The sequence below is a fragment of the Engystomops pustulosus genome, chromosome 4, assembly GCF_040894005.1.
Source record: "Engystomops pustulosus chromosome 4, aEngPut4.maternal, whole genome shotgun sequence".
NCBI classification, from domain to species: domain Eukaryota; kingdom Metazoa; phylum Chordata; class Amphibia; order Anura; family Leptodactylidae; genus Engystomops; species Engystomops pustulosus.
In genome coordinates this window covers 71,220,286-71,364,464 of record NC_092414.1, presented here as the reverse complement: position 1 = coordinate 71,364,464, position 144,179 = coordinate 71,220,286, and the positions used below count along the sequence as shown (strand labels likewise).

Sequence of the window (144,179 nt, the reverse complement as noted above, 5' to 3'; positions counted from 1 at the left end):
AGGCTATAGGGAAAGTACACATTGTCAAATTTTTAAAAATATATTTATTGTATATCATCGAAACAGTAAGTTACAAGAGGTGTAATATGGCTGCTCATTTAAAGGAAAGCTACAAAGAGGAATCTACTATCAGAAGTTGATCTGATTGTAGATTGCTCCTACCTGCCTCTGCCCTAATCTGCCCTAACCTGTAAGGTTCTGGATAGATACACAATTCATCCAACAATAAAAGACAAAAATAAAATACAACAACACTGGAGCTCTCATATTCCTTACGATCTCCTCCAACTTGTTCCAATGTTCAAAAATGTTGCTGTTATAACTGGTTCATTATTGCAAAGTCACGACTTTTGTGAGAATAAGGCACCATTCAGACACAAAACTGCTAATGATAGAGGAAATATAGAAACATAGCATCAGTCTTCTAACATATAAAATGATACAAATGCACATATAAAATCACTGATTGACCCCGAGATCCGCCTCACAGCTACTTCCAGGGCATGACCGACATCAGTCCTCTTTCACAATTTATATGACAATTATACACATCCCACATTACTTCCTTATTCTAGTCTAACAAAGAAATACTATTCTATTAAGTTATTCACATCGTTATTCCGTTAATGCATTTTTACTATATAGATATGTTCAAATCTTCATTTTATATTTTCTAGCATTTCAAATTTACCACTCTAGTATCAAATACCCAGAATCCTGGGTATCCTCCCCCAGAATTCCCTACCAATAACTTCTTGTGGCAAGATGCAATTCTAAGCGAATCAGCAATGCTATACTCCAACACACCCCACAGACAACTAATCAATATACCCTTTGGTACATGGACGTCTTCCCTGTTATGCCATTAAAACAATCACATGGTTCCTCTGAACCAATCCTATCCATTAGCGATGTCCTCCAATAAAGAATAGTGGCGAGGTATTTGCCTGAACCAGTCATACTACTCCGTATCTTGCAACACTCGTAACTAGCATTAATACCACTGAACGGAAGGTGAAATATTATTCTATAATATATTCATGTACTTGCATAACTCAAAACTGGATAAATAACTCAACAAATCCTGAGTCTACTTAGATTCTGGATGATAGAAAAAATAGAAGCACATTGGAGGGGTGAACAAACTAATACTAGGTTAAGTAGGAGAGAGGGACAGTGGATATATAAATCGGGCACTCTTGTACCAGGGGTTTATATATAGATTTTGAACTGAAGTGCTTTTCAAAGGATGGCTCTACGAGACTATTTATATACATTAGTCACTATTATAGGTATGTGTCATATATGGTTTATATATTAGTAGCACTAGCGAGGGATGGGGTACACACAGGTGCGCCAAAAATCTATTTGAGGCACCTATTATTTGGGGAAGAATATTTACAATAGATAATTCTTATTCGTATATATTTGGAAACTAAGCTATATCAAAAGAATTTCAGGGAGAAATTGCGATCTGTTTGGAGGTTAGATATCACATGATTCTCAGGATTTGTTGAATTATTTATACCGTTTTGAGTAGTATTATAGGTCAGAGAAAATAGTATGATTGGTTATCTGGAGAGGTGTGGTAGACAGGAATGATGTTGATTGGTTTAGGCGAATACCCTGCCACTAGTTTTTATTGGAGGACATGCCTAATGGATAGGATTGGTTCAGTGAAACCACATGACCGTTTTAGTGGCCTAACGGGTTAGACGTCGATACACCAAAAGGTATATTGATTGGTTGCCCGTGGGGTGTGTTGGAGTATAGCATTGCTGATCGGCTTAGAATAGCATCTCACCACAAGAAGTTATTGGTTGTGAATTCTGGGGGAGGATTGTTTAGAGACACCACGTGGGGATTCGATACTAGAATAGGAAACTTAAATTGCTAGCTAATATAAGATGAAGATGTGAACATATCTATATACTAAAAATATATTAATGGAATAACAATGTGAATAGCTTAATCGAATTGTATTTCTCTGACTAAAATAAGGAAAAATGTGGGATGTGTATAATTGGTGTATAAATTGTGAAAGAGGACTGATGTCGGTCATGTCCCAGAAGAAGCTGAGAGGCGAAACCCTGGGTCAGGCAGTGATAACTGGTGTCCTTGTGGATTTTTTATGAGCATTTTTATTATTTTATATGTGAGTAGACTACAATAATTTTTTTATATCTGGTGAAACTGTCTATGTTTGTATATTTCCTCTATATAACGAACATGAAAAAAGCTAGATGCCTGAAGAGGGAAGTGCTGAATAGCTGTGTCTGCAGTATGCTGGAATGTCCACTACAGATGAAGCTGTATGCTCACAGCTCTTGATAGAGTCAAAATGGTAAAAATTCCCACTTAATATGATGTGACTGTACATTGTTGTGGCTTAGCCCCCGGCTAATCGCATTGATTCTACTACATGTGTGCCTGGCCTTAGTCTTAGTAAATGCAGGCTAAAAAAATTTTTTATCTGATTGAGTAGATATTCCTTCAAATTAACTATTTAACTCCATAAATTTTCTTGTGATTAGAAGGAACTTTGCTGATGCCTTTCTAATGAAGCTACTGACTAGGTATTTATTTCTTCCTTCTACTAAAGCATACTTTGACCCATTAGCATTCTGTAAACCATTTATAATGTCGGAGGCTGACTATACTTTTTTCATTATAATTATTCTATTAAAAAATAATTAAGAGTAAATTAATTTTTCCCTTCATAGCAGAGGAGCGATAATAATTAGCTGTAGATGAATATACTCAGAAACCTAATTATCTATACATAGTAATGCAGGCCTAAATGAATTATAGACAGAGCCTTTCTCAATATCCAATGTTTTGCTGGTGTTCAGCATAATCTCCTTACTGTGGAGGCGTCTAGCACAGCCCAGGTAATAGTAGATGACTATTCCCTCTATTGCTGTTGTTGAGCTATTATTTAAATAGCTTTTTTAACAAAAAAAGTGGTGGGATTTCTTTTTAAAATAAAATTTAATTGGAGCAGCAATCTCTGTACAAAGAAATGAGAGGGTTCTCATGAAATCAATTTCACTGAGCCCTACGGCCTCAGCCAGGCACTCAACAAATACATAGGCAATTCCTCTGCTGTGGCCGGAAGCTGCAGTATTGATTAAATCCTTTGTGTGCTATATATGGAAGCCTAATGCAACTTAGCCAGATTACTGTATTAGCGTGCACAAGTCTCTTGTTCTTTACTTGATCCTCCAATGAAGAAACACGGCTCTGTATAAAAGTTCTCCATGTATTGACAAAATACATTAACAAACATTATAGCATGGCAGAAACTAACCCCAGTGCATAGTCTAAGGTTTGATTTAAAGTTATAAAAGAATAGAAAGGCACACATGAAGAGACATATAACTTTAGGATCACATAACTTAAAGGGGTATTCTCATTTCAGCAAATAAATGTTAATGTTTGTATAATGGAAAGTTATGCAATTTTGCAATATACTTTATGCATCAATTCCTCATGGTTTTCTAGATATCTGCTTGCTGTCCTTCTATAGAAAGCTTCATTGTTTACTTCCTGTGGACAGAAATCTGACCATGGTCACACAGGTGCATGGCTCGTTATATCACACAGCTCTGATTACTCTCCGATACTAACGATCTGTGCACCTGTGTGACCATGGTCAGATTTCTGTCCACAGGAAGTAAACAATGAAGCTTTTTATAGAAGGACCGCAAGCAGAGATCTAGAGAACTGTGTGGAATTGATACAGAAAGTATATTGAAAAATTTAATAACTTTCCATTATACAAATATTAACATTTATTTGGCGAAATGGGAATACCCCTTTAAGTTTAGTTTGTACTTTGGTCACATATAGGTCTGCATAGCAGTTGTATGCACAAGACGGTAGGATACTTGTACATACATCAGTCATATACTTATGGCTCACTCAGATAATTCTCCATAAGTTTTGAGATGTCAGAGTACAACATGACTGATGATATTGGCCTGTCTATTGGTCAGCATTTTACGCTGCAGGAATAGGGGTTCCCCGAACATCTTTGAAGTGCTTGTGTACTCAAGAACATACCGTATGTGTTTAGTGTTTCTGGGATTTAGTATGCAAGACAGAACCATTAGCACTTGAGCCACAGGATAAATAGATGCAATACTACTGTATTTTTCTGGCAGATCGTAGGATTGGGAGATATAGATGGAGGATAAAAGGGAGTTTTTTAACAGAAGGTATCATCAACTGATGGGGCCCCAGAAACAGAACCTAATAACACAGGTTCTTTTGGAGCCATAGCTCAACAGAGCCAACTGCTACATTAGCTGTTATATGCCATGAACGGAATAGTGCTCCAGGGAGAGCCAAAGAACTACTTGTCCTCTCACAAAGAAGACACATCCTAAACCCCTGTTGGTGATCCCTCTTTAGTGCTGCTGCATTAGCCCTTGACAGATATCACCTGGTGCAGCAATATGGCAGCACTTACCAGGACAGGGGCTCTGGCTCTGTGGACTGGCCTACAACAAGCAGCTCCCAGGGAGGTGCAGCACCCTTTAGTACAAGTACAGCCCTGGCCTTGCAATGTGTGGGAGCAAAGGAGCAACTACTCCTAGTCTGACCTCTCACCGGATCCAAACAGTGTCCAAACAGTGGACACTGTTACTGAGTGTGGGGGAAATCAACTGCTACAAATGAAACCGGTACATGGGTCAGGAGAAGCTGTTTAACATCTTAATTTAACCATTAAAACGTTACTAAACTTTCGCTTTTTTTATTTGAAAGTATCGTTACTAATAGTGAAAAATGTAATTTACTTTATTGATTCTTTATTGTTTGTGGTGTATTTTTATGCAGAAGTGCAGTTTCTACCCTTACTAACTGATTTAGCAGGTTTCTGCTGTTGCCAGCACAGATCTCTACTCCATCTGCTTGAATGGAGTACAGGCAGTTAGCTTCAAGTCATGTAACAGGCAGAGGCCAGTGCATTCTCTCCCCTGCACTCTGCCATGGCTTCTCCTAACAGGGTAACAGGGCAGTGGCAAAGCCTATACCACTCTGCCCCCTAACAGCACTATCAGGTATATGTACCAGAATATGTAGTACAAGGTGGCAGCTCTTCTAATACCCTGCTCTCAGCTCCCAGCAGAGCCACAGCCAGGAGTAACTCCTATAGAGTACAGGGAGTCCCTGTACCTAGGTTGCAGAGGTCGGCCACAAGGAGGCGGAGTCATGGACAAGGATGTTCTCTTCCTGCTGCATGACTCATAGCAGGGGGTGTGGCTAACTGCCTGCACAGCCTGTACTCCATTCAAGCAGATGGAGTAGGGATCTGTGCTAGCAACAGGACAAACCTGCTCAGTTAGAAAGTGCAGAAACTGTACTTTCACATAAAAATACACCACAAACAATAAAGAATTAATTAATACAGTAAATTACATTTTTCTCTATTAGGACCCATAACTTAAAGGGGTATTCCCATGAAGACAAGTTTCTTATTTGTACTGAGTATAACAAAATAACACATTCCCTACGCATTCTCCAGCCTGTCTCTATCTAACACAATTTCAGTTGCCCCTAGACACGACCTTGTAACTTCTGACTTTAGGGTTGGGCCGCCATCTTGGATTTCTGTGTGAGATCATGCAACTCACATTTCTGTGTCTTTCTGCTCTGAGCATTTAGCCATGCCCCCTGCACAGAGCTCAGAGACACTCACTGACATCCTGCCAGCAAACATATTGAGAGCAGAGAGGAGCTGCAAACTACAAAGAGATAAGTGATCTGGGGGAAGGTAGAGGCAGTCACATATCTGTGAGAACACAGATGTAGCAGAGCTAAAAGTGTAACAGTGTAAAAGTCTGTCAGTCTCTGTGTAATAGGCATCTCATCTCTCATTTGTCTCATCTTTCTATGTGTCAGTGTGTTAGTAAATTGCCAGAAGCCAGATGAAAGTATATATACACCTGTACCCTGATAATGTATCCACATTGTCACCCCACAGAACTAGATGGATTATAATGTATCTGCTTATAGAGTCCCAGCCCACACCCTGGGATTCTGCACTGAGCAGCCTAGGGAGTGATAGGAGCTAAAACAGCAATAAAACATTGTAAAGTAAGGGGTTAAATGATCTTTATTGTGTTAACATCACTAGGGGATTGAGATGTGCAAATTTTCTTTAGTGGGAAAACCCCTTTAAAATAAAAAGTTTTTAGAAAGTTTAGTTATACTTTAAGTAATTTTCTATGATGTAAAATATAGATAAAATATGTCATAACATATCACCTTAAATCTCACAAATGGCCCTAGGATTTCTGAATACAATGATGTCCTTTATTAAACAACAGGGCATAGTAAGAACATTTATTCCTGCATATCATGGCTTTGGCATTTTCCTACTTGTGACAATAAAATCTGCTGATTACATTTGGAAGTAGCTGCAGAAAACAGAGCTGTGACGCAGCAGTGATTCCCTTCTGTCTCTCTCCTTCAGACTATATTTGTAATCAGGGGATTATACTGATTAAAGTGGTACTAGAATAAAAACCACACAGGGATTGGGGATGCTGGTCTGGGCCTGCGCAGATTACCTTGGAAGGTCACTCTACGGCTACATAGAGATTACGGGTATTTGTGAGTTGTGCCAGGCACAACCAGCAACACCCAGTATACAGCCCTATTATCTATCAATGGTATCTACAATAAACACCGGTCTGCAAATTTAATCACAACAATCATATTTCCCAAATACCATTAGTGAGTAATTGCCCTTTAATACTAATGTGCCTGCTTTATCTAACACTTTATTATATTTCAAAACATGTTATTACTATATGATCCGTCAAAATGTTCTATCATGCTATACACTGGATCCCATTATCTTTCTAGCCAGGTCTTGTTGCATCTTTAGTCAGACAAACCATAACGATTATATTTTCAAAAACTAACATTTGGTAAGTGCTCTTTAACCCCTTAACCCCTTAACGACTTGGCCTTTTTTAGTTTTTTCACTTCCATTTTTCAATCACCAACTTCAAAAATCTATAACTTTTTTATTTTTCCACATAAAGAGCTGTGTTATGGCTTATTTTCTGCGTAAGAAATTGCACTTCATAGTGACGGTATTTAATATTCTATGGCGTGTACTGGGAAGCGGGAAAAAAATTCCAAATGCAATGAAAATGGTGAAAAAACACATTTGTGACGTTTTCTTGTGGGCTTGGATTTTACAGCTTTCACTCTGCGTCCCAAATGACATGTCTAATTTATTCTTTGGGTCGGTACGATCACGTGGATACCGAATTTGTATAGGTTTTATAATGTTTTCATACATTTAAAAAAATTAAAACCTCCTGTACAAAATATTTTTTTTTATTTTGCCATCTTCTGGGGCCAATAACTTTTTCATACTTTGGTGTACGGAGCTGTGGATAGTGTCATTTTTTGCGAATTTTGATGCCGTTTTCATTACTATAATTTTTGGGACTGTGCGACCTTTTGATCACTTTTTATTAATTTTTTTATATTTTTCAAAATGGCAAAAAAATGCCATTTTCGACTTTGGACGCTATTTTCCGTTACGGGGTTAAACATAGTGAAAAAACATTATCATATTTTGATAGATCGGGCATTTTCGGACGCGGCGATACCTAATGTGTTTATGATTTTTACTGTTTATTTATTTTTATATCAGTTCTAGGGAAAGGGGGGTGATTTAAATTTGGAGTTTTTTTTATTATAATTTTTTTTTTTTACACTTTTTTTTATTTTTACTTTTACTATTTTTCAGACTCCCTAGGGTACTCTAACCCTAGGTAGTCTGATCGATCCTATCATATACTGCCATACTACAGTATGGCAGTATATGTGGATTTTACTCCCCATGCATTACAATGTGCAATTAGCAAATTGTAATGCATGGGTTAAAACGAAGTAGCCTCGGGTGTTCGGAACACCCGAGGTTACCATGGCGACGGATAGCCGCTCCCCGTGACGTCATCAGGGAGCAGCGATCCACAACAAGATGGCGGCGCCCATGCGGCGCCATCTCTTTGAAGCCGCCGGCAGCAGTGCCGGCGGCGATCGCGGAGAAAACACCCGCGATCGGTGCTAGCACCGATCGCGGGTGTTACCGGTAAGCCTTTGCTGCAATATGCAGCAAAGACTTACCGGCTATGGAGAGGGCTCGGCCCGCGAGCCCTCTCCGTGCACCGGGACCCGGCGCGCGCCGTACTAGTACGGCGCGCGTCGGGAAGGGGTTAAGGACGCAGCCATTTTGTAGCTTAAGGTTCAGACCCATTTTTTTATTCTGACTTGTGTCGCTTGATATGGTTAACACTGTTACTTATCTAAACGATTCTGAGATTTTTTCCTCATATGTTGTAATCCATTTTAGTAGAAAATTTTTGCTGATAAGTTTTGGTTACAAAACAAAGAAAAAATTATGAATTATTTGAAAAATTTGTCATTTTTGAAATAGTAGCTGAATAACATTTCCCATATGTCTACTTACATAATTTTTTAGCTGAATAACATTTCCCATATGTCTACTTACATAATTTTTTAAATGTCTGGATAATATATTTTGATGTCACGCGGCTTACAAATAGATTATCAATTTTCTGTATTTTCAGAATTGACTATTTTGGGGACAATTACCGTTTTGAATAGAATTTTAAATATTTAACATTTAATAACCCCCTATATAATCAACCCATTTTCAAGTCTGCACCCCTCAAACTATCAGAAACAGCTTTTAGGAAGATTGATAACCCCTTCAGATCTTCATAGTAATTAAATCAAAATGGAGGTGAAATTTAGAATGGTTAAATTTAGTCGGTTATACATTCATTAAGCCCTAAAATTTGCACATTTCCAAAAGATAAAAATAGAAAACCCATTGCACAATTTTTTATGCAGTTTGTCTCGAGTACAGAGACCCCCCCACATGTGGCGGTTACTTGTTTAATGGGTGGTGCACAGAGAGATGCAGAAGGGAAGGAGGGACCTGCAGCTGCCAGGATTTTAGTATGCTCATTGGCCCCTTTTGTAGGCCTTCAAATTTTAGCTTTTTTGTTATTGAGGCCACGTGACAGTATTTGTTTTTTGCAGGATCAGATGCTTTTTCCAGTGTTACCATTTTGGCATTGGTATCCCCTATTGTTGAAAATTTAGGAACTTTTTTTTGAGGGCAGGTGTAGAAAAGCATCAATTCTGTAGTGGATTTTTAATTTTTTTTTTTTTGGAGTTCACCGTATAGCCTAATAATTATGTTATCTTTATTCTATGGGTCTATACGATTACGGGGAACTACTTTACTTTACACTACTTTTGATAAATCATCAGTCTTTCACCTTCCCACAACATACCTGATAGACTCCAGCCATAAATGTAACAGTGGCGCCAACTGTGATGGCGTAGCAGCTTCTATCACAAGTCATCCCTGAGGTTGTATTAGCATCAATTGTTGTATTGGTCATTATATTGGTCACTGTTGAATGGTGGCTTCCTTGGTCACCCAATCTGTCGTAACCCGCAACTTGCAGTTCTCGATCGACAACTTCACCAACCATCAAGCACAGAACTCCAAATATTCCAACATGGATATGCTTGGAGGTTCCCATTAGAAAATATATAATGCATGCAAAAAAAGAGGTGTAAAGCCCATAAATAGGTTCCTGCCCAGCCAAAAGTGAATAAGCAATGGACTGTGGAACCAAGAGAACACCCACTATAAGACCAGACATAGCATCACCCAGCAGGTATTCTCTCAGTTTGTATTTAGGTAGCCATTGCAGCACAGGCAGGAAGCTGAGTAGTGCGTCTTTGGCTTTATTTGTGGAGCAGCTACAGGTTTTCCTTATCTTTTCTGTTAAACGGCTCTTTAAAGGGATTGTTCTCTTTTCTTTTTCTTCCAAATGTATGGTTCCTGGTGGTTGAGCGCTTCGGGGCCTAGTTTTTGAGCTGCCATTATCCTCATTTTTCATCTTGATTTTCCTCTCATTTACCTAAAAAAAAAAACAATGATAATGATATCAAGGACGGAATATAAACAGATCAGTTTTGCTTTGTTTCTTGTCTCAGTAATATGATCATATCTGTAGCACAGCGTAATCAAACAGCTGCTCCATATTACAACAGAACAGTAACTGAATAGTAATACAATCATTTCATGTTAGAATGCAGTAATGTTAGGTATGCCCTCCGTAAACTCAGTGCTTCAACATTAATACATATCTTTCTTGATATCATTGCTACTATTATGGGAATAACACTGTTTTTGGTCAATGGGTCACATGTATCATAGTTTTTCGGCGGCCACTTTTTCAAGTTGGCCTACTTAATCATTGCAATGTATCTTAAGTTTTTTCCCTTTGTGATACATGGGATGAGTTGCCTGTTTAGTCTCAATTTTACAACTTTTTGTTTCGGTGTGTGACTTTTTTGTCCCAAAAAGTAGGTTTGAAAGTAAGTCTAGCATGATCTGTTTTGCGACTTATTAGACACAAGAATGAGACAATTTCAGAGCCCAAAAGTTGCACAAGTTGAACAAACATCTGGGCTACGAAGATAAATACAGCTCACTGCATTAAATTGTTCAGGCGGCTAACTTTGGTACGCTGCTTAATTCTGTGCCAAAAAAGTGAAACAGTAAAAAGTCGCATAGAGAAAAGGGATATAATAGGAGTGATACATCTGCCCCAATATGTGACTTCATTTTCTAGTAGCCTTCCCCTCTGCAATCTCTTTAAATTTGCCGCCCTCTCTTAGGTGCTGTGAATCACTGCTCCCCTTTTTTCCCCTACACAGCACTTCTATGTAATCTGAGAGCTCAGTGGGCTCCCATACTTCCCAACCCATACTTTGGTGGAGCAGTGATGGGGAGTAGGAAGTATATTCTATAACATTGAGAATAATGGGGAAGCTTCAGACATGATGTAAGGATCCAGAGCAACTGTATTAGGAGCTATTATAGATCGGGGGGGGGGGGGGTCACATGAAGATGGATATTATAAGTGGTAGACTACAGAAAAAATATCATTATTAGTGGTGGCTGCAGAAAGAATTATGAGTCTGGACTACAAAAAATAGGGCAGTTTAAGTGTGGTCTATAGAATAAGGGCATTATAGATGGGGCTAAAAGAAGGCAGGGATTAATACACAGCAGGCACATCACAGTGACATTATAAATAGGGGACACAGAGAGGCATTATACAGTAAGGGGGAGGCAATACAGAGGGGACATTTCACAGAGTAAGACCATATGATGGAGGATTTGTACAGTTTAGGAGCCACTAATACATTATACAGTGTGGAAGCCACAAAGGGAGCAATATGTCATGTGAGCGTCATGGGGGGCGGGTTTAGTAGTAGAGTAAGGGGTGTGGTTTAGGAGGTGAAAAACTTCAGCTGATCCAAATGATCGCAATTATCAGGTTCAACTAAAATAAACCTGATAAAGTTAGTCATACTTCAGGGTCTGTTTCAAAGAATTCCTTAGGTCTCATGCACACAAACATATATGTTTTTCTGTTCAGTATATACAGCTGTATTTTGCCCATGTATGAGCATGTATTCCGGTATCTATGGGGTGTATGGAACTGAAATACAGGAGAAAATAGGACATTTGTATGGATGATCGTTTTGCCCATTGCAATGAATGTGCTTGTGTGCTACCCATAAGAAAACGGTAGGGTACAAGTATCACAAAGCCGTTTTTAATATGTTTATGTGAAAGGAGCTTTATTCTGAATATTTTAGCAAGTTTACAAGGGTATCTCACCTAGGCATTGACATTTAATTGCATTAATCTGCCATATACATACATTTCTTCAAATGGCTGTTATTAAATGTCCCAGTTTGAAGAAAATTTCCCATAAATTTAGTCATGTTGTCACTTAGAAAATAGACTGTTGTCCTTGGATACAACCACTGCTGCTAACATGATTGCACAAAGAAACAACTTGTTTATGCACACAAAATGGCTGGGAGTTACTGCATGTCCCACAGACGTCCTGTGGTAATGAACACTGACTCCAGGTGGTCATACAGGGCTCAATATCGCATGTCTGGCTACCACTATGTGAGTGCAGGGGTGATTGCATCCAACTGACAACAATCTCATTTCTAAGGGACAACATTGCTACATTCATGGGAAATTAGCTTTATACTGGTTCTTGTAATAACATCCAATTGAAGAAATGTAGATACAGGTGGTCCCCAACTTAAAGGGAACCTGTCATCAGGACCATCACTTACAGTGAATGGAGGATTCTGAAGCAGGTAAAGCCGACTTTAGTGTTAAAGGGAACCTGTCAGCAGAAATTTCCCTAATTAACCACTACCAGTATGTTGTCAAGCAACTGTACACCTTCCGGATCATGTTTCTTTCATGAGCCAGTATGGTGGAATCATTGAGAAAACCTACTTTGAAGTGAGATCTAAATTTGTTATTTAAAGTTAAGGAGGCAGAGATTTTAGCACTAAAGTCACTCTCTCTTCATCAGAAAGCCCCCATCACTGTAATTGATGGCCCTGTCTCCAAAGACATAAATAACCAGATCTCCTGAAGGTAGATGATTTCAATCACAGAGAAGGAGGCGTTCTAGGCACACTAGGCCATAAAAGAAATAATAACTTGAAAGTGTTCAGTAGTGGTTTATTAGGTTAACCCGTTCACGACCCGTGACGTAATAGCACGTCACGGGTCGGCTGCAGGTGCATGGAGAGGGCTCACGCGCTGAGCCCTCTCCATAGCCGGTAAGTCTTTGCTGCATCTTGCAGCAAAGGCTTACCGGTAACACCCGCGATCGGTGACAGCACCGATCGCGGGTGTTTTCCCGTTAATCGCCGCCGGCGTGTCTCACGAAGACCCAAGGCTACTTCGGGTTAACCCATGCATTACAATGTGCTATCAGCACATTGTAATGTATGAGTAGTAAAATACACATATACTGCCATACTGTAGTATACTGTAGGATCGTGCAGACACCCTAGGGTTAAAATACCCTAGGGAGTCTGAAAAATACTAAAAATAAAAATAAAAAAAAGTTTTTAAAAAAAGATTATAATAAAAAACCCTAAAAACTCATATCACCCCCCTTTCCCTAGAACTGATATAAATATAAATAAACAGCAAAAATAATAAACACATTACCGTATATACTCGAGTATAAGCCGACCCGAGTATAAGCCGAGACCCCTAATTTTACCAACAAAAACTGGGAAAACATATTTACTCGAGTATAAGCCGAGGGTGGGAAATGCATTGGTTCACAGACCCCCCCCCAGTATATAGCCAACCAGCCCCCTATAGTATACAGCCAGTCCAGCCTGCCCCCAGTAGTATACAGCCAGTCCAGCCTGCCCCCAGTAGTATACAGCCAGTCCAGCCTGCCCCCAGTAGTATACAGCCAGCCCAGCCTGCCCCCAGTAGTATACAGCACTGCCCCCAGTAGTATACAGCACTGCCCCCAGTAGTATGCAGCACTGCCCCAGTAGTATGCAGCACTGCCCCCAGTAGTATACAGCCTGCCCCCAGTAGTGTACAGCCTGCCCCAGTAGTATACAGCACTGCCCCCAGTAGTATACAGCCTGCCCCAGTAGTATACAGCATTGCCCCCAGTAGTATACAGCACTGCCCCCAGTAGTATACAGCACTGTCCCCAGTAGTATACAGCACTGCCCCCAGTAGTATACAGCTTGCCCCCAGTAGTATACAGCACCCTAGCCTGCCCTGTGTGGTATACAGCCTGCCCCCAGTAGTATACAGCCCAGCCCAGCCTTCCCCCGGTAGCATACGCCTGCCCCCGGTAGTATACGCCTGCCCCCAGTAGTATACAGCTTGCCCCAGCATTAAAAAAAATAAAAAACTTATATACTCACCCTCCGGTGGCCCCGATGTGCAGCGCTGCTCCCCCGATGTCCACGCGGCTCGTCTTTAGGATTCAGCGCCCGTCTTCTTTCTTCTGCCGGGCGCCGCCATTGCTCTCTCTTTCGGCCGGCGCCTAGTATGACGCGCCGCTGCTGACGTCATACCAGGCGCCGCCCGGGAGAAGAACAATGGCGGCACCCTGCAGAAGAAAGAAGACGGGCGCGGAAGCCTGAAGACGACCCGCGAGGACATCGGGGGAGCAGTGCTGCACATCGGGGCCACCAGAGGGTGAGTATATACGTTTATTATTTTTTAAGTATTTTTAACTCGTATATGACTCGTATATAAGCTGAGGGGACGTTTTTTCAGCACATTTTTATACACAAGTATATACGGTAGGTATCGCCGCGTCTGAAAATGCCCGATCTATCAAAATATGATAACGGTTTTTCACTGCGTTTAATCCCGTAATGGAAAATCGCGCCCAAAGTCGAAAATGGCACTTTTTTTGTCATTTAAAAAAAAAATAAATTCTACAAAAAGTGATCACAAGGTCGAACAGTCCTAAAATTGATAACATTGTAAATGTCATCAAAATACGCAAAAAACTACACCACCCACAGCTCTGTACACCAAAGTATAAAAAAGTTATTAGCGCCAGAAGATGGCAAAATCCCAATAAAAATTTTGTACAGGAGGTTTTAATTTTTTTAAATGTATGAAAACATTATAAAACCTATATAAATTTGGTATCCCCGTAATCGCACCGACCCAAAGAATAAAGTAGACATGTAGTTTTTTTACCAATTTTACTTCATTTGGAATTTTTTCCCCGCTTCCTAGTACATAGCATGGAATATTCAATACCATCTCTATGAAGTGCAATTTGTTACGCAGAAAATAAGCCGTCACACAGCTCTGTACATGGAAAAATAAAAAAGTTAAGGATTTTTGATCATGGGGAGTGAAAAATGAAAATGAAAAAACAAAAAAGGGCCAGGTCCTGAAAGGGTTAAACTGCTGATGACAGGTTCCCTTTAAACTCTCTGCCTTCTTGACTTCACTAAAGCACTTAACATCTCACTTCAAAGTAGATTTTCTGAATGATGTCACCATACTACACCATGAGAAAAATATCATCTAGAATCTGCTCAGCTGCTTGTCAACATACTGGTATTGGTTTATTAGACCAATTTATAATGACAGGTTCCCTTTAAGGACACCTGACTTACAGACAACTCTTAGTTACAGACAGACTTCGCTGCCCACTGTGACCTCTGTTGAAGCTCTCTGGATGCTTTACTTTAGTCCCCGGCTGCAATGATCAGATTTAAGGTGTCAGTACTGAAGCTTTATTGCTGATCTTTGTCCCGATGACTGCACAAAATTTTGAAAATCCAATTGTCACTGGGACAACATTTTTCTCTTTTCTGGAGTTACAATTATAAAATATACTGTTCCAAGTTACATACAAATTAAACTTAAGTACAAACCTACAGAACCTATCTTGTACGTAACCCGAGGACCGCCTGTATATGGCAGATGAATTAATTTAAATGTGAATGCCCAGATGGGAATGTCCCTTTAAGTATTTGATGTAAACTCATTACCATAACATCATTAGTATGAAAAAATACCGTATATACTCGAGTACAAGCCGAGTTTTTCAGCACAAAAAATGTGCTGAAAAACTTCACATCGGCTTATACTCGAAACAACAAACACTTTACTCACCTTCCGATGTCCACCCAGCAGGTCCTCTCCAGCATCGGCTCCGTGTCCCCGCGCTGTCCGTCGCAGGAAACGTGACGTCAGCCGCTCGGTACACACAATGATGTCAGCGAGCAGCTTACGTCACGATCCCTGCGACGGACCGCACGGGGACACAGAGCCGATGCCGGAGCATCGCGGTATAGAGGAGGACCTGCTGGGTGGACTTCGGAAGGTGAGTAAAGTGTTTGTTTTGTTTCCTAAATGAATTGTACTGCGGGCAGGGGGGCTGGCAGGCTGTATACACTAAGGGGCTGGCAGGCTGTATACACTAAGGGGCTGGCAGGCTGTATAAACTAGGGGGCTGGCAGGCTATATACACTAGGGGGCTGGCAGGCTGTATACACTAAGGGGCTGGCAGGCTGTATACACTAGGGGGCTGGCAGGATGTATACACCAGGGGGCTGGCAGGCTGTATACACTAGGGGGCTGGCAGGCTGTATACACTAGGGGGCTGGCAGGCTGTATACACTAGGGGCTGGCAAGCTGTATACACTAGGGGGCTGGCAGGCTGTATACACTAGGGGGCTGGCAGGCTGTATACACCAAGGGGCTGGCAGGCTGTATACACCAGGGGGCTGGCAGGCTGTATACACCAGGGGGCTGGCAGGCTGTATACACCAGGGGGGCTGGGCAGGCTGTATACACCAGGGGGCTGGCAGGCTGTATACACTAGGGGGCTGGGCAGTCTGTATACAATGGGCAGGGGCTGGGCAGGCTGTATACTACAGGGGGCTGGGCAGGCTGTATACTACAGGGGGCTGGTACGCTGTATACAATGGGCAGGGGCTGGGCAGGCTGTATACAATGAGCAGGGGCTGGACAGCCTGTATTCAATGGGCAGGGGCTGGGCAGGCTGTATACTATGGGCAGGGGCTGGGCAGCCTGTATACTATGGGCAGGGCTGGGCAGGCTGTATACACCAGGGGGCGGCAGGCTGTATACACCAGGGGGATGGCAGGCTGTATACACCAGGGGGCTGGTAGGCTGTATACACCAGGGAGCTGGCAGGCTGTATACACTAGGGGGCTGGGCAGGCTGTATACAATGGGCAGGGGCTGGGCAGGCTGTATACTACAGGGGGCTGGGCAGGCTGTATACTACAGGGGGCTGGTAGGCAGTATACAATGGGCAGGGGCTGGGAAGGCTGTATACAATGGGCAGAGGCTGGGCAGCCTGTACACAATGGGCAGGGGCTGGGTAGGCTGTATACTATGGGCAGGGGCTGGGCAGCCTGTATACTATGGGCAGGGCTGGGCAGGCTGTATAAACCAGGAGGCTGGCAGGCTGTATACACCAGGGGGCTGGCGGGCTGTATACACCAGGGGGCTGGGCAGGCTGTATACACCAGGGGGCTGGCAGCCTGTATACACCAGGGGGCTGGGCAGGCTGTATACAATGGGCAGGGGCTGGGCAGGCTGTATACTACAGGGGGCTGGTAGGCTGTATACAATGGGCAGGGGCTGGGCAGGCTGTATACAATGGGCAGGGGCTGGGCAGGCTGTATACTACTGGGGCTGGCTATATACTGAGAGGCTGTGACCAATGCATTTCCCACCCTCGGCTTATACTCAAGTCAATAGGTTTTTCCAGTTTTTTGTGTTAAAATTAGGGGTGTCGGCTTATACTCGAGTATATACGGTAGGTATTTTTTACAGTATCATTTTTTAGATTGTGGGTAACTTTAAATATATATTGTATATTAATAAATGTATTATATTGTAATTTCCTGACATCTAATCCAATGTGTACACTGATAACTTATTTCAAATTTGGAAAACCTCAGTGAATCTAAGTCTTTATGCTTTGGTTTGACCCGCAATATGCACATATGCCAACTGCATGTATAATTTCCCAAGAAATGAATCTCTATTTGCTGGCATATAAACAGTAAGGTCTTTCACTAACTGGGTAATATTTAGTCCTAAAAATATTTCTGGTCAACTCGCAAAAAAGTTTTCAGAATATTCATGTACATACACTGGTTAAGGGAACAAAAGGAAAACAAATGTAAAAGCACCTCAAATCAAGAGTGCAAAATATTTACTAATAGAATTTTCCATAAGTGTCTCTACATATTTTCGGGATTATATTGCTAAATGAAAGAAATTGTAGGTAATCTGTATTTATAAAGACAACCATATAGAGCCATACAGATCTCTATAATTACTACACCACAATATGTGGAGCTATAAATTATTTTCAGCCTTGAAGGTCAGTCATAGGACACATTAGTAAGGGGATAGCAACTCATCATTCCATAAGTCATTCAGGTTAAAAACCTTTTTATATAACATGTGCACTAGCCCTGGAGTTCAATCCCATAAACTGGAACCTCCAATTATTATAAAATGAAAGTTTTATATGGATACCTAAAAACATTAACCCCTTAACGCCGAAGCCACTTTTCACCTTCCTGACACGGCCCATTTTTTTCAAATCTGTCCTGTGTCACTTTAAATGGTTATAACTTTGAAACACTTTAACATATCCAAGTGATTTTAAAATTGTTTTCTCGTGACACATTGCACGTCATGTTAGTTGAAAAATTTTGGTGGTATGTTTTACATTTATTTATGAGAAAATCAGATATTTGGTGAAAATTTGGAAAAATTCTTGATTTTCAAACTTCAAAATGTTCTACTTTTTCCATACATAGTCATAACCGCAAAAAATACTTAATAACTAACATTCACTAAATGTCTTCTTTATGTGGACATGGTTTTTTATGCATACTCTTATTCTTGTAGGATGTTATGGGGCTTTGAACATTAGGTGCGATTTTTCACATTTTCATAAAAACGGCAAAATCCTGCTATTGAGGGAGCTGCTCAGGTTTCAAATCACTTTGAGAGGCCTAAATAAAAGTAAAACCCCATAAATTACCCCATTATAGAAACTACACCCCTGAACGTCCGTTAAACAACTTTTATGAAGTTTGTTAACCCTTTAATTGTTTTACAGGGGTTAAAACAAAATCGGATGCAATTTTGAAAGTAAATTTTTTTTGGCTAAATTAATGTGTTTTTCAAAAAATGTACAAATTCTCAGTGGATAAAATACCAAAACACTCCACAAAATTTGATACCCAATCCCTCCCGCGTATAACAATAACCCATATGTGGTGGTAACCTCCTGTATGGGCACACACCAGGGCATTGAGGGGGAGCTGCGCCATTCAGAGCAGATTATGCATTGTCAATTTTTATTGGCTATATAATCTTTATTTTTTTGGCAATTTGGACATATAAGAGCTTATTTTTTGCGACATGCTGTAATTGGTTGCCATGGGCAACTAGAAATATTCTGACTTTCAGACAGTTTGATAAATCTGCCCCAGAGAGTGCAACATATTTCTGTTGGACTTTGCATGATAAATGTGGCGCACGGTCCGACTAAGCACCGGAACGCCCACTTCGGTGCAGAAATTTGCCAACTTCAGACAGATAAGGCTGCGCCATATATCCCTATGGAGAGGGGCGTGGGTGAGCAGCGCTCACCTCCTTCTCCTCTCTCCAGCGTCGATGTGTGCCCACCATGCTACAGTACGGCGGGCACACGTGTGCCTGAATGTAGCTTTAATAAGGTAGTTAATCTGAGATGCAATTACTGATGCATAATATATAAAAAAATGATCATATCTGTAATTGCAGCTATCAGGTACTGATGGACTATTTTTATAGCACCTTTATTCATTAAAAACTAATTAGTCTCATACTTATCTACAATTAATTTTCATTAATTTCCTCCCTGAATCCAGTCATCTGTGCAGTCACACTACACACATTATCTCCCTGTTACAGAAGCTTAATCATCTATATTAAGTTAGATGCAATTTCTTGGTTTTTAGCTTCTTTGTGAAAGGTCTGTTCCATTTCACACCCCTGCATATTGATCTGCCCTTCCAAATCTCAGTTAGTATTCTGTGTAAAACATATTTCTTTTCCTCTCCCTTCTACCAATGTTTGTATATGTTACACCTCACTACTGCACTGATAATACAATATAATGTACAAAAAACTTTGACTTTTTTTGACTACAAATGCCTCGCACATTGCCTGTCAAATAAAATAATGTTAATGTAGCAACTGCATTTTTTACAATTTTTATTTACGTTTTGCATTAATTTACAAACATTTAGTTCTTAATGTTTCATACATTGTGTATATAGCTACATACAGTTCATATACAATACATCTATATACAAAGATACATGCATGTATACTAAATCCAGGCATAAATACGTCCAGTCCTCTGTATACCTAATAGGAGTAGGGCTACTGAACACACACAAAAAAACATAATTATAAAGGGGCAAATAATTTCTACAATAAGAGATTATTCCGATTCGCGTACTGCAGCCACTGTTCCCATTTTTTCCCAAAATTTTGCGTCATAAGGGTACTATTTTCGTTTACGATTTTTTCACATTGGTATGTTATTTCATTAACCCACTTATTTCCGGCCTTATCAGGGTCTTCCAATAGGGTACTAATGCTTTTCTAGCACAGGCAATGATTCTTAGTAGTGTCCATCTAGATGCAGACGGTATATATTCTATATTCAAATTAAGAAAGGCTGATTCCAGCCTCAGCTCCTGCTCAATATTTGATATTGCCTTAATCAGATTCAACACTTCTTGCCAAAAAAGTATAATTATGGGGCAATACCACCAAATATGAATTAAATTTTGCATCTTTCTGCTTGCAATGCTTGCAATTAATTAACATAGAATTTTGCTAATCGTGCTTGTGGTAGATAGTTTCTTAGTTGTAGTTTAAGGATCGTTTCAATATGGTATGTAGAGAAGTATATCTTGTAGGATGAGTGCATTGCCCGTGTCCAACTAGTTCATGGAAAGGAATTACCCAACTCCTTCTCCCAGTTAACCATATACTGTTGTTGTAGTTCATTGCATATTATAGATATTCATGTGCAAAATCTAGAACACTCTTGTGAATAGTCTATTATCTTTTGAATGGTGTTCTCTTTAATTATCTAATGTTTGATCCCCATATATTGTAAAAAAAAAATGTTGTTTGAGTGTTCCTGACATAGTGCTTGAAGTGGAATTAGACTATCATTTTCAATTAACTGATGTAGCAACAGCATTAATCATCTGTTCTTAAAAGGGACGGTGAGCTGTGAGAATTATTTTTTTCAGAAATGCTGAGAGAAAGCCATATACACTTCATTGATCCCCTGTCTCTCCAGCAACAAATATAACCAGTCCCTATTGGTCTCTACTTCCTGTTTCTGCCTTGGACATACAGGAAATGCCCAGTCAACCAATCACTAATGATGGACATTTCCTGTCAGTAGAGACTACTAGACAAGCAATAAGTGTTGGAACATGAATAGCAGAGTAGGTGACTACTTCATTTTTTGTTTGATGAAAAAATTCAAAGGATTGTATAGCTATAGAAACAATGTAGGGACAGTGCCACACAGGTTGTATAAACTGTGTGAAAAAAAAAAACTTTAATGCCATTTAAAATGAGCACTATACAAATAACTACTTCCTGCAGAAGTGAATTACAGCTATATCATATACTTTACACTGTTATGTATAGTATACACTGGGATGTTCATATTTAATTCTTTTTTATTCTGTGGTAAACTTTGACAAATAAAGAAAAAAAAACAAAGATGTCAATATCAATTAGTGCTAATGACTACAGATACAAAGTTATAAGAGACAGATAGTGTGCCAGCCAAGGCTGCCAATGAAATAAGCCATCCATAACTCATTTTTAATAATTAATAGTGTCATTAATATAAAGTAACATTAATAGATCCTTATTAAACAATGAAATTCTATTTATGTTGTCATTTAGAAAAAATGTAGAATCAATCATATGATTGACAAAAAATATGCAATGTGAACTCCACTCACCTTGTTTCACGTTAACCACAGCCGCTGCTCGGCAAGAAACTGAGGCAAGGTTAGTGTGAAGATGCAATAAATGGTAGCGAGTCCACCATCTAGGCAAAATATTAGCCAGCCAAAATATTAGCTTTAAGATAGATTAAAACATTGCTTTTATTAATAACATAAGATTAAAAGCACAATGGCACCATAGAAAGTGTGCCACGTTTCGACAATGGTTCTTAGTCGTGGCTACAACTACGTAAAGTCCATGCCGTCTCACCTACCTAAACCAGTTCTCTATAGTACAATGAGTTTGAAACAGCTCTGTCTACAATTGGGGGTTCCTTCTGGAAGAGACTGGTTTGGCTCTTAAACCAAGTTCATGCCATAATACTTTGACAACATTGATCTACAGGAGCTGAAAACATTGCTTTTATTAATAGCATATGATTAAAGGCACAATGGTGCCATATAAAGTGTGCCATGCTTCTCACAATGGTTCTTAGTGGTAGCTACTAGTCAGACTTTTAATGGCACCATTGTGGTTTTAATCTTATGTTTTTAATAAAAGCTATGTTTTAATCTACAGGCAAATATTTTGCCTGGATGCTGGATTCCCTACCTGTTTTTGCAATTACATAATTATTAATACAAATATCAACACCGATAAAAATACACCTGTTCACCTATCTGATAACTGTCTCACAGAAGGGTTACCGTAGTTTAGAAACTGGTGGTACCTATATGGCTCTCACCATTTGATGGGGTTATCCAGGGAAAAATATAAGGTTCTTTCCCAACCAGACCAGCTCTATTCAAAAAAACTTGTAGGACACTTTTGACAATGGGTTTCATCTTTGTCATCCTGTCTCTCTATGCCACTTCCTTACAGGGGGCTGGTTGCCTCTGCTGAATAGCCAAGGTAGATGAACAGATGAGCATGAATAAAAAGAACCCACATAAATGTGAAATCAGTTTAATTTCCCCTCCTGACCCAAGTCCATGACGTCACACCTACCTAAACCTACCTAAACTTCTACACTACAATGGCCCACATATTGTATATTAAAGCACACTGAAAAGAACATCCAAACTGCTTATACATGTATTTATAAAGTGTCAGTTTTGTGTCATGGCTGCTCTGTGTCTGACAAGAAAGTAAAAAAGTTAGTGCTAATTCAGAGTTTGTGCCACATTTATTACTGATGTGTGTCACAATTATGTCTATGCCACAATTCTGCAAAATGAACCAAGTCCACAAAAACAAATGGTGCACACTTCAAGAGCAGTGCAGGGGGGCCAGATTCATGAATACCTTCCACCAGTTAACCAGTCCACTATTAATCTGGCGCCCTCTGCACACTCCACAGCAGTGGCGTAACTACCACCGTAGCAGCTATAGCAGCTGCTACGGGGCCCGGTGGCTCCATGGGCCCGATCAGGCTGAGGCACCCAAGGTTCCACAAAATCAAAAGAGTGAAAGATGTGCTGCGCTGCATAGTATGTGATACCCCTCAGCACAACCTCCATTCTTTTAATATTATATGAGAAGTCAGAGCCTGCCCGGGTCCTTTACAAACTTTCTGAGCAGTGGAACTGAGCTCCGCTAAGTGCAGGGATGCGAGGGAGGGGGCGGGGCAGAGGACGGCAGCTCAGCAGGACCAGAAAGCTTTCTCTGCCTGCCTCATAGGAGAGCCTAGCTGCTACTCTGCTGTATTCTTATTTATGTGGCATTTTTACCTCATGGGAGAGAAGATGCACAATTAAGAAGAGCTACAATAAGAAGAATGCTGGACAGAGCTTACAAGGAAAGTCAGTGTATGCAAATATGCAGGGTGTAGAAATGTGTCTGTGTGTGTATATAGCAGTGTGTGTGTATAGCAGTGTGTGTGTATAGCAGTGTGTGTATATAGCAGTGTGTGTATAGCAGTGTGTACCTGTGTGTGTGTGTATAGCAGTGTGTACCTGTGTGTGTGTGTGTGTATAGCAGTGTGTACCCGTGTGTGTGTGTGTATAGCAGTGTGTACCTGTGTGTGTGTGTGTATAGCAGTGTGTACCTGTGTGTGTATGTATAGCAGTGTGTACCTGTGTGTGTGTATAGCAGTGTGTACCCATGTGTGTGTGTGTGTGTGTGTGTGTGTGTATAGCAGTGTGTACCTGTGTGTGTGTGTGTGTGTATAGCAGTGTGTACCTGTGTGTGTGTATAGCAGTGTTTACCTGTGTGTGTGTGTATAGCAGTGTGTGTGTGTGTGTGTACCTGTGTGTGTGTGTGTGTGTATAGCAGTGTGTACCTGTGTGTGTGTGTATAGCAGTGTTTACCTGTGTGTGTGTGTGTGTGTGTATAGCAGTGTGTACCTGTGTGTGTGTGTGTATAGCAGTGTGTACCTGTGTGTGTGTGTGTATAGCAGTGTGTACCTATGTGTGTGTATGTATAGCAGTGTTTACCTGTGTGTGTGTGTATAGCAGTGTGTACCTGTGTGTGTGTGTATAGCAGTGTGTACCTGTGTGTGTGTATAGCAGTGTTTACCTGTGTGTGTGTGTATAGCAGTGTGTACCTGTGTGTGTGTGTGTATAGCAGTGTGTACCTGTGTGTGTGTATGTATAGCAGTGTTTACCTGTGTGTGTGTATAGCAGTGTGTACCTGTGTGTGTGTGTATAGCAGTGTGTACCTGTGTGTGTGTATGTATAGCAGTGTTTACCTGTGTGTGTGTATAGCAGTGTGTACCTGTGTGTGTGTGTGTATAGCAGTGTGTACCTGTGTGTGTGTATAGCAGTGTGTACCTGTGTGTGTGTATATATAGCAATGTGTGTGTGTGTATAGCAGTGTGTACCTGTGTGTGTGTATAGCAGTGTGTACCTGTGCGTGTATGTATAGCAGTGTGTGTGTATATGGCAGTGTGTACCTGTGTGTATATGTATAGTTGTGTGTACCTGTGTGTGTATGTATAGCAGTGTTTACCTGTGTGAGTGTGTATATAGCAGTGTGTACCTGTGTGTGTGTATGTATAGCAGTGTTTACCTGTGTGTGTGTATAGCAGTGTGTACCTGTGTGTGTGTATGTATAGCAGTGTTTACCTGTGTGTGTGTGTGTGTATAGCAGTGTGTACCTGTGTGTGTGTGTGTATAGCAGTGTGTACCTGTGTGTGTGTGTGTGTATAGCAGTGTGTACCTGTGTGTGTGTATAGCAGTGTGTACCTGTGTGTGTGTGTGTGTATAGCAGTGTGTACCTGTGTGTGTGTGTGTGTGTGTGTGTGTGTGTATAGCAGTGTGTACCTGTGTGTGTATGTATAGCAGTGTGTATATAAAAGTGCATACAGATGTGTATATGAGTGTATAAATTAAAGGGAAACAACCCAGAAATATAAACATAACACAACATATACATATCTTACATGTTTCTTTAAAAACTTAAAATGCTTTTTGGAGCCTTGTTTAAATGTTTCTTTTTCCAGTTACATAGCATTGGCAACCTTTCTGTAGTATAGGCAATCATATTCATTGTATAGTGGTGGTTCAGGGCAGCAACAGACTCAGTGCTGCCAATTGCGTAGTGGTGGTGCAGGGATACTACAGTAGCTATCTGCTTCTGTCTCTGTCTTTTGTGTAGTAAAGCTGCTGCTCCCCTCTGATCAGTAGTTCCAGGTGTTACTACAAAGACATGCAAAAACCTTATATTTGTACATTGGGGGTGAGGGAGAGACTAAGAACTCAGTAGGTACGGTTTTAATAAATTTAGTTACAGTGGTGAATGTCATGGTTAAGGTGAAGGGGGCCCCATTCAGAATTTTGCTATGGGGCCCAGCCTTTGCTAGTTACGCCTCTGCTCCACAGGCAAACTGCACAAAGTACAGACTGCAATAGTTTTGATAAATGTGGGTCAATGAACATTCTTTATAGAAAAAACTACTTGCACAGGTATATAAGAAGTGTCTGCGCCACATTTGTGTCACACACGACTGTTTTATGGTGCAGCTGACCGGGCATCACGCAACACAAATTAGGGCGTGTTCCAGGCGGTGCTCAGTCAGACCATCCGCCAGATTTATCATGCAAATTCGTCCAACAGAATTGTGTCACACTCTGATTCATAATGCATCTGCGCCAGAAATCCTGAATGTGGTGCCCTCTGCACACTATACAGGCAAACTGCATTTAGCGTAATGTTGTAAATGTGCCCCAATGTTTTTTAAAACAATGTCATGTGACAATACTTTGAAAGAAGTCATTGATGTACAGGAGCTGCCTTCTTTATAATTTTCCTTTTCCAATCTCTGAAAACGTATTTGCATATTCTCTACTTAGATGTAACACTGTAGCAGGCTACAGGTATGGGCAGCAAACACAGTAAAAAAACAGGCGGACCAGCAGGCACGGCCCCGTCCCTGGTACATCAAGAAGTTGATTTGTATAGTTTAAAATTGAATTTGTAGTATCTATACATTTAATACAAGGTAAATTGTGGGTGAAAGCCTCAGGTTATGTGTATGATTATCCTTAGCATATTATCCATGTGATAACTTTGTATTGTTCAGAAGCAAGTGTAAGATTGCCATAGCATGTGTATCATAGTATCACTGCAAGAAAGATACTGGTGACTACTATCTGTGTCAGAAATCACTGAACCTCCACTGAATAAGAAATACTAAAGATCTTGTTCATAGCCACAGTGATGTACAGAGAGAGAGAATCATGCTTCTAGGGAGAGTATCCTATGTCATGCACAAAAAGTCCTAGGGGATTGTAATATGGTCCAAAGAAACTCATGGAGTGTGGGTCACAATGGGGCACATTTACTAAGGGCTTTGCAACATTTTTCTGCCGGACTTTTAAGAAATGTTCGCGTCACTATTGTGTCGCACTCGACCCTTTTGTGGCGCAGCTGCTCTAATCTCCATGTGACACAAATTAGGGGGAGTTCCAGAGCTCAGTCGCCACAAAATAGTTGGTGAACTCTGTCGGGCCAGTGCAAGGAAGCAACAGATTCTTGATTTCCGACCCACATTCTTAATGAATCTGTCGCACCAAGCATTATACACAGGCAGAACACTTTTAGTGAAGTTTCCAACTTTCTTAGTAAATGTACCCCAATGTTTTCACTATATGAGTGCTATATGAGTGATCTCCTGCTTGACATCTCAACGGGATTTTATTTCCCAAGCATTGCAATTCATCAAAATAAACATTTTCAATGATTAAAAAAATTGTAACCAAATGATAAAAGTTGGTAAAAGCAGCAGAATTAGAAACTATCCACCTGGAAAACTATCCACCAGTTCCCCTGGAAAGCCATGCATGAGGGATGAACAAAGAATATACAGAAGTTCTAAACAAAGTAAATACAATAAGCAACAAAATGTTGCTCATTATCTGGTGTAATAGGGGGTGTAGCAACAGACTAAATAAAGGATTATCTGCACAAGCAGCAGAATGGAAGAAGAGTGAGGAAATCCCGTGATACCTTTGCAGCAGAATGAGTGCTAAATTTACATATTGATGTTTCCGCAGCAATTTCTCAATCATCAGCCAAAATTGTCATCCAGCAGCAGATACTGATAAACTTTAAGACTGTCTGCTCTAGGTTAACTCAGTATTAGTAGATCATATTCACTGCGTCATGGAATGCAACCCTCAACAATAACATTAGGGTCTACTTTAAGGTTGAAAAGCAAGGTGTATGATAAAATACGTTCTCTATTGACAAAAAAAGCTCAATGTTATCTAATATATTAACTGCTCAAGAGCAACCCATTGTCCCAGAACGTCTGGAATGCAGCCTAACACCATTATTTAGTGTACTTGTACAGAGAGGAATTATCACTTGTGTTTATTGCTTTTAAACACGACCTTTCCTCCAGTTTTTTTTTACATTGGCAGTGGACATGACATTATATTTTCTAGAATATAGGTTCAAACTGGCAAAATCTCCATTATAACTTATAGTTAAGTTTGGTCCTAGAGCCACATTCAATGAACTCCTTAAAGAGCGGTAGAAACTGAGCTGAGTGATAGATGATTTTGTGGATAAATATTTTTCCTTTTAAATAATTATGATGTCACCTATCACAGATTTGCAGTTAGTTTCTTATACATATTGATAAAAGAATAAGCAAAGACTATGTATGCAACTATTAGGAATTGAAAGTTTGTTCTTGTCCCAAAAATGCCTTTCTGTGTAGCTGTGTAAGTGAGGTGCCCATACCATGTGTGTACTACCTCTGCATACCTAGGGTAAGTAGAAGCCCCCATAGTGTCACCTACGCTATACTAACCCTGTTAAAGTTTACTTTTTAATGTGTGCAGATAATAATGACTGCCTGATCCCCTTCATCCGCTGGATGAAAACAGAGTAAGCATAACAGGGTCTTTTGCTTAACTTTTTAAAGTATTATACCAGTGGTCAACCCCTTTAAGTCCTGGAAATTCCCCATATCCAAACAGAAACACTTACTTGACAGGTAGCTTCACAGGTTGTTACAGTGTGCAAGGAGCACTTCCCTCTCCTACAGTGTGCTGAAACTTCCTCTACTGCCACAAGATTATATCAGGCAGAGGGAGGAAGTGCTGAGGAAGCAGGACAGAGGTGTGGGGGAGAGTAAAAGCTTGTTAAGCTACAACACTGAGAGGCTCACAGGTTGTTACAGTGTGCAAGGAGCACTTCCCTCTCCTACAGTGCGCTGAAACTTCCTCTACTACCACAAGATTATATCAGGCAGAGGGAGGAAGTGCTGAGGGAGCAGGACAGAGGTGTGGGGGAGAGTAACAGCTTGTTAAGCTACAACACTGAGAGGCTCACAGGTTGTTACAGTGTGCAAGGAGCACTTACCTCTCCTACAGTGCGCTGAAACTTCCTCTACTGCCACAAGATTATATCAGGCAGAGGGAGGAAGTGCTGAGGGAACAGGACAGAGGTGTGGGGGAGAGTAACAGCTTGTTAAGCTACAACACTGAGAGGCTCTGGCAACAACCCCCAGAGCCCTTCTGGTTAGTGGTATAGTGGTAATAAATCCATCTTGCTATTGTGTAATACACAGGTTTACACCTCATCTGTAATAAATTGTAGTTTCTCTTACCACTTACCTCTTACCAATCTACCACTGCTCATAAATATTCATCATATACATTGGTGTATTCTGCACCTTCCATAATGGCCACCAGTGCACCCTAGAATTAGCATTTTTTGCTAGTTTTAATGCAGTTATTTCATGGCTGTAACTTTGAAAGTAATATCCCCCATTCCCTCTAATACTAGTCCCAAATATGATGCACACCATCAGTGCCCACTAGGGGGAACAGGAGTTCACTAAACTGCACATGGATACATTTACTGATAATAATCCCGGATAGCTGTAGTCAACCACATACTTCAAAATTGGTTATATATTGTTTTACCCTTTACTTTGGCAAACTGACTATTTCCAGCTCTCCAGACAAAACCAAGAAAAATTATTTCAGGCAGTCCCCGGGTGTACAAGATAGGTTCTGTAGGTTTGTTCTTAAGTTGAATTTGTATGTAAATGGGAACTGTATATTTTATTATTGTAACCCCAACCAAATTTTTTTTTGGTCTCTGTGACAATTGGATTTTAAAAATGTTGGGTTGTCATAAGAACCAGGAATAACCATAAATCTTAATTGCAGACACATTTAATTAGGTTATAGTTGTTTATTGTAGCCTGGGGCTAAAGTACAGTAAATTAACAATTACCAGAGGTCTGTTTGTAACTAGGGGTCGTCTGTAAGTCAGGTGTTCTTAAGTAGGGGACCACCTGTATTTTATTTTTAGAATAAAGCGCATTAAAAACGCTATGCACAAGACAAATTTTCCAGTGAGAACATTTACTTGCTCAGAAACAAGCGTTGTGTCCTGATACTGAAGTTTCAGTATAAGAATCCTGACTATACTGGCTTGTGTAAATGCAGAAGAGCTAGAGAGACATACATGGTAAAGGTGATGAGGTCTACTCATCCTGTACATGGTGACAATACAGTAGCATTGCTTTGGAAATGCTTAGTCACAATGACATCTGCAAAAAGACTGACATTCACACAAAGAATAAGCAGGACCCCATATATGTTCTTCTCAGCAAAGACAGGTGGTATAAACACAGAGATATCATTACCACTGTCATTCTAGGGTTTTATGGCATTCTAATAACAAAGACATATCAATTGCACCAGTTCAATTAAAGGGGTTGTACAGTTTCAGTAAGTAAATGTTAGAATAGAAGAGATACATAAAAACAAATAATAACATTTATTTGCTGAAACTGGAACAACCCTTTAACTGCTATGCTTCAAAGAATAAAACGAGAAGGAGAGTCAGGTTGCCTTAAAGGGGTATTCTCATCTGGGCATTCACATTCAGTTTCATTAATCTGCCATATGTAAACATTTCTTCCATTAGATGTTATTAAAAAAAATTTACCTGTGTGAAGATAATTTCTCATATATGTAGTCATATGGTCCCTTAGAAACAAGACTGTGTGCTTGGATACAAACACCTCTGCTGTAGGGATTGCACAAAGAAACAAAGGGTGTTTGTATATGAAATGTCCGGGAGTAACTACATGTTGCATAGCCGCCCTGACGCTGATGCCAGGTGGTCAGGCAGCACTAAATAGTGCATGTCAGGCCACTTCTCCCAAAATGTCAGGTGGTCGTATCCGAGGAAGCTATCTTGTTTCTAAGGGACAACATGACTACATTTATGAGAAATTATCTTCACACAGGAACTTTTTATTTTAATAACATCCAATTGAAGAAATGTTTACATATGGCAAATAAATTAAATTAAAAGTGAATGCCCATCTATAGGAAGAAATGTGTGGCTGGTCCAGCTTTATACACAATCTACCGTACTTAATAAAAACATCTTCCTTATTTCAACATGTTAAAACGGTACAAAGGGCAGCATGGAAAAACCGCAAGTAGCATACACACAGCCTACGGTCTCTTATTCAAGACTAGCGGGTCCCTAGTGTTCAAGGAAAAAAATCGATTTAATGATCTCCTCCCCGAAACTTGAACAGTCAGCCTCATGTGCATCCTGGAACTATCATTGATATGTTCATTGCTAGGGGTGGGTCTAGTATTAAAGACTGTCCGCAATCTTATCACACTAGGCCGTAACACGTAAGTTATGTGTATACTCCTCGTTTTTTCCATGCTGGCCTACTACTTTGTCCCGTGAAATGAATGTTGAAATAAAGAAGATTTTTTTTTTATAAAGTACTGTAGATCATGTATGAAGCTGGACTAGCCACACATTTCTTCCTACTATGCATCAAAAGTACAGAAGTTGTTTTTGGTCTGATGACCAATATGATTTGTACTGAAGTGTATACCTCAGTTCTCAATAGCAGTCCTGTCCCCTCTCACTTTCAATTCTTTTGATAATGTCATCCTGACGATGAAATGCAACCACTGCACCCGAACGCTGTTGGTTGAAACTACACTACAGGATCATTGTACATCAATATACATGTTTCAAATACTACATGAAAACAATATGCAGCTAATCTCATAAAAACTAAGACCTCATTAATTACCTCAAAGGGGACCTGTCATCAGACCTTTTTCTGCCTCGCTGATGTCCTCATAGAGAATTGTGTACACATTGCCAAAGAGGTTTTGTGGTAAAACTGGCACTTTTTAAAATAAATATATGTTAGATCAAAGTTTACCTTTTTGTATGCAAATCTGTGTACCTTGTCTCATGGGAGTGGCCAGTGAGGAGTGGGGCAAACATGTATGATGTCCTGAGGGGGAAGCAACGGGGACATGGGAGGTTTTTCCCAAGAGTGGGGGAGAAACCAGTCACTGGCCAGCTCTTCATACAGAAAGATAAACTTATCTCATCTAACTTATCTTTTTTTCTGAAAAAGCCACTGTTACTATAAAAACTCTTTGGCAATGTGTAAACTATTCTCTTTGGGGACATGGGGAGGTTCCATTTAAAAGCATTAAAAGCTATGAAGCCCCACTCTTTTGCATAATTTTTAAAGCCTTTTTTGGAAAAAAGAAGGGCAAAAAAAATAAATCTGAGGGGTCACCTGAGGCTTTCAATACTTACAAAAAACTTACCAAAATCTTCAAAAAGGAAATCACCCAAAATACAAAATGAAAGACAGGTGGCTAAAGATAGCAAAACAAATCCCAAGTATATTAATGCAAAAAAAAAATGGGTCACACCAGGTTGAACCCCTTTATTCTGAAAATGGGGCATCGGTGACTGGAGAACAAGAGAAGGCGGAGATACTTAAAGGGTTTTTTTAGCTCGGTTATACGATACATGAAAGAACTTCTGACGTGGGTGGTGCCAGTACGGGTCATGCATCCTGCAATATGCTAGCCTGGCTGAATTTAGACATGATTCAATCTAAGCTCAATAAAATTAATGTGTACAAGGCTCCTGGACCGGTTCCGTTATTGCAGTACCGCTGTCTAAAATCTTCAGGGATTACGTAATGTCTGGTGTGGTGCCAAGTGACTGGCGGCAAGGCAAAAGTGGTGCCATTATATAAAAAGGACTCTAGAACTTCACCAGGCAATTACAGGCCTGTAAGCTTAACTTCCATTGTGGGGAAAATATTGGAAGGATTAGTAAAAGACTATATACTGCAGTATCTGACATCAAATAGTATAATACGTGACAGCCAGCATGGGTTTACTAAGAATAGAAGTTGTGAGACTAACCTGATCTGCTTTTATGAAGAGGTGAGCTGGTGCCTGGATGGAGGAGCAGCTGTGGATATTGTGTTCTTGGACTTTGCAAAGGTATTTGCCACTGTCCCTCATGGACGCCTGATGGGTAAAATAAGGTCTAGTGGTTTGGCAGGAATCATTTGCAATTGGATTAAAACTGGCTTTAAGGATCGTATTCAGAGAGTTGTGGTCAATGATTCCTACTCGGAATGGTCACCAGTTATGAGTGGTGTACCCCAGGGTTCTGTGCTTGGCCCACTACTATTCAATATATTTATTAATGATATAGAGGTTGGAATTAATAGCACTGTGTCTATTTTTGGGGGAGTAAATATGTCCTTGGGGGAGTAAATCTGTGAGAGTCCTTTGTTAAGAAGGACCTGGGGTTACTAGTAGATCATAAATTGAATAACATAATGCAATGTCAATCAGCTGCCTCTAAAGCCTTGTCATGTATCAAAAGTGGTATGGACTCTCGTGATAGGGATGTGATATTACCACTGTACAAGGCATTGGTTCGGCCTCACCTGGAATATGCTGTCCAGTTCTGGGCACTGGTCCATAAAAAGGATGCCCTGGAACTGGAGAGGGTTCAACGTACGCCCACAAAAATGATAAGGGGAATGGAGGGTCTTAGTTATGAGGAAAGAATAAAACAACTATATTTATTTAGTCTGGAAAAGAGACGACTACGAGGGGACATGATTAATTTATATAAATATATGAATGGTCCATACAAAAAATATGGTGGTAAGTTGTTTCAGATTAAATCAAATCAAAAGACGAGGGGGCCTGAAGAAAACAAGGTCTAATCACCGGAGGGCTTTTTGACTATGAGAACTATGGAATAGCCTGCCTCAGGCAATGGTCACAGCAGGGACAGCTGAGAGCTTCAAGAAGGGTCTAGATGCCTTTTTACACCTAAATAACATTGATGGTCATATTATATAGAATTGTTTCCCCTAAATCTCTTCCTCATCCAGTCCCTTCCCTGCCTTGGTTGAACTTGATGGACATGTGTCTTTTTTCAATCATATAAACTATGATAAAAAAGAAGCTGAAAGATGAGCTGGTCCTGCAAGAGAGGGCACATGCCAGCATGTAAGTGTGCTTGGTTTACATTCCTTGATCCTTGTAGTAGATTTTCTTTAATGAAAAATACTTAAAAACAGGTATAACAGGTATAGAAAAAAGCTGCCATAGACATGTACCGGACACATTATGGATGCTGACCACAACAAAAATTATAACCACTAAAAACATGAAATGAAAACTTAAATGTCAAATTTATGCAAAGTAATCTCTACAATCCTTTATTGCTTAGGTGGAAGTAGTGAAGGTAGAGAATGTGAGGCCTTGCAGTCTGTTGAAAATAAAAACCATCAGATTAACCCTTTCACAACCCGTGGCGTAATCGCATGTCACGGGTCGGCTGCGGGTGCATGGAGAGGGCTCACTCCATAGCCGGTAAGTCTTTGCTGCACATTGCGGTGTTAACACATACATTGCTGCGCATGGGCGGCGCCATCTTGCCACGGATCGTCGCTCCACGGGACATCATCGGGGAACGGTGATCCATCGACATGACAGCCTCAGATCTTCCGAAGACCCGAGGCTGTTTCGTTTTAACCCTTTCATTACAATGTGCTATCAGCACATTGTAATGAATGAGGGGGAAAATCCCCATATACTGCCATACAGTTACGTAACGGAAAATAGCGACCAAAGTCGAAAATGGCACTTTTTTGCCATTTTGAAAAACATAAAAAAATCAATAGAAAGTGATCAGAAGGTCATACAGTCCTAAATTTGACCTAAAAAATGACACTACCCACAGCTCCGTACACCAAAGTATAAAAAAGTTATTAGCACCAGAAGGATGACAAGAGAAAAAAATTTCTACACTAGTTTTTAATTTTTGTAAATGTATGAAAACATTATAAAACCTATTCAAATTTGGTATCCCCGTGATCACACCGACCCAAAGAATAAAGCAGACATCTCATTTGTGGTGCACAGCGAAAGCCGTAAATTCCAAGCCCACAAGAAAACGCTGCAAATGCATTTTTTCACCAATTTCACTGCTTTTAAAATATTTTTCCCTATTCCCAGTACATGGCATGGAAGAATAAATACCATCACTATGACGCGCAATTTATTACGCATAAAACAAGCCATCACAGAGGTCTTTACGTGTAAAAAAAATTGATTATAGATTTCTGCTTGTAGGGAGTGAAAAATAAAAATGAAAAAACAAAAAAGGTCGAGGTCCTTAAAGGGTTAACCATATAATGAACATCTATCTAAGACCCCAGAGAAGACCGCTTTTTAAATATCTGGCTCCATAGAACACATTTATAAACATCTCTTGAAAGCATTCTGAAAGCATCACTTCAGTAGGAGGGCAAGGGGAGTAGCTGCAGCAGCATGTGTGCCTGGGTCTCAGTTTCCCTTACTCCTTCCTACTTCCTGTTATGTTAATTAATCAGGCAGGGGAGGGGGATCGTGTGGAATAGAGGAAGAATGCATAAAGCCTTAATGAATGCCCTAATCCAGGACTCACCACATGCTTCTGGCAAGGAGCCAGGTAATGTAAAATGAACTGTAATAAAGTACTGAAAATCGGTATAGCATGGGCTATTAAAACTTGACATTCCTTTTGACAAATTTGCTATAAAGAAAACCTACCCTTTGATTTGATGCATAATGAAGCAAACATACCTTGAGAATGCTGTAGCTACACTGATGCAGGATCATATCTTGGTTTATCCCTGTGCTGAGAAGTTTTGGTGATAAAACAATTATAAAAGTATGATAATGAAGCTGTGACTGGCTCCTAGCACATTAGTTATGCACTGCTTCACAGGATGGTGTAATCCCAGCTGCGGTGTATGAGTGATCCAGCTCAGGTTGATTAGTCCTGTCTGTATCTTGTGTGTAATACAAGCTGTAATACAAGCTCCGTGTAACTTGTAAAAATAGCGACGTTCAGCTCACCACTCTTGAATAGCCGTCTTGCTGTTTCAGCCAATCTGCGGACTTGCTATGCAGGGACCATAAGTAACATACATGAAAAAGGAAAGTTTGTCCATCATCCAGCTCAAAGAAGACTTCGATAATTTTCTTTGCAAAAATTCCACTTTATTCAAAAAACTTTAAAAACAGTAGAGATGTCCTATAACAGTGATGGCAAACCTTTTAGAGCCTGAGTGCCCAAACTTCAACCAAAAGCCACTTATTTATTGCAAAGTGCCAGCACCGCAATTTAAGCAGTAATTTATTTCTCCTTGTTCTTTGACTACTTTCAATTGTTCAGCCTCCTAAGGACACCAACGCAGTTGAAAGGAGGAGGGCAAATTTGCCTATCACTGTAGGAAGATTCTATAGGAAGATTCTTTGAGTCCTTTCTGGTGAACTTCATGCTGGGGTGATGGCCTGGGTGCCCACAGACAGGGCTCCGAGTGCCGCCTCTGGCACCAGTGCCATAGGTTCGCCACCACTGTCCTATAACATGAGAAATCTGATGCGTTTCGGACCCCATTGCGTCCTTAGTCGTAGCCTATTGATATGCTCTGGCACTGAGTATTTAAGCATATTGCACACGGGGCGGAAATGCACTGGTACATGATCACATGACCACACAACAGAGAAAAGGTAGAAGATATCAAAATACAATAAGAATAATTTATATATATATATATATATATATATATATATATACAGTAAATCATTTCTTAAATCATTTCTTTGTTTTACTGTATATCAGTCCTGTTGGAAAACGTGTTTTTCAAACCAATATCCAAAAAGCTTCACGTGACTTCAATGTTTTTGTCCAATCTCCTCCTCTTTTGGGGCGGAACATTTTCTCAATCGGAATAACTTGTAAATGTGAGATGTCCCCTCCATGTACTTTATGTAAATGTTTGGAAAGTCCCGATTCATTTGTTTGTATTGTATTCAATTGATATGTGCTCATAAATTCTCATTTTTAATTTTCTTGTTGTGCAACTTTATTGGATATTTTTAGCTGTGGTTGAAGACATGAAAGATGTTGTTTTCTGTAAATTATGACATAAATTACATTGTGTGCCTCCACACTTGAAACAACCTTTATATTTCAACCAAGTTTTCTGTGTTTCTTTCTGCTTAACAAATAAATTGGACACAAACCTCACTCCTTTGTCCAATATATGACACTGTTTGTCATCTTGATATAAAATAGGTACCGTGTATACACGAGTATAAGCCGACCCGAATATAAGCCGAGACCACTAATTTTACCACCAAAAACTGGGAAAACCTTGAGAATGCTGGTTTGCATGTTTGGTTCATAATGCATCAAATCAAATGGAAGGTTTCCTTTAAAGGCGGTTTCATACAGAAAAAAACCCTGCCTCACTTTCTGTAGGAATAGGGAGGTTTGAGAAAAGGTGTTCTTACCTCCCTCTCGCTCTGTTGATTCCTCTAGCTAAGCTAGCAGCATCAGCATTCACATTGTGGCTAGTTTTTCCTTTTGGCCAGGGTTGTTGTAGTTATTATGGAAACCCCTTTAATTCAGACCAAAGAACAGATAGAAAACATATGATGTCAGGCCTCAATATAGTAGTGCCTGGTGTTAAAAATAACTTGGAAGTGAAGATGGTCTATGCCATTATTTATTAGATTTTTCCATAAATAGAAATAGAATAGAATAGAAATAGAAAATAGTCCCAGTTAGTCCTGTCACTTTAAAATAGCTCTGTGCACAACAAGTCCTGGGCTGTCTGGGACTGCAGGAATATACCTGGAGTCATGTCTGGTGATGGTCTGGGTGCCCACAGAAAGGGCTCTGAGTGCCACCTCTGGCACCAGTGCCATAGGTTAGCCATCACTGCTATATACTATACTATAGTTCATTAACTCTCTGGCTAAATAAAAAGTAGTTACCGTAGTTAAGTTGATTATGGTATGTTTCCAATTTCAAAAAACACAGCCTCACAAAGTTTGAAATATTTTTAAGGTGTCTCAGAGATATTTCTCTATCATTTGGAGCTGTACCAGAGGATTTCAGGCATTTTTAACATACTTTTAGAATGTGAAAGATATAAAATTAAAGGGGTATTCCCACTTTAGAAAATTAATGTTATTGTTTGTATGATGAAAAATAATAACATTTTCTAAAATATGTTCTGTATAAATTCCTCCTGGTTTTCTAGATCTCTGCATACACAGTTCATTAGTATCATATGGAGAAATCAGAGCTGTGGTCAGTTTTATGTCCACTGGAAATAAACAATGAAGCTTCTATGGCAGGACAACAAGCAGAGATCCAGAAAACCGTGAGGAATTGAAACAGAAAATATACAGGCGGTCCCCTACTTAAGGACACTCGACTTACAGACAACCCATAGTTACAGACAGACCCCTCTGACCTATGGTGAAGCTTTCTGAATGCTTTACTATAGTCCCAAACTGCAATGATCAGCTTTAAGGTGTCTGTAATGAAGCTTCATGGATAATCCTTGGTCCCATTACAGCAAAAAATGTTTAAACTCCAATTGTCACTGGGGTAAATTTTTTTTTTGTCTGGAACTACAATTATAAAATATACAGTTTCGACTTACATACAAATTCAACTTAAGAACAAACCTCCGGACCCTATCTTGTACGTAACCCGGGGACTGCCTGTATTGGAAAATTTTATAACTTTTCATTATTTAACCCTTTCAGTACCGATGGTCATTGGTGCCAGAAAAACCTGGTCAATTTTTGACGTTCTGAAAAGCACTTCTTTAAATGACGATATCTCTGGAAAAGCTTTACGTATCAAAAACAAATGTTTTTTTCAAGACATGTGAGACTTGATACCATAGTTTTTATAATTACATATTTGAAATTTGCCATTGATTGACTACAAATGTGAAAAAAATAAGATTTGTTGTCATTTTTCCAATTAAAGTGGTTTTTTTTTTAAAGTAGTAACTTCTACCAAACCTTGTTCTAAATATGTCCAGCATTATTCCATCCCCCTTTCCCAGATTCAGCTACAGATACAGAGGGTGCATGTACTTCTGCAATAAAGAAAAGTGAAAGTCTTTCATGCAGCTTCTTCTATGCTTCTTCTATCCTGTCTGTGCCCCCACACTTCAAACGCCTATATCTCCTGAACCCTTGCACCTAGAAACTCGTGTATGGACTGTGTATGGATGCTCAACAGAACCGGACATATCCACTCTAAAAGTTACACTAAAATAAAAGCAATACAGCAATAAAAAGCTGTACATAAAAATCAACTTTTTTAGTGCAAATTTAAGGGTGGATATCTTTGGCTCTGTGGAGCATCCATACACAATCCCACAATCTTCGATGCTCCTACCAGAAATCTTCGGCGTGCAGTTTCCTCCTCGTCTGCGAAACCTTCCTGCGCATACGCAAAACTGCAGGCCTGCGGCTGCTCGGTCACTGCTCCGAAGCCAGAGCTGCGCAGCCGCAGGCCAGGTATTCTGCGCCGATGGCAGGTTTTGCAGACAAGGGCGCACAGCTACTAGGAGCTGCAGGCTGAAGATTTCTGGTAGGAGGATAGAAGAGGCCACTGGGGCTTAGAGTAGCTGCGCCGTGTAGCCTCAACTCCGGCTATTCCACGCCCCAATAGCCTCTTTACAAAATGTGCATGTTAGGCAAATAAAAGTTATTTAAAAATTGCAGGGACGTGAGAAGTAGCCCTTAAAAGGGCTATCCTCACGTCCTATAGATCCACCTACCACCCGATCTACCTTTATATGTAGATCAGTGGTGGTAGGTTCCCTTTAATATGATACATGCCAGTGTTCAGGAGATATAGCCGTTTGAAGTTGGCTACTGTAATGACTTAAATTTACATACTTTCTGCAATTTGTCACAGTAAAAGCTGCCATACATTTACATGGTATGTTACTGAAGGGGTTAAACAATATCAATTACCAGGAATGTGATTTTTAGCTAGTGACAGGTCCCAATTGTCTATTGCATGCAGATTTTAAAAATGCCTTTGTTGGAATTCTGAGAGTAGTTTATGTAAGTTTAATTCACATTACCAGGCTCCCTGTCAGCAGCATGTGGTGAGTCCCAAGCGGATGGAGTGGATAGAGCAGCTGGAGCCGGTGTGTGCCTATGTCAGTATCCTCTCCTCCACACTCAACTAGTGATGTGTTGTTCGCAACAAGCCGCCTCATGTTCGTGAACCGGCTCTTGTTCGTGAACGACGTGAGATAGCTCACCTCAGTGAACCGATGGCTCAATTAAGCCCGCACCCAACCATCTCACCACATGCTCCTCCTGTCAATCCATTTGATAGTATAAGAGTGTCGGAAATTGCAGAGCATAGCACTCCCATAGTAATAAATTAAGTGGCAGGACGCATGCTTGACCTCCCACTCTACCCAATAGTGAGAAGAAGACCCCCATTCTTTGTATTGCTATGGGTCCTGTTCCTGTGATTGGAGGGGGGGTCTGCAGTCGCATCCTCATCAATCAGACTATCACCCATTGCGTCGAAAATTTGCAAACTTGGTAGAAAGCATTTAAAATTTATTAAGATGGGCACACAGTCCCTTTAAACTGCACTACAGCAACAATATTTCAATGTGACAGTGAGTCTAATGACCAGAACCAGTAGCATCATATTGATCACTATGATTTTGTTTATCATAGAATAGTAGTTGGGGTACAATCACTGGTTATAACAGAGCCCTGAAGGGGGCAATGTCCGCATCTGTGAAATGAAAGATTGCAGACCTCATACATTTGATCCTGAGCGCACCGCTGCTAGACATTAATAAGGAGAGAGCCTGCTCCTGACTGCAAAAGGGGAGCTGCAGCTGGACATTAATAAGGGAGGGGACTGCTGCTGGACCACATATTACTTACAACGCAACAAGTAATTAGTTGGGCAGAAAATGTTATCATTTGTTTCTATGTATGAGGAACCTTCATAAGCATTTCCTGGATCTCCGTCAGGCGTGTGGGCAAGGATTGGCCAGTTTAACACTACATACAATCTAGGGCAGTGATGGCGAACCTTTTAGCGGCCGAGTGCCCAAACTGCAACCCAAAACCCCCCTTATTTATTGTGAGGTGCCAACCAAAAATTAAAGCAGTATCTTATTGCTCCCTGTTCTTCAACAACGTTCGATCATATTGGCCTCCTGAGGACAAGATGGAAAATTTGCATCATTTTAGCTTCTTGCCTGTGTCCCTCTGTACACAGAGAATTATGGAGCCAGCAGGAGGTCCTCCAAAGATAATTTGGCCCTGTCTACTTATTCTCCTTCTTCCTACAGTCCCAAGTAGTGAAGTATCACTTAAATATATGACTGAAAGCCGCATCTTTTAAGTTGCTTGGAACTGCAGGAAGATTCTTTGAGTCCTGTCTGGTGTGCTGGGGGAATGGCCCGGGTGCCCACAGAAAGGGCTCTGAGTGCCGCCTCTGGCACCCGTGCCATAGGTTCGCCACCACTGATCTAGGGGGTTAGATATGACAACAAAGGGATTAACCTATCTAATAGAGCAGCTACTCTTGACCATGAATTACTGGAGATCAGTTTGGCAGCCACATTTGTTGTACAGTTTGTATGGCAAGTAGTTACCTGCTAATTCATCTCACTGAGAGATGATCAGTTTGCAGATCTCAAAGCAATGCAAACTGTAAATCAATAGCGGATAAAAGATTTTTATTTCAAATAAGCAGATTTCAAATAAGCAGCTGATTTTTCAGCTTACTTTTCCAACCCAAAGGATACTTGAAACTGTTAGTACAGTATTGAACAATAATTTACTTATGGTATTTGCCAGGGGTTGGTAGGTGGATGGGTAGCCATAAATAGCTATTCTGGATATTATACACTATCAGCAACGATGCTGTATCATCCTAACATATAGCAAAGTGAACAATGTATCCAGACTTCATTGACATAAATACATCCACATGTCACCAAAAACAGCAAATAAAGAGAATCCATCAAAAAAACAATGTGTACAAATGCAAGAGGAAGTAGTGTATAACCTCAGATGGATACTTTCTCTGACCTACGTGTCACATGGCTGGATATACAACTTGGTAGAGAGAAAAAGATGACAGGTTAATTATATTCCTGACATACTGCACACAGTAAACATGCTATTAATTATGCTCATTACAGGAAACAGAATAATGTCCGGATGGATTAAGTAGAAATAGAAGATAATTTCACAATCCACTGACTAATGAAATCTGAACACAGGGACATTATAGACATCTATCTAATAAGAGCCACACAAGACTTGTGATGTTCTAGGGCAGTGGTGGCGAACCTATGGCACGGGTACCCAGGCCATCACCAGAGATGACCACAGGCATCTTCCTGCAGTCCCAGACAGCCCAGGACTTGCTGTGCACAGAGCTATTTTAAAGTGACACCTCTACCTGGGACTACTGGAGGAGTGGGAATGTGTGGACAGATCTGGATTATCATTGTAGCTCCTGCTCCGGCCCTGACAATTCTTCCTGTTTATGGGACCTTGGAGGGAAACTACAATGATCATCCAAATTTCTTCTATTTTCTGCTATATTGGTGTCCTCGGGGTGCTGATATGAATGAAAGCTGTGACAGAGCAGGGAGTATAAATCACAAATTAAATTTCTGTGTTGGCACTTTGCGATGAATAAGTGGGTCTTGATTGTAGTTTGGGCACTCGTTCTCTAAAAGGTTTGCCATCACTGTTCTAGGGTAATATGTGCGGCACTAGTGGTTTATTACAGTGAAGAAGTTAATAGGAACATCCCTAAGGTCAAGACTGGAAACACCCTGGCCCTTGTGTACATGAGTAAGCTGAAAAATGCTGTATGTTCGACCACAGATATGTCATTATTTTTTTTTACCAAAAACGTGGGCACAATGGAAACAAGTACACCCCATGAAAACCTATGTGTAAATGACTAAGTACACCCCATGAAAACCTATATATAAGGCTGCTTTCACACAAACGTATGCCATGGCTGGGTCAGGACTCTGGTGTAGCATACGTTCACCTGGAGAGGTGAGCACATAGGAAGGGTACTAAGCATGAGTACATCCCATGAAAACCTATGTGTAAATGACGTAGTATATCCCATGAAACACTTTTACAGCAATAACATACAGCAATAGCAATGAAGTCCTTGCTTCCTGTAGACTTCATCAGTCTCTCACATCATTCTGGAGGAAATTTTGGCCCACTCTTCTTTAGAATATTGATAAAATAATCATAATATGGGGGAATCTGTTGTGTGTCTTAGGCCCATTAAAGGGGTTGAACCAAGTCTACATGTTATCCCCTATCCACAGATATCTCCAGAATTCCCAGTATTTATGAGTGCAGGAGATATGTGAGCGCTGTGCTCTGCAGTTTCCAACACTCCAATACAATTTAATGGCGGGGTGCATGCTCGTTACTGAGCACCACCAGATTTCTCAGGGACAGTTTGCTGTCCCTCTCAGCTATTTAATCCTCACCAGTCTGATTGTTATCCTCATACTATGGATAACATGAAAACATGGTACAACCCCTCTAATGTTATTCCACCCCTTTTATGGGTCCTAGCAAAATCAGGACTGTTGGTAAGTATGCTGTACAAATGTAATGTTATACACTTGAGGCATTATTGGGCAGAGCACAATACAGGCAGTCCCCAGGTTATGTAGGTAATTCAGAGCAGGTATATTGTGTAAGTGTAACTCCAGACAAATGATTTTTTGATTCCTGTGTCAATTTGATTTACAATAAAGCTTCATTACAAACACCTTACAGTTGATCATTGCAGCCTGGGACTGAATATAGTAAATCACCAGCATCCAGAGACCTTCACCAGAGGTCACAGTGGGCAGAGACGTTTATAACTAGGGGTTGTCTGTAAATCAGGTGTCATAAGTCGGGGCTGCTGGTACATTGTTTTCTGGAATAGAGCCACTATACAGAGATGTAAGCCTGGGTTCACATTGTGTTATGTGCCATACGTTGTAAGAATATGTCAGAAGGATGCCGATGTGTTCTCACAACGTATGGCACAGATGTTTCCCTCTATATCCCTATACAGTAGGATACATTGCCTGGGGATCCCCACTCCCCCTGAATGTGGGGGGAAGAGTGTACTGCTGCCGATGAACGGGGCGTTCCCCCAGTAATGTCACTGTCCTAATAAGTCCTGCTGTTTTAGGCGTTAGGTATAGTGGCCAGACAGAGGCAAAAACTATGCCTCCATCTGCCATTATTTGTCAAAGTATATGCTAAGCGTATACATCGGGTGCTTTCCCCACATATACACTTAAGATAAGATAATCCTTTATTAGTCCACAGCAGCAGAGAGGGTACAGAGAGTGAAGTACAAACTATGACAACAATAATATTAGGGATAAATGAACAAAAAGAAAAGGGGGATAAAAAGACAAAAAAGAGACAAGCAATGATCGGCAGTCTGATGTTCAGTCTGTGGATGGGACTTGCAGGGACTGGTTAGGTGGGGGGCGCAGGTTACTTCTGTTTGGGCCTTGTTAGTTGAACAGCCTGATACAGCGGGGAGGAATGACTCACGATAACGCTCCCTCTCACACTTGGAGTGAAGAAGTCGGTCACTGAATGTGCTCCCCAATGCCACCATAGTCTTATTCATGGGATGGGAGCTATTCTCCAGAATAGACTTCAACTTACACAGTGTCCTCCTCTCAGCTACCACCTGCACTGTGTCAGGGGGACCCCCCAGGACAGAACTGGCTTTCCTAATCAGTTTGTCCAGTCTGCTCCTCTCCCTCGCTGAGATGCTGCTTCCCCAACAGACTATGCCAAAGAAGATGGCTGGTGCCACTACAGAGTTGAAGAGCCCCCCGCACTCCAAATGCCCTCAGCCTCCTCAGCAGGTATAGCCTGCTCTGACCCCTCCTGTGAAGTGCATTTATGTTCTCTGCCCACTCCAGTTTATTGTTGAGGAGGACACCCAAATACTTATAGCACTTCACTGCCTCAATGTCTGTCCCATGGATAACCACGGTAGCGTATACATAAAACATGGTGTGAACCCAGCCTAAGAGTGTAATATATCCTGCCACTTTATACTGTGAACAGTCCAACCTGAGGGATTGCTGCCTTGTATCTGCCTACTTGCCCATGAACTTTCACTTTATTTGGCAAGTCTCAAATATGTATGGGGTGCTCGTCTTGTAGACATAACCTGAAATTCTGCACAGTTATCTGTAACAAGTGGCAGGGTCTCAGCAACCTATGGGAATCCTGGACTGCTGTCAAAATTCAAGGTCTGTTTGGTCTGAATCATTTTTCAACTTGTGTGTGTAGCTGGATGTCAAGCTTTCCTTTATCAAAGCTTATGTGAGTAACCATACAATCAAGTGCTCAGTAAGGAACAAAGATTATATATACTGTAACTATAAACCATAAGACTGATCATTAATGGTCTATCCCAGTGATGGCAAACCTTTTAGAGACCGAGTGCCCAAGCTATAACAAAGACCCACTTATTTATCGCAAAGTGCCAACACAGAAATGTAATTTGTGATCTATACTCCCTGCTCTGTCACAGTTTTCATTGATACCAGCCACCTGAGGACACCAATAAAGCAGAAAATAGTCCCAGGTAGAGCTGTCACTTTAAAATAGCTCTGTGCACAGCAAGTCCTGGGCTGTCTGGGACTGCAGGAAGATCCCTGGAGTCATCTCTGGTGATGGCCTGAGTGCCCACAGAAAGGGCTCGGAGTGCCACCTCTGGCACCAGTGCCATAGGTTAGCCATCACTGGTCTATCCTGTATATAGGTCAATTAGGGTTTGGATGTTTTCAGCACTGTGTAGTTAACCAGTTGCAATAGCCATGCAGAGCCACTGAAGAGTGTATGGAGCTGTTTGCTTCTAGCCCTACAAACTCTGCACAAATAAGCTGAACATTGCCGGGACATTATACACTTGAGGCATTATTAGATCCCCAACAATATCAAATTTGTGATATTATAAATGTTTTATCCAGGTTTGTGATACAGAGGACCCATCAATAGGATCAATCAGTTATCACCACCAAATCAGTGGGACTGTGGCACTTGGTACCACAACCCACCAACTGATTCTGGCAGTCTCCAGCACTGGAATCAACATAGTGTATAGTGGTTAACTACAATATGGCAACTCCTAGCACCCCCAACATCTCAGGCACCCCCTAAAGACCTAACTGGAAAGTTCCTCCATCTACAATCTAAGAGTTGTGAGCAGAAAATTATTATTAGAAAAGTTTTTGTAGATTTTGTATTTTATTTAGCCAAGCATATACTAGGTTCAGGAGTGTACTTTGTGATTGACCCTTCACAAGGAATAAATAAGTCAATAAATAAGACCACCCACATGACTACTAAGCCCACAAAGAGTAATTAGTTGTATTGGATTACTTCCTGCCGAACTATACAATATCAATAGGCTCAGCGTCTTCTACATACTGAGAACTGATGGCTCCATATGTTCAACTTTTATCTCCTAAACGATTATAGAATATTGTATTAGATGGTCCTTTAAAGTATTCTACATATGAGGACTCAATTACAAAATCTATTGAACTTATAGAAGGAAAAGTCATGGGACGACCCATTAATTCTCTTAATTTTCTTTTATAACTGGGTGTGTATGGGGTTTATTTAGGGTTCCGTTTTTTATGGAAAGAGTATTGTAGTATATTTTTGCTGTCAGAAGGGATGCAACACTAGTAAAGGGTGATTTCTGTAGCCTCAGGCATCACTATATGTGCACCTGCCCCCACACATATATATCTGTGATAGGTGTTAACGTTACAGTATACAGTAACAAGTGGTTTGTCCTCACAATCAGTATAGAGAGTTGGATACAGTATCACATGGTTCCTGAGCCTGGTAGAAGTGAGCAGAAGGCTACAGATGGTAGCTGTGCCTGCCTTAGAGGCACATTGACACATGCTTCATGAGACTGGCAGCAGTGTACAGTAGCCTTTCTGCTGGGGGGAGCTGTGCCCACTTTAGAAGTACATTGCCCCATGCTTCCTGAGTCTGGTAGCAGGGTACAGTAGCCTTGCTGCAGGGGGGGGGGGCTGTGCCCACATTAGGAGTACAGTGCCACATGCTTCCTGAGCCTGGCAACAATGTACAGTAGGCTGGCTGCAGGGGGGAGCTGTGCCCACATTAGGAGTACAGTGCCCCATGCTTCCTGAGCCTGGCAGCAGTGTACAGTAGGCTGGCTGCAGGGGGGAGCTGTGCCCACATTAGGAGTACAGTGCCCCATGCTTCTTGAGCCTGGCAGCAGTGTACAGCAGGCTGGCTGCAGGGGGGAAGCTGTGCACACATCAGGAGTACAGTGCCCCATGCTTCCTGAGCCTGGCAGCAGTGTATAGTAGCCTGGCTGCAGGGGTAAGCTGTGCCAACATTAGGAGTACAGTGCCCAATGATTCCTGAGTCTGGCTGCAGGGGGTAAGTTGTGCCCATAGTAGGAGTACAGTGCCCCATTATTCCGGAGTCTGGCTGCAGGGGGTAAGTTGTGCCCATAGTAGGAGTACAGTGCCCCATTATTCCGGAGTCTGGCTGCAGGGGGTAGCTGTGCCCACATTGGGTGTACAGTGCCCATGGTTTCTGAGCCTGGCAGCAGTGTACAGTAGCCTGGCTGCAGGGGGTATCTGTGCCCACAATAGGAGTACAGTGCCCCATGATTCATGAGCCTGGCAGCAATTTACAGTGGTCTGGCTGCAGGGGGTAGCTGTGCCCACAATAGGAGTACAGTGCCCCATGATTCCTGAGTCTGGCTGCAGGGGGTAAGTTGTGCCCATAGTAGGAGTACAGTGCCCCATTATTCCGGAGTCTCGCTGCAGGCGTAAGCTGTGCCCACAATAGGAGTACAGTGCCCCATGATTCCTGAGCCTGGCTGCAGGGGGTAAGTTGTGCCCACAGTAGGAGTACAGTGCCCCATTATTCCCATTATTCCTGAGTCTGGCTGCAGGGGGTAGTTGTGCCCACAGTAGGAGTACAGTGCCCTCATTTTGGCAGCTGTCATTCAGTAGCTGACTCCGCCCCGGTCTCTAAGCTCCTGTGTGCAGTGTAATAGATAAGATAGCAGCATACGTACAGCGGGTCATAAACACTTCAGCATCACAGTTACTACAGTTACTGCAGTTACTACAGCACGTAGACTAAACACAAGCTGCAGAAGTGCAGGGCAGTGTAATGTCACCACTTACAGAACTCTACACAGTCCACAACCTGGAGCAAAGCAACTTCTACAAGTTCTTGCACAATCCACAGCACATATACCCGGCATAGAGCTGGCCAGCCTGGCACTGCCCTGTGCCTGTCACACTGCCCCCCGTTACTCTATGCTAATGTGCTGGTACTCACCGGGCTCCCTGCTCTGTGCACAGTGACATGAGAGGGCTCCTATGGCCCTAGTAAGGAGGCAGCAGCTGTCATGGGGCTGTCCTGCACACAGGGGGCGGGAAACTTCCTCAACAAGTCAAGTGTAACTACACCCATGTGGGGAGGAGATGGCACACAGTGTGGGGCTGAGGCAGGACGTGTGCTAGAGCCCTGCCAGGCGCAGGACAGGGGCTCTCTGTGCTCTGCTAAACACAATGGAGCTAATTCATCCACTAGTGGTGGCACCGAGACCTGCTGTGAGGCATGGCACCTTCACTGCAGAACTTCAGAGATACACAAAGACAGGATTCCAAAAACTCTTTCATGTATATGGTATATTCACTCATATTACACACCTAGAAGTCTCTCACAGTTTCCCAAACGCACTGCCCCACATTTATTACGTGTCTGCGCCAGCTTTCTGTCTGACTTTACACTGAAAATAATGTGCAAACTGCTTGCACATGGATTTATAAAGTGTCTGCTCCAGTATTGTGTCACGGCTGCATTATGTATGCCGCGCTATAAAATTCTGCACCTAAATTGGGCGTTCTGGTGCAGACCACATTTATTAATGCGGCTCGACAGCATTGTCAAAAATCCACTCCAAAAATGAACCAATGGCAAAAAGCAGCTATGCGGGTAAGTCATATACCATTGGTGGCACTCAGACACCTCTCTCCGGGCACCCAGGCCTTTGCCCCAGCACAGAGTTTGCCAGACAGGACTTGTGACAACATCCTGCAGTAATGGGCAGACCAGGATGTGCCAGACTCGATTTTAAAGTGACACATATTTGGCTGCTCTGGGACAGCAGTAGGAGTGAATTTATGTAATTGGGGCTGGATTATGATTGGAGCTCCTGATCCGGGCCCCACAACTTTATCTCTTCAGGTTGACCCTGGAAAGATGTCTCAATGATAATCCAAACTGGTCCTCCTTTCAACAGTATTGAACAGTTTAATGAAGACTCCAATACAATTGTCAGCTGTGGCGAGACGTTAGTTACGAAGTTAAGTTAAGAAGTTACTGCTTAAACTGCTGAGGTGACACATTGTTAAAAGTAAGTGGATTTTGATTTTAATATGGGCAATCAGTCTCTAAGTGGTTTGCCAACCCAAACTTCACTTTCCAACCGGGGTGAGATTGGTTATGCCATATAACTGTAATTATATCTGCTACACAGAAAGCAGTATTGTGGCTTGGATAGTTTGTATTGCTAAAAAAGTAATCTATTGCAAGTTTTTCAACAATTTTTTCAACACCTGAACATTCATAGACTGTAAGCTCTTGTGAGCAGAGTCTTCATGCCTATTGTTTCACCTGCCCATGGATTACTCTGTAATGTCTTATTTTCTTTGTATATCACCTCCTGATCGGTAAAATGCTACAGAGTATGATAGCGCCATATAAATAGATATTTATTATTATAAAGAGCTACAACTTGTAGATGACTAGGGAAGGGACATTGCTCTTACTGTAACAAATTTCATCCTTGGTGCTGTAAAGCAATAACTGACTTGTTGTGGTTTCTAAATCTGTAAAAATGCCATCTACTATGCTACAAATCTAATTTACCAAATAGCTACTGGGGATTCTTCTGTGGTTACCTGCAGAGATTTCCTGCATGTGCTATCCATGATATCCCAGCACAAGACTATGGTCACACAAGGCAAATATGCTTCTGACTTTTCATCATGGAAAATTCAGTAGCGTGAACTCCGTTTTTGGGTATAATGAACTGAAATGAACTCCCACTTGTTTGCAGAAGTCTTTGTGAAGGTCATGCAAAGGTATCAATGTGAATAAACTACCTTGACACTTGTATTTAACCTTGTTAAATGTGCAAAGGGGAAATATAGGGGGCACACATTCTGCAAGGGAAAGGTAGTCATGGATAACATAAGCCACTTATGTCTTTATAGATTATTCTTTCTGTAATTCATACTAATGACCCATTGTATAATCAGCATCAGTCATCAGTATATCATCAGTGGGAGTCTGACACCCGTTTCTGCATCAATCAGCAGTTTTAACTGGAACCAACACATGGGATGGATAGAGGCATGGATAAAAGGGATTTTCCCACCAAATAAGTTAGGTCCTATTTACAAGATAGAGCCTAACTTGCTAATCGGTGGAGGACTCCGTTTTGAGACCCCCAAAGATTACGAGAACGGGGGTCCCATGGGGTCGGAGGTACCTGCGTCGGACCTCTCGTCTCTCCCCGAGATTAATGGAGCAGGCGGCCATGCATGTCCGTTCTGCTCCATTCATCTCTATGGAGCTGACAGAGGTTGCCGAGGCCCCCATCGATCACTGAGACCCCTGTGGATAGGACCTAACCTGTTTGTGGGAAAACCCCTTTAAGACAATTGGCCCTGGGCTGTATAAATATTATAGCCCCTTAAGGTCTGGAATTCACTTCCTATATATAGTCAAGCTTATTGAGGAATGGAGGATGCATCATTTCTGCAGGCTTTCTGGACTTTTTCATGATCTGTGGTTTCAGAACCTTTGTAGGACTTCAAAGGTCCTAAAATGGCTCTTGTGTACATGTGTATTGAAAGCAGGAACAGATGCACAAGGATTTATGGGTGAAGGTCCTTCTGAGTATAAAAGTTTTGGGTGGATTGGGTTGCCATCAGCCCCCTAGAAAGTTTGGGCCCTGGGTTACCATCCAAACCATCTATATTATAATCCACTCTGCATTGGATGGAGCTGAACAAGAAGGCCCAGCTGACTGAACAGAGAAGGTGTGAGAATCTGTTGTACTTTTATTATGTACCACTAGTGGCTGCTGTTTCTCTGTTGTCTTGTGCTGCACTTCTGCTCCTCACCACTGGAGGCTGCTGTAATTGCCCTTAAATTTGCCCTTACCTAAGATGATGGATTTAATGCAGCATTTAATCCTGTTTGGGGTTCATCTTGTTTCCTGTTTGGGCCTATAAAAAACCATGAGGCAATCCGAACATTGCTTGAGTATAGTGATTTGTTCCAGTCTCCTGCTCCCTGAACTGTCTCACCCAGACAATATGGACCTAAGTGTATTAAACCTGCTGTGATCTACTCTACTACCTGCATTATTGTTCCAACGCCTCAGTCCTGAGGCCTGTCTCTCTCCATCCGGCTACTGGATTCCAGCCGTGTCTACCAGTATTGTAACAGTAGGATTTACTGCAGCTCCACTCCCATTAAGTGAATAAGATCCGAGCTGCAGTTTTTCTGTGCTACTGATAGCCTTCTCTAGCCTCTGTTGTGTAGATACCATAGCACCAAAGCTACCCCCATGATAACACACTGATAACCTGTGCTGATGTTACAGTAGGTTGTGAATTCTGATTGGAAAATCAATAAACTCCTTTATCTATGTTATATTCCAATATATGATTTCAGCTTTGATAGGTTGATCTGCATGATCTTGTTTCAGAATAAGCTTTGGTATCTATCTAATGGGTGAGTTGCAGTGTGGACTAGATTTTATCCATGAAAGAAGGGAGTGGTAGCTGAGTCAGTACAATTATTTGGGCGTGAAATGGATAAGTTAATAATTTAAAGATATTGTGCAAACAATACATAATGAGAAACATTTTTCCTTATTAATGACCATTGTAAATGTTTCACTTTGATTACAGATGCTATAAGGTTTTGGGGTGAATTCATTCTGATATTGTACATTGCAGCAAGTGAATACTGTAAATAAAACAGGTTTGGTTAAAAATTATGGTTCCCTTAAATTAACCCACTAGTGACTGCAGTAAATATAGATAGTCAGATCTTTTGTAACATTGTTAAAAGGAGATGCAGAGGTCCACAGGAGCAGTACAGACGTTTCCAGCTGTGGGCACAGAATAAATGGTAACTTAGTCAATTAATTCAGAAGAGAATGTGACTGTAGTCTGCTGGACAGGATTTCCCTTCATGTGATGTACTGTAATAATGAGATTTGTTATGTTACTTTCACATTGTAAAGGAGTAAGTGAAGGAGTAGAAGGCTATATCTGTGGATAATGCCTGGAATAAAATAATTACTTATACATTACTATTGCTGTTCTTCAAGTTTAGGTTCTGATTTTTAAGATGATTTCAAGATGGGTAAATATTGATGGATAGAACATGCTGTTATTTTTCATGTGATCCAATAAATTTTGCTCTTGATGATCATCATGCCAGTGAATGGAAAAAACTGTACACAGTGAGTCTTTCTTAGTTGTCAACATGAAAACCCAAAGTTTGAATTAATATGAAAGTAAAGTATAAACTAATAGAAAACCTGTGAGGCCACAAGTAGCAGGAAGTAGAGCTGAAAGATTCCTAGTGCTACCGTCATGCCGTCCCCTCCCCAACATTATTGATGTGAGCTTACATCCCCATTACACTGCGGGCCCCATAGTAGCTGCTATGGCTGTTACCCCAGTAGTTCCATTCCTGCTCATAAAATATATTATTGGTATTACCGCAGGATATATCATAAATTTCTAAGAGACGCAGGTCCCACCTCCAAGACACACACACATCTCTAAAACGAGCCCTGTCAGACCCCTTCCCAATTTTATGTTATGGATACAGGGGAGAACTGTGTTGTATGCATCTCACAAGTTACATAACCATTTCCATCACACAATACCTTACTGCAAACTCTGAAAAAAAATAAGTGGGAAGGGTGCTAGAACACTAAGAATAGTGGTGCAACAGGCATGCAAATAAGGCCCATGAGTTCTAAAGGCGACTCAATGCAAAACTGGGACAAATTTGTGGCACAAAGTCTATAATAAATGCCCCCCAATGCCTCTTTTGCTACCTTGTACAGCAGCCCCCTTATCATAAAGCATGACTTTCAGGAAACCTTGCAGGCTCACAATATGGGGGTATATAAGAGGGTGCCCACAATATGGGGGATATGAGAAGGGGCCCACAATACAGGTGTATGAGAGGTGGCAACAATATAGGGGGCTATGAGAGGGGACCTGCAATATGGGGGTATGCGTTGGGGCTACAATTTAAGGGATACATCAGAAGGGCCACAATATGAGGAAGAGATAAGAAGGACCTCAGTATGTGGAGGAGATGAGAAAAGCCTCAGTATGAGGAAGACATGAGAAGGGCCACAGTATGAGGACGAGAAGGGCCACAGTATGAGGACGAGATGAGAAGGGCCACAGTATGAGGAAGAGATGAGAAGGGCCACAGTATGAGGACGAGATGAGAAGGGCCACACTATACGGAGGAGATGAGAAGGGTCACAGTATGAGGAGGAGATGAGAAAGGCCACAGTATGAGGAAGAGTTGAGGAGCCTCAATTTGAGGGGGAGGTGACGGGCCACGATGTGAGTGGGAGGTGAGGGGCCACAATATGAAGAAAAGGTGAGAAGGTCCACAATATGAGCGGGAGATGAGAGGCCATAGTATCAGGGGGAGGTGAGAGGTCACAATATGAAGAGATGAGACGTGAGAGCACAATATGGGCAGGAGGTGAGGGGCCACAAAAGGAGTTGGCAGAGGCACGAATTGCTTTTTAATTAGTCCTACCTAATGCTGGACCTTACATCCATGGTCACAAGATTGAATTACATTTTAGGTGCTTCTGGAGAATCTCCTCCTTGAATGCAGACTCCTCCTCAGATATGTTTAGACTTAAAAGCTTGTGCTGGGTAAGTAGCAACAAAGCATGTTACTACTTACCAAACACAAGCATTTAGATCTTAACACATCTGCTTTCCGGAAGGAGTCTGCATTCATGGAGGAGATTCTCCATATGGACCTAAAATGTATTTTAAAACACAATTTAATCGCATCTTGTGCACATGGTCTTAGGCTGCATTCACATTATGGGGCAGATTTATCAAGCTGTCTAAAAGTCAGAATATTTTTAGTTGCCCATGGCAACCAATTACAGCTCAGCTTTCATTTACCAGTGCTCATGAATATTTTAAAGGAGAGCTGTGATTGGAATATTCTGACTTTTAGACAGCTTGATAAATGTGCCCCTATATGTTTGCATTGCGTTAAGTCATCATTAATACTGGTGTGTTTTGGGATGCATTTTGCCTGATGCATTTGTTGTGCCTTTCAGACGCAATAAAAATGCATTCTGTAAACGCTGCTTTAGAATATACACTATTTACCATGCAGCGGTAGGTGGGCACCCCAGAATCTATTTCACTGGTGAGCACTAGCCCCCAGTCCGGCCCTGAAAACTAGTGACATGATGTGGGATTAAAGCCAAACCAGGATATCTATTCCAAAAGCAACCAATTCCCATCTGTAGACAGCACTGTTTTGACAGGGTTGTGTCTCTTTAGTAAAGTGTAAGGAATGGGTTTTGGTGATGGATAGGCTTTTGACTAGAGTAAGGGAGTAAGAGTTCTCTTTATGGAGACTTTGCCAATTAAGGTCATTGATAGCCATTGATGCTCCAGTAGGGGATTCCAGGAAATATGAAAATAAGTTTTCCAGGATGGGGCATGGAAAACAATGCCTCTTTTGCTACCTTGTGTCTTTCCACCACTACAGATGATATATCTCTGGCGCTAGTAACAGGGCCCACTATCAAAGGGTAAAACTGAGCTGGCACTGCTTGGAAAGCTGCAACTTGTTTTCCTCTTCTAAATATAGACAGATTTCAGGTTCCGCTGTACACACAAATTATTGTTAACTTTAGTTGGTTTCGTAAAGTGATTTAGTAATGTTAAATCTTTATTAAATTTTAATGTACTGCATAATTCTGGGGACACTTTGAAAATAATTAGCATCTACTGAGGTCAAGTGCCAAACTAAAGTATTTATAGAACATTCATGATCTTTCTTTATTGTGTAGACCAAGTTATTTCAGCCTAAATGTATGCCCCTACTACCCGCCCCTGTCCTTTTGTGAGCATGTTGATTTTTATAGAAACTTTTTCAGAAAGAAGCCGTCGTCAAAAATGTGGCTTGAACTGTCTGTATTCTAAACCACAAACCTAATGCTGCATGTAAAACCTGTGGTAATGCAGCCATATTCTGAAACACATACAGCTAAGTTACACGGTGAGGATAATATTACAAAAAAAAACCATCTGACCTCTGCAACAGCAAAAAAGTGCCAAGTCTGAAGTCATTTAGACAGTAAAACACAGAACAACTAAATGACAGGTCCATGATATGGACTCCACAGTGCTTTCTGCATTCCTGTTTTTGTTATAAGTTACTGTTGTGGTGAAAAGATGGAATGTGTCACCAAAATAATAATAAAAAAATATATACATATAGATTATTTTCTTTGAATTTTAGCATTTGGGTTTATATTTTTCCAATTTTGGGAATTATTAAAATGTGTTTTTTCTTGATAACACTATTGGCCACTAGAGGGAATATCACCAATGTAATGTATCAATGCAAGGCACAGAGCTCAGATTTTTATATGATAAGGGACTAGTGATTAATGGCATAATTGGGAAGGGGTGAATGTCATTCTCATGTTCTTCTTAAAGCACTTTTTGAGATGTAAAAGACTTTACCTGGTTCTGTACAGATCAGTACAGACACATGTAAGGCTAGGTTCACACTTGTGTAAGTAGCTTCTATTATAACAGCGTAAAACATAGTGTTGCACCCCTGTTATTTTATTCTGCTACCTTACTGTAACCCCCTCTGTATATTTAAACCTTCACCTTCTGTTCTTTTTATGCTCTGTTGTTCTAAAACAATATAAGAGAAACACCTCACACAGGTGTGAACTGGACGTAACAGTGCAAACAAACTGAGACTGCAATGGCCAGAGAAGAACACTTGCTCCTCTCCCATCATAATGGCATCACTGGATAGAAATGAGATTGCAACAATGTATGTAAATTTTTAGAAAGTTGCATCAGAAATCAAGCTTACCGTATGTAATTCAGTATAAGGATAGTTTTTCAGCACAAAAAAATGTCAGCTTATACTTGAATCTATAAAAAAAATGAATTCTGTACCGTACTCAACTTTCCAAAACCCCCTGGTCCTCTTCCTGATTCCTGTGCACGCTGACGGTGCTCACACAGTATGATGTCAGCATCCTGCTGACATCATTGTCGCTGCCACCCACAGAAGTCAAGAATAGGACCTGCAGGGGGCATTGGAAAGGTGGGTACTGCCGGAAAGCTGAATGCAGCGCGGCTTTTGTGTCCCTGTTTGTTTACATGGGGCACAGACCGTAGCGATGACATCGCGGGACGCTGGGAAGGTGCTGGGCAAAACTGATCAACTTACGTGCACAAATATAGCACTGGTTATCATGAGTGGCCTGACCTGTTAGTCATATTTGATAACTCAATCTGTAATGTGATGTAATACTGGAGAGAACCCTGTGGGTGAGTTAACTTTATCAGTTATGGTTGTTCTACATTAAAATGGAGAGTAAAATAGCATCATTCATGCTGAATTTCACTATAAAATGCAAGGATGCTTACTCTCTTTTCCCTATTGAGTATATAAAAAACAATCAGGAAAGCTTGGTCACAAACTATGGCTCTCTATTTTTGCATCTCGTCTGTCTTCAGTATTTTCTTAGTCTCTGATCTAAAGGTCCATATAAATAGGTTGCATGTCATCTATATGCAATCTATTTTTGCAGATCCGCAAAAAACGCAGGAAAATGACTGTGTTACCTAACAACTGATGTACAAATACGGATGACACATTGGTGACACCTGTATTGCATCAGTATTTTTTCAAAGCTACATAGACTTCTATAGGAGAACAGAGAGTAAAACCTGCTTTGAGATTTTTCTCAGGGTCTAGGCTCAGACAAGGGGCTGTGAAATCCTCAGCTGTGTGTATAAGGGTGATGGCACACGTTCAGTTTTTCAGATGCAGTTTTTGAAGCCAAAAGCAGGTGTGGATCATAATAGGTGAGACAAATAATTCGAAGGTGCTGCTCCTCCACCTAATTTTACTCCATTCCTGGTTTGGGCATCAAAAACTGCATCTGAAAAACTGAACGTGTGACATCACCCTAAGGCAGTGATGGCGAACCTATGGCACTGGTGCCAGAGGTGGCACTCAGAGCCCTTTCTGTGGGCACTCAGGCCATCAGCCTAGGACAGAGTTCACCAAACAGGATCAAATCCATAAAATCTTCCTGCTGTCTTAGGCAACTTATGAGATGCTGCGCTCAGCACTATTTTACAGCGACACTTCATTGACTGTTTGGAACTGCTTGAAAAGTTGAGAAGGTGTTAAAAGAAGTGCATTATCTTTGGAGGTCCTCCTGCTGGACCCACCATTCTTCCTAAACAGAGAGACCCTGGAGAGAAGCTACAATGATAGTCTGAATTTGCCCTCCTTCTTTCAATTGGTGGCCTCAGGCGGCTGATACAATTAAAAAGTGAAAGGTGAACAGGTAGCAATAAGTTACTGCTTAAAATGGCACATTGGCACATCAGGGTAAATAAGTGGGTTATGATTGTAGTTTGGGCACTCGGTCTCTAAAAGGTTCGCCATCACTGCCCTAAGGGATGTGAGCTGGAAAAACCACAGCTGAGTGTATGACGGCAGATTCTGTAAAGAGAAATCAGCAGGTTGACTGCTATTAAACTTGTATAGTAATGAAAGTACTGTACTAATAGTGAGCAATAACAGAAGAATGTTAAAGAACAACTTACCCATTTTATGTCACACTGTTTCTCATTTAGTGTTGCATACTAGTAAGTTTGTTCCAACTCACACGTTACATGGGTCTGCTGGATTAACCGTTACAAACGCTGGGCTGCTGAACTCAGCATGTCAGTTCAGTTCAGCTGCTCTGTGTTTGTGGGAGTAAATTCAGCAGACAGGCAGCACGTCTAAAGCTACGTATCTATCAATTGTTTTTCCTTTTTTTTGCATACAGCAATATGTTACAATCCAACAGTCAGCAGAGACTCATGTGACTAACGTTCCTAAAGAGGCGTCTTAAATTTATGACTGTGTTCTCACAAAGTATAAAATAACCTTAAATACGTCTTCACCCTCCTAATCATGGTGGATTATACCATGCTTCCAGAAAAAACAGTGCATTTGTTTATCAATATTAGAGCCCTTTCTGCATACCACTCACATTGGCTAGACTGATCATTCATAACTTAACAGACAAAGAGGGGTTCTGTCTTCTTAGCTTCCTTCTCATTGTAACTTCCATGACAACCTATTATTTCTACATAAGCATGCTATTCTTCTTATCTAAATGATGGGAACATTACTTTCTGTTTGACAACATTTCAATTGCCTCTATCACAAAATGAAAGGGACACTTTTTATGTTTAATTTGTCAAAATCAAAGCCAGGAGTCAATAAACATATAACAGACCTAATCTGTTCAAATTCATTACTCTGGACCCTGTTTTTCTTACAAATGTAGAGAGAATTTGCAGTGTGTTAATGAATAGTGTGTTAAGAAAATAGTCTCTCTATAAGTATTACTTACAAGGAAGAATACAGTGTCTGACAGATAATCCACACCTGGCACACATGGCTTGGTGAGATGCATCTATGGGGTCCCATTTTACAATGGAACATGTAATCAGGTTCACAGCAGATTGAATTAGTGGTTACCAATTCTATCAAGAGGCAACTTTATAATTTCAGAAAGTCTCTCTAAGGGTTACTTTTTGTGATGGTTACACTGGTAGAAGGTCAATATAGAACACAGTCAATATAGATCACAGTCCATTAATCCATTGTAATCCAATGGGCGGATGGTTAAAGAGACTGTCCAAGCTTTTTACAAATTTTTCATAAGAATTGTGGGCTATGCAAACAAAAAAAGTTGTACTTACCTTCTACGGTGTTTCCTTTCTCCTGCGGTCCCATCCCAACCACTACCGTGCACCTGATACACATTGAAAATGTGGCAGATGCACAGCTGTGGTCAGGATGGGACCACCGTCCAAGTAACCAAAAAGAGGCTGAAAGTGAAAGGAGGAGCTATTGGAGTGCCAAAGGAGGGGAGTGCAACAATTATTTTTGTTTCTATACCTCGTAATCCTTATGTTCTATTTGTAAAAAGCATGGGCAACCCCTTTAACCATCTGTCCATTGGATTACAAGTGTTGTCCAAACATCCTATTTTATAATTTAGTTATATAGTTTTTCTAAGGTAATGTGTTATGTTATAGTGTCTAATATTGAGGCTGGCAGCAAACGCTGTTGCCACAGGAGAACAGTAGGGGCAGAAAAGGAGAGTATACATTTTTTTGTATGTATAGTCCCCCTAAGGCTTATATCCATTTTTTAATCCTCTTTTTCGTTTTTGTCCTTCCATTTTTTGTTCCCCTCCTTCAAAAATCTAGAAATTCTTTATTTTTCCATGTAGAGATCTGTGTGAGGGCTTTCACTGTGCATACCAAATTACATGTCTTCTTCATTCTTTGGGTCAGAACCATCACAGGGATACCAAATCTATAGAGGTTTTATAATGTTTCCATATATTTACAACCTCATGTACAATTTTTTTTCATTTTTCCATCTTCTGGTGCTAATAACTTTTTCATACTTCACTGTACGGAGCTCTAGGTGGTGTCACTTTTTGTGACTTATGATGACGTTTTCAATGCTACCACTTTGAGTACTGTATGGCTTTTTGATCACTTTTTATAGAATTTTTTATGTTTTGCAAAATGGCAAAAAAGTGGTATTTTCAACTTTTGGCACTATTTTCCGTTATGGTGTTAAACACCGGGAATAACCATGATTATATTTTGATAGATCAGACATTTTGGGACATGGTGAGACCTAACATCAGTTTTAGGGAAAGGGGGTGATTTGATTTTTTTTTATGCTTTAAAGAAAAAAAAATATTTACTTTTATTTTTTTTTTACTATTTTTGGATATTTCTCTGAAAAAGGGTTGTGGCCACAGTGAAGGGACATGGCTTAGTCAGTGCATCAAAAAAATCAAGTCTATATACCAGGAAATTCAGTTGGAAACTAGACCAATTAATAGCTGATTTAAAGTAGTCTTCATAGACTACATTTCTAAACTACTGCAAATAAATCATCCAGCACCCAGCATAAACTGGACTGGTTTATTCACCGACATGTTTAGAAATCTCCCTCAGTTTGTAAAGAAGGCTCACTGACTGCATAATGCAGCTAACACTCCTCGCTAACACCCGCAATGGCTTCTGGCACAGTCACAGGTGTTAGAATTAATATGACAGCAATATTTAAAGGAAATCAACTAGATGGATTCAGTGGTTTTAACCTAAAGATAGTTACACGCTGGTGTATGTTCCCTAAAACAGGATACGTTCAATTTAGCTGCTAAAGGCTTGTTTTTCAAGAAGAAGGACTTTTAAAATATGCAAATGAGCAGTAGGGACTTTTGTGTAAATCATAAAAGTCACTTGTGCCCCCACCTGATGTCACCGACTCCCTGGGACTGGAAGGGATGGTTGAGATGGACATAAGCACAAAGGAAGGCTTCTGTGGTGCACACAAGAGCCCCTGAGGCAAATTTTCCTCAAAAAATAAAATATTAGAAACTTAATGAAGAATTAATCCTTTTTGAGGGAGCACACAACAGCATGTAGATATGCTGGGGTTAAAGTCACTAAAACCACGTGGTTGATTTCATTTAAATCCTGGTGACTTATACATGTCGTCGTTTTAAATGAGATTGTCACCTTGATGAAGTGTTTAGCAGATGTCAATCGATGAGACTCCATGGCCTGTCATTTAGCAGTATCTGGAATGGTCTGTCTCTGGCTTTATTGCAGTATATGGAAGGAGCGATAGGACCCCCTAGGTTTCAAGTACCTAAGGGGGTCTAAAAATACAGTAAAACAATTAAAAGAAAGTTTAAAGAAAATTAAAAAACCTAAAAGTTCAAATGGCCCCCTATCCTTAGATCAGAATTAAAAATACATTTAAAAAAATAAAATCATGAATCTATTCTTAGGTCAAATCCGCTGCATTTGGAATTTGTGTTTAGCTTCCTAGTACACAGCATGGACTTTTAAAAGTAATCTACCATCAAAATCAAACATGATAAACCAGGGACACTTACTCATAGATACAGGCACTGTGACTATCTATATTTGTTATCCATGGCTTTCTTCCTTCTAAAATAATTTTAAAATTATGCTAATGAGTCAGAAGGGCTCTAGGGGGGAGTTACCAGACCCTCCTCACGCTCTGGCTTTACAAGCTGTTACACTCACAGGCACCCCCCCCCCCCCCCCTACTACCCTTAGAAGTTCCCTCTCTCTCTTCCTACTTTATTCTAATAGAAGAAGTACGCAATGGGAGGGGTGGAAGTCTCAATGTAACATCCTGTGAGCCAGAGGTAGTGCTTTTCAAAAGTAATCTCCAAAGGAGGAACGAAACCCTTCCTGACTTCTTCTCCATGTCACATTACTTTGACTGCCATCATGTTAGGATATACCGTAAATGCATAACCAATAGAGAATCCTACAGTTTATCTTTTCTTTAATTTGGTTATTTAAAAAATATTTAGAAATTCCTATTTATTGAAAGGCAAGTAAAAGAATAATTATCAATAACTCATTTGTAAAATGCTTTCTATTCTTACAGAATAATAGCATCACCCAGTGGCTGAACAGGAATGGCATCCAAAAGGTTTCCTTCTCAGATAAGAGGAAGCTAATGATGTTTTACTAATTGTATCTAGTTTTTCTTTCATTTTTCTTTCATTGGCAACTTCAGATCAGGATATCCTATGCTTTGTAGTTCCTGAAATGTCAGAAGAGACAAGACGTGTTTCCTGTACATTTTTTTTAATGAGCAGTATTTTCATTAAAATCACAAAGAGGAGCATACTAATTATAGAGAGAATACACAAAGCAGCTTACATGAGTCACATAATCTATGGATCATCGTCTTACAGGTATTATCATCCTGTGGGATGTGTGAATTTACTACCTGTAAAATAAAGGTCCTATTTAAAACAGCAATGTAAACTATTAGGAGTGTTAGAGACATTGAGAGCTAACTACTCTCAGATCACATGCTTAACAGCTAGACTGGTGGGAGGTTATCTGATTTCAGTTTATTTTGCTGAGTGAATGGAATCTTTATCAAAATCAGAATCATTTTCTTTTCATTACTATTTAAAGAAAATCGACAGAATTTGAAAAAAAAGCCATTCAAATAGGCAACATATCTTTACAACACAGAGTTACTAAACCTTTTTAACTTTTGGACACTTTAAATTTAGGCTAGATATTCTAAAATGTGAAATGTGATCCATGTTTAGACTGTCTATCCCTCTCATATATTATTACTTTTAGAAACATATTAGTTATCTTTGCTTCTAAACATTATGACGTCCCCTGGGCCCCCACTCCTAAGACCATTGACCTCTGTGTTCCCACCTCTATATATGGCATTATGGCTTACTGGTGGCACTTGTAGTGTGTTGATCACTTTTCTGGGGGTTCATCTGACAACCCTATGGAAATGTGGCATCCCCATAGTGGGGATATGATCGTTACAGCTTATTTCATCAGTCTGAACATGACAAAAAACCAAAAGAGCTCTAAGCAATAAGGAGCAGATTTTTAGTTTTGACAGGTTTAGCTAAAGTGTGATAATAGTGGAAAAATGCAAGACTTCCCTGCAGTAGTTCTAGCTTTAGTAGAAAATTCTTATCACAGCATAATAACTTGTGAACGTCAATTGTAATCATTTATACAAAACAAGAAATGTGTGTATAGTAAAATAAAGGGTGCTATTCCTATAACTGATTTCATAGGGTGAGATGGCAGCAGAGTCTATAGTACTGCTCAGTTAAAAAAAAGATAGGGGTCTTCAAAAATACATCAAGATTATTTAGTTCAAGCTGCACTCGCCAATGATAAAAATTCATTCTTTTATTTACTCTTCATATAAAAGACAGCAGTAACCCATAGGGAAAATGTGCAGGGGGTATAGCAGGTAATGATCATTTCACCCTCACATGCGCTTCCCTTCCCAGAAATTTTTTAAAAAATGAATTGATGTCAGCAAAAAATCTTCAACCATGTTTTTCATTGTATATATTTTTTTTAGAAATTTTAATTATATTTAAAAAAAAAAAAAAAAAAAAGCTGGCCTAATAGATTGACCCTTGCTAATTTTTTGCTGAGAGTTGCAGATGGTGCCAGAGGGTGGGATTTGCATCATGCGATATCATATTATACCTCTTCCCTCATATTTTTATACATTTGTTTATAAATTTGGCTTACTTTGCAAGCCACCTTTGCAGATGTATGGAGTCTCAAAGGTCATGTATGCTCTGCTGAGGATTCTGGGTAAGAAATATGCAAATATGTTTATCAGAATGGGGAAAGGAATAATATGCCTTTAGTGCTATATTAGAAGAAGAAAACTCTCTATTGATCAACAATCAAAAAGCCTTGTGACTTGATAATCTCAATGTCCATCAAGTGACTTGCACATTTTAAGTCATTAACTGGAACGAAACACAGTCTTCCACACTGTCATATGACATTTGAACCTTTGATTATACAAAGCTGAGGATATGAATTTGCACCCACTCATATATCCTGACAATGGCAGGTAATAGAAGACTTTTCTTTACATTTATAGATTATTTCTAAAGCCTCTGATGCATGTTACCCCATTCTACTTCCTATTTTTAAAGGTGCCATGAAAAATGATCTACCATAGATTAGTTGTACTGAGGAAAAAGATTGAAGTAGTTTTCCAAGTATTGACATCCCCAGCGAAGATGAATCAATGCACACACCTACACACCACTGCTTCATTCACTGACAGCACTCATTCTCCTGCTCAGCAGCCATCCGATTGGTCGGACCCTCCAGTTGTTACACATCTATCTCCTATCCTATCTCCTATATCCATGCATACTGATGCATAATATCATTTTTGGGCCAAGTTTTCCAAGCATTTTCCACATTTTTTATCTTCACATTTCCTTTCATAAACCATTGCTTGTTTTTTTTTTGTTGTTGCATTGGTTAAATTTTTCATTGCCACTATTTTAGGGTTGTGTATATATCTATGTATTACATGGGGGGTATATATCTGTGTATTACTGGGGGAGGGGGCTGTGTATATATCTATGTATGACAGTGGGAGCTGTGTATATATCTATGTACCTCTCTATACAAACACATACAAGTAGCTACCTGGACAGAAGGGCTAATTTAAGGAAAGTGCTAAACATGAGAGATTGGGGCCAATGGTTCCAATACAAATTGGGTCATAAGAAATTTTGAATGATATTCAGAGTTTGGTGCGTTATAGCCATGTTATAGTTGTTGTTCAACAATAAGTTTGAATTCTTGTTCATGGGAAAATTAGACATCCCCTGACAATAAGACCTAGTGCCTCTTTAGGAGCAGAAAATTTATATTAGACCCTGTCTTATTTTCTGTGAAACGTGGTACAGGTGGTCCCGACACCTGACTTACAGACGGCCCCTACTCACAGACTGACCTCTCTGCCCACTGTGACCTCTGTTGAAGCTTTCTGAATGCTTTACTTAAGTATGGTGTCTGTAATGAAGTTGTATTGTTAATCCTTGATCCCATGACAGCAAAAAATTTGGAAACTCCAATTGTCACTGACAATAAAAAAAAAAATACTGAACAATCCTAAAGAACCTATCCTATACAAAACATGGGGACTGCCTGTTTATATGTATATGTGTGTGTTGCTGGGGGGGGGGGGGCAGTATATTACTGTGGGGGCTATGTTTTACCTTTGAGAAAAGCTGTATCCGTGAATTGTTTTTATGTTGATGCACTTGCTGCAGGCAAGTTGGATCCATGCTGAAGGGACAGATGTCCGCTGATCAAGGTGAGCTGGAAGAAATCCAAAGTTTGGTACGTATTGTGGTCGTCCCAACCTTGAGTGCTGCAGGAATTCTTTTGTAACCTTGACCTGTGTCTTGCCACAATTTTGTCTCTGAGCTCCTTGGGCAGTTCCTTAAACCTCATGATTCTTATGTGTTCTGACATGCACTGTGAGTTCTTATATAGATAGGTGTGTGCCTTTCCTAATCAAGTCTAATCAGTTTAATTTACCACAGCTGGACTGCAATGAAGGAGTAGAACCATCTCTAGGAGGATCAGAAGGAAATGGACAGCATGTGAGTTAATTATGAGTGTCACAACAAAGGGTCTGAATACTCATGACCATGTGATCAGATTTTCTTGTTTAATAAATTAGCAAAAATATCCTCATTTGTGTTTTTTTCTGTGAAGATGGGATGCAGAGTGTACATTAATGAACAAAAAAAAGTTTTGATCTTACCTGAATGCTTTACGTACCCACTGTATCTATGTATTACTAGGGGGCTGTGTATTTATTTATGTATTACTTTGGTGCTTTGTATATATCTATGTATTACTGTGGGGCTGTGCATATATCTATGCATTACTGGGGGGCTGTGTATATATCTATCTATTACTGAGGAGCTGTATATATTTATTACATGGAAACTGTATATATTTATTACTGGGGGAGCTATATATATTCATTATTGGGGGAAACTGTATATATTCATTACTTGGAAGACCTGTATACATTAATTATTGTACATATTAATTACTGTGGGGGTGCTGTATATATTCATTACTGGGGAGCTGTATATATTTATTACTGGGGGCTGTATATATTACTGGGGGTTGTATATATTTATAACTGGGAGCTCTATATATTCATTACTGGTGAGCTGTATATATTCATTACTGGGCGGGAGCTTTATGTATTAATTACTGGAAGGAACTGTATATATTTACATTATAAAATATATGAACCAACATAACATAGAAGCATATTAATCGATTTCTAAGTATTTAATCACAGTAAAATTACCATGTACAGTAAAATGTACACATTATATACTGATATGTCTTTATAAACTTGCTGTACTTAACAAGCTTAAATAACAAAAACTGATCTCTTAAAAGAAGTCAGCTTGCCTAACAGTGATTGAGAAACTATATTGATGTTCTATCTTATTTAACCTATAGGTCATTGTGTCAAGGACACTCTATAACCAGACACATGTTATGGAATGTCATTTGTCACAGTCTATTGAATAAAATCTATGAGAATTGTGTGTATTGTACCACTGGTCACAGTGCCGTTATCTTTTTATGTAGTTTAAAATTCCCTTTCCCCCTTGTCTACACTTAAACTCAACACTAACTGGTCACACCAATGCCTATTATTCCTGAAATGGCATACTATGTCCCAAAGAGTTTAATAGTACCACTACTGGGTTCTAGAGACATTTTCTCTTTAAGAGTTTTAGTCATATACTAGAGATCAAAATTAGAGAACAATGTATGATTTTTTAAGAAATAATTCAAATCTCCATTGATCAAAATTTGTTGGAGTTTTGTAAGGGGAACACCTTTCCACTAGAACAGAGTTAAAACAGAACAAAATTACCAAAGTGTATCAACATAAAACTTTTATTTAGCAAAAACATGATGATCATTGTTAGAACAGCAACAACTGTAGCATAAAGATAGATTATAACTAAATTTTCTTAAGGCATTTGCTTCACTGTGCTCTGGTGTGAATTAGGTCCAGTGTTGCTACAGTCTCTTCCACAGTTCTGTGACTGTTGTGAGTTTCTAGGCAATTTAATTGTTTCAATTGTTTTTGTTACAAAGAACTGCTTTAACTATTTTGCCGTGTGATAGGGGGCATTGCCCTGCATGTACATTGAGTGAAGAATGCAAAGAAGGAACAATGCGTTGTTGAAGAAGGTTTGAGAGGTCCAGCTCCTACTGCAGAAAACATTCCCCAAACCATAATCTTACTCTTCTACCTTTCACTGACTTCTGTTACACAAGTTGGGTTCCCCAGTTTCTATAAGAAAATGTTTCCTATTAGATCCAAATAAATTAAACTTGTGGAACTATGCACCACTTCTTCTCAGTCCACAGAATATGCTCCTCAGCTGCTTACGAAATGTTGAAAGGTGCTGAACTGGCAACCAATTCCACCTGCAGTGTTGAAACGGTTATCCATGGATTCTCCTCATTATCCTGTCCTCTCTTGCGTTTGTCTTTTGAGGGCAATCAGCCTTTTAAGGGAACTTGAATGAGTTTGTGATGCTGTAAAGATGCAAATATGCTAAAAATCACAGACTTGAAACAACCAACTTATCTTGCTATGGCTGATAGGGTTACAGCTTTGGGTATCATCTTGAAAACGTTTGGAACAGCACACAATTTTTGCAAAGTCAATGAAAACTGGAAAGATAGGTTGCCAGTTAAAAAAGGACTGTGAAATAAAGGAGATTAGCACCCGGTGCAACACCAATAACTTTTGATCAGTGTTCTTTTACTGTCATTTAATTTTTTATGTTGTGCTTTAGAATATATACAATTTAACAAATAAGCTTAAAATATTTTACGCATGTTAGAATATGTTCACATAGGACTACACAATAACCTTGGCTTTTAGGAAATTGTGTGTTGCCCTCTAATTTTGATGTCCAGTTTATATCCAGAACTGTAGCTCTCAGAACCACAAGCTTGAAACATATTGCTATTCTCTTCTTTAATTTGATACCAGAAACAAGGTACTAGATGTAATGGAACCCATGATATAGATGTCTAAAATGATTCTGCCTATCCAGCCCCTCAGCATAACTGTTCTCTGGGGAAAAAATGACAGTTGTATGATAATTTTCACATGATTTTGGAGATCATTTTTTAAAGTAAACAGTCAAAATTTAAGAAAGTGAAGAGCTGACAGATGTCAGACTGGGGTATATACCGGTTAGCAGTGAAATTGATCCTTGGGGACTTTTTTTTTACACCTGGAGCCATTGTTCCCTCAGGTTGGATGGTGAACGTTGGTGGAGGCCATATTCAAGTCTCTCCAGAGATGCTCAATTACGTTTAGGTCAGGGCTCTGGCTGCACCAGTCAAGAATGGTCACAGAGTTGTTCTGAAGCCACTGCATTGTTAATTTAGCTGTTTTCTTAGGGTAATTGTCTTGTTTTAAGGTGAACCTCTCACCCAGTCTAAGGTGCAGAGCACTCTGGTGCTGATGAGGTTTTCATCCATGATATCTCTGTACTCGGCATCATTCATCTTTTCTTCAATTGCAACCAGTCGTCCTGGCCCTGCAGCTGAAAAACACCCCCATAGCATGATGGGGGCATGACCATCATGTTTCACTGTTGGGATTCTATTTAGCAGGTGATGAGCAGTACCTGGTTTTCTCCACACATATTGCTTACAACTAACATCAAAAAGTTCAAACTTTCTCTCACCAGACCATAGAATATGACATTTTATAGTCTGGGAGTCCTTTATGTGTTTTTTTGCAAACTGTATGCAGGCTTTCATGTGTCTTGCATTGAGGAGAGGCTTCTGTCGGCGCACTCTTACCTCTGGTGGAGGGCTGCAGTTGACTTTGTGGAACTTTCTTCCACCTCCCTACTGCATCTCTGGAGCTCAGCCACAGTGATCTTGGGGTTCTTCTTTACCTTTCTCATAAAGGCTCTTCTCCCATGATTGCTTAGTTTGGCTGGACGGCCAGGTGGAGGAAGAGTTGTGGTCGGTTCACAACTTCTTCCATTTAATGGGATATTTTCAAGAAAAAAAGATTCTTAAATTAAGGATAACACATGTTTTAATTCAATGTTATTAACAAAAATACGGCATCTCACAGATATAATTCCAACCTGTATCTATCAGTCCTTATATACACAATTTCAGTTGCCCTGGGAACCGATTCTATACAGAAGTCTAGGGTCAGGCAGGACATTTTTTTTCTCCTGTCTGATACTGCACTGAGCTCCTCTCCGCCCACCCTTGCAATTTGAGAAGAGCTCATACAGAGAATTTCTGCTGGCAAGCAATGTGTGAAAAGTAAAACTACAAGCTACAGACAGAAAAGGTCTTTATCTAGGGGATAGAGTGTTAATTATGGCTGTGATAGCAGAGCTGAGAATATCATTGTGTGTAATATGTATCTCATGGATCTCATTATCTCTCATCTCTGATCATCTCTCTTTCTATGTGTCAGATACTAGAGAATGTTCAGAAGCTTAATGAAAGTGTATATAAACCTAATTATAACTCAATCTGGAATTTTACACTGCTGATAGGAGCTAAAACAGCAATAAACCTGAAGTCTGTAAAATTGTAAAGTTAGTGGTTGAATATGTTTATTGTGTAAACATCACTAGGGGACTGAAATTTAAGAATTTTCTTTCTTGGGCAAACCCCTTTAATGATTATGGAGGCAACTGTCCTCTTAGGAACATTGAGTTCTTCAGAAATTATTTTGTATCATTGGCCAGATCTGTGCCTTGCCACTATTCAGTCTCTGAGCTCCTTGAGCAGTTCCTTAGACCTCGTGATTCTTATTTTCTCTGACAGGCACCACGAGGTTTTATATAGACAGGAGTGAGCCTTTTCTTATCAAGTCGAATCAGTTTAATTAAACACAGCCAGACTCCAATGAAAGGAGAAGGAGAGAGGAGAAACATCTCAAGGAGGATCAGAAGGAAATAGACAGCATGTGTTTTAAATATGAGTATCACAGCAAAGAGTCTAAATACTTATGACCATGTGATATCTTACATTTCTTGTTTAATAAATTAGTAAAAAGATCCACATTTCTGTTTTTTTTCAAGATGATGTACAGAGGGTACATTAATGAGCATTAGAAAAAAAACTTTTTTTATTTTAACATTTGGCTGCAATAAAAGAGAGTGAAACATTTTAAGGGATCTGAATACAGGCGGTCCCCTACTTAAGAACACCTGACTTACATACAACCCCTAGTTACAAACGGACCTCTGGATGTTGGCAATTTACTGTACTTTATCCTTAGGCTATAATAAACAGCTATAACAGTTATCACTGGTGTCTAAGATGAAGATTTATTGTTAATCCTGGTTCTAATGAAAATCCATTATTTTTAAAATCCAATTGTCACAGAGACCAAAAAAAATTGGTTGGGGTTACAATGATAAAGTATACAGTTCCGACTTACATACAAATTCAACTTAAGAACAAACCTACAGACCCTATCTTGTATGTAACCCGGGGACTGCCTGTACTTACCATTTTCTGCAGATCCAGCTAACATTCATGCAACATGCAATCTTTTGATAATTAAAAATTTTGTGGGTGTCAAAATGGCAAGAAAGTGGTGATTTAAATAGTTTTTTCGGGGTTGACTACTGGAAATAATAATGTTGTATTTCTATAGATCAAAAATTTGAGATGCTTTTTTAAAATACTTAAATCCTAGGGGTCTGATCCTGCTATGGCCATGGGAGCCTTGGCTATGATAGCAATTCATGATTTCTCCCCAATGACTTTACAGGGAGTGCTGTTAAATCCAAGATGGCAGTGCCCATTCCCTGCCATCATTTACGTGCTGCCAAGTGACTGCAGCACTTTAACACTGGGGACAGAGTTATAAGTTATTTAATGAATAAACTTCATAAAATTAGGAAAAGGCCAACCTGACTGAGCAAGGTTCACCTTCAAAATTAAGATGAATATAATTGTATCATCAGGTCCAAAAACCTCAGGATCTTTGTTGTGCAATTATTGGAAACAATTAATCCTGGGCAGGAAGGTAAATTGCAGCATCTTTAATTGTTGTAAATATTTGAATAAGAAACATCTCTTTCACATTGCAGATTGTGTAATATGATTTTCAAAGAGACAAGCAGCTCAAATCTGCTGCATTCACCTTGCCAAGTCTTCTGTCACTTCAATATTTGCGAGGAACATGTGAGTCATTTAATCCTCTCTGTTACAAGAAGCATTACCATAATGAAGAATGAAGGCTGGAGACCACTGCTGGAGTTTAACCACTGACCTATTGCATACCGCTATCTGCCTCATGCATTATGTATCAGGTACTCCTGCTGATGTTTACTGACTTTAGAATTCATTGCCAGTTTGACACATTAGAATAAGAGGAGGAGGTAATGTAAAGATTTTAGTCTATTCCTAATCTGTCGGGTCAGGAGGCTTTATGATTTGCAAATGAGAATTAAAAGGAACCTGTCACCAATATAGTGCACATATAACCAACACTAGTAGCATCATGGTATATGTGTAAAATCCACATTCTTAAGACTCATTGTTGCCACATTTTGCTATAAAAAGGCTTTTATTCCTCAGGTCCCCTTAAATTATAAAGTCATGGAGGCGGGGAGATCAAGCATAAAGATATCTCCGCCTCCATTCCTCCTCTCCACAGAAAAACCTTCCTGTGCTTTACCTATACTTCACCCTCCTGTACATTTCCTTTCATGGCATTAAAGTGCCACGTGCATATACCTAAAGTGCTGGGGGCCCACGTCCATTCAGATGACTTATACCTTGACGCACGTTTCAGCACGCTGCCTTCATCAATCTGGGTGTCATTCATATGAGGGGACATGGACCTCCAGCACTTTAATCTATATGCACTTATACTGTATAGGCCAGTGATGGCGAACCTTTTGGAGACAGAGAGCCCTACAACCAAAATCCACTTATTTTCCCATGAAGTGCCAACATGGCATTTTAAGCAGTAACTTATTGCTATCTGTTCTTCCACATCTTTCAATTGTATTGCCCCCCCCTTAGGCCACCAATACAGTTGAAAGAAGGAGAGCAAATTCAGACTCTCGTTTTAGCTTCTCTCCAGGGTCTCTCTGTAGAGGAAAAATGGTTTGTCCAGCAGGATGAACACCAAAGATAATGCAGTTCTGTCAACACCATCTCCCTTTTCCCGCGGTTCCTAACAGCCAATGAAATGTTGCTTTAAAATAGCGCTGAGAGCAGCATCTCTTAAGTTGCCTGGGACTTGGTGGATTTGGTCCTATTTGGTGAACTCTGTCCTGGGGTGATGGTCTGAGTGCCCATAGAAATGGCTCTGAGTGCCACCTCTGGCACCCGTGCCATAAGTTCGCCACCACTGGTATAGGTGATAGAGACTAGATGATAATAGATATGGTATGAATATACAGTTAGGGCCAGAAATATTTGGACAGTGACACAAGTTTTGTTACTTTAGCTGTTTACAAAAACATGTTCAGAAATACAATTATATATATATATATATGATATGGGCTGAAAGTGCATAGCCTCTCCTCCTCTTTTTCAAGGGGCCAAAAGTAATTGGACAATGGACTCTAAAGGCTGCAATTAACTCTGAAGGCGTCTCCCTCGTTAACCTGTAATCAATGAAGTAGTTAAAAGGTCTGGGGTTGATTCCAGGTATGTGGTTTTGCATTTGGAAGCTGTTGCTGTGACCAGACAACATGCGGTCAAAGGAACTCTCAATTGAGGTGAAGAAGAACATCCTGAGGCTGAAAAAAATGAAAAAATCCATCAGAGAGATAGCAGACATGCTTGGAGTAGCAAAATCAACAGTCGTGTACATTCTGAGAAAAAAGGGATTGACTGGTGAGCTTGGGAACTCAAAAAGGCCTGGGCGTCCACGGATGACAACAGTGGTGGATGATCGCCGCATACTTTCTTTGGTGAAGAAGAACCCGTTCACAACATCAACTGAAGTCCAGAACACTCTCAGTGAAGTAGGTGGATCTGTCTCTAAGTCAACAGTAAAGAGAAGACTCCATGAAAGTAAATACAAAGGGTTCACATCTAGATGCAAACCATTCATCAATTCCAAAAATAGACAGGCCAGAGTTAAATTTGCCGAAAAACACCTCAAGAAGCCAGCTCAGTTCTGGAAAAGTATTCTATGGACAGATGAGACAAAGATCAACCTTTACCAGAATGATGGGAAGAAAAAAGTTTGGAGAAGAAAGGGAACGGCACATGATCCAAGGCACAGCACATCCTCTGTAAAACATGGTGGAGGCAACGTGATGGCATGGGCATGCATGGCTTTCAATGGTACTGGGTCACTTCTGTTTATTGATGACATAACAGCAGACAAGAGTAGCCGGATGAATTCTGAAGTGTACTGGGATATACTTTCAGCCCAGATTCAGCCAAATGCTGCAAAGTTGATCGGATGGCGCTTCATAGTACAGATGGACAATGACCCCAAGCATACAGCCAAAGCTACCCAGGAGTTCATGAGTGCAAAAAAGTGGAACATTCTGCAATGGCCAAGTCAATAACCAGATCTTAACCCAATTGAGCATGCATTTCACTTGCTCAAATCCAGACTTAAGACAGAAAGACCCACAAACAAGCAAGACCTGAAGGCTGCGGCTGTAAAGACAAAGCATTAAGAAGGAGGAAACGCAGCGTTTGGTGATGTCCATGGGTTCCAGACTTAAGGCAGTGATTGCCTCCAAAGGATTCGCAACAAAATATTGAAAATAAAAATATTTTGTTTGGGTTATGTTTATTTGTCCAATTACTTTTGAGCTCCTAAAGAGTGTTTGTAAAGAAATGTGTACAATTCCTACATTTTCTATCAGATAATTTTGTTCAACCCTTCAAATTAAACGTTACAATCTGCACTTGAATTCTGTTGTAGAGGTTTCATTTCAAATCCAATGTGGTGGCATGCAGAGCCCAACTCGCCAAAATTGTGTCACTGTCCAAATATTTCTGGCCCTAACTGTATATATACTGTTATCTTCAAATTTCGCATGTATGTTTAGTTGCAATCTTATGCACTTTCCATCTCATGACAGTAACCTATAACCTTACATTCAATAGTGAATGCATGCAATTTACTGCAATGTTTTTATGTACTTGTAATTGCAAATGTCTGTTCTCATTTTAATGTGATATTGAATAAAATTCAGATATTTTTTGTGAGAGTACAGTGTGGAAATCTGTCTTCTTTGTATAGGCTGTTGCTCTTATATAAAAATTAGTATATAGAGTATTATATAGAGCAGTGATTTTCAACCGTTTTTGAGCCGCGGCACACTTTTTATACTTAGAAAATCCTGGGGCACACCACCAACCAAAATAGCACAAAAGGACACTAAAACAGTCATATTATAGATATATAGTTAATAATATAGATTCTAATAAAAAAGGATAACCCCCTCATATATTCAATCCCATGTAACCTCATAAATACAGTTCCACGTATATGAGCACATGATTAAGAGCATCACACATACTGTGGTGATGTGCACTGTACAGCATCACAGTATATGGTGCTGATTATTATGTGGCTCATATACTGCAATATAAAGGGGTACAATGAGAAGTACTATGGCCATGAGGCCAGAGTACAAGTGCCAGCTCATATACTCAGCATATGAGCTGGTACTTGTAGTACTCCAGCCTCATGACTATAGTATTTCTCATTTAACATTTCTCATTGTTATATGCAGTATACTGCTGGAGTACTAAAAGTACCAGCTCATATGCTGAGTATTCTGCCAACAGTTCATATACTCAGGTAAAAGCTCATATAGTCAGCATTATTGGTGGGCATTACCTTGGCAGCAGGCAAATGCGAGAGTCTCTCCGCTCTCAGGATGATGCGCCGGCCTCGGTGATGTCATTTTGTCGCGCGAGGTTCAAAGCTTGTGCATGTGTTATTGTACACGTCTCCTACATTGTAAGAAGCCGTGACTGCGCACTGCTGCACATTGCCGGGAAACAAACCACAGGGGGCACCATAGTTTGGGGAACTTTCCCCGCGGCACACCCGACCATGTGTCACGGCACACTAGTGTGCCGCGGAACACTAGTTGAAAATCACTGATATAAAGTACAATGACTACCAGCATAATGAAACAAGTACTCCTCGTTTATATGGGTGTTTTTATTTTGTTATTAATACTTCAGTTGCTGCAGAACACATATCTCCACCGGATAACCACTAAAAAGTCATGGTTTGGCATATCACAAGTTGGTTTGTTGTGGAAATGTATTGATTGCAAGACATTTATATCCAGAAGAAGAAATCATTATTAAAGCTGGGTCTTATACCGCACATGGCAGAAAACCGTTTACACATATTTAAATGTATTACAAATTAATACCTTGTTTTTTATGATTAAAAACTGAAAACATAATTCATGGGCCAAACCAAATAAGAGACTGTGTATACAAAGGTGGAGTGCCCTGTGCGGCAAAATCTGGCATCAGACAACATCTGATCACAGCTAGATTCTGATAGTTGCAGAATGGCTGCAATATATTACCCTTGGGGTAAATCCCACAGATATTCTGCAACGTGCGTAGATACCCTTAGTGGGGGAATTTATTAAGATGTTCCAGGCCAGCTTGTTATTCCCTCCACTGCAGGAATCGAGCCAGATATAAGATTGTGCAACAGATACGCAGACACCTGAGCCCATATTAAGTCTACGCCAGGTCCATGGCATCGAACCTGATACCGACGCAGGCTATAGCTAGTGTGCATGGAAGTGGCATTGGAGGATAAAAAGTCAGAATTCTTGGTGGTACAAAAGGAACTTTAGCTTCTTTATGGATTCTAAGCCACAAAACTGGTGTAGAAACCGTGATAAATGCCCCTTAGTATGTTTAAAGTAATAAAACCTGCATAACATATGACACACTCCTCCACCACTGTGGTGTGTAGTATTCGAAAGGGCCTGTTATCCACTGTTCCATCCTACCTTATGCTACCAAGGCCCCTCTGATGATTCTGAAATTAGGTGAAATGGTGAGAGGTATCTGAGAGGTATCTGAGGTATACACCATTACTTTGATAAGGCATCATTTAGGGGCAGAATGGATCATGATAACCCTCCTTTTCCGATCCCCCAGTTGCATTGTGAATTAGCTCTTGACTAATTCATCTGAATTATGGTAAGAATTGGAACATTTTACATGACACAAAAAACAGGTTTCTAGGTGGTATAAAATCAAAGATAGGGGTGAAACTACCCCTGAAATCACTAAATCACTCACATAAAAATAGTGAAAAGAGTCATATTTGTCTGACTTTGGAGAATAATTTTCTGAAGGTAAAAGATTGATTTTACATAAAAAAGGGAATACTTGAAAGGATATTTCATACCCGACCTGATGGGAATAGTAGTGTAGTGGGGTAAAACCTAGTGCCAGGCAAAAATGACTGGTAGATTTCCTTTACATGTAGAAATGTAGGAATTTTGTAAATGGCCCATTTTGAAACTGAATAAAGTGTTAAGAGATATGTTAGGTCGGCACTGGATGGAAAGTGTGTGATGAGTTTGCATGAGCTGCCTTAAAAACCTTGCATGAGCTACCTTAATAAGTAGTCGGCCTTTGTCCACCAAAGATTGTGCTGTGAGCTAAAAAGTCAAGAGGAGCAGGGGAAGGGCTGAGTAGAATCTGCACATTGTATCCTTGAAGTAGTGACGATTCAGCCAGGGGGTTTCCTGGGAAAATAGGTTGTTTGATGGCTGTTAAAGGGGTATTCTCATCTGGGCACTTACATTCAGTTTCATTAATCTGTCATATATAAACATTTCTTCATTTGGATGTTATAAAAAAAAATGTTCCTGTGTGAAGATAATTTCTCATAAATGTAACCATGTTGTCCCTTAGAAACGAGATGGCTTCCTCTGATACGGCCACGTCTGATAGATTGAGTGCACAAAGAAACAAAAGGTTATTGTATATAAAATGTCCAGGAGTTACTACATGTCGCACAGCCACACTGTGGTAATGATTGCCGAATCCTGGTAGTCAGGCAGGACTCTATAGCGCATGCTGACCACCGCTGCCAGAGTGTGACGTGGTCGTATCCGAGGAAAGTATCTCGTTTCTAAGGGACCGTATGACTACATTTATGAGAAATTATATTCACACAGGAACATTTTTTTTAATAACATCCAATTGAAGAAATGTTTACATATGGCAAATTAATTTAATTAAATGTAAATGCCCAGATGGGAATACCCCTTCAACTCCAGTCTTGAAAAGCTTAAAATATGTTGGGATTTTGAGGGAAAGTGTCTTTTGTAAATTGTCGGAGAGTATGCTTTCTGTTGTGTAAAATGGACATTTATTGTGTTGCATTACATACTTCAAATTATGGAATATTTGGGGGAGTGAGATATCTTTTTTTTTATTTGTTTGATGTTGTTTTGGTGCAGTTGTGGTAAAAATGCTGTTTTGCAACTTTCCATTGCGCCAAATGAACATAGGACAGTGCAAAGTCCCTTTGACATAGACCCTGCTTATACCACATTCATTATTTGCATAGACTAACTTTTACAATAGGACTGATATCATGAATTGGGACTTTCCATTTAGGTGCAATTTTAGGCACAAATTGATGATAGTCCCTATTATGGTATATGTCCTGCAACTTTTGATATTATTTTGCGACTTTTTATGCAACTTTCGCAAACAACCCAAATAGCATAAGACATTAACAACAGATTTATAAAGGGCCAAAGCCACATAGTCACTCCAAAGACAGACATAGAATTGTCGCGAGGAGCCGGCCTAAAGATAAATTACTTCCATTGTGTAGATAAAATTGCCTTTGTGTGCACAGATACACACAGTGGGGTATCAAGATGCGCCAGCCCAGCTTGTTGAGATATACTCAGAAGCCTGAGCCTGCATTAATTCTAAGCCAGGTCCAGCAAAGAATTGTGCTATAACCTGAGCCAGGAACCCGGTATTGGGTTAGGGCACTGGCTGTCTGGACAATTGTCTGGTGTTCTGGAGGGCCAGTCCAACACTGACTTACTCTTTAATTGGATACTGTAACACGCTAATATCCTATGCTATTTTGGCTGACATAACACCTAAAAAACATGAGATGTTTTCATATTCTGCAGGAAATATCAGCTAATCGTGTCCTGTATGAAAATGAAATATTACAAGCTGTGTATGTTTACATAGAAATACATTTAAAAAAAATGTCAATAATGATTTTATTTTCATTATATACCATTTTCTGATGATTAATCTCCTTCAAGTAAAAATCTTTCATTTATGTAAATGCAAGATCCCACTTTCATTTGTGTTTTTCCAACATGTTGCCTCCCTTTACACACTCTTAATCTGCCAACCAAAATGGACTGAGTATCACTGGCAATTGTCTTCAGCCTTTAATGTGATTGGTTACTGGATTACAGAAACATCATGTGACCATTTAAAATGATCAGGGTAATCCCTATTTCACCTTCACTATTAGCAGAATAATGCTGGCCTTGCTAAGAATCATCTTACACGAATGCGTCCAAATCAGGCTTACAGCTCAGAGCAGGGAGATGGCATGAGCTCCTTCTGTCCCCCTGAAGGAGAAATACCCAGGGGATATCTGAATTTCCCTGGGTTTCCATAATTTTACATTTTTTTTTACCTTCATGCTTTAAACTATCTCCGCTGGATTCAGAGGCATTCCTGGGAAGGTGCAGTCTGATCCGTAAGTACTGTGCTCAACATGAGTGCACTGACAGAGGAGGCAGTGGAGAAGTATTTAGACTCCAACCCAACTTTTGCCAAAGATTACTACGACAATAAATTTCGACCTGGAATTATATTTGAGCTTCTGAGCTCCGACAACACCAATGTGGATTTCTCTTCATTTCATCCCCTGAGCAGCGTGGAAGAAAGTGAAATAGTCTTTGACCTCATTAGAGGATTCCAGGATTCCAATCTCAATATTGAAAAATGTGTGTTCAATGTACTCAAGAGGATGTCCTTTATCATTCAAGCGGATCGTATGAGTTTGTTTATGTACCGCATAAGGAATGGTACCGCGGAACTAGCCACTAGACTCTTTAATGTCAATAAGGATGCTGTCATAGAAGACTGTTTGGTGCCACCAGACTGTGAAATAGTTTTCCCTTTGGATACTGGAGTATTGGGATTTGTGGCGCAGTCTAAGAAATTAGTTAATGTTGGAAATGTGACAGAGGTGAGTAAAATATTGATTTGTTAGCTATTGTTTTAATAGTTATGCTTGCTATTGTCTCCTTTTTAGCCTAGCCTACATACCAAGCAGTTCAAACAGGTCATGTACAATACACACGGATATATAATCTGGGATTAAGTTCTTCCTTTGAAATGTGGTTGCTCCTTTAGAAGATAAGCTGCCAGGCAGTGTGAAGGTATTATTGTAGAGCATGGCACGTACAAATATCAAATACTTGTATTTTTCCGGTATTTTAAAATAGACTGAAATCTCCTGTGTGACCCAGACATCAATATCTGTCACAACTAGTACTTTCTACAATATATAAACACACTACCAGCTAAACACCTACACATTCAATGTGAAGGCAACAGAGCTCATTTGTGTCTGAGAGGATAATCCCATTAAGATGATATGGGTCGAAGACATGTCAAGGAGAGTTATTTACTTTGCATGTACTATGTACTATTATATTTTTTTCATTTATTTTATGTTTATCACAACTTTGATAACAAAATTTTTAGGCAATCACATGTCTTTACTATGTCGTATGTGTATACAGATGCAGCACTGGTTAACAAGAGCGAGTTAACTCATTTAGTTATCAGAGAAAATGAGCAGTTCCCTCTATTCACTCATATTACACACTGAGTTATCATGTCTGGTTAAGGGGTTAAGCCTGTCATGATGTTCAGTGTTACACATGTGTAGTCAAATATTCAATAAAGGTGAAATAGATCATGAATGCCTATCACATAATGAATATGTAAGACAGGTATTTTAAAAATACTTAAAATATACAAATATGAAATCTTATTATACCTCTGTATATTAGTCAGAATAGTTAATGGTTATATATACAGGCAGTCCCCGGGTTACATACAAGATAGGGTCTGTAGGTTTGTTCTTAAGTTGAGTTTGTATGTATGTCGGAACTGTATATTTTATCATTGTAATCTCAGCCAGAACTTTTTTGGTCTCTGTGACAATTGGATTTTAAAAATGTTGGGTTGTCATAAGAATCAGGATTAAAAAACAAATCTTCATTCCAGACACCTGTGATAACTGTTACAGCTGTTTATTGTAGCCTAGGTCTAAAGCACAATAAATTACCAATATCCAGAGGTCTGTTTGTAACTAGGGGTCGTATGTAAGTCGGGTGTTCTTAAGTAGGGGACCGCCTGTACACATAATAATAGATGTACAGGCATATACAATACGTAGAACACAGAGGATCATTGAATTCTAAAATGTTGACATATGTCAGTCAACAAATGTTGGTTTTAGCATTTAGCATGTTAAAAGTTCTAAATCTCTTCTAGATGGAATGTCAGGACAAAAGTGTGATGAGTTTCCTCTTCAAAGCCTAAGATCACTATATCCAGTCCAGAAACAGCCTGTGATTATAACTTGAGCTTCTAAGGGCCCATTCGGGATCTTTTACACATACATAGAAACCAGTAGTATAAGACTATTATATACAGGCAGTCCCCGGGTTATGTACAAGATAGGTTTCGGAGGTTTGTTCTTAAGTTGAATTTGTATGTAAGTTGAATTTGTATGTAAGTCGAAACTGCATATTTTATAAGTTCTAGACACATTTTTTTTGTCCCAGTGACAATTGGAGTTTAAAAATTTTTTGCTGTAATGGGACCAAGAATTATCAATAAAACTTCATTACAGACACCTTACAGCTGATCATTGCAGTCTGGGACTAAAGTAACATCCAGAGAGCTTCATCAGAGGTCACAGGGGACAGAGGGGTCCGTCTGTAACTAGGGGTCGTCTGTAAGTCGGGTGTCCTTAAGTAGGGGACCGACTGTAGTTGGGGGGCTAGTACAGATTTTGCTTATGGACCTAGCAGCTTCAAAGTTACACTTCCATTTAGGGCTGCTTAAAACTAATGGAAACTTGTTTTTTGTCTCCAACAGATTATCTGGCAGTTTAATGAATAATTCTGAAATAAACAAATGGCAGATAAACAGTAAATGTTTAAAATCCATAGTCAGCTGAACTACTTGGTTTAAATAAAAGATATTTATTATGGTCACAGTCTAAATTTAATTGTTACATTATTTGATGACCCTCTAGAGATATGGGCTTTCAACTTTGAGCGTTTATTCCTCCTAGAAATGTATGTATAAATATACAACTGGGTGCTTCCTTTTTTGGGGGGGATTGTCTTTACACACTTTGACACTATTCATTCAGCACATTTTTAAACCTTTTTAACACAGGAAAGAAACAAAGTAGTGGGTGAAACAAGTAACTCATATTCTTTGCACAAGATAGGCGACAACTATAGGTCATTGAGATGCATGAGATTGAATGACCCAATGTAAATAGAGTGTGGTGCACATGTTTAACCACTGCTCTGTTCCTCTTCTACGTAACAAGATCTCTGTCTAGCATCCCCAGTAATAATAAATGTTCACTAGCCCCTCATTCTGATGGTCACTGGGGTCCCAGAAATATGTAACAAATTTGACTTTGATAGTGGCTTTCATGTTTTGAATGGGGTCAGCTTTCACAGCCTTCTATTTTGTAGGAACTAGACCATTGTCTAACCTTTCATTTTTGCTCAGTTATAGTTTACAATAAGTTGACAGGGAAGCCACTAGAAACTTTAATATTTCCCGGCCTGTACTATAGTTTGCTACCTGATCATGAATGAATAAAATCCAGTCATAAAGCTTTGAAGCTTTTTGGAAAAAATTGTTCATTTTGCACCCTAAAATATCTAGACTAGTTTAACAATGGAAAACCCCACATAGATCCCATACCACTATATCACTATAATTGTTATGTATAACTATTCTATCAGAGAAGGTACTGGCCTTTTCTATGAATTTGCTCTTTCTATGCATAGTTATAATATTATCCCATCCCTTTATTTTTTTTATTAATGGTAGGATTTGAATAGAGATATTACTTTCGAAACACATTGTCATCAATACCCCATAACACCCTGGTATAATTGAGTCTTAGACTTGGGTTGTTCCTTTCAGTGTGCAGGAGGCAGTGCTATAAACGGTTAATGGAGTGGTTTTATTTCAGTGCAAACATAAGTTTATTATAGAGACAAATGTTTATAGAGAGGGTGGTATATAGTAGGTGAAGCTTGGCCATATGACCCACATGTAAAATATGGACATAGTGCTTGTAAATTTCCCTTTACAAGGTTAGAACAGTAAGCAAACAGAAGTAAAGTTCTGTAAAGTTTTCTTAAGATGCAAATACATTGTATTTTACAGCTCACGGCATTATGTAAGATACAGTCCATGTACATCACAGATTCAGCCACATCTTTGAATTAAACCCCTATCCAAGTTTTCCTAAGCTAAATTCAAACAATTTGGGCAATTACAAACTTTGGAACATGCCTTGCTCTAAATTTCTATTTTGTGTTAGACACTGATCAACCTGCACTACTAACCTGACAGGGATGCATTGTTTAGATAAAATCGGGGCATGACCTGATATGTACTGAATGTATGCAAAGTAAACCCACAAATATGTGGAACAGATGCAGCCATTTCTACCTCCATATGGGGAATGCAACCCACCCATAGCCAGCTATGGGTTGGCACAGGATAGAGAAGGGACATACACAATCACTGGTGGAACAGTGCCTCTCTCTTTCCTGCAGCAGTCGGGTCAGTGAGGAAGGGGAGGGGCTCACAATTCTAATGTCTGCAGGGATCACAGCACGGGATGCAGAAACCTTTTGTGTTTCCTTTGCCCCAGTGTCTGCATATCCCTTTCATTTATGTCCTGTGGGAGTTTGTAACTATTTAGAAGACTTTTTAGAAGTGTGTGTGTATGCAGTATTACTGTGTCATATGTATGTTTGTACATATGTGTCTGTCTATGTGCACTGAAATCAATGTACACAGCAGTGTAAATATAATCTTATATAGAAAAAAAATACCATAAAAATCAAGCATGGATAAACTAGGGACTTTTACTCGTAGAACTATGCACTGGTTGCAATCTTCTTTGGCCTCCTTCCTTCTAAAAGCAACTTCTAAAATTATGCTAATGAGTCTGAGGGTTTACCCTAGCCCCTCTGTGATCTGGCTTTACAGGATGTTACACTGTCTCACCTTCCCCCTTGCTTCCTCGGCACCTGTGCAGTGAGCAAATGTTTATTTGTGTATTTCTTTATATTCATGTTTAAATATACATGGTTATACATGGAGATAAAGGGCAGCAAGATACGTGCTAAAAGATAAATGGGCATGAGATTTAAACATATTGATATTGCCTCTTTATGTGCAATGTGTACATAAACCATTAAATTATGATGAGTTACCTTAATAAGTTATATAAAATAGTGCAATGTAAAGAAATGGAAAGTCCCTGATTTTATGCCAGAGACAAATGAGATGCACTCGTTACAATGCTTGCACCTGTATTGTTTCCACACCAAATCAATATGAAGGAAGGAGATAAGTGATGTGTGTATTAGAACGTTCTTTAGCAGCCGAGGTATTTATTAGAAAGTTCTGCAGCAGCTCAGCTGTGTAGTAGGAGGTTCTGGAGTATGTTATGTAGATTATTCATATTGTAAGCAGTATGTGATGGAGACACTTTTCTGAAACCCACCGTGTTGGATGTATAGCCTAGAAACTTCCCTGAATTTGTCTATTTCATATATTTTTGTTTTACAGTGTGATTGCACAGGCACTTCCTGTGTAGGGAGAACAAGTGCCTGTCACATGTGCTCCAAGCATCTCTTAATCAGAGGAAAGTTTTATAGACGTTTTCTTCAGAATCAGCAATTATTCCTAGATGCTCCCAAAGCTATCGAGAAAATAGTTATGTCACAAGAACATTCTTCACAGGGTTATGAGCTATGCTCCATTGTAAAAAAAAATCCCCAAAAACCAGAGAAACAAATACAAAACATATAAGGGATTTTGTACTGACCAACCATACAAACTCACTGGAAAAACATTTGGTAAAAACAGCGGACGACACATTGATTGTGTCATCCACGTTGCTTTGTCTAAATATTAGACATGGTTAGTAAATATCTCCCTCTGATGGCATCTTTGTTAACAAGGTTAATGTGCTTCACTTCTACATTTACATATACATTTCTGCATATGTATCTTTCTGTCACCGCCTCAGAATAAATTCTCATAGGTTGCAGCTTTTACAAAGTGACTGTTAACCTGATCGGGGCATCTGAATTGCAGTGGAACATGGGCATCATCATCTTGCTTACAATCACTGTCCTTGGGCCGTATTCGTGCAGTATTTGTGCCGTCATTTAGGTGGCAGATGATACATGATAATGACAACCAAGAATCTCTGAGAAGCTCCATGGCAAGTCAATAAATAGTACCTATTTAACCTTACAAGGTCTAAAAATTATTTTAAATCACCCAATTTCCCCTAGAACACACAAATAAACAAAAACTCCTAGACACATTAGGTTTCCAAATGGCCAAAAATATCTAAAAATAGAAATAAGATTATCCCATACAGTAAGTGTCTTATTCAGATGTCTGTATCACTTTTTATAGGCCATTTTACTATTCATAAATTGATTTTATTTACAAGTATAATTAGGGATTAAAATATAGTTCAGTTACCAAAATGGTATAGATCAGTGATGGCAAACCTTTTAGGCACAGAGTGCCCAAACTACAGCCAAAACCCTACATATTTTTCAAAAAGTGCCAATGCGTCAATTCAAGCAGTAACGTATAACTCCCTGCTCTGTCACAGGTTTAAAGTTTATAGGCACCTGAGGACACCAATACAGTAGAAAGAAGAAGAAGAAGAAGTTTGGATTATCATTGTAGCTTCCTTTTAGGGTCCTGGGCTGCCTGGGACTGCAAGAGGCCTTGAGTCCTGTCTGGCAAACTTTGTGCTGGGGTGATGGCTCGGGTGCCATAGAGAGGGCTCTGAGTGCCACCTCTGGCACCAGTGTCATAGGTTCACCACCACTGGTATAGATGAAAATGTCAGATGGTGCTGCAAAAATGACATCTCAAAGTTTTGTAGTATCTCTGTGATTGTTCTGAACCAAAGATAAACTATAAAATAAATGATTTTTTTTAAAAATCATATAACAAAATGGGGCAAATTAATTTTTTTGTCAATTTCTTTGCATTTGTAATTTCTTTTAGCTTGCCAGTACATTTGTACTGTAGGCAAGTCCTCATATGGCTCTGTGATCTGAAAAAAAAGGTTTGGCTTCTGTAAGGTGGAAAATAAAAAAAATGGAAAAATCCTTACAAGACTAATCATTAGCTATTCTGTAGTATGCATTATGTTGGTTGGGTCACTGCATAACCTAAAACAGTTTCCTCTGTTTTGACGATGGACGCATGTTTCTCTGCTGGCTACTCCTTCCACAACAGCTTCCATTTAATAAACCATGACTTACAAAGCTGCACACAACCTATCCCCTCAATATATATATTTTTACAAGATCTTCTTCTCAGGTCCTCTTTCACCTGCTCTTATCACAACCATTTGTGACTCTTTGTAACTCTGTAGTAGACTGATCCCCACCTTCCAAACCTTTAAGTCTAACCTGACAGTTCAGTTAGTTTTGCCTCTTTTGTATTTATTTGAGCTTGTTTTAATGCAATGTATGCGAACCCTGTTTCAAATGTATAATGCTATAGAATTCATATGATAATAATACTAATCATAACAATAATAACCTCCTGGTTCTAGTTACAGAAGGAAAAGCAGCACTGGAGATGAGCTAGCAGGCAATATCCTCTTCATAAAAGGCACTTTGAACGCTAGTAAAGAAGTTATGATGATAGAAAGCCAGGAGATCACTAACTTACAAGTCTGGAAGATAGCTCTATGTTTATATTGAATTATGTTAGTATTAAAAACAGAATTAATTGTCCCCCATACACACCCAGTATCTCATTCTTGAGACACACCTTTACAACAATAGTACTTAGACCTTAAATACCATATACACAGCATTGGAAAACAATAAAGTAGCATCATTATATTTCTATAGAAATCTAATGAGGACATTAGGATCTGTAAGGACAGGGTCAGATTAAGGTGGAGGCCCCAGGGTGCACAATCTGGTGCGAACTCCCACTTAATGTAGCCTATACAGGGGTACACATTACTATTCTAAATTAGCATTAATATTATAAACTTTCTCCTACTTACACGATAGCCTAGCTGCTAACCTAGCTGGAACAATTGCAGTGGCAGTAGTACTGACCACTAGTCCCAGGCACCATGCGAGTCCCACATGCATGCTAGGACTTGGACTTGGCTAGCAAGTAGTTCAGCACTAATGGTGGTGGGGGCGGATCAGGCATCGCTCTGCATGCAGAATGCGATTGAGTAAGGGTGGGCTGGGTGTGCTGTGGGGGCACACTTTCAGTGAAAGAGCCAATGAATAACTTCACTTCTTGGAGTCAGGGGAAGGGAGCACTTCCCACTAAGTGGCACCGCCGCTGGACATCGCTTCCAGCTGTGGGCTGACCATCGGACATTGGTGTTGGGGGGCCCCCCTTATGACTTAATTGGTGGGAGCCCCAGGGCATGCACCCTGGGAGCACTCCCTATAATACAGCCCTTAATGTGGACATTACCTGGGTGTTTCCTATACCCATAAAAGCACAAGATTCCGTATAAATTAGGAGAAGTATTTTAGCACAATAAGGGTAACCCCTGGCCTACAGGTACCACTTACCATACAAACTCAGATACAGGGCAAGCAATGGTAAATATAAACATAACCTTTACTCAACTTTACTTTTAAAAAATTCTTCAGAGAATATTCACAAGGAAGCCAATGGACACATGGAGAGGTCGTCACCAGTTGGAATCAAACGTCCACTGTATTGTGACTAGCAGCAACAGATATGATTTATTAATAATAGCTACTTAATAATAGGTAATTGTCCTTGATAGAAAAGCACCTAAATAAGTAAAAAATTTAGCTTAAAAGAGGGAAGAATGGGTTTAATTTCACCACCTCCTTAGGGTTAGGTACAGCCATGCGGGAAGGAAGATAGCCCTATCATCACGGTGGGGTGGTGCTGGAGCTGTCAGCAGTAGCATGCACGCTGAACATATCGTGCATGCACTAACTCACCCGGCCTGGAAAATAACCATGCCCATTCTGGCGTCGCAACAATGGGAGGAGCCACAGCGCTCAGTTACAATGCTGAGAGTGGGAGTGAGTGGGAATGTTCACTCTGTGCTGTTCAGCACTACATCCTATCTGGCAATAATAAAGTACAGAAGAGCATAATGTACACAAGTACTAATGGTACCAATGGCCAGCCGAGCATACATCTAGTGTGAAAGCATCCTAAGAATGTACATGTTAGCCCCACATGCGGCTCCCAGCACTCAGTCATGTGCTTCCAGGAGCCCTAATTAATGTAATAATAAATCACCTACACTCTTATTTTTTCCTATAGACCCTTAGCTTTCCCTACACCAGTATATAAACAAATAATCCATCAGAAGCTGTAGTTCTAGCAGAGTTTCCCCTTCACCTCACACTCAGCAGCAGGAAATGGCAGACGGGAGAGAGGGAGCCGTAATAATGTGCTCTATGCCTTTCCAAGTCTCCACATGTGTTGCTCTGCAGTTTAGGATAGATAGAATAGATGAATGAAATAGATGAATAAAATAGATGCAGAGCCAACGATAGCACTAGGCAAAAGTGGGCAAGTGCCGGGGCCCAAAGCTGGCAGGGAGGCTCACACAAGGCTGTACATAAGGAATCCATGGGGGTGAGGGGGCTGTATATAAAATAATCATGAGGGGGCTGTTTGGTATGATAAACTGGGGAATATTTTAGGGAACAGGAGACTGTTTTAGTTACTTAATGGTGACCAAATACATTGAGGAATGATTCCCAGAGACAATTGGAGCAGAATTATGTTAGCTTTGTCAACACAATTGTTTGTATTGCGGTTTCCTATTGTGACCCTGGTTGCGTTTTTGACTCAAATCTCGTGCTTCCTGTCCTGACCTTCCGTCATGTCCCCGACTCTGATCCCATGCTGTCTGTCCTGACCTTATGCCTGTGCCCAAATACTGTTCTGCTATATGTCTTTGTACTTCGCATTGGTCACCCCCAGCGGGCAAAGTCACGGCTGTGGAGCGGCAGCAGCGTCAAGTTCCTGCAGCTCCTCCTGCTAATCCGGTTCTTCTACCATCTGTAAAAAAAGCTGAGACTCTCCATGCCATCTAAGTATGAAGTGGACCCCAAGTTGTGCAGGGGCTTTATCACCTAGTGCTCCTTGAACTTTTGCTGACACAGTTTGCCACAGAATGATCTAAGGTGGCTTTCATCATCAGCCTACTCTCCAGGAAGGCGCTGGCATGGGCTACTCCCCTCTGGGACAGAAAAGACCTGGTCACAGCTAATATAACCTCCTTCTTCACTGAGTTCCAGTCTGTCTTTGAGGAACTTGCACAAGCGTCTACTGCTGAGACCGCACTGCTGAACCTGCGTCAAGGGGACACATCTGTCAGTGATTATGCTGTTCAGTTCAGTACCCTGGGTTCTGAGCTAACCTGGAATGAAGCAGCCCTGGTCGCAACATTTAAAAAGGGACTTTCTGGACCGATTAAAGAAACACTGTCTGCACATGACCTGCCATCTACCCTGAGTGGTCTCATCTCTCCAGCCACTCAGATTGACATCCGGTTTACTGAGTGTTCTGAGGAGCAGCATCTCGATCAAGTGCAAGTCAGGACCCGACGTCTGCCCTGTCTGGCTCCTGCCTTCCAAAGACCATTTCATCCACCTGGCGTGTCAGCAGCAGAGGAACCAATGCTGGTAGATAGATCTCGGCTGTCTACTCAAGAGAGTTCCCGACGAAAATTGGAGAATCTATGTCTCTATTGTGCTACTCCGGAGCACTTTCTTAAGATGAGTCATTTGTCCTCAAGGTGTGGGAAACGCACGCACTTAGGGTTCCTGGGAGAAGCGTCCCTAGGTGAGAACAAAGCTTTTCCTCGTCTGAATGTTCCAGTCCTACTCAGCTATGGAACAAGTGGTCCAGTTCTAGCTTCAGCCTTCCTGGAATCCAGTTCTGCAGGGAACTTCGTGGATGCTGGCCTGGTCTCCCAGCATAATTTCCCCATGGTTTGTCTAGAGAAGCCACTGGTCATTACTTCTGTCAGTGGGCAGGTTTTCAGCAATTCAGTCCAGTTTTGCACAGAGTCTCTATGCCTGCAAGTTGAGGCCTTGCATAAGGAGAGACTGTCCTTTTATGTCTTACCCTGGTCCACGTCTTCTGTTCTACTGGGCCTCCCATGGTTGCAAAGACATGCTCCTGAGCTTATCTGGCAGTGAAGTTCTCCATTGGGGACCGGAATGGCAGTTAAGCTGCTTTGTTGTACCTTGTCCCGTGTCCATTATCCGTTGTGGTGGGTCTCCCAGCTCCATATATGGACTTCTAATGTCTTCTCAGAGAAGCAAGCGGAGACTCTGCCTCCACACCGTCCCTACAACTGCCCCATAGACCTATTGCCCGGCATGTCTCCTCCACTCGGTCACGTTTATCCACTTTTAGTGCCGCTTTTGAGTCGCTCTGTCCATGCATAGACTATTGCGGCCTTAACAAAATTACCATAAAGTACAGCTACCCATTGCCGCTGATCACGCAACTTTTCGACTACCTACAAAAATTTGTGATGGAAACTTTGGTGCTCATTTACTAAGGGTCTGCGGAGTGCATTTTCGTCGAGTTTCCCGACGATTTCTGTTTTGCGCTGAATTGCCCAGGGTTTTTGACGCACTCAATCGGATTTTGGCGTATCGGCGCTGGCTTGCACGCGACAGAAATCGGGGGGCAGGCCGTCGGACAACCAGATGGATTCGGACAACGCGTGGGATTTAACATTTAGAAATGTGTCACAAGCATCGGGAAGAAGAAGGTGAACTCCGGCGGACCTCAGCGGGGAAGCGACACATGTAGGAACTTGGGCGCACAATCTTAGTGAATCGTGGTAGACACGAATCCTCGTCGGACCGGGTAAGTAAATCTGCCCCTTTGTATCTTTGTTTGGACTCTTTAATGCTCCAGCAGTATTTCAGGAGTTTGTCAATGGCATTTTCAGAGACTTGTTATATTCCATGTCAGATCCATGGAGACTGCAAATCACACCTTATAGGACTTAAAGAATCTTACAAGATCTTTAATTTATTTTGTTCTTTATTATTTTATTTTATTTTTTCTACATAGAATAAAAATCTAAAAATTACTTTTTTATTCAAAGAGTGCTGCATTTTTGTCTAGCAAACAGAACAGTAAGAAACCTGTAAATTCCAATTCAAATAGTACAAACAAGGGGACAATAAATATTATTCTAACATTGCCATATCTGAGTCTAGAGATGCCGTGGAGAACACACTGCTGCTTGCAATATCCTTCAGTATGACCGGTTTGGCAATGGGCCAGTAATGATGTGGGAAGGTATTTCTTTGGAGGGCTGCACATCCCTCCATTGTGCTAGCCAGAGGTAGTGGGCTTAGATGCTTAGACCCACTGTGAGAGCAAATGCAAGTGCAGTGGTCCATGTGTTCCGATGTATGACAATGCTAGGCCTTATGTGGTTGTAGTGGGTCCTGTATGATGAAGGCACTGATACAATGGAATGTATTGCCCATTTCCCATACCATAATCCAATCAAGCACATCTGGTACACCATGTTTTATTCCATCCACCAATGCCCTGTTGCACCACAGACTGTCTAGGAGTTGACTGATCCATGTATGGGAAAAGATCTTTCACGAGAGTGCAACATCTCCCACCAGGGGGTCCAGAATACCGGAGTGGCTGGCTATTGCGGATTTGGGCACGCTGTGGTCATGGTGCTTGGTATGGTGACCGGAGGGCTGACCTACAGCCTGGTAGGTCTCCAGCAGGTGGTGTGTGAAAGAAATATAGAGGGAGAGGCTGATGCAGTGGTTTCTCCCTGGGGCAACTCCTGAGGTGTCTGTAGGATAAATTCCTGGGTGATGGATGGAGAAGCCTGTGGTGGTAAGCAGTCATATCCAGGGATCAGACAGAGGCAAAGTTGTGCAAATGAACTTAAAGTTCTTTATTCAAGAGCAGGCAACAGCCGAACGATAACAGCTGATTTCTGCAAGCTGGTGAGCTGGTGGGAGATAGCTGGTCTGCAGGAAGATTACTCTCAGTCTGGTAGGAACTGCAGGCTAAGCTGGTAGGGATGTAGCTGAGTCCAGATGGGGAACTCTGCTCTGGGGCTTAAGTCTCCTGACTTGCCCTCAGGTATCAGGCAGCGGCCTGAGATACCTCTTCTTCCTGTTAGTGGGTCTGGAGAGCAGCTCTGCAAGGAGCTGCACACTGGACCTGCTTCTCTATCTAATGGATGGAATCCAAGACCATGTGCTCTCACCCAGCAGGGGTTTATATACTCCCCTGGTCAGGTGGTAGCACTTCTACAATCTGCTTCCAGCTTGTCTTACAAGAACATAATTGGACAATAACATCTCCAGTACTTAGAGTCCTCCTAGAGAGGTGACCAGTCTCCCTAACAGCTCCTGACATGGAGAGGGCACTATGCACAACTACCACCTTTCCTATACATTGGCAGGGGTGTTGCAAGAGCATCGATCAGGATGCCCAGCCATCTTAGGGAGGTCTTACGTCCTTGTCTTAGGCATTTCGACTGAAGTTTCATTTGTTTTTCCACTATTGAGTATCATTCCAAATCGACATTAAGGGCATTTTAAGGAAGACCACGGAGGGTCTTTATACTGTGTATGGGCCACAAGAAAGAGGTGTTCTAAAGTGTGGATGGCGCACAGGAAGGGACAATGATACAAAGTGATATGCCAGAGGAAGGCAGCATTAGAATATATTAGGCAATATTATACTCTGAGGGCACACAAGTTATAACATAATGGTCTCATAGCTGCACATTAGCGTGTTCTTATACAGAAACGGTTCTACTTTAGGAAGTGTCAGTCTAAGTACACAACTTAAAGGAAATCTACCATTTACCTTTATGGATTATGAACCAAACATACCTTAAGAATACTTTAGCTACACTGATGCAAAAACCTATCTTGTTTAATACCTGAACTGATTGGTTGCTGAAAAAACAATTATAAATATAGATATGAGGCTCTGTCACTCCTGTGGCTGCCCCGGCGCTCTCCTCTTACGAGAATTAGGCAATGATTCAGCCATTTCCTGCCCAGCATAAACTGAGAATACGTAATCACTGTGTTGTCCATGACAGGCAGAAGTATTCAAAACACTGCACCATCCCCCAGCTGCTGTGTATGAGTCATCCAGCTCAGGTTGATTAGTCCTGTCTGGACAGTTCAGGCAGTTCCTGTGTATTTGGAAGTAATGCGCTCGGTTCCAGGATTAAACAAGATATGTTTCTGCATCAGTGTCTCTACAGCATTCTCAAAGTATGTTTGGTTCACAATGAATAAAAACATATTGTAGAATTCCTTTAAGTAAAAACTAAATTATAGTATAATTATTCTAAAAAATTAGTATAATATTGAAATTTCACTCTGAAATCACTTAAGTTAAGTTGTTTAATATGTCAAGATGACTGTAAAAAGAATACTTGAAACTAGATTTCATTAATGTTATAATTTAGGTTTTATTATTTTATAAAATGTAAAAATTATTCAACCAGCAATAAGGATAAAAATTAGGGAGGCATCTTGATATGCATCGGAAAACCACATGTCCAAGCTTTGGAGGCCTGTCTCTGTAAAGTTAAATTATAAAGTTATTTCAATTATACAAAACCATTTTTTGTTTGGATCTGATGTACTGAATATATTATGAAAGGACGCAGCTTCCAGCTGCGGGAGACGAGTTTCTTCAAGTAAGAGAACACATGCTGAGAAATTGACAGCTGTAAGTTGCTGACAAGCGAATGCAAATACTGTAAACTTTCCAAAGGAACTTCAGGATGTAAATCAATCTGCAATATTTTTTAATACTTGATGATCCTTAGAGTTTTGAACAGAACCTGATAATGCAAGTATAAAATAATTGAAATGAAAAAGTGCATAATGTATCATGTACAGAGATCTCTTCAAAGTCTACATCTTGTAACATTGGACTAGTGAAGCATCACTGATATAATGGACAATGATGCCACCTTCTTTGACTTTAATGACGGAAATGTCTGCAAAACAGACATGCATATAGAAGAATGTAAAAAAATCTAGATTTTTGAAAATGAGGAGTGAAAAACAGAAATGCTACAACAAAAAAGGGGCAAGTTATTAAAGGGTTAGAAAGTTGATTTTAGATTTTATTTGGATAACAAATCTAAATAGATTACTGCACCTTGATCATTGAGGAAGTGTCCCTGATTTATCATGCATCATGCTTGATTTTGATGGTAGATTTCCTTTAAATATAATGTATATGTGTGTATATATATATATATATATATATATATATATATATATATATATATATACGTAGGGAAAGTCCAAACAGCACATCCAAAGGAAAATGGTGGTGGGTGCAAGCTCTCAGAACCAGGCTTCATGTCCTCCAAAAATTAGTAGTTGAAAATAGGCAGCACTCCAGGGTATTCAGTGAAAATGGGTGTTCTTTATTCCATGTTAAAGTACATTAAAGTACAGTAGCAACGTTTCGGCTCCAGGGAGGGCTTGAAAAAGGCTCCCTGAAGCTGAAACGTCGCTACTGTACTTTAATGTACTTTAACATGGAATAAAGAACACCCGTTTTTCACTGAATACCCTGGAGTGCTGCCTATTTTCACTACTATATATACACTCACCGGCCACTTTATTAGGTACACCTGTTAACTGCTCGTTAACACCTAATTTCTAATCAGCCAATCACATGGCTAAAGTACATTTAGGCATGTAGACATGGTCAAGACAATCTCCTGCAGTTCAAACCGAGCATCAGTATGGGGAAGAAAGGTGATTTGAGTGCCTTTGAACGTGGCATGGTTGTTGGTGCCAGAAGGGCTGGTCTGAGTATTTCAGAAACTGCTGATCTACTGGGATTTTCACGCACAACCATCTCTAGGGTTTACAGAGAATGGTAATAAAAAGAAAAAACATCCAGTGAGTGGCAGTTCTGTGGGCGGAAATGCCTTGTTGATGCCAGAGGTCAGAGGAGAATGGGCAGACTGGTTCGAGCTGATAGAAAGGCAACAGTGACTCAAATCGCCACCCGTTACAACCAAGGTAGGCAGAAGAGCATCTCTGAATGCACAGTACGTCGAACTTTGAGGCAGATGGGCTACAGCAGCAGAAGACCACACCGGGTGCCACTCCTTTCAGCTAAGAACAGGAAACTGAGGCTACAATTTGCACAAGCTCATCGAAATTGGACAGAAGAAGATTGGAAAAACGTTGCCTGGTCTGATGAGTCTCGATTTCTGCTGCGACATTCGGATGGTAGGGTCAGAATTTGGCGTCAACAACATGAAAGCATGGATCCATCCTGCCTTGTATCAACGGTTCAGGCTGGTGGTGGTGGTGTCATGGTGTGGGGAATATTTTCTTGGCACTCTTTTGACCCCTTGGTACCAATTGAGCATTGTTGCTAGCCACAGCCTACCTGTGTATTGTTGCTGACCATGTCCATCCCTTTATGACCACAATGTACCCAACATCTGATGGCTACTTTCAGCAGGATAATGCGCCATGTCATAAAGCTGGAATCATCTCAGACTGGTTTCTTGAACATGACAATGAGTTCACTGTACTCAAATGGCCTCCAGAGTCACCAGATCTCAATCCAATAGAGCATTTTTGGGATGTGGTGGAACGGGTGATTCGCATCATCGATGTGCAGCCGACAAATCTGCGGCAACTGTGTGATGCCATCATGTCAATATGGACCAAAATCTCTGAGGAGCTTCCAGCACCTTGTTGAATCTATGCCACGAAGAATTGAGGCAGTTCTGAAGGCAAAAGGGGGTCCAACCCGTTACTAGCATGGTGTACCTAATAAAGTGGCCGGTGAGTGTATATATATTCATAATTAGATTTCATCATTGGGACCATCTCCCAATATCACTTACCGAATACTTTCTCTAATGCCTTCCAAACCAATGACTGAGACAATGTATCTTAGTCCCATGACAAAGAACTACAACCCCCAAAAAAAACATTAAACTTCTGTGCAAGAAGCTGAAACATCTCTGCGAACATATCCATCACATCCCCATCACACCGGAGCTGGACCCTGCAGAGTACTCCTTCATGTCGGCAGATATCAGATATAAACTGCACTATATTGGTGTGAATTCAATGTATTCCTTTATCATATCCTCCACAAAGCAATTTTTGTACGAGATGGAAGTTTTATTTGGAGGCTGTATAGCTTGATCTGTATAATACTAACATTTTATTTGGAGATACAGACGGTCCCCTACTTAAGAGTACTGGACTTAAATACGCCCCTTTGTTACAAACAGACCACTGGATATTGGTCATTTATTGTACTTTAGTCCTAGGCTACAATTAACAGCTGTAACAGTTATCACTGTTGTCTGTAATGAAGCTTCAGTGTTAATCCTGATTCTTATGACAACACAACATTTTTTAAATCCAATTGTCACAGAGACCAAAAAAGTCTCTTGGTGGAGGGAATCTACACTGTGGATGTTTTATGATACTATTGAATAAAATTTGAATACGCCTTGGAACCTGGCTGGACCATTGGATTATTTACATTTACCAAAAAAGTTCTGTCTGGGATTACAATGATAAAATATACAGTTCGACTTGCAAACAAATTCAACTTAAGAACAAACCTACAGACCCTATCTTGTATTTAACCCGCAGACTGCCTGTATATCTAGAATTCCAATTTATTTGTGATTTGGAAGCATCACACTCTCAGTGAAATGAAACCCACTGTACATCTTAAATATCTTAATATATTTTTACACTTGCTCACGCAGTTATGTAAAGAACAAACCTAGGCAAGGCTAATCTCTTAATGCTAATTTAATTAGAACAGTCCTAGATTAACCTAGAGGTACAAGTTGATTTAGCAGTGCACTTTAGCTAGCTACTAGATGCAAAGCTTTGCTTGTTATCTCCATATATTGATAAGCTTACACTGTACAGTACATTACAGAATGATGAATATGAAAATATTTCTTACATTTATAAAAGATCCAATCTTAGAGAGTGTCTCAATCATCAGGCAGATTTCATTATAAAACTACCAGCCTTACAATGCACCAATGTATTAAACTATCAAATAATGTAGGAATTCACACTGTGTAAATGCTAAGTTGACCTTTATACCTTCTGTTAGTTTACTTAGGCTTAGTTTACAGTGATGAGTGGTAATATTAAACTGACACATTATACATGTAGTATATGAAATTATACAAAGCAATTTGGTGACATTTTTGCCATAATTCAGGTTCTTTTATAGCCCCCATTCTAACACTTTTTAGTTTATTTAACAGCTTCCACATTTGGTCATGATGGGTGAATTAGGTGGTTCTGGCTGTAAATGGTCCTAAATATTATTTCTGATGTAGAGTTATATACTACAACAAGACATTTTTATGCTCTTTTCACCATTTTCAGACCAATATTGTACATGGCGAAAAAAAAGAAATATGTAATTTGTAAGCAAAGTTGGATTGGCACAACAAAGTAGTATCTTTAGTAGCATTTTTAGCAGCAGATGTCTCTTGGAGTTGATTCATAACCTATAGAATTTATTTCTTTTGGGAAAAATGATAACAAAATAGTTGAGATTCCAGATAAAGTAAAGATACATACATGTAAACATGTTCTGTATACAGTAGGTTGACTATGGGTGCCCACAATCATTATTCTCTTAGATGGGTCCAGGGTTCTCCATTCTAGAATTGTTGTAACAAAGATTTCCATCTTTGGAACAAAATTCCTTTAATAGAATTTACAACTTGAATACAAAGCTGATATAATGCAACTTTGTGATAAAATAACCAGTTAATCTTCTTCCCTCCTCTGTTTCAGCATTAGTGGCCCAGTGCCAGCTCATACAGTTCCCAATAATTTGTTGTCAGAGGGTGTGTTATTCAAAGGAGGTCACCACTGCATGTAACCAGTGCTACCAGTGGGGATCTCTACACATGGACCACCTGACCTCGGCAGCTTGAATTTTGTGATTTAAGGGATATGATAATCTATAGAGTGATTAAAGTGTTTAGTAATTTGACATAAAACCATCACATTATCCAGTCCATTCATATATAGTGCAACCTCTTTGATCAGACTGTCCCAATTTGCATGGAAAAATTGGTCTTTTAAATGGGAAGTTTGCTCATAGGGGAGCAATTTCCATAGAGTATAATGGGGGGGGAACAGTTTCTGAAAAAATAAGTCTTTTAGGAAGGGAGTCTTCTCAAAGGGGTAATCTTATGGAGAGGTTTTACTGTACAGGCAGTCCCTGGGTTATGTACATGCTAGGTCTTTAGGTGTGTTCTTAAGTTTGGGCACTTGTCATGTCATGTGGTCTCATCTAAGGTCCTGTTACATCACGTTGCAACATTTGGAGACATGCTGTGATTTCATGTGATCAGAAATATACATGGGGTAGGCATTACAAATGTTACTGCGTAAAGGACCTTGAAAACTGGGAAGTACTGGTGCAACAAGAAATCATTTATTATAGCTGTACTAGAAATGTCAAATGATGCTAGGAAGGGCAGAACACATCATGTCTTCAGTAGCTGAAAGGTTCTTGAATGTGTGATTGTATGTATTTTATATATGTATGTCTTGGGACATGGGGAGGAGTAGATGGGAGGGGCTGGCTGAGCAGGACACATTATAAAAATGTGGTGACAGGTTCCCTTTAAAAATGTTTCTTAAGAAGTTGTGAGCAATCTCAGACCCAGGCCTAGAGCTCTAAATGCTTCAGGAATTTAAGATGTAAGTGTAGAGGCGGTAGGTTGTTAGCAGGGTCATGGAAACTCTTGCTTTGTCATTTTGAATTCTGGTCAGAATTTTCAGCACAACTATCCCCATATCTGCTCATTTTATCTGTAGCTGCATAATATCATGGACGAGTCCAGATAGTGTAGTGCATTTTATTACAGGTTTTGCTAGTGATATGTTACATATCTTATAATATGTGCCTTCATAATAAGAACTTGCATTGTGGTCCCATAGTAATCCATAAATTATAGTCTCTGAAATTCTTTTCCCTCCTCCTACCTCATTCTTGAACAGGTTACGTAGGTTGAACAGGTTCTTAAGTTGAATTTGTATGTAAGTCAGAACTTTATACTTTATAATTGTAACACCAGGAAAAAAATTTTGGGTCTCCATGACAATTGGATTTAAAAATGTTGGATTGTTGTAAGAACCAGGATTAACACTAAATCTTACTAACAGACACCTTTGATGACTGTTACAGCTGTTTATTGTATACTGGGACTACAGTACAGTAAATTACCAAAATCCAGAAGTCCGTTTGTAACTAGGGGCCATCTGTAAGTCGGATGTTCTTAAGTAGGGACCACCTGTATTGTAAGTGACACAGGATATTTGCAAATGTGTGATCTGCTGATAACATAAGTAAATTTCTTATAGGGAATAAATATGTTCAATGGTCCCCCAGCTTCCGTTTTGCAGCCACTATGAAAGGAAGGGTGGTCACACATGTGGGGCTTTCTCTATAGAGAGTTTTGATTGGCTAAGCCTGCATGCTTGTAAGTCTTATTGGAATGAATGTTGGGAGATGTACATGCATGGCCACCTATCTACTAAAACTTAAGGGGGTTGGAGACCCCTATTATTGAGATTAATGCAGGTCCCATAAGTAGTACTCAGATCAGCTGAACATTTGTTATATATCCTGTGTCATAAGTATCATCTTATTAGAATAAAAAAAATACATTTTTAAGTTTAAAGATCATTAAATATTCCAGAAAATAATTGATATTGTATGTGTAATGATATAAAATTTTCCAAAACACTTTCTGTATCAATTCTTCACGGCTTCCAAGATCTGCTTGCGATCATGCAGCAGGAAGCTTCATTGTTTCCTTTCTTTAGATAAATACTTGTCCATGGTCATGTGATGTGACACAGGTGCACGGCTCATTATAACACACAGGGGGGCTCATTTACTAAGGGTCCGCACACCACATTTCCCGACGTTTTCTTATATGCGCCGCATTTAACAGGAATTGTGGCGCATCCGCACCGGCTCTCATGCAACACAAATCAGGGGGCAGGCCGTCAGATGATCCGACGAATTTGGACAACCACGCGTGATTTAACATCGCAAATTGTGTCGCAAGACATGCACTCACATACACCGGTAAGAAGAAGGTGAACTCTGACGGACCTCAGCGGGGGAGCGACACATGCAGGAAATCGGGTTCACGATGTTGGTGAATCGCTCCGGACTTCATCTTCGTCGGACCGTCCGGATCGGGAATCGCGACAGGACCAGGTAAGTAAATGTGCCCCAGTGTAATCAAAGCTGTATGATACAAATGAGCATTGCACCAGTGAGATATCACATGACCATGGACTGGTGTTTATCTAAAGGAAGTAAACAACGGAGCTGTGAATAATTGATACAGAAAGTAGATTGGAAAATGTAATAACTTTTCATTACACAAACAATATTAATTATTTGCTATAATGTTCTCAAAGTGAATAAGCCTTTTAACCCTTTAACAACCCATGACATAATAGCATATCACAAGACAGCTGCGGGTGCATGGAGAGGGCTCACGGGCTGAGCCATCTTCATAGCCAGTAAGTCTTTGCTGCATATCGCTAGCACCGATCGCAGGTATTAACCTGCACATCGTTTGCCGGCGGCTTCAAAAAGATGGCGGGCATGGGTGTCATCATCTTGTTGGTCACGTCGCTGTAACGTCATCGTCATTGTTTTCGCCCATTGATTACAATGTGCGATTTGCATGTTGTAATGAATGAAGAGGAAAATACCCATATACTGCCATACTGAAGGAATTTTTTTTCCGCTTCCCAGTACACGGCATGGAATATTCAATACCATCAATATTAAGTGCAATTTCTTTTGCAGAAAACAAGCTGTCACAGAGCTTGTTATAGATTTTCTATTGCAGGGAGTGAAAAACAAAAATGAAAAAACAAAAAAGGTCCAGGTCTTTACCCCTCATCGACGTGCGCCGTAATATTACGGCTGCATATTGCAGAAAAGACTTACCGGTAACACCCGCGATGGGTGCTACCATACGGTCTTTAATAATTTGGCGATGCTCCGGAATTGTGCACTAACTTTTTAGGTGTACCTTTAACATACAACATGCAACACAATTCTGTTGAGTCGCTATAGTAAATTTGTCGCAAACTCCGACTAAGCACTGACACGCCCTTTAGGTGTTGCAGTGCAGCCGCGACACAAAGCTGGCACAAACACTTCTTAAATACATGTGCAAGCAGTTTGCACGTTCCTTTATGTGCAGAGTTAGACAGAAAACAGACAGATAGATATTGATACAAATAATGTACTGGTTAGGGAAAGATGTCCAATAAGCTCCCTTTAATGGAGGCCTTTTCTTATACATGGGATACAAGCTGCATGGAAGGCTCCACTTGCAGTAGTTTTGTTTATATGTGCAAAGGTAATGTTTATACTTATGTGACATTAAAGTGTCCTTCCAATATACTGGTATTAGGATATTGTTTGTGTGGCAACAATCTCATGCCTTAAAATGACTATTTATTGCTTATACTGTGAAAGTTATTTACCTATAAATTACATCACAAGTCAAGGTAGACAAGTAAACAACTTTTAAACCACTTATTAAGACACCATATCAATTAGTTAGTGTTTTGCATAGGATGAGCCTGCACTTTCTTGATTCTAATCTAGACATCTGGACTTGATTCTGAATTCTACGATAATATTAAAGAAAATCTCAGCCTCTGTAGTCATCTCATAGACAGATGCTGCCACCTCCTGGAATTAAATCGTATTGCAATAAGTAGATTACTTATGCAGTAAGGAAAGTTTATTATTATTTCTTTAACTCCTTAACGACTTGGCCAATTTTCACCTTTGTGACACCCCATTTTCTTAAATCTGACATTTGAACTTTGAAATGCTTAAACATACTCAGGTGATTTTGAGACACATGGCACTTTGCATTTATTTATGAAAAAATTTATATTTGGCAAAAATTCTGAATAATTCTCTATTTTCAAAATTCTAAATTTTCTACTTTCCCAACACATAGTCATAACACCAGAATAACTTGACCTAATATTTACCGAAAGCGTTATGTTGCCATGGTTTTTATGTATCCTCTAATTTTTGTAGGATGTCATGAGGCCTACAATTTTTTTTTAACATTTTCATTAAAAATTCCAAATCAAACTTTAAGGGACCTGCTCAGCTTTCGATTCACTTTGAGAGGACTAAATAATAGTAAAACCCCATAAATCAACCCATTTTAGAAACTACACCCTCAACATATTGACTCTTCAGTTTCAGTCTTTATTATTGACTATTGACTACAGCAATACCTTATTGATATTGTTTTTCATATATTTTTACAATTTTACTGAAGAAAAACAAATATAGAGAAAACCTAATTTATTTTAGTATCGCCATCTTTTTGGAGGCATAACTTTAGTATTTTTCGGTTTACAAAGCTGGTTGAGGGCTTATTTTGGTGACAAGTTGTTCTTTTAGATGGTACAATTTTTGCAAGGTTTTTTTTTTACTACGTTTACCGAATGGGCCCAATAATGTTTCCGATTTATTGTACAGATTGTTGGGGATGCAGTGATACTAAATTTGTAAGGGGGGGGGGGTTGTGGTTTAGTGTTTTTTTTTATAGTTTATTAGGTTGTGATTTAGTGTTTTTTATACTTTATGAGACAAGTATAGGAAATGGTGGTGTATTGGGATTGCTGACTTTTAATTATTTATTTTTATTTAAAAACCTTTATTGTTTTAAAACCTTTTTTTACAGGTTGGCTATCGCATTGTGTTATGTAACTCTCTGAGCATGCTCAATGAGTTACAGTCGGGTCGACCCCGGCGCTGCCGAGGAGGATGACACCCACAGTTTCTGGCACCGGCTCCACTTAGGAGCCAGTGCTAGAAGCAGGATGTACGGCACAGGTCGGGAAGTTACCTCGGTCCGTGCAGAAGCATTATGTCCTGTGTCATTAAGGGGAGACATAATAATGATGTTGCTTATTTAGAATGCACAGATATTGTTATCTGTATCAGGTGTTTTGTTAACCACTAGACCAGGTGTTTTTCTTTTTTTTTCATTCCCCTTCTTCCACAAGCCATAGATCTTGAATTTTTCCATTTACAGAGCTGTATAAGAGCCTGTTATCTCTAGGAAAAGTATTATTTTCTACTCGACTATTCAATATCATGTGTTATGTACTGTACTGGGAAACTGTGGTGGAATTGGCAAGAAACGCAGTTGTGCTATTTCCTCATGGGCTTTGTTCTTACATTTTCCAGTGTGTGGTCTAGAAGACACACCCCATGCAGTACGACCTGTCAGTACGATAACTGAGATGCCAAATGTATATAGTTGTGTTTTATCTTAATATCTTTAAAAAATTAAAAAGGTTTGTTTTGCCATATCCTGACATACGGAGCTGTGTAAGGTGTCATTCTTTTATGGGATGAGAGTTCATTATCATTCATATCATTTGGAAAGCTGTATGACCTTTTTATCGCTTTTTATTCAACTTTTTGAGGAGACAAAATGGCATAAAAATGTCAGTGTTGTTAGATATTGATAGATCAAACATCTTGGGACATACATAACATTTTCATGATTTTGTTTCTTTATTTCTTTTCATATGCGTTCAAGGGAAAGGGGCAGATTAGAATTTTTGCCACTGTTTTGCAGTTTATTTTCATTATACTGTTTCTTTATTGCAGTCAAATGATGAATGGCAGCTGTGGGAGCCTCAAACAGACTCCCAGCTGTCATGGCAACCAATCGCTTCCCTCCAATGACATCAATTATTTAAAGCTAGTGGCACCCAAGCACAGTGACATATTAATGCCAGCAACGACTGTGACTGGTAGGTGTTAGCTGTGTTACACAGCTGACACCCTCCACACATAAAAAAACTATAATTTACGTAAGCTTTTCGTCAAGGTTTTAATTTCCCTTTACGTCTACTGCTTCTCTAGTCTTGGTGTTGTAGATTGTATAGCAATTTATTGTAGATTTTGTTGTAATATTTTTGTAAATCTGTAATAAAATGACAAAACAAATTTCAATTTTGTTACACTAATGTTTTTTCACAGGACTCCCACTTTTGCAGTTTCGTAGATAACCTTACAGAATATTCAACAAAGTCCATATTGGCTGTCCCTGTAATGAATGGAAAAGATGTAGTGGCAGTAATAATGGCTGTTAACAAACATGATGGCACTACCTTTACCCAGAAAGATGAAGATGTAAGTGTTGGACCTTCAATAGATAAGAAATTAATTGAAAATTCGATTTGAAAATTACTATTGAATATATATTATATGTAAAGGGACATTTGGGTCTAAACTATATGACAACTTTAGAAACATGACTATTTCATGGCTGTGAAGTACTGATCTAGCCTTGGTCTGACAATTCTTAACTCTTTCCTTCAACCAGATTGTGACCACAATGCCAGACTTGGCATTGGTATGTTATAATGTTTTGCATCATCTCAGTGCTCCCATTAGTTGGAGACATAACAAGATATGCATAATTTATCTAAAACATGTTTCACAATGCTGGGAAATACCTTATTGATACTTTGTCGGGAAACTACAGAAACAGCATTCCTATATAGATAAAGCTGTGACAGCATAATTAAAAAATCCATTTTGACCTATGCAGGACTATGTATGTCTGCTAAATATCTAAGAAATGCAGACAGTTGCTAACAGTAGTTTACCTGAAGGTCATGTATTCAAGGGTCATAAAGTATGATTTTACTTACATTTTGTATATTTTTCATTTCAGGTGTTCCTTAAGTACCTCAATTTTGCCAACTTAATACTCAAGGTGTATCATCTATCCTACCTTCACAATTGTGAAACTAGAAGAGGCCAGGTATGTAAAGGAAGGGTTAAGCAACTTAAATATGAAATTGCTGTGTACTAAAAAGCACATAAAGCAAAATATAGAAAGGTTAGGCTCATAGTCTCATATTGATAGCCTAGCAAAATTTTAAGTAAATAAAGTACAGGTTCATCAAGCCCGACCTGCATGCCTTCAGTGTTAATCCAGTGGAAGGCAAAAAAATAGTAACCACAAGTCTTATGTCAATTTGCTCATAGTAGGGAAAACATTAAAGGAAATCTACCATCAAAGTCAAGCAGGATAAACAGGAACACTTATATATACTTATACATACTCATATATCCAGGCACCGTGACCGTGGTAATCTTCTTATATTAGTTATCCGTGGCCCCCTTCCTTCAAATTCTAAAATCAAATTCTAAAATTATCCTAATGAGCTACAAGGGCTTTAAAGGTTGTTACACTCTGTAGGAGCACATCTAAAACTTCCCCTGCTCCCTCACCCCTCACCCCTCCTCCCCAGCCCCCCTCCCCGCCTGCTATTATCTCATACAAGTTCAATTTTGATGGCAGATTTCCTTTAATTCCCAACTCAAAATATGGCAGACAGAACGAATCCCTGTATCAGCTATATATTGTATACATGTTGATGAACATTATAATCCCTGTATCGGCTCCATATTGTATAAATGATGAAGAACATTATAATCCCTGTATCAGCTCCATATTGTATACATGTTGATGAACATTATAATCCCTGTATCGGCTCCATATTGTATAAATGATGATGAACATTATAATTCCTATTTTAGCTCCATATTGTATTGGCAGATTAGACGGACAGACAGGCGTACACCAATGAATAGGGTTCCGTATGGTAGGTGAAAATTATTAGGCAAGGGCAATTTATTAGGCATAGAAGAAGGTACCACAAAGTGTTTCGGGGATTGGAAAATACCCCTTTCTCAAGTGGAAGTTCTCTGGTTTCTGATTTTGTCCTGCGTGTCTCAGCTCCATATTGTATAAATGATGATTGACATTATAATCCCTTTATCAGCTCCATATTGTATAAATGATGATGAACATTAGAATCACTTCCCACATTTTATCTCTTTACAGATACTGTTGTGGTCTGCCAATAAGGTCTTTGAAGAGCTTACTGACATTGAGAGACAGTTTCACAAAGCCCTTTATACAGTCCGCGCCTTCCTTAACTGCGATAGATACTCCGTGGGGCTTCTTGACATGACCAAAACAAAGGTACTTTTTGACTTATAAACACTTTTTATGTTAATTAACATTGATTCATACAGAATTTGGAAATCTTTGCCAAACTGTTTTGGGCTCAAAGCACCAGATACCTGTGACCTGTGCCTCTGGTGGGGTGGACTTTTAGAAAAAAATATTCTGTTGAACATTTATGGCATGTTTACCTCAGGGACATCTATGTATTGCAAGAGTGGGGTACCCACTTTAGGGATACTCAGAGAATAGCCATTATTAGATGCTACATAATTTATGCTGTGCTGCTTTGTCCCAAAGTTTTCAAACAATTGGTACAAAATAATAGAACAAACAGGTTGTGGAGAAACATGTCTACATAGGCTCCAAAGGGGGAATATATCAACATAGTTTTGTTTCTTGGTGTACAAATTGTTTTGCAATTGTTTCAACTGCTGATGTGCGCCAAATTTGTGAAATTGTTTGCGACATTTGCAAACATACTACACTTTTCACAGAAGCCAACTTATCAAGTGAATCCAGATGTGCTGGACAGATTTATGAAGTGCATCTTTTCAAAAAGTTTGAAGTTTAGGCACAAATGCACATTTTTTAGCGATTTGTCACCAAAAAGTCTAAAATCCAATGCAATCATTAAAACCACAAATACCATATTTATCAAGCTTCCTTAGAAACTATGATGAATCTTACATATTAAAGCTTCTAAGACAATGTGAAAAACTGGATCATACTTGGCTTGTCTACACAGTCTAATACTAGGCATGATAAGTAATACATGTTACTTTGCCTTAACTATGTGAAAAGTATTTTCATTAATGTGCGACCAAAACAATACTTCCAATTCTTTGTTCTTTTTGTAGGAGTTTTTCGATCAGTGGCCAGTGCTCATGGGTGAAGTGCCCCCGTATTCTGGACCAAGGACACCAGATGGAAGAGTATGATATCAGACCCAGATTTACAATTTATGATCCCCTTTCCTGAATACCTTTCTCCCAACTACCTTGTAAACCCTATAAATAACACATAGCTTCACTTTATTTCTATTGAAATAAACACAACTCCCGTACAGAAAACATCTGGACAATGTTACAGTGGTGGTCTAGTAGTAGTAGAAGATTAGAAAAGGCAAATCTTTTAGATCAGTGTTAACAGTGAAGTAGTGATTGAGATTGAAATTACCCACCATAATCAAACGTCTTCCCTGACCATTGGACAGCACAATTTGGATCTATTAGTGTGTGTCAACCTCTAAGGTCCAAACTTCATGTTTCAAAAGAGTAAAATAAGTTATATATGCAGCCAAGGTCAGAAAGTTGTTTACAGTTTGCCCCCCTAACAAGTGTGAGACTGGACTTCATTGGGGTCAACAGAAAAAATAAAATAAGGTGGTCTGCCCCCCTTCCCCATCAACAAGAACATTCCAAAGCTTCCAAATTTGATGAACTTAAAGGAAACCTACCACTTGTAGTGGCAGGTTTCTGATGGAAATACCGGGCACCAGCTCAGGGTGAGCTGGTGCCGGAGCTTATTTTAGTTAGTGTTTTAAACCGCGGTATCGCGGCTACATAGGAAGTGAATGAGAGCCGCGTGCACGGTAAGCGCCGAGCGCGTACCTGCCTGCGCCGGCCATAACGTTTAAAAAGTGTTTTAAACCGCGATACCGCGGTTTAAAACACTAACTAAAATAAGCTCCGGCACCAGCTCACCCTGAGCTGGTGCCCGGTATTTCCATCGGAAACCTGCCACTACAAGTGGTAGGTTTCCTTTAAGTTGATCCTCTGCAGCCCTCCAGCTTAGCCCTCTTGTGATACCAAACCTGTCGCCAATTCATCTGGAACTCTTTCAGGCATGTTTTATGAGTTGTGTTTAACCCAATAAGAACTTGAAAAAGGTTTCTGTAGAGCAAATATTTTTAGTAAGATTTCAAGAGTAGAATTGAGGCGCAATATGCTAATTTCAGTATATATAATACTGCATATAATCTACCATACTGATATATATGTGTGTGTGGTGGCCTGTTTTCTCAGACCATACATTGTCCCAGGAATGGGACTCCAAGCAACATAGATATTTATGATGCAAAGAGTCCCAGCTTTCCCAGAAAACAAGAGCAATGTACTGAAAATATTATGACAGCATGGCACTGTTGTTGCAAGGTTATGTGACATTTTCCTGTATCATATCATGGTTGTAACTAGGAGAACTTGGGCCCCATTGCAGATCTCTGCATGGGGCCCCCTTTCTCATTAAAAAAATATACATATTTGTATGTTTACACATGTTTATACAATCACTCACATTAATATACATATACAGTTCTACACTCATACACACACATTTATACACTGATATGTACATTTATACACTTATACATACAGTATATACACATCTTATACACACATGTATATAGTATATATGCATAATATTATTACACATACATTACATGCATACCATATATACATATCTATACAGTATTAATGCACCATATACACACATACAGCATAAACAAACATACATACAGTACCATACACACATTAAGTATATATACACACCTTACACCTTATACAGCATATACACACATACATATAGTACTTTATACAGTATATACACACAATACACCACGTACACACATGCAGCATGTACACATGTCTGCTACCACTGTAGTTACAGCCCTGTATATAACTATGATTCTTGGAGTCCTGTTCCCACCAAAGTCTTCTGTCTGTAAAATACAGTCAGCATACTATATCCACCGAGAGAAATGATACTAAATTTTATTCAACAAACTATACACCAATGTGATGACCTCATATTGCTCTATAACATGCATTTGCATTATGACAGGTTCACTTTTTTCAGCATTTATTTATTTATGTCCATTAGCTATCACAGTAAAAAATGTTATTTGAACGATTACTATTTAAAGTATTATTTAATCTTCAACAAAATTAAAATAATTTACTTTTTTTTACAGGAAATATCATTTTATAAAGTGATTGACTATATATTGCATGGAAAGGAAGAGATTAAAGTTATTCCGTAAGTTTGAATGAGTTTGGCATTATTCAATTTTATAATGACTAAAGGGTTTTATGGTACTTCAATATATTTCACTTGACATGTCTATACACAATTGTATGCATTAAATATTAATATTATAATAATATTACTGCTCAAGACTACTTTATAATTTAAAAGGTCAAGGGAGGCAAGTAGGAAATCGGTATGCAAATACCAACCATCATTTTATACACAAGTAGTTACTCCATTCAATATAGAATAAAGAATTAATAAGAACTGTAAAAGACAATGATAGGACGCCTAAAGGGGTTGGTCGCTCATAATAAACATTAACAGGGTAAGTATAAGGCACTTATGTGGTCACCCATATTAAACTTAACCTGTTAAAATTTACCTTGAGCAGCCGGAAGATGCAGGTCACATGACTCCCAGACTCTGGACTTCCTGTGACATTCTGTGTCCTGCTGGCGGATAAGGGGACCATGCAGTCATTACTGCCAAGGACAACCACAGACAGTATCAACTGCAAGGTCCCTTCTATTTATCTGAAACCAGCAGGACAAGGGATACCACTGAAAGTCCAAGTCCTGCTGCCTGGGGGTTGTGTGACCCATGGCTTCTGGTGGTTTTAAGGTTATAATAGTATATATGATAATATGGGTGACCATATTGTGGATATTGTTTTCTTGGACTTTGCAAAGGCATTTGACACTGTCCTTCATAGACGCCTGATGGGAAAAATAAGGCTTATTGGTTTTGCAGGAATCATTTGCTATTGGATTGAAAACAGGCTGAAGGATCGTATCCAGAGTTGTGGTCAATGATTCCTACTCGGAATGGTCACCAGTTATGAGTGGTGTACCCCAGGGTTCTGTGCTTGGACCACTAATATTTAATATATTTACTAATGATACAGAGTTAGGAATTAATAGCACTGTGTCTATTTTTGCAGATTACACAAAGCTGTGTAGTGTAATACAGTCTATGGAAGATGTTCATAGGCTACAGGGGGACTTGGACAAACTGAATGTTTGGTCATTCACTTGGCAAATGAATCTCAATGTGGATAAGTGTAAGGTTATGCACCTGGGGGCCAATAATCCAAATGCAAAATATGTCCATGGGGGAGTAAATCTGGGAGAGTCCCTTGTTGAGAAGGACCTGTGGGTACTGGTAGATCATAAATTAAATAACAGCATGCAATGTCAATCAGCTGCCTCTAAAGCCTGCAAGATCTTGTCATGTATCAAAAGTGGTATGGGGATAGTGGGATAGGGATGTAATATTACCACAGCAGAAGGTAAGCATTGGTTCAGCCTCACCTGGGATATGCCGCCCAGTTCTGGGCACCGGCCCATAAAAAGAATGCGCTGGTGCTGTAGAGGGTACAGAGAAGAGACTTAAAAATGATAAGGCGTATGGAGGGTCTAAACAACTAGATTTATTTAATCTGGAAAAGAGATGACTACGAGGAGCCATGATTAATTTATATAGATATATGAATGGTCCATACAAAAATATGATGGAAAGTTGTTCCAGATTAAATCAACTCAAAAGATGAGGGGGCACTGTCTCTGTCTGGAGAAATCAAGGTTTAATCACCAGAGACAACGGAGCTTATTTAGTATGAGAAACCCTACACACCCCTGAGGCCACATACACCTCAGGGGAAAGGACCACAATTTACAAAAGGTAATTGTGCACTAGGTAGCAGATTTTCTCTGTCTTTTTATTTTTGAGCATACTCCTGATCATATCCATTTGCACATGGCCTACCTGAAGCTCTAACCCATTCAAATAAATGGCGAGGAGCTGCAATATGAAGCCCAATCACTAAACTAGAGACAGCATGGCTTGTGCAAACATTGCATTGTTAGGGAATAAGAAAAGTTGTTGTTGATCTGTCCTCAGGAATATTGAGGTACCTGTGGATGGGGCAAAATGTAAGTATATTTGTCTCAATACTTCTCATCACATCAAGTCTAGATCTTACATTTCAAATCAATCATGTGGTTGCCTGAAGCAGAATGTAACTTGCTAGCCCTGTTCATATAATATGGAGAAGGACTGTGAATTGTATAATATTAGGGTCACAACAATACAATATGGTTTGTTGCTTTGTTTTTGACAGGAACCCACCAGCAGATCATTGGGCCTTGGCGAGTAAGCTTCCCACATATGTTGCAGAAAATGGTCTTGTAAGTATGCAGCACATTATACATATCTTATTAATACATCTACCAGTGGAGCAGAAGGGATAAATGAAAAAATATACAATTTCTATTATAGCATTCTAGTTTACTATGAGCAACCACACAATATAAGCAACAGCTTAAGCTAAGGGTTAAAGTGGCTCCGTCATCTCCCTGAGATGTTGAGATTCATTGTACATCCTATCAGTGTGTATACTCGAAAAGCTGCCAATAACTGTATGTGATCAGAGGAGCCTCATCCGCTTTCTATTCCATTCCTGATTTGCTGTAGCAGGCTCACATTTATAATTCCACTTTAAAGAGGACCTGTCACCCAAAAGTAAGCAGCTCCTAGCCATACCCCAGTAATAGCCACGTTAAACTGCTAGCTTTATCAGAACCTTCCGATAAAGCTAGCAAACACTGCACTGCCATAGCCCTCAGAACCAAGCTTACTGCGTACACCATAGGCTGGCAGTGACTGCCAAGCTTCATGCGACAGTCACCGCCTCCTCGGATCACTCCCATTAATGAATACCCTGTGTCACGAACCCGACTCACCGGAGTTCACACACGGGGATACCTACTCTATGGAGTCCCAGAATTTAGACCTTAAGCTCCGCCCACTTCCACAAAATGGCGTCCTTACGCTAAATTTACTCCACAGAATTTCAGCCCCAGCCAATCCGCACTGCCACCACCCACGAATTACTTACGCAAAGAAGGCCGTAGGCACCTCAACCACACAGACAATGCACCCTGATAACTCAGCACATGCATTCACTACTTACACGATTTTACAATTATAAATTCACACAGAACATGCAATCGCTTACTACATGGACTATGCTAATAATGACCTCTGGTAACGTGATTCCCTTCAGAGACTCAGATTCTTTAAGGCTACAAGCAGAGGCTTATTAAAAAGTTTTAATTTACACAAAAATGCAGTACACTCAAAGAATTAAATTGTCAGATAAAATGAAAAAAGGATTAAAACAATACACATACAATACAATACAGGGCATAGACATCGATCCAGCCTTCTATTGTGATAGAATCCTCAGACTGAACACTACTATGTGGCTGCTTCATTAATTTAAACCCAGGTGATTTTTTTGACCCCCACCCCTGGCTGTGGTGTCACTGTGAGGGGGATTTTTCTATCCCCCTCCCATCAGTGAGCTACTTTTTGGGTCTGGGTTTTTATCAGAACCCCATATTGGGAGATGGCACAATTGTGCCATGGCTTCCAACCAAACAGGCAGGTTATTCCCATTAAACCCTGCTATTGGCTGCCTTCCATTGCAGCTAACGTTCTGATATTCGGTAAAGGAGTGTGTCTAGACCCCATAACTGTCCTGTGTAACTTGGGACCTATAATTATGAATTGTGTCCCAGTTATGGACAGCTATGATATTCCCTTTTTCTGAATTTGGAGGGAAAACATGCAGTCTGTGGCTTCTTTTCATCCCCCACTAGCTAGACTACTCTGGCCGAAAGGTGTTAATTTTACCACATAGGAAGACCATGCTTCTCTGATCACACATAGACTCCCTGGGGTGTTATAAAGACCCTGCCAGGCTCATCTTCCTGGCTGGTCTTACACAAATGGAGCCTAATGATTTATAACAGGCAGAATGAAACAACACAAAGAAAGAAAAATAAAAAAAAATATATAACAAACAAACTGTGGAGGAGTAATATTATTATCACACCCTGGAGCACTGTAAGCTTGGTACGGCGTTCTGAGGCTCCTAGAGCGTTTTTTTAACGGTGGCAGGTTCTCTTTAAGAATAACTACAAAGAGCGTCTTCTTGAAATCCAACAACCTGATTTTCGATGATTGTTGCTTTGAAGGATACTTTGAAGGATATTTTGTAAGCTGTTATTGTCTAGCAAAAAACAACAATTTAACAACAATTTAAATAAGTTAAAAAGTTAATTTTTTACATTTACATTTCTGTATGACTATTTCCAAAAATGTAAAGTAAAACTTGTATTTGTTTCTTTCAGATTTGCAATATTATGAACACAGGTGCTGACGAATACTTTGAATTTCAGGTAAAATCTTTTACTGGTGGGTAAGTATGTAAAATATATAAAATTTTACGTACTGGTATTTGAAATCTCTTCACTAAACACAGCAAAGGTCCTTCCCCTGAGTAACAGCTGCAGGGTTCAAACATAAGCTTGCTGCATAGCATTTGAGAGTAACTTTGATGCTTTCAGTGAAGAGATCTCATATAGGGGTGCTCCAAGTGCAGCTACAATCTTGGAATATAAATGCATTTTTCACAGTCCCGCACACACAAAGGTATGGTTGCACAGATCTCCAGCACCAACACATATCACTGTCTGCTGCTTTGTATAGTCAATGTGCCATAGCTTGTATAGAAAAGGCCATCGTTTTTCTTTTTTGCCTAGACAGATACATAGAAAGAAAGAAAGTTAGGTGAATAGATGTACTATGATCAATGTACTGAATAGAAATGTAGTCATTATCACATAATATAGAAATTCCATGTGAAATATACATTATTTTGTGGTTTGTCACACTACCTTACATGGTGCAGCATCATTTACATATCCTTCTTATTATCTGTCTGTAGAAAGGTCCACTTGATGATTCTGGATGGGTGATTAAAAATGTCCTTTCATTGCCAATCGTCAACAAAAAAGAAGAGATTGTTGGGGTTGCCACATTCTACAACAGAAAGGATGGGAAACCATTTGATGAAATGGACGAAGTGTTAACTGAAGTAAGTTAACAATAAATTTCTTAAAGCTCAACTCAGATATTTTTTTCTCAGATCAATAGTTTTTGGGATGTAGAACAACTTTGCCTATTATCTTGATTACCTTTGTGCAACAGTTCCTTTGTTATTCTCAGTTTAACCTACTTCTGCAGTAGCTATTTCTCCTAGTTGTGCTGATTTCACATGTGAGTCTGTAGAGTTTACAGATATGGTTTCAAAGAGGGGGCTGCTGCTTCCTGCTCACTCTGGAGGGAAGAAGGGGAACTCATGTGACAGTCTTCTCTGTGTTGCTGAGAGCTGAGTGCCTGCTGCTGTGTGAGTGCAGAAGTCTCCTACACAGAATAGTGAGATACAATGTATCCAGCATTCCATATCAGTTGCTCCGTTCCAGTCTGTGATTCTGCATTACTTTGTCTCCCTTCCTTAGTGCACAGCACAGACTGCAGAATTCATGTTACTATTTCACTGTTAGTTTCTATTACTTATTACATTCTCCATGCTCCTGCATGTAACCAGTATATAGATCCTGTAAGGAAACAGTGGATTTACTTGTAGGAATCTTGCTGATTTTATTGCTAAATTACTAAGTGAGAGGCATCATGGGAACTGTAGGTTGCTTATATTTGACTAAGCTCCAGGAAGATACAGGAAGAGATTACAGTAGTCGCAGTCCACTTCACTGCTTCTCAGGAAGATTTTTTACAAGTAACTTCAGAATAGAAAATGCCATAACCCTGGAAAGAAAAGGGCTAAGAAACATAATTTGGACATTGTTCTGTGTGTTTTTAAAAGGAGAATCACATAAGACAATTTGAAATAAATATGACATCAGAGGTATGCTTTAAGTCTCTGTTAGAGAAGAAACTACGGGAATAAAGGGGTTGCTAAACAGAAAACATCCAAAGTTCCTTTTAAGTTATAACTGCTGTGTGATGCTAAATCTGTAACAGAAACATGTGTCATCAATATTGGTGGGGATTTCTAAAGTGCCAGAGGGACTGTGCGAGAGGGACCATCTTATGTACTATAGCCTAGGTCAGTGATGGCTAACCTATGGCACTGGTGCCAGAGGTGGCACTTGGAGCCCTTTCTGTGGGCACTCAGGCCATCACCAGAGATGACTCCAGGTATCTTCCTGCAGTCCCAGACAGCCCAGGACTTGCTGTGCACAGAGGTATTTTAAAGTGACAGCTCTACCTGGGACTATTTTCTTCTATATTGGTGCCTCAGGTGCTGGTATCAATGAAAACTGTGACAGAGAAGGGAGTATAAATCACAAATTAAATTTCTGTGCTGGCACTTTGCGATAAATAAGCAGGTCTTTGTTGAAGTTTGGGCACTCGGCCTCTAAAAGGTTTGCCATCACTGGCCTAGGTGAAAGTGATACCTCTCCATGTCCTATAGTTTTGCATCAGCTGTTCACTGTGCCCACAATCTGCCTTTTTAAAAATTTTCCTTATCATTTTCTACTTGTAGTCTTTGACACAGTTCCTTGGTTGGTCTGTCCTGAATACTGACACATATGACAAGATGAACAAGCTTGAGAATAGAAAAGATATCTATCAAGATATGGTTAATTATCATGTAAAATGCAACAATGATGAATTACAGATAATCCTGGTAAGAACACATCTTCCATCTTCTTATTTATATTACTACCGGTAGTTATGTGCTGAAAAAATTAAGGTAGCACACATTATGGGGGAGGTTATGGACTTTCTAGTTTTAGTCATTTCAACAATGTTCTATAAATTGTGGTTACAACCCAATCGGTATTCGGCTAAATTCACACACACATGTGCCCACCGTACTGTAGCATGGCGTGCAAACGTCGGCGCCGGGAAGAGGAGCCGCTACTCACCCCCACCTATCTCCACAGAGATATATGGCGCATGGCATCCTGGCTATGGGATGATACGGTGCCACATGTGTGCCGTATATACGTCCCCCATATGACCGTGTGAATGTAGCCTTAGTGCGTGATATTTTTTTAAAAGCATCCATATCCAATCACTCCAAGTAAATTTAAGTTTTCAAGCCTGTTTATCCAAAGCTTAAACTAGAATGATCTGCATATTAATGGCATATGTGTTATGTACACAGAAAACCAAAGAACTATTGGATCGGAATCCTGACGAATGTGAAGAAGAAGAACTATATGAAATATTGGTGAGTCAAAAATTACTTTTCCCTGACACATCTATGATCAACAGAATCACTGATCCAATAAATCATGTTTTCCAAAGCCCCCAATGAATTGCCCCCATTATGAGCCACCACTGTTGGCACACGTGTGTTTCACGTACTAACCTTCCTTGATTTCAGGTTATGGTATCCTCTCCTACAATTGTTCTATGTTACATCATGCGATGGGACAGTTACAGTAATACTTATGGTTTAAATCCATATGAAATCAGAAGGACCACATAGAGTGCAAAATAATAAAATATAACAAATATATACAATAATAAATAATTCCTTTATTTATATAGCGCACACAGATTACGCAGTGCTCCACAGAGTTTGCCAAATTGGTCCCTGTCCCCATGGGGCTCACAACCTAATCATCCTACCAGTATGTTTTGGAGTGTGGGAGGAAACTGGAGGATCCACAAGGCAGATTGGAAATGGCCAAAAAGTGTCATATTCTGTGTAAGACACCAATAACTTTTTTCATATTTCGGAAAAACAGAGCTGTAAGACATTTTGCGGGACGTTTTCATTTCTGGCATTTTTTTTGGACTGTACAACCTTTTGCTCACTTTCTTAATTTCAAATGAAATTGTTCAACGCCAAGAACTTTAGGACACAGCAATATCTAACACGTTTATGATTTTACTTGGACTTTTTTTTCCTTAGTTTTTTTTCTTTTTACTTTATATGTAGACCTCCTAGGGTACTTTAACCCTAGGGAGTCTGATCTCTCCTACCATACACTGCAATACTACGGCATTGTACTATATGGTGGTTTTGCTATCGGCACACTGTAATGGATCTTTAGACAGACAGACAGTCATATTGACAGATAAGTAATTTCTCAATGACCCCCACCAAAACAGCAAGTCCCGTCAAGCTTTGGATGAGTTTACAAAATCAACAAAGAAACGCCACGTGGGAAGTCGACCTAAATACCTTGAGTGCTGGTGCAATACACTTATGTTCTGCAGTTTACTATAACTGAGTTTTACACTGCCATTCATCCTATGACACCCAGCCTAGGACTGGGCCTAATAGGTTTTTGTACTTGGTAGACAGAGGCTTTGATCAGGTCACTGAATGCCGTGGGACCCTGATTACCTCACCATGTGCTGGCTGAATTATCTGGTGCAAACACTAACCACCTGAACTGAACTGACATGCCGAGTTCAGTACAGGTTGCTCAGCATTGGGACGTTCCAGCCAGCACACTCACTTGTGTGTGAGGGGCCATAAGGCATTCAACTGCACAGCCAATCTCCTGCTGCAGATCATGCTTCATACATTCCCAGCTCAATCACCAGGACGAGTAGGCTTGCCCTCATGTAGTAAAGGGAACCTGTCACCAGGCACCCCATCTTCACCAAACACAGGCTGCAGCTGGATTGCAAAGATGTCTTTCTGCCTTCTCTCAGCAACTGCACAAATATACCTGAAGGTTTTAACCTACCTAGCTTCCTGACACAATCCTGTGCTGAGTCACAGGGTACGTTTTAGTTTGGATGCATTTATAAAAACATTAAGTGACTTGTCTGTGCTGCTCACTCACAACTCAGCCCCCACCTTTGTTCTCCTGTACAACTCCTCCCTCCCCCACTGAAGTCAGTTCACCAGGAGTCATGACCCTGTGTAAGTGAAGGAGCAGGAGGGAGGAATTGTACAAGTGCAGAAAGGTGGGGAATGAAGAGTGAGTGAGCAGCACAGACATGCCATGTGTTTTTTTTGTTTTATACCAAACCAAAACATACCATGGGACTCAGCACAGGATTATGTCAGGGTGTGAAGCAAGTTAAAACACACAACTATATTGTATTGCAAATGCTCAGAAAAGGCAGAAAGACCTATCTGCCTTCTAGTGATGGGCTTTTGCAACCCGTCATTAGCAAAAATGAGTGTCCCTGGTGACAGGTTCCCTTTAAGTAAACACTAATCAGGACATGCATATTCATCCTGTTGGGCAAAATGCAAGCAACTGCGTGATCACCGGGGTTGGAACCAGGCGTGGCACATGGCCGGGTGGAGAAGGGAGGGGAGCAAGTTCTCCTCACCCCTCTCCATTATATATTTTCATATCTCAAAAATATCAATATCATAATAGATGCTGCAGAAAAAGTTAATGCGTCATATATCTACTGCATTTTAAATGGAGAAAAAATAAATAAAAAAAGTGGAACTGCTTTCTCTTCCAACACACAAACAAAAAATGTATATTCCACAAAAATCATGCAAATGGCTGGAATAGTTAAAACAATTACTTAAAGGAAATCTACCATAAAAATCAAGCATTTAAAACCAGGGATATTTACTCATAGATCCAGGCAATGTGGCAGTGGTAATCTTCTTATATTTGATATGCCTGTCCTCCTTCCTTCTAAAATAAACTTTTACAATTATGCCATGAAGTGCTCTGAGGTCATTACCAGATCCTTTCTGTGAAGTAGCTTCATAGGCTGCTAGCCTGTCTCCAACCTGATTTAAGAAGGAAGGAGGCCATGGATAACAAATATAAGAGAAGGAGAAAACAAGCTATGCTATTAAGTGGTTAATAACTAATGCCCCATAAAAACAGACTCATAGGAGGGAAAGTATGCCTAGCCTATTAAGTTGAGTTACAAATGAAAGTATAATGGACTACAGCTCTTTAAATTTCATTTACATTTTGTTTAATTTTCTAAGAACACTCAGTGAAATGTATGGACATAAATTAACCTGCATAGAAGCCTCTGTCCTCTAAGGTTACAATGGCACAGTCTACATCCAGGGGTTTGACTGACCAAGAAATCAAAGCAATCATTTTTGATAGACAGTCCTGTGTAAAATACTACAATTTCATCTTCCAGATGTTGAATTACAGATAACATGTGAAAGATGCTGCGTTCATTAGAAAATTCGAAAAGGAAACTTTGAAAAGGGATATTCCTGCAGCATGTTTACTGCAAATTTTATATAAAAAAAAAAATTTAGACAAAAAAACGTTATTAAAAAGAGTTATATTGAATGAGTAAATTGGGCGTTATTCACATCTAAGGATGCATTCTCACTAGTGCTGGTGTCTGCCAGGTGGTGATCCATAATGGATATGATCTCTTGGTAACTCCAGTTAAGGTTGCCGGAATGCCCGGATTCTACCAGCCTTGGCTGGGGACACCAGGAGGTCAGATCCATTACAGGTCCCCTCCTGGCAGACACCAGCGCTAGTAGGAATGCATCCTTACTTTGCATTTTTAAAATAAACTTTAAAAAGTATTTTTATTTGAGTTATTCCATGTTATTTGCACACGGGCCTAAAAGGCCCCAGGTATGTAATAGTGTAGATTTCTATGGTCATGCATTCTAGGGATAAAAGGAACCTCCACTGCTAGAGTTATTAAAGTTACATAATTCTTTAACACTTTTCATTTATGTCTGAAGATTAGAAGAGCATAAACTTTTCTGATCTAAGGAACATATTGTCAAGCAATATGTAACTGATCACTTTTGGGGCTTATGTACATTCACAAATCTTTTTTCATTGTGCTAACAATGGTAGCAATTGGTGATGTAACAAACAGTTACATCATCTGTATTTGTATTATATATCATAGTATTTGAGTCCTTACAACAAATAAAGGATTTTAAATCATACAAATAAAGGTTGATTTAGGAGTGACAAGGATGTCCTGTGATTTTTGTGTCTGTAATTAGCTGAACCCTGCACTTCCAATCATTACTAGGGCATCTCTGGGTTCATGCACAGAAAAGAAAAACCAACAAGAGAGACAGACAATTAAAGAGGTCAGGCAAACCAAGTCAAAACCAAGATGACAGAGTGTTACAAAATTGTAAGTCAAAGAATAGTCAAAGGTACAAGCAAAGAGTCAGTTACACAGGAACTTGTCTAAAAGGCGTTGAATGAAGTCACTTGTGAGATAAAATGGTGTGCCTAGTGACCGGTCCAGCGGCTGCTTGGTTTGGCCACCCGTCTCTCCAAATGATAGCTTCAGACAGGAAGCAAGATGTCAGTCACTCAGCCCTGTTGAGAATACACCTGGGTGTGATACTCATCCAGCAGAACTCAAAGTGCACATATAAAACCTGACAACTTGATTTTTTTCTCCTGTTATTAGCTAACTACTATAATGGATTTTACTTTTTCAGCAAGAAGAGCTGCCTGATCCAGAAACTGCTGAAATTTATGAATTTCACTTCAGTGATTTACCACAGACAGAGCTGTTCCTGGTGAAATGTGCAATTCAGATGTACTACGAGTTAGAAGTGGTTGACAAATTCCACATACCTCAAGAGGTAAGATGAATGGTAGTCATTGTTTCAGTGTCACCTACAAATTTTAGGATAAAATAGATTTGATTGACATTTCAAAGAAACATTTGTTTAAAACAATAAAATTATATACTGTCTCCCAAACCCCCAAAAAATGCTAAAAATAGACACTTTAAGGCAAGTAGAGTAAAAATGAACCATGTCTACCATGAAATGAATAATAATGGTAAAAGTTCTATCCAATAAATTTCACCTTTTAGGCTGCATTCAACACATGTATGGGGGACGTATATACGGCCGACGTATATATACAGCCGATATACGTCCCCCATTCACTTCTATGGGCTCATGGCATGGTACAGGAGCGGTGTGGTGCAGCACACATGCGGCACCATACTGCTCCGTACCCGGGAAAAGATCGGACATGTCCTATCTTTTTCCGTATTACGGCGCCCTGGCCCATATGTTCCCATGGAGAGGGGCGGGGGTGAGTGGCGCTCACCTCCCCCTCCTCTCCCCGCGCCGCCGTGTGCCCACCGTGCTACGGTGCGGCGGGCACACGGCAGTGTGCATGTAGCCTTAGACGAAGTTTGCATCTCGGTTATCGCATTGGTTATTTTCATCAATTATTTTAAGGCAATTGGTTGAAAATACTGAATACATGTTTTATAATAATAATAACCTTTATTTATATATCGCCATCAAATTCCGCAGCGCTGTACAAATCATATACAAATACCAATATTACATTACAGAGTACAAACAGTCATATGGAACAATATGAGTGAGGGCCCTGCTCTCAAGAGTTTAGGGTCTATGGGGATGAAGGAGGTGACACAAGGGAGTATAAGAGCTTGTATAATGGTCCAACCAACTTTATATCGGAACAGTATAAAATAATTTAATAAATAGAAATTCAGCTGCTTGAACCAGCCATCAGCCGCCATCTTATACACATATCCAAGGTGAAAGTGACTACAGAGAAGCCTAGAGCTTGGTATATATCTGGTGATTGCTGAATAACTGATTTTTGCCAGCTATTTGAAAGGTGCAGCAACACACTGTTTCTAATATATACTGTAAAAGCAGTGGGCTCTATAAAGTTGTACACTTCATCAGTCTTCTTGATGTGCCTTCTTCTATATGTATTTTATGCGAAAATCATTGACAAATCAAATTTTGTGCTCATGCAGGTTTTAGTTCGGTTTTTATTCTCGGTAAGCAAAGGTTACAGAAAAATTACCTACCACAACTGGCGGCATGGCTTCAATGTGGGACAGACCATGTTCACTCTCCTTATGGTAAGGACTTTATCCTAAAAATGTTGATAATGTACACTTTTCTTATAAACAGATTCAAGATACACCTTGGAAAAAATAAAACCTCCAATGCAGAATGATGTATTTGATAATAGCAACTGACAGACTTATTCTCTATGGAATATGCAAAGAACCTACAAAATGAAGCATTCATTTAGAAGCATCATTTAGAAGGGTTGATACTACAAATTGATGTTTGCCAATTAAAGCTCTGATAACACTGGCATCACAGGTTTATGTTTTTTTGTCAGTTTTGTAACAGATTCTACTAGAAAATATTGGCTTAAATTAGGACAGAAAGGTTTTAGGTCTGTTCTTTTCTTACTAAGAGAAATAGAGCAGCAGACTCCAGGATGCTTCCCACTCAAGAAAGACATAAATATGACCTAAGAGAACAGAGCCTACAATGTATTATGCAAATATCAATACTATAACTGGTTATGACAAACTATACTTATTTTTCTGTTGGGAATAGCTGTTGTTTTTTTCTTCTATTTTTAGACAGGAAACTTAAAACGTTATTATACAGATCTGGAGGCCATGGCAATGGTGACTGCTGCATTCTGCCATGATATTGACCACCGAGGTACTAACAATCTATACCAGATGAAGTAAGTATGAGAACTATAACATACACAAGAGTGTATTCACACAAGCGCACATGTCGGGCATGCTGGAGAGGAGGAGGGATGAGCACTGTTCACCCCTCCTCTTTCCATAGAAAATAAAGGCGCACAGATGCTCTTACGGATGTTCTTACGGACGAAGATAGAGCATGTTATATCTTTTTTGCTTTATCCGGCTGTCCGGATACATGTCCCCCAAACGTTCATGTGAATACACCCTAAATATGTATTTTGTAATAACAGTATTTTTATAATGTCATTGATGAAATTATTCATTATGTATTCATGTAGGCAGGGCAGCTTTTTATCTGCGCAAGGGCAGTTTTTCCCAATGTGTGATACCTCATTACCTGCAGGGAAATAGATCTTTCTATGTTTCAGTCCTTTTTTGGCTGATTGCATGCTTCAGTACCACTACTGGAATCCTAGTAACATACATTAAATATCTCTTAGCTGCAAATCCACATTCTCCAGAAAATAGTCTAATGTATATCCTCACATCATAATATTGGGGGAGATAAGGTCTAAGAAGTTCTACATGCCTCCTTTCTGCTTGCCTGGGAGAGATAAGCCTTGGCAGAACTTGCTGGCAATAGAGATCATCCCTCTCCAAACCTAAGACACATGCTTTGCAAGACTGAGCTGAATGTGCAGGTATATGGGGGAAGTCAATGGTCTGCAATTTAAAGGGGTATTCGCTTCTGGACATTCATATCTAATTTGATTCATCTGCTTTATAGATACATTTTTTCAGTTGAATCTTTAAAAATGTTAAAAATGTACCTGCATGAAAATAATTTTCCATAACCATGCTGTCTCTTAGAAACTTGATGTTGTTCTTGGGTAAGACCACCCCAGCCCTCTGACAGTGGTGGCTAGAGATGTGCCATTGAGGCACCCAACCACCTAGATTCAGCATTCATTACCACAGGACGGCTGTGGGGCATGCAGTATCTCCCAGCCATTTCATATGAAAAAACTATTTGTTTCTTTGTGCAATCACTCCAGCATCAGTGGTCGTATCCAACTATCTCATTTCTAAGGGTCAACATGACTACATTTATGAGAAATAATCTGCACAGAGGTAACTGTATTTTTATTAAGGATTTTTATATGCCAACAATCTACAGACTATAACGCAGCAAGATACCATAGTAGTAGACAATGCCATTATGTCATTAGATATCAAACAATAAATACACTGAATACAATGGAGGAGAACATGGAACCAAGATAACAAGGTCTCAAAAAGTATAAGGGCTCTTATGCTATGAGCCAACACTATATAAGAGGTATTTTTTTTTAATAACATCCAATTGAAGAAATGTATGTATATGGCAGATGAATTAAATGAAATGGCGATGCCCAGATGAGAATACCCCTTTTAATGTATATGGCCAGATTTACAGTTTTATTTTTCCTAGACAGGTGCAATCCATAGACATGCTTTACTAACCAGTGCCTTTTTGTGTGGAAGGGTTTTAACTGTCATTAACTGTGCAGAAGTTGCATACATTGACCAGTATGTACAGTACAGAAAATTATCCATCAAAACCTATAAACCTGTACTTTTTATGACTAAATGATGGTCATATTTGCCATTTTAGGCCTACGAAATGGCACAAGATGGAAAAAAAAACATATTCAGTGAGTCACCGCTCCCCCACATGGTGTTTTTGTTGAACAGTATCCCACTTAGTCATGCCGCTTGAAATGCGTAGGTGTTAATAACGATGAATAGTTTTTAATTGTCCTAATTGTACTTCAGCATTGTTAAATCCACAGTATAATAATTGGCTAAAAGTTTTGGTAAATTATAACACCACGATATATTAACGCATGTAGGAATAAATATTTACTACTCGATAATATAATGCATTGGTGTATAAACCTAAGGCCTCACCTTACTTTACTTCTTTTATCAGATCAGGACATCCACTAGCAAAACTTCATGGCTCATCTATCCTAGAAAGGCATCATTTGGAATTCAGCAAGACACTACTTAAGGATGAGGTAACATTACAGGCATTTCTGATTTCACACCCAAATATTGTAGATTAGCATTGTTTGCAAAATGAGGTTAACAGTAAATGAATTTAAAAAATTGTTTATGTAGCCACGGGTATATTTCTAATCTAATGCCAGCTATCTCATTGGATATAGCATAGCTAAATACAGAAGTTTCTGTTTACTTTATGTTTTTATGGTCTCACTTTTATCTATCCAATGCCTTATGCTTTGTTCATAGACAATAAACATCTACCAAAACCTGAACAGGAGACAGTATGATCATGCCATTCATATGATGGATATTGCAATCATTGCAACAGACTTGGCTTTATACTTCAAGTAAGTATCCATCAGGTTTTGCATGGGAACATTGTGATATAGAAATTTTTATTAGAAGTTCTACTTTATAAACTTGAACACAACAGCAAAGCTATGTTGTCTGACTTAAAGGAGTATTCCAGGCATAAGCATGATTCATATTCAAATGGGCCATTAAAATATAAGCTAATATGTAATTATTTGTTAATTAAAATTTTGCAAAAAATGTTGTGTTCTTGAGTATAATGAAGAATTGAAATGTTACGGGCCCTTTATTCAGGCCTGTGACTTTGTCTTTGTGGTGCAGGCACAGGATAGAAGATGGCCGCCGGTCACATGTCCTCATCACATGTCCTGCACCTGTCTGGGCAGGTCATGTGATCATTATTATGTTTGGCTGTAGTCAGTTGGTTGCAGTGCAGCCAGTGTGGCCAGGATTATGGTGAGACCCATCTCAGTGAGGTGCAGTGATGCATAGCTCCCGATTTTGCCGGGAAAGTCCCGTTTTTCTTACCTCTGCCCCGCGTCACGGGCAGCTATGAGATTGTCACGGATTTTCACAGGTCCCGCTGTGTCCCGGCGCTGTGTCCGCATAGTAAATACTTTGAAAGCCTGAACTCACAGTACAGAATGGCTTCTACAGACATCGGGAGGGAATCCTTTTCAGAGAAGTGTCGGGCTTAGCAGAGAGCAGGGACCACGTCATCAGCTTCAGATCCACATCTGTCCATATATGGTCACTGCATCTCCCAGGGTTCCCCAGAGCAGACATCGGGCAGGGATTCCTTTTCAGAGAAGTGTTGGCTTAGCGGAGAGAGCAGGGACCACGTCAGCTTCAGATCAGTATCTGTCCATATATGGTCTCCAGGGCTTCCCCAGACTCAAGCTCTTTATTTAATTAAATTAAGTTTTGACGAGGCTGAGATTCAAACCTGGGACCCTCTGCACTGCAGACAGGAGCCTTAACTAACTGAGCTATAGTGAGCCCAGTGATACAGAGCTGAGGATTTCTGATAACTAAGAAGTGTTATCTGCCAATGTTACACTGTGACACAGACTTACTGCCCTGATATATAGAGAGGGATCTTCTCAGAGATTATTTATGTTAATTATTGAAACTATTATTATTATTATAAATTTTATTATTTTTATTATTATGGAGACGATTATTAATAATAGTAAAAATAATAATAATCATCTCAATAATAATAACAATAATCATCTCAATAATAATAATCTCCATAATAATAATAATAGTCTCAATAATTACAATAACTTCTGAGAAGATCCCTCCCTATATACCAAAGCATTAAATCTGTGTCACAGTGTAACAGTAGTCATAGTTCTTAGTTACCAAAATTCTACACCAAGATAATCACATAGGTTATAGCTCTAATATGGCTAAAATTTGGGGCTTGGCCAGGGAGTGATTGGGGGTGTGGCTTAGGGGGATCGCCATTTTGTCCCTCTTTCCCTTTCACAAATGTTGGGAGGTATGGTGATGGCAGTTACACATCATTACTATGGTGACAGCGCAGGGCAGTCTTCTATAGAAAGCATCTTTGTTTACTTCCAGTGGATAGAATCTGTCCATAGTCATGTAATGGACATACAGGTGCATGAGCCGTTATTATCACAGAGAGTAATCATAGCTGTGTAGTAAACATAGAAGCTTTCTATAGCTTGACAGCAAGCAGAGATCTAGAAAACTGTGAGGAATTAATAGAGAAAGTACTTTGAAAAGGAAGGAAAGGAAACTTCCTTACACGAACAATGTCAATTGCTTTAAATTATAACTAAAACATTGTATCCATGGCTATTTTGCAGCTTCTGTGAATCTGCATTGCAAGTGATGTTATGGCATGTATTGAATAATGTTACATTTCCCACCTGTAACATACACAAAATCTTGCACATAAGGAATATTTTGAATGGCATTGTCCTTTTCTTTTGACAGGAAGAGGGCTATGTTCCAGAAGATAGTGGATCAATCTAAAACATATGAAAGTGAAAAAACTTGGACAGAATACATGATGCTGGAACAGACTCGCAAAGAAATTGTCATGTATGTTATGTTACACCTCCCAAATTTTTTGGTTGTGGTCAAAAAAGGACACATATGATTCACTGTGTGAATGATTTATAAATATAATTATCTGTCAGTCACTGACTGTCAGTCCCAATTCCAGCCTGTCTGTCAGTCAGTCCCCTTCACAGCCTGTCTCAGTCCCTGCCACATCCTGTCTGTCAGTCCCTGTCACAGCTTGTCTGTCAGTCCCTGTTACAGCATGTCTCAGTCCCTGTCACAGCCTGTCAGTCAGTCCCTGTCACAGCCTATCTGTCAGTCCCTGTCACAGCTTGTCTGTCAGTCCCTGTCACAGCATGTCTCAGTCCCTGTCACAGCCTGTCTGTCAGTTCTTGTTACAGCAGCAGCAGATAATGGATCTTGTATATGGTAGTTAATAAGTGGATTTTGGGAAGTGCAGGGTGGAAAATTTGGTGACTGTAAACGCAACAGTGCAGATTCCTTTAGATATACATGCATTCGTACTCTCAGCTTTATATATCATATATTTTCATTTACATACCAGAATAAGCAATAATTAGAAATATTTCAAGATCCAAACTCCATTTACTTACCCGTCCTGTGCGACCACCAAAAGTGCATTGTTCAACCAGAATGCACATCTGCCGCGATTCACCAAGATCATGCGCCCAATATCCTGCATCTGTCGCTTCCCCGCTCAGGTCCACCGGAGTTCACCTTATTCTTCCTGGTGTATGTCGTGCATTGTCGTGCGACACAAATTGAATCTTAAATCCCGCGCTCAGTCCGAATCAGTCGGATCGTCCGACGGCCCGCCTGCCCCCCCATTTACAATCACCAAATTTTGCACAGAAATTTTTACCCCACGCTTACCAAAACCCACTTATTACCCACCATATACAGAAGCCATTGTCTGCTGCTGCTGTAGCAGTTGGAAGCTCAGCCGTGGGAAAATTAAATGTAAGCTCTGAATGGTTGCCATGGGCAACTAGAGCAGTTCTGCTCTTAGACACTTCTGATAAATATCCCCATAGACAAAGTGACAGTCTGGACAGAGAAAGTCACTTTTATGAAAGTGTCAGAGACAGTCACTGGAATAAGAGTGTCAGGGACAGACAGTCGCTGGAATGAGAGTGTCAGAGACAAACAGTTGCTGGAGTGAGAGTTTCAGGGACAGACAGTTGCTGGAGTGAGAGTATCAGGGACAGACAGTTGCTGGAGTGAAAGGGTCAGAGACACACAGTCGCTGGAATGAGAGTGTCAGAGAAAGACAGTCGCTGGAATGAGCAGCAGCAGACAATGGCTCCTGGTGGTTAATAAATGGATTTTGGAAAGTGCGGGGTGAAAATTTTGGCTCAAAATGGAGTCTATGACGTTCCCCGAGTCAAGGAGAGCGGTTGCGCAAAATTTACGGATTGTAAATGCAACAGTACAGATTCCTTTAGCGGACATACATACATACACACACGTACTATCAGCTTTATATATTAGATTATGATGGATTTAGCTCAGTAACTAGATCTTGTTTATAGACGAAGGTCCATATGATGAGTTATAAAATTTTATATTACATGCTGTTTGCCTAATAATTATGCTTATTATCTACTATACATAAGTGTCCATTGTCCATATTGTAAAGAAACTTGTCACATTCAGGAGAACATTTTTTTTTCTCTTTAAGGGCAATGATGATGACGGCATGTGATCTGTCAGCCATTGCTAAACCCTGGGAGATCCAGAGCAAGGTACGCTGACACAAACTGTGTAAAATTATTTTAAACTTTTACTATTAATGAAACACAAAATTTTGTTGGACGTAACTAAATTTAGTCTCAATGGGAAGTCATAACATAGTCATCTACTAACATCCAGTTTAAGATATCAAACTTCCTGTTCAAGGGCAGGTCTCTACAGCAGCCAATCACAGTGTTTCAAGTTGGACATTTTTATGTTCTTAAAATAATTTCTCACATCCGCAAGTTGCTTACAGTAGTGCATGTAGTTACTAAACTGATTACTATGGAGTCCTTGCAAAGTGAATGATTACACTGTACCAGTGTTGATAAATATATAAGTATTTTCTTATATTACTATATATTATATTATTATGAATTCATTATGGCCTTTACTCTAACTTGTAGGTTGCACTTTTGGTAGCGGCTGAGTTTTGGGAACAAGGTGACCTGGAAAGGACTGTTTTGCAACAAAACCCCATTGTAAGTAACTAACTGAAGTATGTGTAAATTAATGTCTGAATAAATTATTGTGAAACAAATGACTGCCTTGTCATTACCACAAGAAGCTTGCCATGTGTAATAAGCTCAGGATACAACCTGACCACAAGGATTTGTTTATAAGGAAATCTGCAAGTAGCACATTATACAGCTAGAGGAACTGAACAGATTGATCTATGATTTCATGGAAAAAAACATTTATTCTTTTCCATCTGGTTTTATGACAACTGCTGAACTCCTAAGATCTAGAACAGTGATGGCGAACCTTTTAGAGCCTCGGTGCCCAAACTTCCACTAAAAGTCACTTATTTATTGCAAAGTGCCTGCACAGCAATTTAAGCAGTAATGTATTTTTTCCTTGTTCATTGACAACTTTCAATCCTACAGCCTCCCAAGGACACCAAGGCAGTTGAAAGGAGGAGGGCAAATTCATCTATCATTGTAGGAAGATTCTGCAGGCAGATTCTTTGAGTTCTGTCTGGTGAACTTCATTTTGGGTTGATGGCCTGGGTGCCCACAGACAGGGCTCCGAGTGCCACCTCTGGCACCAGTGCCATAGGTTCGCCACCACTGATCTAGAATAAGCCGTCATTTAAATAAATAGATAACAGGTTACATAGAATATTTTCAGTTTATACTTACAGAACGTCATACAGAATCTTTACCACTAAAAATGGAAAGTGTTTGCATCACTTGTGGGTAGAGGGCACTTTTATCAAGATCATTTTAGATACTTGATAAAACTTGTGCACCAAATGGCCGAAGTTGTATGAAAAATGAACTAAAATCTGAATTATTTTTCAATAAAAATTAGACATTAAAGCTATACTTAAAAGGCTCTATATTTATCATTCAGCATCAGGCACTAAATATAAGCCGCCCCAAGTATAAGCCGAGACCCCTCATTTCAAAACAAAAAAACTGGGAAACCCTATTGACTTGAGTATAAGCCGAGGGTGGGAAATGCATTGGTCACAGTTTCCCAGTATATAGTCTGCCAGCCCCCTGTACTATATAGTGTGCCAGCCCCTGTAGTATATATCCTGCCCAGCCCCTGTCAGTCCTCTTTGGATTCTTCCGCTCATCTTCGGCTCCACTTGGGGTCCCCGTGCTTGGCCGGCACACAGAATGACATCAGCCACTTGCCGACGTCATTGTTTGTGAGCCTCTGGCATCGTGAGGGGACCTGAAGAGGAGCGGAACTTGCCGAAGAGGAGCCAAAGAGGAGCGGAAGAACCCGAAGAGGATCCAAAGGACCCGAGGTGGCACCGGAGCATCGGAGACAGAAGAGGACCTAGGGTGATGTCAGAAAGGTGAATTTTGACTTAATTTTTAAGTTGAGTCGAGTATAAGCTGAGTTAGGGATTTTGAGCACAAATTTTGTGCTGAAAAAACAGGCTTATACTCAAGTATATATGGTAAATTCAGTTTGTTCAGAATCTGTATGTTCTGTTAAACCTATATATTATAATTCACATTACCTTTTAGATGTCTTATCCTCTAGATTCCCAGCAAAAACAATAAATCATATTTCCTGAGCTGTACAATAATGTATTCATGGATGCTAATGCTTTATAATACCATTATATAACAATGTACACTAGAGATCAAAATATCTGATCACTTGATTATTTCTTAAATAATGTAATCCCCATTGATCAACATTTCATGGATTTTTGTAAGGGGTACACCATGCCACTAGAACAGTGGTTTACAAAATTACCAAAGTATATGAACATAAAACTTTTAATTTGCAAAAAACATGATGATTAGAGATGAGCGAACACTAAAATGCTCGGGTACTCGTTATTCGAGACGAACTTTTCCCGATGCTCGAGTGCTCGTTTCGAGTAACGAGCCCCATTGAAGTCAATGGGAGACTCGAGCATTTTTCAAGGGGACCAAGGCTCTGCACAGGGAAGCTTGGCCAAACACCTGGGAACCTCAGAAAAGGATGGAAACACCACGGAAATGGACAGGAAACAGCAGGGGCAGCATGCATGGATGCCTCTGAGGCTGCTTAATCGCACCATTATGCCAAAATTATGGGCAACAGCATGGCCATGACAGAGTGACAGAATGAAGCTAGATAGCATCTAAACCATCCAATAATTGACCCTGACACTATAGGGGACGGCATGCAGAGGCAGCAGCAGCAGCGGCAGGCTAGAGAGTGGCATGGCGACATACCCTAAATGGACTCAGGCTTCAAACCAATGGGTGGCAGAGAGGAACCAAAGGAGGTGAGCAAGAAGCGCTCAAATAATATCGGTACATGATAAAAGTCTGCCAGTATATTTTGTGGATTACACAGCAGGGTGGCGACAAAGTTAACATGGAAGCCATGAAAACAATCCAAAATTCTGCCTGACACAGCTCGTTTGATAAGGGGACCATGTATGGAGGCAGTGAACTAGTAGTAGATTAAAGGTGCTGCAGTTAAAACTATGTTAGTTGGATCTTGGCATGGAGCTGGCGCTCCGCTGCCAGGCGAGCTTTCGCCAATCCAAGCCCCTGTCTCTAGGCTACTCCCCAAACAGCACTTCTAAGAACCTTTTGTATAAGATCAAGTGTTGTAGCGTTCTTATAAGTTTGGGATATGGCGGGTGAGGGGAATGTAAACATCTGCGCAAGAAGCGCTGAAATAATATCCGTAAATGAAAAAAGTTTTCCAGTATATTTTGTGGCTTACACAGCACGGTGGCGACAAAGTTAACAAGTTTGATGTGGAATGCCCTGTAATAGCTCTTGGGCGGTGTGCCTTTTATCACCTAGGCTCAGCAGTTTGAGCACCGCCTGCTGTCGCTTAGCGACGGCACTGCTGCTGTGCCTAGAGCTACCGACTGATGGCGCCATGCCCACGGATGGTAATTCGGAGGAGGAGGAGGTGGAGGAGGGGTGGGAGGAGGAGGAGGCATAGTAGGCCTGAAACACCTGGACCGAGGTAGGCCCCGCAATCCTCTGCGTCGGCAGTATATGACCAGCCCCAGGGTCAGACTCGGTCCCAGCCTGCACCAAGTTAAGTGTAGTAGCGTTCTTATAAGTTTGGAATATGGCGGGTGAGGGGAATGTAAACAGATGCGCAAGAAGCGCTGAAATAATATCCGTAAATGGTAAAAGTTTGCCAGTATATTTTGAGGATTACACAGCAGGGTGGCGACAAAGTTAACAAGTTTGTTGTGGAAGCCATGAAAACAACCCAAAATTCTGCCTGACACAGCACGTTTGATAAGGCGGCCATGTATGGAGGCAGTGAACTAGTAGTAGATTAAAGGTGCTGCAGTTAAAACTATGTTAGTTGGTTCTTGGCATGGAGCTGGCGCTCCGCTGCCAGGCGAGCTTTCGCCAATCCAAGCCCCTGTCTCTAGGCTACTCCCCAAACAGCACTTCTAAGAACCTTTTGTATAAGATCAAGTGTAGTAGCGTTCTTATAAGTTTAGGATATGGCGGGTGAGGGGAATGTAAACAGATGCGCAAGAAGAGCTGAAATAATATCCGTAAATGGTAAAAGTTTGCCAGTGTATTTTGTGGATAACACAGCAGGGTGGCGACAAAGTTAACAACTTTGATGTGGAATGCCCTGTAATAGCTCTTGGGCGGTGTGCCTTTTATCACCTAGGCTCAGCAGTTTGAGCACCGCCTGCTGTCGCTTAGCGACGGCACTGCTGCTGTGCCTAGAGCTACCGACTGATGGCGCCATGCCCACGGATGGTAATTCGGAGGAGGAGGAGGTGGAGGAGGGGTGGGAGGAGGAGGAGGCATAGTAGGCCTGAAACACCTGGACCGAGGTAGGCCACGCAATCCTCTGCGTCGGCAGTATATGACCAGCCCCAGGGTCAGACTCGGTCCCAGCCTGCACCAAGTTAAGTGTAGTAGCGTTCTTATAAGTTTGGAATATGGCGGGTGAGGGGAATGTAAACAGATGCGCAAGAAGCGCTGAAATAATATCCGTAAATGGTAAAAGTTTGCCAGTGTATTTTGTGGATAACACAGCAGGGTGGCGACAAAGTTAACAACTTTGATGTGGAATCCATGAAAACAACCCAAATTTCGGCCTGACACACCTCGTTTGATAAAGGGACAATGTATGGAGGCAGCTATATGGACGACTTTTGGAGGTAGCAATGGAGACAACGTGTGGAGGCTGCTATGGAGACAATTCAATTTGGATAGTGCCTGTATGTGGCAGTCCAAAAAAGTTTTCAAACCAGAGGAGCAGGTAGGTGGCCCTCCAGAAAAATGGAATAGATTGAGTGCCTGTATGTGGCAGTCCAAAAAAGTTTTCAAACCAGAGGAGCAGGTAGGTGGCCCTCCAGAAAAATTGAATAGATTGAGTGCCTGTATGTGGCAGTCCAAAAAAGTTTTCAAACCAGAGGAGCAGGTAGGTGGCCCTCCAGAAAAATGGAATAGATTGAGTGCCTGTATGTGGCAGTCCAAAAAAGTTTTCAAACCAGAGGAGCAGGTAGGTGGCCCTCCAGAAAAATTGAATAGATTGAGTGCCTGTATGTGGCAGTCCAAAAAAGTTTTCAAACCAGAGGAGCAGGTAGGTGGCCCTCCAGAAAAATTGAATAGATTGAGTGCCTGTATGTGGCAGTCCAAAAAAGTTTTCAAACCAGAGGAGCAGGTAGGTGGCCCTCCAGAAAAATGGAATAGATTGAGTGCCTGTATGTGGCAGTCCAAAAAAGTTTTCAAACCAGAGGAGCAGGTAGGTGGCCCTCCAGAAAAATTGAATAGATTGAGTGCCTGTATGTGGCAGTCCAAAAAAGTTTTCAAACCAGAGGAGCAGGTAGGTGGCCCTCCAAAAAAATAGAATAGATTGAGTGCCTGTATGTGGCAGTCCAAAAAAGTTTTCAAACCAGAGGAGCAGGTAGGTGGCCCTCCAGAAAAATTGAATAGATTGAGTGCCTGTATGTGGCACTCCCAAAAATTGTTTAAAACAGAGGACCGGGTCGGTGGCCCTCCATAAAAATTAAATGCATAAAGTACTATAGCTAGAGCCAGTGGGCCCTGTCAAAAAATAGCCAGTTTCCTCTGCTTTACTGTAAAAGAGGAGGAGAAGGAGGAAAATGAGGAGAAGGAGGAGTGGATAAATTATTCAGGTTGAGCTTCCTTCACCTGGTGGAGATTGGAAATTAGGAGAAATCTAGGCTTTATTCATCTTGATAAGCGTCAGCCTGTCAGCGCTGTCAGTCGACAGGCGTGTACGCTTATCGGTGATGATGCCACCAGCTGCACTGAAAACCCGCTCGGACAAGACGCTAGCGGCAGGGCAGGCAAGAACCTCCAAGGCGTACAGCGCCAGTTCGTGCCACATGTCCAGCTTTGAAACCCAGTAGTTGTAGGGAGCTGTGTGATCATTTAGGACGATGGTATGGTCAGCTACGTACTCCCTCACCATCTTTCTGTAAAGATCAGCCCTACTCTGCCGAGACTGGGGACAGGTGACAGTGTCTTGCTGGGGTGACATAAAGCTGGCAAAAGCCTTGTAAAGCGTACCCTTGCCAGTGCTGGACAAGCTGCCTGCTCGCCTACTCTCCCTCGCTACTTGTCCCGCAGAACTACGCACTCTGCCGCTAGCGCTGTCAGAAGGGAAATACTGTTTCAGCTTGTGCACCAGGGCCTGCTGGTATTCATGCATTCCCACACTCCTTTCCTCTCCAGGGATGAGAGTGGAAAGATTTTGCTTGTACCGTGGGTCCAGGAGAGTGAACACCCAGTAATCGGTGCTGGAATAAATTCTTTGAACGCGAGGGTCACGGGATAGGCAGCCTAGCATGAAATCTGCCATATGCGCCAGAGTACCAACGCGTAAGAATTCACTCCCCTCACTGGCCTGACTGTCCATTTCCTCCTCCTCCAACTCCTCCAACTCCTCTTCTTCTGCCCATACACGCTCAACAGTGAAGGACTCAACAATGGTCCCCTCTTGTGTCTCGCCAACATTCTCCTCCTCTTCCTCCTCATCCTCCTCCACCTCCACCTCCTCCGATATGCGCTGAGAAACAGACCTAAGGGTGCTTTGGCTATCAACAAGGGAATCTTCTTCCCCCGTCTCTGGTGAGGAGCGCAAAGCTTCCGACTTCATGCTGACCAGAGAGTTTTTCAACAGGCCAAGCAGCGGGATGGTGAGGCTGATGATGGCGGCATCGCCACTGACCATCTGTGTTGACTCCTCAAAGTTACTCAGCACCTGACAGATATCAGACATCCACGTCCACTCCTCATTGTAGACTTGAGGAAGCTGACTGACCTGACTACCAGTTCTGGTGGAAGTTGACATCGGGCAGTCTACAATCGCTCGGCGCTGCTGGTAAACTCTGGATAACATGGTCAGTGTTGAATTCCACCTCGTGGGCACGTCGCACAACAGTCGGTGAGCGGGCAGTTGGAGGCGGCGCTGCGCTGCCCTGAGAGTGGCAGCATCTGTGCTGGACTTCCTGAAATGCGCACAGATGCGGCGCACCTTCGTGAGCAAATCAGACAGATTGGGGTATGTCTTGAGGAAACGCTGAACTATCAGATTTAACATATGGGCCAGGCATGGCACATGTGTCAGTCTGCCGAGTTGCAGAGCCGCCACCAGGTTACGGCCGTTGTCACACACAACCATGCCTGGCTTCAGGTTCAGCGGTGCCAGCCACAGATCAGTCTGCGCCGTGATGCCCTGTAATAGTTCTTGGGCGGTGTGCCTTTTATCGCCTAGGCTCAGCAGTTTGAGCACCGCCTGCTGTCGCTTAGCGACGGCACTGCTGCTGTGCCTAGAGCTACCGACTGATGGCGCCATGCCCACGGATGGTCGTTCGGAGGAGGAGGTGGAGGAGGGGTGGGAGGAGGAGGAGGCATAGTAGGCCTGAAACACCTGGACCGAGGTAGGCCCCGCAATCCTCGGCGTCGGCAGTATATGACCAGCCGCAGGGTCAGACTCGGTCCCAGCCTCCACCAAGTTAACCCAATGTGCCGTCAGCAATATATAGTGGCCCTGCCCGGCAGCACTCGTCCACGTGTCCGTGGTCAGGTGGACCTTGTCAGAAACGGCGTTGGTCAGGGCACGGATTATGTTGTCTGACACGTGCTGGTGCAGGGCTGGGACGGCACATCGGGAAAAGTAGTGGCGGCTGGAGACCGAATACCGAGGGGCGGCCGCCGCCATGAGGCTGCGAAAGGCCTCGGTCTCTACTAGCCTATAGGGCAGCATCTCCAGGCTTAGCAATCTGGAGATGTGCACATTAAGGGCTTGGGCGTGCGGGTGGGTTGCACTATATTTGCGTTTCCGCTCCAGCGTCTGGGGTATGGAGAGCTGAACGCTGGTGGATGCTGTGGAGGATCGTGGAGGCGACGATGGGGTTTTTGTGGCAGGGTCCTGGGCAGGGGGCTGACTATCAGCTGACACAGGGGAAGGAGCAGTGGTGTGCACGGCCGGAGGTGAACGCGCTTGTTGTCACTGAGTGGGGTGTTTAGCATTCATATGCCTGCGCATACTGGTGGTAGTTAAGCTATTAGTGGTGGAACCCCTGCTGATCCTGGTTTGGCAAATGTGGCACACCACAGTCCGTCGGTCATCCGGTGTTTCCTTAAAGAACCTCCAGACTTCTGAAAATCTAGCCCTCGCCGCAGGAGCCCTCGCCACGGGAGCTTCACTAGTTGACACATTTGGCGCTGATGCACCAGCTCAGGCCCTGCCTCTCCGTCTGGCCCCACCACTGCCTCTTCCAACCTGTTCTGGTCGAGGACTCTCCTCCGTCTCAGAAGCACTGTGTTCACCCGCCCTCTCAACCCAGCTTGGGTCTGTCACCTCATCATCCTCCGACCCCTCAGTCTGCTCCCCCCTCGGACTTCCTGCCCTGACAACAACTTCCCCACTGTCTGACAACTGTGTCTCCTCATCGTCGGACACCTCTTTACACACTTCTTCCAGTACGTCAACAAGGTCATCATCACCCACAGACTGCGACTGGTGGAAAACCTGGGCATCGGAAAATTGCTCATCAGCAACCGGACAAGTGGTTTGTGACTGTGGGAAGGGTCCAGAAAACAGTTCCTCAGAGTATGCCGGTTCAAATGGCAAATTTTGCTGGGAGGGGGCAGACTGGGGGGGAGGAGGCTGAGGTGCAGGAGCTGGAGGAGTGCCGATTTCGGTGACATGGGTGGACTGCGTGGAAGACTGACTGGTGGACAAATCGCTCAAAGCATTGTCGGCAATCCATGACATCACCTGTTCGCACTGTTCTGGCCTCAACAGTGCTCTACCACGAGTCCCAGTAACTTCAGACATGAACCTAGGGAGTGTAGCTCTGCGGCGTTCCCCTGCTCCCTCATAAGCAGGTGGTGTCTCACCCCGCCCAGGACCACGGCCTCTGACCCCTGCAGTAGTTGGACGCCCATGTTCCTCGCCCTCGTCCTCTACCCCTAGCCCTCGGGTTAAACATTTTGAAAATTAGAGTTATAACTTTAATATTTTTTTTAACTTTTTTTTGTGTTTTTTTTTTTGTGTGTTTTTTAGTTTTTAAAACCAAACGATGCTATCCTATTGCTATGGCTATTTTCTAGCCAAGTATGAAAGCACACTGCTATGCCAGATGAGATGACGCTGAGTTATTAAAAAAATAAACGTAAAATAAAAAAGGAAATGGCAGACTGTGCCTAATTGAAATCCAACCCCGGGCCCTAATAAATTTTCCCACTTCGGTCTTTGCGATGGATATGTGCGTCACTAAGCGCAAAACACAGTGGTCGCAAGTCTCACTCCAAATTGCTCACAATTTGCTAGTAGATGCACTGCAGCAACTACAGCCACCAGCAGATCAACCAGAAATCAAATATATATAACGCTACTGTAGGCGTAATTAAGCCGTTTGTATTCTCCTATGGCTATTTTCTAGCCAAGTATTACAGCACACTACTATGCCAGATGAGATGACGCTGAGTTATGAAAAAAATAAACGTAAAATAAACGAAAAATAAATTTTCCCTCTTTGGTGTTTGAGGTGGATATGTGTGTCACTAAGAGCTAAACACAACGGTAGCAAGTCCCCCTGCAAATTCCTCACAATATGGTACTAGCTGCACTACTAGTGCCAGCAAGCCCAGCCACAAGCAAATAAAAAAAAAAAGTATAACGTTATTGTAGCCCTAAGAAGGGCTGTTGGGTTCTCGTAGAATCACTCCTGCCTAACAGTAAGCTAATAGAACACCCTAACGCTTTCCCTGACCAGCAGCAGCTCTCTCCCTAGCGGCATCCAGACAGAGAATGATCCGAGCAGCGCGGGCAGCGGCTAGTCTATCCCAGGGTCACCTGATCTGGCCAGCCAACCACTGCTATCGACGTGTAAGGGTACCACGTCATGCTGGGTGGAGTGCAGAGTCTCCTGGCTTGTGATTGGCTCTGTTTCTGGCCGCCAAAAAGCAAAACGGCGGGAGCTGCCATTTTCTCGAGCGGGCGAAATACTCGTCCGAGCAACGAGCAGTTACGAGTACGCTAATGCTCGATCGAGCATCAAGCTCGGACGAGTATGTTCGCTCATCTCTAATGATGATAATAAATTGAGAACAGCAATGACTGTAGCACAGAAAAAGATTATAACTGGATTTTCTGAAGGTTACAACTATCACCAATCAGTAAGAAATATACCGGCCTGTGCTTTGGAGGTCTTCAGTGCATTTGTGGCCACAGGACAGGACAGGACAGGACATTCCTTTATTTATATAGTGCACACAGATTACACAGAGCTGCACAGAGTTTGCCAGATCAGTCCCTGTCTCCATGGGGGCTCACAATCTAATCAATTTAAACAATTAAAGGCACCAGGTGCTGGCTATGATCCCATGGAGATACATATGTAATTGGGCCGAAGCTGGCCCACATGGGTTTGCCTTGCGTTTCCATTTGCCAGTTAATGAGGGTTTGTCAGATAACTAAGGAAATTAGAATAAGGTGCCAGATTAAAACCAATAACTTGCAGGTATTTAAAAGTGGTCTCTAATTCTAAACAGTTCTCTTTTATAAAAATCACGTTTACATTTTTATTCTGTGCTTTAAAATATATAGAATTTTTGAAAAAAGCTTAATGCTGCTATGTGAACAGTGAAAGACGTAATATCCAAGCCCACAAGAAAATGGCGCAAATGCGTTTTTTCACCATTTTTACTGTATTTGGAATTTTTTTCCCGCTTCCGAGTACATGGCATGGAATATTTAATACCATCATTATGAAGTGCAATTTGTTACGCAGAAAACAAGCCGTCACACAGCTCTTTACATGTAAAAATTTAAAAGTTATAGATTTTTGAAGGTGGGGAGTGAAAAATGGACATGAAAAAACAGGAAAGGGCCCGGTCCTTAACCGGTTAATCATTAGAGCACTTACATAAAACAGACACAATAGTGAAAAAACATAACTGTGATATTGTTCTCTTATAGCCAATGATGGACAGGAACAAGGCTGAAGAGCTGCCTAAGTTGCAATGTGGTTTCATTGATTTCGTATGCACGTTTGTATATAAGGTAAGTTATTCCCATTTATTTATGTCTGTAGAGTGATTAAGACAATGGTCATGTATGGATATTTCTCATATAGAATCCTGCCAAGAATTTTTGGAAAATCTTGTTTATTTTAAGTACTGGATAGAAACTTGCTTTTCACAAGGTACAAAACACCGAAGTTTTTGGATAGTTTTATACCATTCTGTGATGTATCTAACTTGGAAAGAGAACTTTTGTATGACCCAGATACTACTTTTCACACTGGTTATACAATGGTCCCCTGAAAGATTTACTACTTGGATGTGACGGACACAACTTTTCTTCAACAGAATGAACGTTACTATTTTTCACTTTACCAACACTGTTTTAATTTGTGATTAGTAATTTAATACAAAGTTGTAAACACAAAAGACAAATTGGGGTGATTTATCACTGTTTCTACAGCAGTTTCCTGCAATATTAAAATTATGAAATGAATTATTTAATAAATATGAAAATGGTATTTAGTAATCAATCATGGAAATGTTGGTGTTTACAAGAATAAGGGTTAAAATTAAAAGTTATTATTTTATTGATCTACATTAGGGATGTTCAGGGGGAATATATACATTGGATCAAATGCAGAGAACATCTAGTCCTTCTAATGCTTAATGTAATCAACTCTTCCATTGCCAAGTGTTGACGTCAGCCTGTGGCTATAGGGATCTTCTCTGTAGGGTAGGTCAGGGCAGGCGTTTTAATAACATTCCAATGTGAATTGAGAAAGATCATCAATGCAAAGACAGAGATACTTCATATGCCACCATATGTACCTTTATATAATGAGTAACAGACCCCAAATACTATATTACTGTGTCTATTTAGGATATGTGGGGAACAGTAGACCTACTTATCTCGGTAGAAGTACCCCCTATCCTGTGCACTATGACCTCATTATAATAAACCCCTTTGCCCCCACTTCTGTTTACTTTCACTTAAAGGACACCTGTCAATAGAACATATATAACAAAAACTCCTCGCCCAACCACTATACCAGGACTATCAGGTTACCATATATCTCAGTGCCCCATCTTCAAACTGCATCCTCCCACCGTTGGAATGGCTCCCCAACTATTTCCCATCATTTATTTAAATTTTGCCACATTACCTAGGTTGGTTGTACCCACCATTTCCATCTACCACCCACTGCTGCACAGATCTAAGCCAGGAGACCTCTGTCAAAGTCAAAATACAGTGTGCAATGCATGCACATGCGCAGCAGTGGAAGGAGACTCGAGGCATGAGACTGGGAGAGAAGGGTAGATAGGAGTCAGGGAAGAAGGAAATGGCCTGCATGTATAAGCTGGTCTGCTTTTCTGAAAGTTACATCAATCATTCAATAAGATATTTCTTTATTGTGTAAACATCACTAGGGGATTCAAATTTGAAATTTTCTTTTGTGGGAAACCCCCTTTAAATTCCCACACTCATATATACTATTGCAACATCCCACACCAGGGTCTAGTCTTTCTTCTGTGGCTGAAGGCAGCCGGGGCCCAGAATACCGGAGTGCCTGGCTGATGCGATCTTAGGCACGCTATGGTCACGGTGCTTGGTATTGGCGGGGGGACGGCCCTACAGCCTGGCAGGTCTCCAGCAGGTGGTGTGTGCAAGAAATATGGAGCGAGAGGCTGATGCAATAGATTGCTCCCTGGAGCAACCCCTGAGGTATATGTAGGAGTCCCTGGATGCTGGAGGATGAGGAGCCCGTGACTGTGGAGTAGCCTGATCCAGGGACTACACTGAGGCACATTGTGCAAATCAATTTGCAGTTCTTTATTCAACTCCAAACAGTAGGCATCAGTTTTAACAGTAGCAGCAGATTCAACAGGCAGGAAAGCTGATAGGAGATAGCTTGTCTGCTACCCACCAAATACTGTACACACAGTCGTAATAATCCCATTCCATTCTAAAAATTTACTTTTATTTGTGATGTATAAAAAGATTAAATAGTTCATCCTCCAACGATAATCCAGAGTCGGAAACCAGGGGCAACTGAAATTGTGTACACCAGGGCTTATAAACACAGGTTGGACTTATATCTGTGAAATGCTGTATTTTTGTTAATAACAGTGAATTAGAGAATGTGTTATTTTGTTATACTGAGTACATTTAGGATTCTTGTCTACGTGGGAATACCCCTTTAAGCTTTTTGTTCTGATTTTTACATACTTGACATACTTATCCTGCAGTTTATGACTTACTGTCTGCCTATGTTGGTAATTTGGCCAGTGATGGGGATAAAAAAAAATATAGTGAATATTTAGTGACATTTTTATTTTTAAGGTCTAATATTTAATGGATGGTTCTTTGTCTTTCTTAAGGAGTTCTCCAGATTCCATCCAGAGATACAACCAATGTATGACAGGATCCTCAACAATAAGAAGGAATGGAAGGCATTGGCTGATGAGTATGATGCAAAAATGAAAGCTTTAGAAGAGGAAAAACAGAAGAGAGAAGGCATCCAACCTGCAAAGCCAGGTAGGGTATGAGAAGTCTTAATGGAATATGTATTATAAGATGTAGCAGTACATTTACTACTGCCCGATTATTGCCTTGCTACATGCATGTAAAACAAGTTTTAGAAATTCTACTTCTCAAAATAATAAAGAGACTTACTATAATATTATAAACTATAGTGATTTCTTCTCGTCTCCACAGCCCCAGCAGTAACAGGGAAGGAGAATGGAGGAAGCGTTCCAGTGGGTGAACAAGCACCTCAGTCAAAAAGCTGTTCTATCTTATGAGACTGTAAATATTTTTTTCTTTTGTTTTGATTTTTTTCAGTTTTTCATTTTCAGAGTAGAGTAAGGATATATGTTATATGATTGTCATCTAGTTCTCTACTGTAAAGCGTTATGACAATTTACATTTGCAATGTTAATATTGTCCCACATCTCTGTAAATGTCCAATTTTGTAGCTTAAAGACATATTTATCATATATTACCAAATCTTGTTGACTGGAGTAAAGAAATGAACGTGCAATCAGAACGGTGTTTTGCATATACACCCTGGTATGATGGCTACCAGTCATTTTTCCAGAAATTGTCAACCAATAAAGCAATAATGTTCATTCTATGTGTTTCTAACATGATTTGCTATAAAGAATTATTTAACATGTTCACCTGAAGTAATTCTGAATAGTCTTCTCCTAGAACTCAGCATTGGGCCATTCCTCTGTTATTTCTCCTAGCAATGTATGTAAATTGGCAACTGGGTGTTACCATTCCCCTTAGTAAGGAGGTGTGTCTATCCTCACCCCTCAGGGAGTTTTAATACTTGCATAAACACTATCAGTTGATATATACATTTCTGTGAGGATTGAAAGAGGAATGGATCCAATCTCCAGAATTGTTACTGTAGTATGTGTATTAATACAAAGATGCCAGGAGGAGTTGTAATAAAGAGAACTTACTGTACTAGAAGTATGGCTTACATCACATTTGCTGAGCACCATATTAACCGGTCTTCAAGCCTTATATTAAAGCATTGATACATTTTCATGGGTTGGGACAACCCTATGATTAGCAGTCATCAAATTTATTTCTTGAGATGTACATTTTGTCTGTGTATTAATGGTTCATGCAAAAGTTATGAATTTAGAGAAAAATGACCAGGAAACAAATCTGATCACAGACAATGAACGTAAATTTAAATGATTGACTTCCAATGGGTATATATGTGTTTTATATAACATGAATGGAACAATATTGCTTCAGTACCCTCCATATGCAATGCTTGTCAGGAATGAAAGTACCTTTAAAGAGCTTGGCCCAGGTTTAGAAGTTATCCCTTATACTGGATATACATGCCAGTCCTGCTGCTCTTCCCATTAGTAAGAATGGGAGCCACTTCTCAGGATTACTTGGGGTCCCATTCTCATGGTCATTGGGGGTTCCAGTAGTCGGACCAACACCATCACCACCTTGTTATCCCCGATAAGTTTTAGACTTGGGACAACCGCTTTAAAAGAAGTTGTGTTTCTTTTTTTAGAAATCTCCTTGTTTAAGAGCTTTGACCCTAAATGATTTTGTAATACCTAAGTAATGTTTGGAGCATAGTGATTGTTTCAGTTGTAATATATTCTCAGCTCTGAAGCAAAGTAAAAGTAGAGTGTCATACTTGTGAATGGTCGTTTTGTGGTTTATCAGTCAAAGAGGTAAAATTATCGTGAAAATGAAAACAACTGAGGATTTCATTGTTTATAAATTGAGTGTTACTTGTATATACTTGTAAATCATCATCTTTTTAACTTATTGAGATTGTCATTGCAGTTAGTCAAGTATTCAACAAAGACATTGTCTATAGGGGCCAATTGGACGAAAAGTAAAAGCTACATTCTTATGGCTGTAATCTCCTCCAGCTTTTGTGTGCATACGGTTTAATAAATAGTTGACCTGTTTTACCACCATTATGAATGATTTATTATATTGTGTCACTGTAAAGGCAATTGCATGTGATTCATATGTGAAATAAATGAACCCCATAGTCTCCGTGATCTATCTTTAGTCAGGACAATTGTGTGTGTATTTTTTTGCTTTTTCTGGGTTCTGAACTTGTTTCATTTATCTTAGAGAGTGATATATCAGGCTCTTCTAAACATTTGTATACTCCTGCTCAGGACTGGAGTTTATTTGCGCCAAAATGGCAACTTTTTTATACGTTCACATCTGAATTTAAAGATATATCAGTCGCAACGGTGAAAAATTCTTGCACGACTAATACTTGCTGCAAATGCACCAAAAAAGTCACAAAGTTAAGAGAACACATTGATAAAAGCCATGACTAAGGGGGGACTCCCTCGAAACGCGTTGGCGATTTTTGACTAGCCAATTACAATATGTTTCATTGTCTATGGACATTGATAAAAGCCCTCCTCAGAGCCTTAAAGACTGGTATTTTTTTTCAATCCACTAGGATCGTTTTACCTAAATTTAGGAGATTTATACAAAACATTATACTTGAAAGTGTGTTAAAATTATAAAATCCCAGTAAAATATATATTACACTTAAAAATAGAAGCTTAGTTGTAGGGATCCCTGGAGCTTAAAGACCTTTCTGGAAGTATTATTGGCGAATGAGAAATGGGAGCCATTGGAACATAAAGTTATATCACGTTAACGTCAGTGTCAATCACACCTCAAGGATGCTAAACCCCTGATACAAGTTGAAGGACACACCTCGGTCAAAGCTGGTTCATTGACTTGTCCTCCTGAATGGAGGAGCATGACTCTAGGTTCTACCAAGGTTATAGGAATACAATAAAAATAAGTCATCCTCCTCTCTTCAGGCTCTGCATCATGCAATTTTCAATGAATTAGTTTGGGACTGTTTCTCTAAGGCAAATTTCCATGCGACATTCTGTAATTTTTAGAGTTTTTTCAGCAACAGAAAGCTTAGTTTGGGGCAGAAAGTGAAAGGGCTACAGAAACTGGACCCCCACCTGTGAGAGGTTCCCTTTAATGAAATAAGTGGGCAGTTCAAAGTTTTATTAAAAAAAATTTTTTGGGCTAAGCTTTATATTATGACAAGCAATCACTCAGATGTAGAACAAGTTAAATTTTATTACAGAAACATGGTAAGATATATTTGGCTTCTTGTATTGTCTATAGCAGATCTACTATAAGCTGAAGGCAGCCCAGTGGAATTGAATGTAACCTTTCAGTTTTAGGCTCCCATGCCCAAAAAAAAATGATGCTATAGAGGTGCATTATGGATGGGCACGATTCAGTGAGCACCGTGTCTCACTGCACCGTGTCTGAGCCACACAGCCGCACACACAAAGGATAGAGCAGGTCCTATTCCAGACCGGATTTGCGATTACCCAGCTCCCAGATTCTCCACCCAACATGCAACTCAAGACCTGAATCTATGGCCTTCGGTCATATTCACATGACTGTGCTTCTCATGCCCCATTTGTATCCTGTGTGGGATCTGTTTTTTAGCGGACCACTAGCATTCTATGAGCAATTGAAGTCCCTGTAATACACAATTTTTGCAGGGATCAAAGGGAGCATATACCTGCAAAAATGTCAATGCCAATAACCTTATAT

The 144,179-nt window shown here is 40.4% G+C and overlaps 2 protein-coding genes across 3 annotated transcripts in view; one reads left to right on the top strand and one right to left on the bottom strand.

Moving 5' to 3' along the window:
* The window catches only part of SLC26A2 (solute carrier family 26 member 2), a 62,775-nt gene extending 8,549 nt beyond the window's left edge, over nucleotides 1-54,226 (bottom strand). The window contains exons 1-2 of one of the 2 annotated variants that reach the window (XM_072146213.1): nucleotides 54,091-54,226; nucleotides 9,357-9,995 (exon numbers count right to left, since the gene is read on the bottom strand). In XM_072146213.1, the coding sequence (XP_072002314.1) occupies nucleotides 9,357-9,974 (618 nt within the window). In that variant the 5' untranslated portion in view covers nucleotides 9,975-9,995; nucleotides 54,091-54,226. Of the gene's footprint in view, nucleotides 1-9,356; nucleotides 9,996-47,582; nucleotides 47,680-54,090 lie in introns of those variants that run through there. The other variant, XM_072146212.1, reaches the window with a different exon arrangement.
* Nucleotides 54,227-77,636: 23,410 nt separating this feature from the next.
* On the top strand, nucleotides 77,637-142,634 carry PDE6A (phosphodiesterase 6A). The gene is made up of 22 exons (XM_072146211.1): nucleotides 77,637-78,353; nucleotides 102,623-102,775; nucleotides 103,323-103,412; nucleotides 104,502-104,642; nucleotides 105,485-105,559; nucleotides 107,599-107,663; nucleotides 109,777-109,843; nucleotides 111,854-111,901; nucleotides 112,450-112,599; nucleotides 114,073-114,216; nucleotides 114,700-114,765; nucleotides 118,930-119,076; nucleotides 120,246-120,353; nucleotides 120,873-120,982; nucleotides 122,923-123,010; nucleotides 123,246-123,346; nucleotides 125,283-125,390; nucleotides 127,054-127,117; nucleotides 127,514-127,588; nucleotides 138,024-138,107; nucleotides 140,450-140,606; nucleotides 140,787-142,634. Exons 1-22 carry the CDS (start codon nucleotides 77,877-77,879, stop codon nucleotides 140,870-140,872), a joined length of 2,604 nt encoding a protein of 867 aa, XP_072002312.1. The 5' UTR covers nucleotides 77,637-77,876; the 3' UTR covers nucleotides 140,873-142,634.
* Nucleotides 142,635-144,179: the final 1,545 nt, after the last annotated feature.

What these genes read in the sequence shown, in the direction of transcription:
- PDE6A (XM_072146211.1), top strand. Translation starts at nt 77,877, where the DNA reads ATGAGTGCACTGACAGAGGAGGCAGTGGAGAAGTATTTAGACTCCAAC. An exon ending in AGACACTACTTAAGGATGAG is followed by an intron (nt 123,011 to 123,245) that starts GTAACATTACAG and finishes CTTTGTTCATAG; the next exon opens with ACAATAAACATCTACCAAAA. An exon ending in ACTCGCAAAGAAATTGTCAT is followed by an intron (nt 125,391 to 127,053) that starts GTATGTTATGTT and finishes TTTCTCTTTAAG; the next exon opens with GGCAATGATGATGACGGCAT.